The following is a 107432-nucleotide window of genomic DNA, read 5'->3' on the forward strand; positions in this document are numbered from 1 at the left end:
ATCAATAGAACTTATCACAGAAAATCCCTGGAACTTTAAGAATACATATACCAGAAGAAGAAAATTACAACATATAAATAAAAATAAATTTTAAAAATCTGTTTTTATTAAAGAATATAAATATAGCTTCTAAAGCTAAACAAAAATTTTTCTTAGTAGCTAATGGGCTTCAATGAAAATAAAAGATGGTAAAATTTAGAGAATCGTCAAGAAAATAAACTTTAGAGAATTTTAAAATAAGGAATTATTTCAATACTGTTGCATGATTTCAGTAGTAAACCTCACAACACCTCTTATGTCAAAATTTTCTTCGGGTGCAGTAATTTAATATTATTATATCTCACACACCCTATCTATAGAAGAAAATACATTTAACTTTGTAATGATTTCTTTCAAAATACTGACACACACATAAACAGATGAGTTCTGCGTTATTTCCTCTTCATCTTTTTATTTGTTGTTTCTTCATCCTATGAATCAAATTTTGAAGTTAAAAACTAATAAAGTGCAATACAGCACACACTCCCGTATCACTTTGTCAATCTGTTCATCGTCGTAACAACATTGTTTTCTTTACATGTGCTTTTAACTCTTATTTGTTGCACACGTTATTGTTGTTCGTTAGATTTTTTGTCAGTTGTTTTCCGTTCTTTTCTGTGTGTTGTTATTTGCATAATAATGAAAATGTTTACTTAACATTTTTTATTCTTTTTCTCTCTCAATCTCTGGTTCTTTGACTCCTTAGTGTTTGCAGGCATTTAAGATTTCGCCACTTTTTCTGATGCTCTACAATGCTTGGAGACAACAAAGCAAGGGCACGTTGCTATAATAACAATGAGCAAAAAGAAAAAAGAGTGGATAACAAATCTACAAGAAAACATACCAACATACGTACATACATACATGCACATATGTAATAAAAAAAACAATATTTATATGCAGATGTCATGGTTAAATGTAGGTAAGCGCATAACGGGTGTCGTGCGTGTCCCATAGTGTGAGCGTAAATGTTATTATGTAAATTGTTGCAATGTCTCTAATCTTGATTTTCAGTTTTTACTGTCCTTAATTTTGCGACAAAATCCAACCACACCAATACGTGCCGCCCTTACCATATATGTATGCAGCAGGCAGGTGTATCCTTTCGTTTTTGTTGCGCTTACATAGATCGGGGACGGGTGTGATGCTTAATGTTTCCATGGCTACGTTAGCTGCTGCATATGTAAATTTGTTTTATGCTCTGAACAGTTATTAGGGTTTGTTTAGTCCGTCCTTTAGTAGTCCATGGTTGTAACAATATTTTCTCTCTTGTTTTTGTAACTATTGTTCTTTATAATGATTTTGGTTTTTTGTTGTTTTTTTCTTTCTAAGGTAGCAGTTGTATGAGAAAATATTGTAAATGGCTCATAATGGGATGGATCACAAGATCATGACACGAGTAAGTCTCCTAACAGGAAATAAGCAAATTTTCTTAAAAAATGCCTCTAGGTCTTTTAAAATGCGGTATGTCTCACTAAGAGAACTTCAATGTCTTATGTATTCTTAAGTACGACCCCACTGCTCTCCTTATAATAGAAGAGCAGTAGGTCTTCTGACAGACCAGAAAGTCTTGTTATACAAAATCCGTACATCTTCTTATGGAAGACCAGTCTCTCCATTCACAAGCAAGCCTTCTCACAGAAGACCTGTATCTCTTCTCATAGAAGGCCAATATCTCTTTATACAGAAGAAATTTTTCACATAGAAGACTCATGGCTCTTCTTATAGAAGGCTCGGGTCTTCTCATATTGGGCTCGAGAATCTCCCCGACAGAATCTTCTTCTCGATGATCTTCTCATAGAAGACGCGAGTGCCATATCATAAAAGATCAAAAGGATTTTTCACAGATGAATCCAAAGTCTTCTAAAAAAATTTAGGCCAGATGGTCTTCTCGAAAGCGTTCAGAGGGTCTTCTCGTACAAGTTTCAACGACCTTCTCAAAGATGTTTCGAGAGTGTTCTCAAAAAAAAGCAAGCAAGCGATCTCACAGAAGACCGGCATATCTTCTCATAGAAGGCCAATATCTCTTTATACAGAAGAAGTTTTTCACATAGAAGACTCATGGCTCTTCATATAGAAGGCTCGAGGCTTCTGATAATTGGCTCGAGCATTTTCTCCCCGACATATCGACGATCTTTTCATGTAAGACGGTAGAGTCATCTCATAGATGACTCCAAAGTCTTCTAAAAAATCGTTAGGCCAGAGGGTCTTCTCAAAAGAGTTCAAAGGGTCTTCTCGTAGTAGTAGTAGTTCCGAGAGTGTTCTCAAAAAAAAACTCGAAAGTCTTCTGAAAGAAGACTCAAGTGTCCTCTCATAGAAAATTCGGCGATCTTCATATAAAAGACCAGAGGTTCTTTTCATTAAATACCAGAAGATATTTTCATATCAAGAGGGTATTACTTACTTATTTAGCTGGCCCATTACAGAACATTTGTTCTATAGGCCGAACTAAGAAAAGATCTCCATTTCTCTCTGTCTATTGCTTCTCTTTCTGGAAAACCGCGCCTTGTCATCTCTTCATCCACTTGTTTGCGCCATCTATTCTTTGGCCTGCCAATTCTGCCAAGCGGCTCATATTTATTCGCCTTTTTCATCATCGCTCATTCTTATGATATGGCCAACGCAATCGTTTCATCTCAATACGTTTAACTATATTGATGTCGTTGTATAGCAGATACAGCTCGTGGTTCATGCGACGTCGATATTCACCGTCAACGCAGATTGGTCCTCAAACACACCAAGCACTGCCTTATCTGCTTGCGCAAGTACCCAGGCTTAGGAGCCATACATCAGCACGGGTATCAGTGTTTTGTAAAGCGTTATTTTTGTTTGACGAGATGTGGCTTTGTTTTTAAACTGCTTACTTAGGGCAAAGTAGCATCTGTTAGCCAATACAATTCTTCTTTTTATTTCACAGCTGATGTCGTTTGTTGTGTTTACGGCATTGCCGAGGTATACGAAGTCTTTTTCAAAATTATAGAAACCAACTTCAACAGTTGGTCCGATCTAAATGGACGCATTGCGCGTCGACACCATCAACTTGGTCTTCTCACCGTTTACCGCCAGACCCACTTTAGCAGACTCTCCTTCGACCTTCATAAAGGTATCGGTTATTTCTTTTACTGATCGTCCCATGATGTCTATATCATCAGCATAAGCAAGTAACATGTGACTATTGGTGTAGATTGTTCCACTTCTTTTGATGTTTGCCTCTCGAATAACGTTCGCACAATATCCCTGACACGATCTTGTAGGCGATCGGGAGTAGACTTATGCCCCTTTAGTTAGAGCATACAGTGTCCTTTCTTATGGACTCCTTTCTTATGGACGGGGCACAGGATACTCAGGTTCCAATCGTCGGGTACTCGTTCTTCCTGCCAGATGGTGCTAACTAGCTGATGAAAACACCTTATCAGCGTGTCGCCTCCGGTTTTGAACAGCTCTGCTGGTAAGCCATCGGCTCCTGCTGCCTTATTATTCTTCAGCAGGTTTATTGCTGTCTTTACCTCATCTTGGCTGGGCGGTATACATTCAATACCATCTTCTGGGATTGGATCTGTGGTATCTTCATCATCTTCATCTCTCTCTTTTTCCTGCGGAAAAGACGTTTCTCCTTTTCTCCCGATATCTCTCTCGTGCGCTACGCGTTGCTACGGATTGTAAAGTAGCCCTACATGCTGCGGTAGCAGCGCGACACTCCTGATCATACCATGGATTCCTTGGTGGAAGTCTCTGGTATCCAAGTATGGGTTTTGCGGCTGTTTGCATGGAGTGGGCAATACTTTGCCATTGCGCTGATATATTATCGGGATGAGGAGTGCCTTGATTAAGCAATTGGGCTAGTTGAGTGGAATATGCTGTGACTATCTGTTGTGATTGCAGCTTACCGATGTCTAACTTTCGTGTTGTGTCTGTTCGTACTTTGCTGCAACGAGGTAGTGGTCCGAGTCTATGTTTGCTCCTCGGAACGAGCGCACATCCAACACGCTCGATGAATGCTTCCATCTATCACAACGTGATCAATTTGATTTCTTGTTTTCTGATCTGGAGACAGCCAGCTGCCCTTATGGATGTCGAGATGTTTAAATCTCATCAAGAGGGTATTCTCATAGAAATCTCGAGGATCTTCTCAAAGAAATTTCAAGAGTGATCTCGCAGAAAACTAAACTAAGATTCGAAAGTCTTTTAAAAGAAGACTGTATGGTCTTCAAATAAAAACCACACGGTCTTCTTATAAAAGACTAGACTGTATTTTCATAGAAGACCAGAGTGTCACTAAATAGAAGTCTCGAGGTCCTTACCGAAGAAGTTTCGAGAGTTTTCTCAACGAAAACAAGGGTCTTTGAAAGAAAACTAAAATGCAGACACGTTGGTCTTCTTACAGAAGGCTCGAAGTTCTTTTCATAGAAGACGGGATGGTCTTCACATAAAAGACCGGAGTGTCTTATTTTAAAAGAATATTTGAGGACCTTCTTAAAGAAGTTTTGAGAGTGCTCCCAAAGTAAACTCGAGAATCTCTTTATAGAAGAGAGAATGGTATTTTCCTAGAAGACACGCACTTCTTCCCATACAAGTCTACGCAAAGAGGAGCAGAGAAGTCTCCTCACAGAAGTTTCGATGATGTTCTCAAAGAAAATGCGAGGGTCTCTTCCATAGAAGACAGGAGGGTGTTCACACAAGTCTTCGCACAGAGGAGCAGAGGGTCTTCTTACAGAAGACTCTGAAGTCTTCTCATAGAAGTTTCGATGACGTTCTCAAAGAAAATGTGTCTTTCCATAGAAGACAGGAGGGTGTTAATACAAGTCTTCATACAGAGGAGCAGAGGGTCTTCATATAGAAGACAGGAGGGTGTTAATACAAGTCTTCATACAGAGGAGCAGAGGGTCTTCATATAGAAGACTCGGAAGTCTTCCTATGGAAGACTCGGAAGTCTTCTCATAGAAGTTTCGATGATGGTCTCAAAGAAAATTCGAGAGTCTCTTCATAGAAGACAGGAGGGTGTTAATACAAGTCTTCATACAGAGGAGCAGAGGGTCTTCCATAGAAGACAGGAGGGTGTTAATACAAGTCTTTATACAGAGGAGCAGAGGGTCTTCATATAGAAGACTCGGAAGTCTTCCTATGGAAGACTCGGAAGTCTTCTCATAGAAGTTTCGATGATGGTCTCAAAGAAAATTCGAGAGTCTCTTCATAGAAGTCGAGTGTCTTCTCATAAAAGACTATGACGACTTCTCATAGATGATTCGACGGTCTTCTCAAAGTAGAATCGAATGTCTTTTCGAACAAGACTAAATGATTATCTCAAACAAGAGTTGATCTTCTTAAAGAAGACTTGAAGTTATTTTCATAGAATATTTGACGATCTTCTCATAAAAGACTCGTGGTTTTCCCCATGAAAGACCAGAGGGTCTCTGGATACTAGATTAGAAGGTCTTTTCGTGGAAGACTCGAAAGTTTCTCATAGTCGTCTCATAGAAGACCAGTTGGTCTTCTCATAGAAGGCCTGTAGTTTTCTCATAGGAGACTCGAGGGTCTTCCATTGAAGATTCGATCGGAGATCAGTAGGTCTTCTCAAAGGATACCAGAAGGTATCCTACAATGAGACCAGAAGGTCTTCCCAAAGCACACCAGTAGTGCGATTCTCTGACACATTTTTGGAGTTACCGACAAAAATTGGTAAAATTAAAATGCTTATAATTTCGGTAATTAACGATTAAAGCTAACGGTAAGTTAGCGGCGAATAAAAAGTAGTCGTAAAGTTCTACCGATAGTAACAGTGTTGTCAACCTTTATTTGAATTTTTTATTCATAATTTTGCGTTTTAAAGTTATCCACTATTGTCGGTAACTCAAAAAATTATTTAGAAAATCGCACTACAAAAGGTCTTCTCATAAAAGACCTGTAGATTTTCTCATAAGAGTCTAGAAGGCCTTGAGAGTTTTCTCGTAGAAGACCCGTTGGTCATCTCGTAGCGCCGTAAAGATCCTTCTCATAGAAGTCTTGAGGGTATTTTCATAGAAGACTCGAGCATTCTAATGGGAGACCATTAGATCTTTTCATAGAATACCAGAAGGTCTTTTTCTAGAGTTCCTGTATATATTCTCAAAGAAGACAGGTAGGTTATCTCATAGAATACCAGGAGATCTGCTTACAGAGGACGGATAGAAGACCACAATGTCGTCTTACAGAAGGCAAATATCTCGTCTTACATGAGAAGATAAGATTTTCTTCTCATAGTACACGATCAGATAGTTGATCTACTCATTAGAGAAATCGGTCTTCATACGAGGGCTGAACGAAAACTATCTGGTCTAGGCAACACCTCGTATTGCCAGGCGCAATTTGAAAATTTCTTTGGAAAATTTGACAGTTTTTAGCTCAGATGTACTCAGGACAGTCTGTCGTACGACCATGTGATGTGTTGTTTACAGTGACTTGAAAAAATCACTTTGCAAAAAAAAATTGAAATTTACTCGTAAACATTTTCGTCCAAGAATTTTTCACAACTTTCGACGTGGATAATCACAACAAGAATGCATCGATCAAATTTAATCTTTGTATGTCGATAAAGGACCATCCTATAATATATATATAATTGTTCCACAAACATCCCAGACGGGACAAGGGAGACTTCTCGCATATCAATGAGTGCACCCCGATTTATATTAGCTCAATGATATGGGACCTACAGTTTATCGCCGAGTCCGAACGGTGTGTCTTAAGAGACCACTTGTATAGGAGTTTTGCATGGACCATCCTATAGGACTATGAAAAACTGCTTTAATGAATTCAATAGTAACCGGCCCTCGCCAAAAAAACGAAGGTCGTCAGGTTCGCCCAAAATCTACCTTTGTGCAAGAAAAGAAATATGCCGTGCGTGAACGGATAATGCGATATCGCCGAGTTATATACCGTGAGATAGAGGCATCTTTGGGTATTTCCTCCCCTAACTTATATTTGATATTGCATAAACACCTGGCCGCAAAAATCGATTTTTCTCCTTTGATCCGGCAAAATTGGCAATCGTTCGAAAAAATGGTCTTGTGGGTTGTTTCGATCGCTGTGTTTCGAACGACGTTTATAAGATCGTAAAAGACGACGAATGTAGGATCTATGCTTAGAAGCCCGAAACAGAGCAGGAATCTGCCGTCAGGGTCTTCGAAAACGAGCCAAAATCCAACGAAAGTTGTTCATGTAAGAAGCACTTCGAAGCAAAAAGTCCCCTGTTTCTTCAGCTAAACTGACCGTGTGGCGACTATAGGGCTTGAGAAATGTACAACGGTTAATTCCGAGTGTTACTCCACAATTTGTTTGCCTTAAGTCTCCTGAGACTTTCGAAAAACGAACTGTTAGCGGCGCAATATGTGGAAAAATATTCCTTTCGAGAACAAACGATTTGAACACACGAAATTTTATTTGGGAATGAAAAAAAATATTTTCACATTGACAATACAACAAAATTCAAAAGTCAAAGCATACTTGATTGATATAAAATAATATTATAATGAAAATTACAAACTAAGTCGATTGAATCTCTAACACCCTTCCTCAATCGATTTCCACACCAACAGATTTTCTGAATTTTACAAATGTTGATACAGGGAGCGGTTTCGTTAGCATGTCTGCTACCATTAACTCACTAGGGCAATACTTGCATATTATATTTTGTTATTCAATGTGATCCTTCCCAAAATGAACTTTGGTGTCAATGTGTTTGTCCTATTGCTAAGTTTTTCTTCCTTAATGAGCCGTAAGCAGCTTTGATTGTCTTCAAATATTGTTGTTGGTAATTCTTGACTGATTCGCATATCGCTTAATAATCGTCTAATCCATATGGCTTCTTTGCATGCTTCGGAAAGGGCAACAAATTCAGCTTCTGTAGACGAAAGAGATACACATGTTTGTTTTCTACATGACCAACTGATTGTACCGCCGTTAATTTGAAATATGTAACCAGAGTTTGATTTCCTTTCAACCCTGTCTTCGGCCCAATTTGCGTCGGCGTAGCCTTTTAATATATATTGCTCGGCATTAACACAGTTTAGTCGCAAGAAATAATCACTGGTTCCCTTTAGGTACTTGAGGACTCGTTTCAATTCCGTCCAATCTTCTTGAGTTGGTGCACTCACTTTTTGAGCCAAAATTGAAATACTAGCGGCTATATCAGGCCTAGAGTTGACACTTATGTATAGTAGTGATCCAATTAATTTTTGATATTTTGTGTTATCAAGCAGTTGCTCTGATTCAGACTTTCCATATCCTGGATCTATAGGGTACTTTGAATCTTTCGAATTCTCCATTCCAAATTCTTTGACCAAGTCCTTAATGTACTTTCTCTGACGAATACAAAAGTTCGACAATTTGTCTTGAAAAATTTCCAAACCCAAATAGTGGTTCGCCATTCCAAGGTTACTTATAATAAAGTTACCTCTGAGTAATGTTTCTACTTCGTCGACGTTTGACTTCTCTTCGCTAGCAACCAATATGTCATCAACGTAAATTAACACATACGTTATCCCTTCCTCGTTGGTGCATTTTGTGTAGAGACATGGGTCTGCTGTTGACTGTTCGAAACCTCCATTACTCAAAACGTTATGGAGCGTATTGTTCCATACATGAGCAGCTTGTTTGAGTCCATATATGCTTTTATTCAGTTTACATACCAGTTTCTTTCCGCTCTCTTCAAATCCTGGAGGCTGTTTCATATATATGGTTTCTTGCAATTCACCATTCAAAAACGCTGATTTTACATCGAAGTGAACAATTGACATTTTCTTTGCCCCTGCTACGGACAACAAGGTCCGTAAAGTCGTTTGTCTCACTACCGGAGCAAAAACTTCATCGTAATCCTGACCATATTTTTGAGAGTATCCACGAGCTACCAGTCGAGCTTTATACCTTTGAACTGTTCCTTCAGCATTCCCTTTTATTTTGAATGTCCACTTTGAGCTAACGATATTTGCATTCTGCGGAGGTACCACGAGCTCCCACGTATTCAGTTTCTTTAGACATGTTATTTCTTCTTTCATTGCATTTATCCACTCTGTACGCTGTTCTGATTGTAAAGCGTCGTTAAAAGTTTTTGGTTCCTGAAATTCTTCATTATTTTGAGCACTATACCCGTACTTTTTAGCAGGTTTTCCTTTTGTTTCACGAGTTGATCTGCGCAATTGTAGTGGTTCATTTGTATCATCTGAAGAGACTTCAATTTGATCTTCCATGCTTTCAAAAAATACATCTTCTTCGGACTGAATATCATCGGCTAAATTCTGTACATGACCCTCATCACGAGTATTATTGGAATTTGCTTCTCTTGTAAAAACATCGAGTTGTACTTCCGAGTTGTTGTGGTTTGAATTCTTACTGCTCTCGTTATATACATTAGTCGTTGTAAATTTTGCGTCTCTGCTAATAGTTACCTTCTTGGTAATTGGATTAACAAATCTGTATCCTTTTGTGTTCTGGTCATAACCCATGAAAGTTAAAATTTCAGTTTTCTCATCTAACTTTCGGTGTTTTTCTTTTGGTATAAGGACATGAGCTTTCGATCCAAAAACATGCAAATGGTTAATATTGGGTAATTTCTCACCTATAGCTTCCAATTTTTCGAATAGTAACTTCATGTCCATTATGTGTTCATTAATATCCGCATCCATTGAATACTTCATATTGCATATTTGTCTCATGATACGTACACTAGTCCCAAGCGTATTTTTTTCATGATGATTTTGCAATATATTCCAAGAGTCGTGGGCACTCGTTGCTTTCTTTATCAACATAAGTTGATTGTCTTCAACGGAAAGGCCAATTATAACCGTCGCTGCTTCATTCTTTTTCTTCCATTCCGCATTAGGGTTACTAGGAACATCGGAAGTAACACATTCCCACAAATCTTCCTTACGCAAGATTAATTCCAGCTTGAACTTCCATAAATGGTAATTATCTGCGTTTAATTTCGCGAAAGATGTTCTTAAAAAATCCATTGCGATAGAGCCCATAACCTGTTAGCGGCACAATATGTGGAAAAATATTCCTTTCGAGAACAAACGATTTGAACACACGAAATTTTATTTGGGAATGAAAAAAAATATTTTCACATTGACAATACAACAAAATTCAAAAGTCAAAGCATACTTGATTGATATAAAATAATATTATAATGAAAATTACAAACTAAGTCGATTGAATCTCTAACACGAACAAGAGAAGACGAATCGTTCTGCATCATGACAATGCGAGTTCTCACACATCGATTCAAATCAGTGCCCATTTGACCGGACAAAACGTGAAATTAATGGGTCATACGCCGTACAACCCTGACTGGGGATCCAATGACTTCATTTGATTCCAGCACATCAAGAAAAAAAGACGGGGTTGAATGATTTTTGCCGCCTGAAGATGTTGTAAAAGCGTTCAAAAACCATGTTTTGTAGGTGTCTCAATCAGAGTGGAAAAAGGGCTTCGCCAATAGGTTTGAGCGCACGAAAAAGTGTATAAATCATGCTGGAGACTACTTAAATAAACAATAAAACCATTTTTGATGGTAAATATTCGCATTTTCATTGTTAGGCCAGATAGTTATCGTTCAGCCCTCGTATAGAAGGCCAAGTAGGTATTCTCATAGATGGCCAGTAAGTCTGCTCATAGAAGATCAGTAGGTTTTTTTTTCATCGAAGTTCGAAAAGTATTTTCTTAGAGGACCAGAAGGCCTTCTCTTAAAAACCGATAGATCTTTTATTAAAAGGACTTTCACAAGGTAATTTATTCGCTGAAGCAGGGCGTATAAGTGTTGTCACAACGTATACGCACCCTTCTTACATGATTTAATATAATATCATTTAAAAATTAAAAGCATTTTTCAATAAACCTTCTAACAATTTCTCTTGTAGTTAGTATGGAAAAAATATCTTTTTTCGATTTCCTCCCTATTATCTGCTGCAAATGACTTACCACAAAATGCTTCTGTGCAGATGAAAGAATTTATGTCCATTTATGTGGCCTTAATTGGAAAACTAACAAAATCTTCATTACCATTTGTATGACAAACATTCATATGTCCTTACACACAAACGATATGGGTGGAAGAGTGTGTGCGTGTATATGTCGAATATATATTTGCATTAAAATGCTTACCTTTTGTTTCTTTGGAAACAAATCTTAGTCATTGCCTAAAGACCAACCAATTATTAAATTATTTAAAATTTAATTTAAAGATTTGTTTAAGAGATTGTCAATTCTTTTGTTGTGTGGTCTTAAAAGTTTGTATTTTTTTTAATGAAAACTAGTTTGTAATTGTGTAATATATATTTATATATTACATGTTATTAGTTTGTCAACATTTTTTTAATGCAAGATTTTCCTGTTCTCAGCTAAGTTCATACATATGAAATTAAACCAATTATTTTGCTTATATTGGCAATTATTACAAAGACAATACACTAAATACTTGACTAAGTTTCCAATTTCTTTCTTTTATTTGTTGTTGTTGTTTTTAAATAAAATAAAACACATTGTTGGAATAAATTTTCCAAACAATTACAACATAGTCAGGGACTGAATTGCAATTACAAGACTATTTATGGGCAACAAAGCATACAACGCTGGCTGTAAAGACTTAGTTGTTTCGAAATAAAAATAAAAGGACGGTTAGGCATGTCTGTTAATGTTGTTGTCATAAAACTGTCTTGCCATATTAGAGAAGACAATTGCTTCTACTCTGTTGTAAATTGCAACTCCGATCTGACAGAGAAAAGAGTGGAGGGCACAATGGCCAGCCTTTATAGTGCACTTAACTAAAATTACTACAATTGTTTCATTTGCAAATAATTGCAAAGGATTTTATTGATTTTTATCCTCTTTAACAAGATAAATTGTAACAATTAAAGCTGGACCATAAAAATATTATATTGAAAATAATTTACAACATAATAGTTGCTCTATTTTCAAAGAAAATGATAGCTGAGTAGGATTTTGAATAAGTAAACTTTAATTCACCCTTGCTAAATAAGGTTTTATATAAGATTTGAAACAAAAAGAAAATATTTTTCAAAAAGTTACAAGAGCAATTATTGCAAGATAGTATTATATTTTAAATTACATTATTACTAAAGCACACAATTAGGTTGCGTATACGTTGCGACAATACTTATACGCACTGTAGGAGAAAAACAAAAGTTTTCTTTAAAAGGCATATTTATTTTCTAATACTGGTCTTCAATGAAAACTCCTAATGGTATTTTATCACAAGATATACTGCTTTAAGAATGTGCACTAGTCGTCTAAAAGAAGACATGCGAATCTTCTATGATCTGTAGTGCGATTCTCAAACACATTTTTTGAGTTAACGACAAAAATTGGTAAAATTAAAGCGCAAAATTATGAATGAAAAGATCGATTAAAAGTTGACAACACTCTTGCTATCGGTAGAACTTTACGACTGATTTTTATTCGTCGCTAACTTACCGAATTTTAATTTTATCGACAATTGTCGGTAACTCAAAAAATGAGATAGAGAATAGCACTACTGGTCTTCTGTGAGATCCTGAAAGAGATATAGACGTCTGCTATGAAAGACCTACTGGCTTTCTATGGGAAGAACTAGTAATAGGTTATTTACGAAAATAGATGAGAAGTCTTAGTGGTATTCTAGAAGATGGCTACGGGTCTTCTATGAGAAAACCTATTGAACTTCTTTGAGAACCGAAATTCTATAACACGACATTCGGTTTGACCACCTATGACAACCTACTTTACATCGTTGTAAAGGTGATATTTTCTACTTTCCTTGACAGGTTTTGATTTTGATAAACCTCTTAAAGAAACAGAGATATTGACTTTGAAGTAAAACGTTGGCCTTTTCTCCAAATAAGTTTTTGCCCATTCCGACCCTGAAATTTATCCGACCATCATCAAAATCAATAGGATTATTCCTCTGTGGGACCCCCATTAACCCCCAAAACTTCGTGACGATCCGATAATAATTGGTACCTGTAGCGCGATTTCGAAAAAAAATTGAAAAATGGGATGTATTACCGGCTATTGCTATATCTCCGTTATTTGGCCACCTACGCCAACCTACTTTGTATCATTTTAAAGGTGGGATATTCTACTTTCATAGTCTGGCTTTGCTTTTGGAACCATTATTTTGATATGTTACAAACTGTTTGGCCAAAACTAACTTATAATACCCTCCCCACATAGTGGTGTAGGGTATAAAATTGTTTATTTTTTCGTTTCATAGTATTTTTTAATTTTTTTTCAAAGTGTGCGGAACCTTTTTTTTATAATAAAATGGATTTAACTTTATTTTAGGTATTAATAGGCAAAAGTTCATTCATTCTCACTACAGAAAATCAGTTTTGAGAAAAAATGTCAAAAAGTCGTATAACTATTGCCGTTATGTATACGCCACAAATGCAAAAATAACACTGTGCAACATTTTTTGTGCAAACAATTCGATCTGAGGATTTTTTGAAATTACAGATCCAAACGACAAGAAACCCTAGTTTGGTTTTGTTGTGTCCAGAGCCAGCTCGGATTTTATGTCCCCATCTAAACATGGTTAAATGTAGAGTTTTTAAAGAAATTCGGGGCTATATCTCTGAAAGCAATGCGAATCTTCTTCTGACCTCTGAAGCAATTTTGTAGATATGGACAAGAATAAAATCTTTGGAAAAATAATGAACTCGAAAAACTACATTTATTGCCTTAAATTTCAAAATATATGCAAAAATTCTAAAATTTTTATACATTTCGCACCGTATCCGCAAAACCGTTAAATTTTTCTGAATATCTTCTTTTGAAGAAATATTCCCTGGAATGTAATACACAACTCTTCAGATTATATCATTGTTAAAAAATGCCTCTATGCCGTTGTTTTCAGTACATTTTTCAACTACGATTTAATAAAAAAGTCAATAATGTAGTGAAATCCGAAATGCGAGAAAAAACTGTTGATGTGAACTGTGTTTGAAATACGTGTTGTAAAAGATATGATGCAAAATACCGCTGAAACAACATGAAGTAAGCATTTTAGAGTTTCAGAATGTTCTAAAGAATTGTTGAGAACTTTATTTGGAAGAGTTTTCCAAAAGGTTACTTGGTTCAACTCCCAATAGTTTAGCCGATACTGACCAGCATTTCAGCAATTATGTAAAATTTTCTATATTTTATAGATTTTGATGCCCTAGATGGAGTTTTTCTTATGTGGTTTTTTCAAAAGATAAGTTCTACTAGTTTAGGGCTACAATATTGCTAAAGACAGCAAAGCCAAATTCCTATTCGTTTCTGAGATAAAGGCCTGATAAATGCAAAAAAGTGTAGATTTAGCCCGGTTTAGATGAGGCCATAAAATCCGAACTGGATCTGACAGAACAAAACCCTACTAGGGTTTTTGTAGTCTAAATATGTACTTTCAAAAAATTCATACTAGAAGTTGTTTGCATTTTCAGTGTTGCATAGTGTAATTGGACCATACCAATGCGGCTTTAGACCTGGCAAGTCCACCATTGACCAGATATTTACCCTACGGCAAATCCCAAGAGATGCAGATGGACACCTACAACCTTTTTGTCGATTATAAAGCAGCCTTCGACTGCCCGCTGCGTTCAAAGTTATTCCAAGCCATGTCTAAATTTTGTATCCCCGCAAAGCTCTTCCGGCTTTGTAAAATGACTTTAACTGACACGAGATCCTCAGTTAAAATAGGAAAGAACCTCTCCGAAGAGTTTTTTACCAAAATAGGTTTCGGACAAGGAGACAGCCTTTCGTGTGATCTCTTCAACATCCCGCTGGAAAAGGCTATACGAGAAGCAAACGTCAAAAGAAGTGGCACAATCTACACCAATAGTCACATGTTACTTGCTTATGCTGATGATATAGATATCATAGGTCGATCAGTAAAAGAAGTAACTGATACCTTTATGAAGGTCGAAGGAGAATTTGCTAAAGTGGGTCTGGCGGTAAACGGTGAGAAGACCAAGTTGATGGTGTCGATGTGCAATGCGTCCATTGGGCTCGGACCAACCGTGGAAGTTGGTTCCTATAATTTGGAGGTAGTAAAAGACGTCGTCTACCTCGACACCTCCGTAAACACAACAAACGAGATCAGTTGTGAACTAAAAAGGAGAATGGTATTGGCCAACAGATGCTACTTTGGCTTGAGTAAGCACTTCAAAAACAAAGCCACAACTCGTCAAACAAAAATAACGCTTTACAAAACACTGATACTACCCGTGCTGATGTATGGTTCCGAAGCCTGGGTACTTGCGCAAGCAGACATGGCAGTGTTTGGTGTGTTTGAGAGAAAAATTCTTCGAAAGATCTACGAACCAATCTGCGTTGATGGTGAATATCGACGTCGCATTGAACCACGAGCTGTATATGCTATACAACGACATCAGTATAGTTAAACGTATCGAGATGCAGCTATTGCGTTGGCTAGGCCATATCATAAGAATGGGCGATGATGAACCCCCTAAAAAGGCGTATAAATACGAACCGCTTGGCAGTGCACGCAGAATTGGTAGACTAAGGAATAGATGGCACAAACAAGTCGGTGAAGAGATGACAAGGCGCGGTATTCCAGAAAGCAAAGCACTAAACAGAGAGAATTGGAGATATTTTCTTAGTTCGGCCTATAGAACAAATGTTCTGTAATGGGCCAGCTAAGTAAGTAAGTATAAGCATTTTAATTTTTCCGACAATTGTCGGTAGCTCAAAAAATGAGTTTATAGAATCGCACTACTGGTCTTCTGTGAGGTTCTGAAAGAGATAAAGACGTCTTCTATGAAAAGACCTACGGGCTCTCTATGGGAAGAACTAGTAATAGGTCATGGCCTACATCATGGTCATGGCCTACGGGTCTTCTAGGAGAAAACCTATTGAACTTCTATGAGAACAGAAATTCTATAACACGACATTCAGTTTTGTATGCGAAGAGATATTGATCCTCTAAAATAAGACTGGTAATCTATAGGAACTACTACTGGTCTTCAATGCGGAGACCTACTGATCTTCTTTGAGCAGACTTTTTTCCATTCTCTTAGAAAACCTAGTCGTCTTTCAAAAGATGGTCATCCGATATTCTATAACAAAGCCCACTAGTACTATATGATAAGTTCTACTGGTCTTCTATAGAATACCTGCTCGTCAAGCCCTCTGGTCTTCCATAAGAAAACCTTTAGATTTTCCATCTTCCGAACTTCGATATGAAACCTACTGTTGTTCTATGAGAACACCTTCTGGTCTAGTGATCTTTTATGTGACGACTTACTGGCCTTCCATAAGAAAATCTACTTGTTTTGTATAAGAAGACCTACTGGTATTCTGTGGAATTCATTCTAGTGCTCTACGAGGAGAACTACTAATCTGCTAAGGGAAGACCATACAGCTTAGCTGAATATTGTGTGTGGAATCGTTTAACTTGGCGTATAACTATTGTCGTTATGTATACGCCACAAATGCAAAAATAATTAGCTAATAACACTTTACAACAACATTCACTTTTTCTCAAAATTATGGGAAAAACCGAGAAGATTATGAAAGTAGAGCTAAAAATATGAGACACGTATATTGGCGTTTTTAACGTTTACATCGGAAAGTAGTCAAAGTAGGTGGGGAAAGTTCAGCCCGTTTCTAGGTTTTTTTTCGAAATATTCGAGTTAAGATATCATGGAATCCTTGCATTTTAGATTTATAGTATCTATGGTAACTTTACTATACCTAGATATATGTATTTGGTTTGCTCTGAAACTCATAATAAAATGTTGTGTAGAATTTTTCTTCTTTTGACTCTTTTCACCTAGAACCAAGTTTCATATTACTTTCATGTGTCAACTCGAGAAAAGAAGGAAAAAATTGCATAAAAAACCAGGAAATAATTTCATGTTTTTTCAGCAAAATTGATACTGATATTTTCATGATAAATAATATAAATATACATTTCATTTCTTTGGTGACCCATAGTGAAATTTGACGAAGAATATTTTTGTCTTTGACGTCATCTCTCTAAAATCATGCTTTGTGAGACAATTTTAAATAATCTCAAAAGAAGTCCGACTTTAACCCTAAAACGTGTTTTTGATTTTTGAGATTCCTGCCGATTAGATAAGATTTACAGATTTAGTGTATTCTGAGACCGATAGTAAAATTTAATGGCGAACAATTTTGTGGAATATCTCGATTTGATATGATCACATTTTAGAGGAGGTTTTGAAAGATTTTCGAAAAAAGGACTAAAAAGACCCCTTTGATGAACCGCATGAGGGTTAAAATTTTTAACAAGAATATTCCCCACATCCTCCTCTGTAAAGTTGCCAAAAACACTATGTGCCTGAAATGCAAGGATTCCAAGATATCTTAACTCGAATATTTCGAAAAAAAAACTAGAAATGGGCAGAACTTGCACCGCCTGCTTTGGTTACTTTCCGATGTAAACCGTAAAAACGCCGATACACGTGTCACATATTTTTAGCTCTATGTGCATAATCTACTCAGTTTTCCTTGTCATTTTTTGCACAGCATTATTATTCTTGCTTATTTCCAATGAATAGTTGTAAGAAAAGTACATTCTTACCTTTGTAAGCAAACCGTCCATAACCTCTCCTAAGGATTTTCATTTCTAATTATGCATTCAACTCCTTTCCTTGGAATAAAAACAATAATATTTGCAATGACTTTTACGTGCAACAAAAGTACCACTCCTCAAACAGCAAATAAGCGGAGTTCGAAGCAAGGATTTCCGTGAAAAAGTTGTGACAACAAATCCTCTTTGAGTCGACTTTTCATAAATAATCACAACATTTTGCATGAACCCAACAGCAGAATATAATAATGGTGGTGGGGGGTTAGACACAGCATGAATTGCATTTCACAATTGTGGTTGAGAATAATAAAGAGCTGCTCTGCTCAATCTAGCTATACAACATCACTGTTTGGTTGTATTGTAGGCAAGTAAGGAAATTGGTTTCCTTTTGTGTCTTTCTCTTCCTTGGAATTGCTCTTAGTTAGCCATATAATTCTACAAAACCTAAACAAAAGACATTTCAATAACTTTCTCAAGTATTTGGGCAAAACTATTTGCTTGGAGTTTATGGAAATTTATGATAAGCCAATAAACCGGAGGATATTCATAACAATGGCAGGATCAGATATTACTGAGAAATCTCATACAGGATAATGGTACTTAGTTATCAACATATGCCAATATTATTCCACTGCTGGCCAATAACTATCAGCAGCAACACCACCACCTAGCGTCAATTCGTTTGACGTTAGCCAAAGAAAGTCATAAATACGAGCATGAACAAAAAGGCAATAACCTTTTCGGAAAATGGGCGGAATAAGTTTTTTTTTCGCAGAAGTTTCTGTTGGCATTTTATCTCTTTTTTTGTAGTGACACAAAACTTTAGGATAATTATGATGTCCGTGATATGAAATTGTGTGCGAACCAAACAGTCACACAAAGAACTCTTATAACAGGAAAAGATACGTGACCTGGGATAATGTGGAAAGTCTTAAAACGGACAACAACTTAGCAGAACTCCAAAAAATCAAACGTTTTTAGGGAAAATTTATTTAAACGAAGCTAAATTAAAGATTTAATATAAAATATGCTGTACAAACAGGCAGATTTCTTAATTTAGCCAAGCTGAATTGAGGTTAACCTATGTAAACCTCTATTCAGCCAGGCTGAATGGATGTTTACCTATGTAAACCTCTATTCAGCCAGGCTGAATGGATGTTTACCTATGGAAACCTCTATTCAGCCAGGCTGAATTGAAGTTTACCTATGGAAACCTCTATTCAGCCAGGCTGAATGGATGTTTACCTATGGAAACCTCTATTCAGCCAGGCTGAATGGATGTTTACCTATGGAAACCTCTATTCAGCCAGGCTGAATGGATGTTTACCTATGGAAACCTCTATTCAGCCAGGCTGAATTGAAGTTTACCTATGGAAACCTCTATTCAGCCAGGCTGAATTGAAGTTTACCTATGGAAACTTCTATTCAGCCAGGCTGAATTGAAGTTTACCTATGGAAACTTCTATTGAAGTTTACCTATGGAAACTTCTATTGAAGTTTACCTATGGAAACTTCTATTGAAGTTTACCTATGGAAACTTCTATTGAAGTTTACCTATGGAAACTTCTATTCAGCCAAGCTGAATTGAAGATTACCTATGGAAACCTCTATTCAGCCAAGCTGAATTGAAGTTTACCTATGGAAACCTCTATTCAGCCAGGCTGAATGGATGTTTACCTATGGAAACCTCTATTCAGCCAGGCTGAATGGATGTTTACCTATGGAAACCTCTATTCAGCCAGGCTGAATGGATGTTTACCTATGGAAACCTCTATTCAGCCAGGCTGAATTGAAGTTTACCTATGGAAACCTCTATTCAGCCAGGCTGAATTGAAGTTTACCTATGGAAACTTCTATTCAGCCAGGCTGAATTGAAGTTTACCTATGGAAACTTCTATTCAGCCAGGCTGAATTGTAGTTTACCTATGGAAACATCTATTCAGCCAGGCTGAATTGAAGTTTACCTATGGAAATTTCTATTGAAGTTTACCTATGGAAACCTCTATTCAGCCAGGCTGAATTGAAGTTTACCTATGGAAACCTCTATTCAGCCAGGCTGAATTGAAGTTTACCTATGGAAACCTCTATTCAGCCAGGCTGAATTGAAGTTTACCTATGGAAACCTCTATTCAGCCAGGCTGAATTGAAGTTTACCTATGGAAACCTCTATTCAGCCAGGCTGAATTGAAGTTTACCTATGGAAACCTCTATTCAGCCAGGCTGAATTGAAGTTTACCTATGGAAACCTCTATTCAGCCAGGCTGAATTGAAGTTTACCTATGGAAACCTCTATTCAGCCAGGCTGAATTGAAGATTTCCTATGTAAACCTATATTCAGCAATACTGAATTGAAGATTTCCTATAGAAATCTCTATTCAGCTAAGCTGAATTAATGTTTTCCTCTAGGAAACAATATTCAGCTCAGCCGAATTAAAGTTTTCCTATGGAAACTCATATTCAGCTAAGCTGAATTAAAGTTTCCCTACAAAAAACCATATTCAGCTAACATAATACATTTCCCTAACCTCTGAACTTCAAAGCATTTATGAATCGTTTAAGCTGTTTACCCTTTTGTAATGGCATATTGACATTCAACTTTCAACCCCAAAGGATAGCAAATGTTAAGCCTGCATCATCATCATCGTCATTATCGCAATACCCATCACCAACAGCTCCAATATCTCTGAACCATGGAAGTCAATGAGGAAAAACTCTGTCAATAACTAATGAATGACTATCAAACAGAACGCTGTGGTTGAATGCATCAATGAATGTCTGACTAACTGACTGACAGATTGGCTTTCTGTTGACATGACTACAAGCCTGGCCATCTAAGAGGCTTAAAAACCTAAGAAGCAAACTGTAACTAAACTCTGTAAACTGTCCAAAAAGGCGGAAGTCTCATTTCCCAATCATAATAATGAAGCTAGGCAATGCTTACAAAGCGCAACGAATTGTAAAATGAAAGTAAAAGGTACAGTAAAGAGGGTATAAAAGAGGAAGCAAGAAAAAAGCGGGCACATGGTTTGATTTTGAAACGAACGAAATGATTAAAACAAAGCATAGCAAAACAAACCAGCTGCATTTGGAACGTTGCGGGAGTCGGGAGGTATTGAACAAAGTCTCTTGCTAATAGATTCATTGAAGCGGCCTAGTCGCTGTGCTTTAAACACGGTAAAATATATAAACAAATTTCTTACCTTTTTCCATTTTTTATTGTGGAAAAAACAAAACGTTTTCATTTTTGCCTATATCCCACTTCGTACGGTTTTGCTTTAAAACAAATTGTCCATTGAAATTTGTGGAGGGCCAATAGAACCGATAGAACTTTGGAATTTCTAAGTTTTCATATGTCACCACCACTATTAACGCTATGAGTGCTGAATGTGGTTCTGCATTTTGTTGGCTGAGCAAAAACTTGGCCATTCTTTTGCAATTCAGTTTCGAAGAGACTTTAAAGGCATTTAAACCTATGGTTAGCTATATAACGGATCGAAAACATACTCAGCCAGACAAAGAAATCTAAAATAGAAAACAAATTTAATAAACCTCCTAAGCCTCCAAAGGAGGCTAATAAGGTTGCTGTCAACCTAAAACTCCATTGTAGTGAAACAAAAATACTGAAAATAATTGAAAAGTGAAAAAATGATGTTACGAAAATTTTCGATTAACGAATTAATTAAAGAAAAAAATATTTAAAAAGATTTTCATAAAAACGGAAAAAATAGTTGAATTTATGGTGTATATATATATGTATGTGTGTGTAATATTATTTAAAAAATATACAACCTCACTGCCAACTTTAAAAGGATATAAAGTTTAAAAATATACAGGTGGGCCTTTGTAAATTATATAATTATGTAATACAATAAGCTCTATTACCATTAGCATGGAAAAAAATAAACGTACGCACAAAACGAACGTTGAAGAACATATTTTGGGTGTGGTCTACTCACACGTTGAGTGGTCAAGAAGAAATGTGAGAAATAACACAGGAAAACTGAAAAAAATATATTACAAATTTTATTTTGTGGATAATTCTTGGTTAAATCATAAAATCCTATACAAATCATAATTCAGCTAAGCTAAATTGAAGATTTCCTATAGAAATCACAATTCATATTTAATTCAGCCTAGAAAGCTCTATTCAGCCAGGCTGAATTGAAGCTATCCTATAGAAAGCTCTATTGAATAGAGGTTTCCATAGGAAATTTTCAATTCAGTCTGGCTAAATAGAGGTTTCCATAGGAAATCTTCAATGCAGCCTGGCTGAATAGAGGTTTCCATAGGAAATCTTCAATGCAGCCTGGCTGAATAGAGGTTTCCATAGGAAATCTTCAATGCAGCCTGGCTGAATAGAGGTTTCCATAGGAAATCTTCAATTCAGCCTGGCTGAATAGAGGTTTCCATAGGAAATCTTCAATTCAGCCTGGCTGAATAGAGGTTTCCATAGGAAATCTTCAATTCAGCCTGGCTGAATAGAGGTTTCCATAGGAAATCTTCAATTCAGCCTGGCTGAATAGAGGTTTCCATAGGAAATCTTCAATTCAGCCTGGCTGAATAGAGGTTTGCATAGGAAATCTTCAATTCAGCCTTGCTGAATAGAGGTTTCCATAGGAAATCTTCAATTCAGCCTGGCTGAATAGAGGTTTCCATAGGAAATCTTCAATTCAGCCTGGCTGAATAGAGGTTTCCATAGGAAATCTTCAATTCAGCCTGGCTGAATAGAGGTTTCCATAGGAAATCTTCAATTCAGCCTGGCTGAATAGAGGTTTCCATAGGAAATCTTCAATTCAGCCTGGCTGAATAGAGGTTTCCATAGGAAATCTTCAATTCAGCCTGGCTGAATAGAGGTTTCCATAGGAAATCTTCAATTCAGCCTGGCTGAATAGAGGTTTCCATAGGAAATCTTCAATTCAGCCTGGCTGAATAGAGGTTTCCATAGGAAATCTTCAATTCAGCCTGGCTGAATAGAGGTTTCCATAGGAAATCTTCAATTCAGCCTGGCTGAATAGAGGTTTCCATAGGAAATCTTCAATTCAGCCTGGCTGAATAGAGGTTTCCATAGGAAATCTTCAATTCAGCCTGGCTGAATAGAGGTTTCCATAGGAAATCTTCAATTCAGCCTGGCTGAATAGAGGTTTCCATAGGAAATCTTCAATTCAGCCTGGCTGAATAGAGGTTTCCATAGGAAATCTTCAATTCAGCCTGGCTGAATAGAGGTTTCCATAGGAAATCTTCAATTCAGCCTGGCTGAATAGAGGTTTCCATAGGAAATCTTCAATTCAGCCTGGCTGAATAGAGGTTTCCATAGGAAATCTTCAATTCAGCCTGGCTGAATAGAGGTTTCCATAGGAAATTTTCAATTCAGCCTGGCTGAATAGAGGTTTCCATAGGAAATTTTCAATTCAGCCTGGCTGAATAGAGGTTTCCATAGGAAATTTTCAATTCAGCCTGGCTGAATAGAGGTTTCCATAGGAAATTTTCAATTCAGCCTGGCTGAATAGAGGTTTCCATTGGAAATCTTCAATTCAGCCTGGCTGAATAGAGGTTTCCATAGGAAATCTTCAATTCAGCCTGGCTGAATAGAGGTTTCCATAGGAAATCTTCAATTCAGCCTGGCTGAATAGAGGTTTCCATAGGAAATCTTCAATTCAGCCTGGCTGAATAGAGGTTTCCATAGGAAATCTTCAATTCAGCCTGGCTGAATAGAGGTTTCCATAGGAAATCTTCAATTCAGCCTGGCTGAATAGAGGTTTCCATAGGAAATCTTCAATTCAGCCTGGCTGAATAGAGGTTTCCATAGGAAATCTTCAATTCAGCCTGGCTGAATAGAGGTTTCCATAGGAAATCTTCAATTCAGCCTGGCTGAATAGAGGTTTCCATAGGAAATCTTCAATTCAGCCTGGCTGAATAGAGGTTTCCATAGGAAATCTTCAATTCAGCCTGGCTGAATAGTGGTTTCCATAGGAAATCTTCAATTCAGCCTGGCTGAATAGAGGTTTCCATAGGAAATCTTCAATTCAGCCTGGCTGAATAGAGGTTTCCATAGGAAATCTTCAATTCAGCCTGGCTGAATAGAGGTTTCCATAGGAAATCTTCAATTCAGCCTGGCTGAATAGAGGTTTCCATAGGAAATCTTCAATTCAGCCTGGCTGAATAGAGGTTTCCATAGGAAATCTTCAATTCAGCCTGGCTGAATAGAGGTTTCCATAGGAAATCTTCAATTCAGCCTGGCTGAATAGAGGTTTCCATAGGAAATCTTCAATTCAGCCTGGCTGAATAGAGGTTTCCATAGGAAATCTTCAATTCAGCCTGGCTTAATAGAGGTTTCCATAGGAAATCTTCAATTCAGCCTGACTGAATAGAGGTTTCCATAGGAAATCTTCAATTCAGCCTGGCTGAATAGAGGTTTCCATAAGAAATCTTCAATTCAGCCTGGCTGAATAGAGGTTTACATAGGAAATCTTCAATTCAGGTTTCATAGGAAATCTTCAATTCAGCCTTGCTGAATAGAGGTTTCCATAGGAAATCTTCAATTCAGCCTTGCTGAATAGAGGTTTCCATAGGAAATCTTCAATTCAGCCTGGCTGAATAGAGGTTTCCATAGGAAATCTTCAATTCAGCATGGCTGAATTGAGGTTTCCATAGGAAATCTTCAATTCAGCCTGGCTGAATAGAGGTTTCCATAGGAAATCTTCAATTCAGCCTGGCTGAATAGAGGTTTCCATAGGAAATCTTCAATTCAGCCTGGCTGAATAGAGGTTTCCATAGGAAATCTTCAATTCAGCCTGGCTGAATAGAGGTTTCCATAGGAAATCTTCAATTCAGCCTGGCTGAATAGAGGTTTCCATAGGAAATCTTCAATTCAGCCTGGCTGAATAGAGGTTTCCATAGGAAATCTTCAATTCAGCCTGGCTGAATAGAGGTTTCCATAGGAAATCTTCAATTCAGCCTGGCTGAATAGAGGTTTCCATAGGAAATCTTCAATTCAGCCTGGCTGAATAGAGGTTTCCATAGGAAATCTTCAATTCAGCCTGGCTGAATAGAGGTTTCCATAGGTAAACTTCAATTCAGCCTGGCTGAATAGAGGTTTCCATAGGTAAACTTCAATTCAGCCTGGCTGAATAGAGGTTTCCATAGGTAAACTTCAAATCAGCCTGGCTGAATAGAGGTTTCCATAGGAAAACTTCAATTCAGCCTGGCTGAATAGAGGTTTCCATAGGTAAACTTCAATTCAGCCTGGCTGAATAGAGGTTTCCATAGGTAAACTTCAATTCAGCCTGGCTGAATAGAGGTTTCCATAGGTAAACTTCAATTCAGCCTGGCTGAATAGAGGTTTCCATAGGTAAACTTCAATTCAGCCTGGCTGAATAGAGGTTTCCATAGGTAAACTTCAATTCAGCCTGGCTGAATAGAGGTTTCCATAGGTAAACTTCAATTCAGCCTGGCTGAATAGAGGTTTCCATAGGTAAACTTCAATTCAGCCTGGCTGAATAGAGGTTTCCATAGGTATACTTCAATTCAGCCTGGCTGAATAGAGGTTTCCATAGGTATACTTCAATTCAGCCTGGCTGAATAGAGGTTTCCATAGGTAAACTTCAATTCAGCCTGGCTGAATAGAGGTTTCCATAGGTAAACTTCAATTCAGCCTGGCTGAATAGAGGTTTCCATAGGTAAACTTCAATTCAGCCTGGCTGAATAGAGGTTTCCATAGGTAAACTTCAATTCAGCCTGGCTGAATAGAGGTTTCCATAGGTAAACTGCAATTCAGCCTGGCTGAATAGAGGTTTCCATAGCAAATCTTCAATTCAGCCTGGCTGAATAGAGGTTTCCATAGGAAATCTTCAATTCAGCCTGGCTGAATAGAGGTTTCCATAGGAAATCTTCAATTCAGCCTGGCTGAATAGAGGTTTCCATAGGAAATCTTCAATTCAGCCTGGCTGAATAGAGGTTTCCATAGGAAATCTTCAATTCAGCCTGGCTGAATAGAGGTTTCCATAGGAAATCTTCAATTCAGCCTGGCTGAATAGAGGTTTCCATAGGAAATCTTCAATTCAGCCTGGCTGAATAGAGGTTTCCATAGGAAATCTTCAATTCAGCCTGGCTGAATAGAGGTTTCCATAGGAAATCTTCAATTCAGCCTGGCTGAATAGAGGTTTCCATAGGAAATCTTCAATTCAGCCTGGCTGAATAGAGGTTTCCATAGGAAATCTTCAATTCAGCCTGGCTGAATAGAGGTTTCCATAGGAAATCTTCAATTCAGCCTGGCTGAATAGAGGTTTCCATAGGAAATCTTCAATTAAGCCTGGCTGAATAGAGGTTTCCATGGGAAAGCTTCAATTCAGCCTGGCTGAATAGAGGTTTCCATATGAAATCTTCAATTCAACCTGGCTGAATAGAGGTTTCCATGGGAAATCTTCAATTCAGCCTGGCTGAATAAAGGTTTCTGTAGGAAGTCTTCAATTCAGCCTGGCTGAATAGAGCTATCCATAGGAAATCTTCACTTCAGCTGGGTTAATTGCACAATTTTTTACTTAAAAATATAAAATTTCAATATAGATTTATTTAGTCTCTTCTTTATTAAAATGTTGCAATTTCCCTTTTGTCCAATTATCCCCTTGTTAAGAAAGCAAAGCAGTTTAACTTTAATAAACAAGTTACAGAAAAAACAATCCATATAAATTAGATTTAAATCTAAATCTAGAAAAATACAAAGAAAATTCCAGGGAAAATTCAATGAAATTTGTCCCTTTATCTTTACAAGCTGGTCGCATGTAATCCCCCCAAAGAGATAACAATAAATATTTAACCAAAAATTTGAATAATAAATCCCTTGTTATCATTGAACCAATCAAACACCTCTAACCAAATATTTATTGTGGTCGCCACATCCTTGACTAAATAAAACAACAACAAATAGCAAGCCAAAAAAAGAAAAACGTTTTCCCTTTAGTGTTTAAATGAGCTGTCTTTGTTTGAAAATGTTCGCCATAATTTCTGCTTCTCTCCCTTTGGGAAAGCTTTGTTAAATTGGCTTGGGAAAGCAAGAGAAGCGAAGGGAAAAAAACTTAGTGCATTAAGACCCACAACGTGCAAGAAAACCAAACTGCAAAACAACGGAACCTTAAGATATGAAAACCACCTCGACTTGTATTGAATTTTTAATGACCCACTTTTGTTCAATGTGTTTTGAGTTTGTTTTGTTGTTATTTTATTGTCTGTGTCTTTGGTTTTTGCTTTTGGGATTTGTCTTGTCTTGGTTTTCTATATTTTGGTTTTCACTTTTTCTCTTATCGTCTGTTCCTATGTTGTTCTGCTGTGGAGTACACCATTATTGGTTTGCACTAATTTCGAACCCCCAGAGCAAAACGTAAAGAGACCTCCCGCCAAGGGATTTTCTTCAAAACAAAAGACCCTTAACAATAAAAAATGCAAAATATTCAGACAGACAAATAAACGAAGGGAGCATTTTAAATAAAAAAGAAGGGAGACATTCGTAAACAAAAGAAAACCAGAAAACAAATGAAAGCGTAACAGGCGGTTTTGTCTTCCAGCTAAATAAATAATAGAAGAGACCTAAAACGACTTAATCTCACCACATTCTCTCCCTCTGTCTCATTGTTTTGTTGTGTTTCATACCACCACTTTTATGGCTTCTCACCATGTGAGCAGAGACCATAAGAACTCTCTTCTTCTTCTTCTTCTCCTCCAATAAATTAAATATGAATAACCATTCAGGAGGTCATTCTCCCCAACCACAAGAGATCAAGAGAAATTCAACAAACACACGCCAGTAGCAACCACAATGACAAGGCTATAGTAGAGTGGGTTAGGGTTAAATCACCATCACCATTGTTGGAAATATTTGTCGCCTTCTTCGCACAAACAAAATCGGCAGCTAAATGAGAGACAATTGATTGTTGGCAAATAAAATTAATGGCACCTTTCTCTAAGACTGAGAGTAGTACTCGCCATTGTTTTTGTCTCAATATGTGAGATTGTGTGTGCGTGTGAATGTTTACCTTCAAATTGTTGCATGCCAAAGCAACAGTGATTTTGTTGATATTTCATTGAGGCACAAGTGTATGTGTGTGTGTACATGAGTTTCTTCCAAAGTACTTGGGTGCGTATGGTGAATGAATGGCAAAATTAATGTGTATACGCTCCATGGGGGCATAAGTGAATACAGTACGAGTATATTAATGTTTTGCATGGACGGTCTATGGTGCGTATAAGAGGAGATTGTTTCTATATATAGTCAGTCTATGGAATAAAATACCAAATGATAAATCGTTGCTGCCAAAAATTAAATACAAAAACATTTAATATTCACTGTCTGGGTTCAAGGTAAAATGTTATGGTAATTCTAACGAAATTCATTTTATTTCATGGTGCCCTTGAGCTCTTCTAATTGATTAATGAATATCTAATGTAACTCGGCTAGAACAGATACACTTTTTCACCTCATTACCAAGTTGGTGTCATTTGTTAATTGATAAATGAATATGAAATGAGTTTGCAAAGCAGACTGGATTTTGTTTAATTTTAATATTTTCGCAAAAAAAACGTGTTAAAGGCCGAACTTTTTATATAAAATATTCTGAAGTAAAACGGAATAATTATTTTCTTTCTTGTCCACAATTTTAGGAGGAGATATTCCGTGACCACTTGTACCTGAATAAAGTAAAAAAATCAAAAAAAAATGTATTCAATCGGTCGGGAACTTTATATGGGGCTAATTCAAAGTATGGACCTATGTTTTTGGTGGAGAAGTTTTGTGACCACTGGGAAACTCAAATGTCGAATTGCAGATACTTGGATCAAAAATTGTAGCTAAAATCCAAAAAATCGAAAATCGGGATGTGCCGTTATATGGGGCTCGACCAACACATGTATCTATGTGGACAGTTTTTCGAATTACAGATAATTGGGTCAAAAATACCGAAAATGGGAAGGCGCCGTTATATGGGACCTATACCAAAACATGGACCTATGTTGACGGTTTTTAGTGGAGATATTTTGTGACCACTGGGAACCCCAAACGTGTAATTACAGGTAGTTCGGTCATAAAATGTAGCTAAAATCCACATATCGTTATATGGACCTATGTTGGCAATTTTTGGTGGAGATATTTTGTGATTACTAGGAACCTCAACTGTCAAATTACTGGTAGTTCGGTGAAACATTTTTAGCTAAAATCCTCAAACTACCAAAAATCGAGAGGTACCTCTATATGGTGGCTACACCAAAACATGGACCTATGTTGACAGTTTTAGGTGGAGATGTTTTGTGATTACTAGGAACCTCAACTGTCAAATTACAGGTAGTTTGGTCAAAAATTTTAGTTAAATCCTCAAAATACCGAAAATCGGGAGGTACCGTTATATAGGGGCTATACCAAAACATGGAGCTATGTTGACGGTGTTTAGTGGAGATATTTTGTGACCACTGGGAACCCCAAACGTGAAATTACAGGTAGTTTGAACAGAAAAAGTCTCCAAAAATTCTTTAAAAAATCAACGTTCTTTGAACAGAAAAATGTCACCAAAAACTATTTAAAAATCGACGTCCTTTGAAAAAAACAAAGTCTTCAAAAATTCTTTAAAACATCAACGTTCCACAGTGGTTCAGAATTTTTTTGCCTTGTCAGAACGGATAGAGATATTTTCATAACTTTCGACATATCACATAATCAGCTTTCCGATGCATAAAAGAAACATTCTAATTCGGTCTAGTAGTTGAAGAGGAATTCAAGGTCAAAGTTAAAAATTTGAGTTTTTTGATATTTTGCATCAAAATATGACTGTTTTTGAATTTTTCATATGTTCTAGCTATTTAAAACGGCCAAACACCAATAAACAAACCATCAAAATAGAAAAAAAAAACAAGTAAGAAAAGTCTATAGTCGGACGTAGCCGACCATGGGATACCCTATACCACTATCTCTGGACAATCGCGCTCCACGGAACTTCTTTTCAATGATTGTGAAAATTTAATTATCAAATATCAGAGATATAATGTATAATACTTATGACCAAAACCAAAAAGTTATCTGGCATGACAAAGATATTTTTGTAGCAGGAAAAGAAAATTTAGTTCACACAAACTAAAATGTAATGAAACCCACTTATTAGTACTACTACTTCCGTTGTTTAACCGCTACGTTATTGAATTTTTTACCAATTTCACACAAAAGTTTCAGTCCATTTAACCCGCTAAGTATTATCTGATCATCACGTTGGTTTGTACGCTTCTTCTTCATCATAAACTCAAACTTTGTTTAAAATTTTGCGGGTTATTATTTAGACCTACAGAGCCGCTACAAAATTGGTTAAAATTTTGTTTTTGGTTAATTTCATTCCCTGAACATTTCACGATCATCAGCATAAACTAATCATTTCTATTCTGGCCCGAACTCAACCTCCTTAAAAAATTCGTTACAATCGGTCCATCATTGCGCCCTTATGCTTGTTTACAATTTTTAATGGACGAGCACACATCGCTAAATCGCTTTATCTCGTCGAGATATGAATTTTGGCATTCCAAATAAGGGGTCTAGGACGAATATTTCGTGGTGTTACATAAACTGGTTCCCTACACAGAACCCATTATATATTAGGCAGTAGGCCCGTTATCTAGCAAACACTTTATTGCAATTTACATCAGAGGAAAGGTCAGTAGTTTTTTTCCATATGTAGGCTACTTTGCAAAATATATATGTCCTCAAGGAATTAAAATATCGACCACAAATAAAATTGTTATATTTTTCATACAAAAGTAATGGTCCATTTCACCCGCTAAAGAATATCAGATCATCATTCAAAATTGTAGACATCTTTTTTGACCTATACTCTTACCCGGTGCAAAATTTCGTGACTATTGATGTATAATTGCGACTTCTAGCGAGTTTATTATTACACTACAAACAAATAACGGAATATATTTATCTCGTCGAGATATGAAGATTGGTATACCACATTGGGGGTCTCCGACGAATATTTCGCGGTGTTACATGAATTTTTGCCTTTTCCACATTGTGGTATAGGGTATAAAATAATTTATATGGGAAACTGTTAAAAAAAAACACACACACATTTTTACCTATGTAATTTCAAACACGTAAAAAAATAATAATTTAAAAAAAAATTAAAAATTATTAAAGGAATTTTCTTTAATAATTTTTAAAACTACTAGAATAAGTTTTTATTATACCCTCCACCACACGATGGGGCCGATGACAGGTTTTTGAGGCAAAAAATCACAGAGGCCTTCAGAATTTCGTGCAGACGTTTATAATCGGCCTAGAAACTAATCTGCCAAATTTGGTTGATATCGGTTCATATGTATATAGATATAGCTGTCATATATACATATGTATGTTTGCGCAATTTCGAGTAATTGATCGACAAAACACGAAAATTCTGTCTAATTATGATGATATTTGGAATATGTGGCGGAATTCGGACTGGAAATAAGTTAGCCAAGTTATTTTGAGATCGGTTCAGATTTGGATATAGCTCCCATATATATTTGAGGTATTTGATGCAACAAACACGCAATTTCTGTCCAATTTTGAAACGTATGACAGGAATCGGTATAGAAATATGTTTGCCAAATTATATTGAAATCGGTTCAGATTTGGATATAGCTCCGATATATATTTTCGCCCGATTTGAGGTATTTGGTGCAACAAACACGCAAATTCTGTCAAATTTCGATAAAATTTAAAATGTGTGACGGAATTAGGTCTAGAAAAAAGTATCCCAAATTATATCGAAATCGGTTCAGATTTGGATGTAGCTCCCATATATATTTTCACCCAATTTTAGGTATTTCGTACAGCAATCCAATTGTGATGAAATTTAAAGTGTCTGACCGAATCTAGAAAACATTATTGAGACATCATATTGAAATCGGTTCAGATTCGGATATATCGTTCATTAATTTTCTCCGTCGAAGTTAATTGTTTTCTCATTTTAGTTGGTTGATACAGAACTTCCTTGAGAACATTTTTTCTATATATTTCTTTTGACAAATTGGCCGGAACAGAGGCGGCATGAATCAAGAGCTTGGTATTGTTGTCGTGTTCATGGGAGACTTCCGAAGCAAGTTTTCTTCCTTCACTATAATCCACATTAGGTTGCCCTCTCTTCTTTGTATCATTACCATGTTCCAGAGTAAATACTGTGTCGCTAGCTAACCATAAGCTTTCAAATTGTAATACACGATTTTTTGACCTCCAATTTTTTATCCATTTTTGGTTAAGGCGTTCAAAAATGTTATAAACTTATTTTTAACTCCCGCCACGAAGTTGTCTTTGACACATCGATTAAATTTCGCAGAAATCCAGTCTATAACGTGTTTAGGTTTTCGCTGATTTTCCAACCAAATATTAAAAATACCCAAATTTTTAAGTTTTACGAAAACTGGAAATTGATAATATAAATATAAAGTATACGCAAAATTTCTTTTCAAAATCTGTTAGCCGGCATTGTCACCTTTCACCAGATACATATTTTTACGAGAATACACCCCGATACCGAAAGTTCTACTCCAATGAACACATTGACGATACCACAGACTACATCAAAAAACCTCACTTACTGACACAACAAATTATTGAGCACATCCAATATTACATTTACATTTTTAATAATAACATTACCCATATTTTCCATTTTTAAAAATATATAATATCAACAGATCAGGTTTTGGCGCCAAAATACTTAAATTGTTTAATTACGACTGAATGTCAGAAATAAATGGAATGAAAATTATGACATCTTTGGCAGCTTGTCATGTCGCCGGGGGCCGTTGCCAGATTGTAATTTTTTGGTTTTGGAGGTTTGAAAGTGCTAAGAATATAATTCCGTTATTATTTGAATTTTGTCGGTATCGGTCCACGCCTTCATAAAGCCCCCATAGGACGATTTTCAGTATTTTAAAGGTTTTAGCTTCATTATCACACCGAAATAGCTGAAGTGGTACCTAGTCTACGTTGGTGGTATAAAACTTTCCCCCAGAACTTTGTCGGTATCGCTCCATGCCTTCATATCGCCCTCATAGAACGGCACCTCCCGATTTTCGGTATTTTGAACGTTGTGGCCTCAATATTCCACCGAAATGGCTGAAATTTGGTACTTAGACTTCGTAGGCGGTACTCAAGCTTCAACTTTAAATTTGTCGGTATAGGTCCACGCTTTTATATAGCCCCCATGGAAAGGTACCTCCCGAATTTCCGTATTTTGAAGGTTGTGGCTTCAATATTCAACCAAAATGGCTGAAATTTGGTATTTAGTCTTCAATGTGATATAAAACTGTTCGCCAGAAATTTGTCTGTACAGGTCCGCGCTTTCATATTGCCCCATTTCCGACCAAAATTCGTCGGTATAGGTCCACGTTTCGATATAGCCCCCTTAGAACTGTACCTCCCGATTTTCGTAATACTGAAGATTGTGACGTCAATATCCCACCGAAATGGCTGAAATTCGTTATTTAGTCTTCCAAGAGTTATAAAATATTCCAGAAGAGTATTATCAGTATAGGTCCACGTCTTCCTATATCCCCATAGAAGCATACTTCTTGATTTTCGGTATTTTTAAGTTTTAGCCACATTTTCTTAGAGAAATATAGGAAATTTGGTATTTAGTCATCTTTGAGTCTAAAAACTTTCCGTCAGAAATTTGTCGGTATAGATCGACGTTTTGAAATAGCCCCCATAGAACGGTGCCTCACGTTGTTTTACCGAAATTGCTGAAATTTACTATTAAGTCCTCTTCATACACGAAAGGAAACTATTATTATAACAAGTTCGGCCCGACCGAACTTAACGCCGTTCTTACTTGTTAATAAATACTTTTGTTGGCGTTTTATTTGTAATAATTTTTAAAATTATTAAATTATTATTATTACTTAAAAAGAATTGTATTTTGAGAGCCGTCAAACAAATTTAAAAAAAAAATAATTTTAATATTTTTAAAATAATGTTGATGGAATTAAATTGACTTTTATATTGTTATAATAACTTTTGATGGTATGAAAATAATTTATGTATTATTAAAATAACTGTTATGGTATTAAAATAATTTTTATATTATTAAAAAAATGTATATTATCCAAATAATTATTAAATTATTAAAAAATATTATTATTATTATTTTAAAATTAATTTATTGATTAATTTTATCTTATTATACTTTATTTTTAGTAATTATTTAACTATTTTAAATAATTATGTAATATTTTTTAATTAATAAAGTAATATCCTTTAATTATTAAAAACAACAGTATTTCAAAAAAAATATTATATAAAATTATTTCAAAAATTTTTATATTATTAAAATAATGTTTATAGTATTAAAATAATTTTTATATTATTAAAATAATTTTTATGGTAGTAATATATTTTTTATGAAATATTAAAAAATTTATATTATTCAAAAAACAAGTAAGAAAAGTCTATAGTCGGACGGAGCCGACCATGGGATACCCTATACCACTATCCCTGGACAATCGCTCTCCACGGAACTTCTTTTCAATGATTGTGAAAATTTAATTATCAAATATCAGAGATGTAATGTATAATACTTATAACCAAAACCATAAAGTTGTATAGCATGACAAAGACATTTTTGTAGCAGGAAAGGAAAATTTAGTTCACACAAACTAAAATGTAATGAAACCCACTTATGTAGTACTACTACTTCCGTTGTTTAACCGCTACGTTATTGAAATTTTTACCAATTTCACACAAAAGTTTCAGTCCATTTAACCCGCTAAGTATTATCTGATCTTCACGTTGGTTTGTACGTTTCTTCTTCATCATAAACTCAAACTTTCTTTAAAATTTTGCGGGTTATTATTTTGACCTACAGAGCCGCTACAAAAATTGGTTAAAATATTGTTTTTGGTCCATTTTCACCTCTGAACATTTCACGATCATCACCAAAAACTAATCATTTCTATTCTGGCCCGAACCTAACCTCCTTAAAAAATTCGTTACAATGGGTCCATAATTGCGGCCTTAAGCTTGTTTACAATTTTTAATGGACGGACACACATCGCTTTATCTCGTCGAGATATGAATTTTGGCATACCAAATAAGGGGTCTAGGACGAATATTTCGTGGTGTTACATAATCTTTTGGAGAGACAATATGTAGCATGGGATAAAAATGTGGTTCTCTACACAGAAACCCATTATATATTAGGCAGTAGGCCCGTTATCTAGCAAACATTTTATTGCAATTTAGATCAGAGGAAAGGTCAGTAGTTTTTTCCATATGTAGGCTACTTTGCGAAATATATATGTCCTCAAGGAAGTAAAATATCGACCAAAAATAAAATTTTTATATTTTTCATACAAAAGTAATGGTCCATTTTGCCCGCTAAAGAATATCAGATCATCATTCAAAATTGTAGGCATCTTTTTCGACCAATAATCTTACCCGGTTCAAAATTTCGTGACTATTGATGTATAATTGCGACTTCTAGCGAGTTTATTATTACACTACAAACAAATAACGGAATATTTTAGGCTGTAACTCTGTTATCTGATCATGCACACCAACATAATTGGCATCAATTGAAAGGTCAAGCGTTCCACTTTCAAGTATATCTCACTTGTCCGGAATGTCACTTCCAGGAATTAAGATATAAGCTGTATATTAAAAATTTTCACAATTTTCACACAAAAGTTTTGGTCTATTTAACCCTCTAAATATTATCCGATCGCCATCTCAAATTGCAAGCTTCTCCTTTGTGATATACTCTTACCTTATTTAAAATTACGCGTTGATCGGACTATTATTGAGACCTACAGAGCCGCTAGAAAATTGGATAAATATTATGTTTTTGGTCCATTTCACCCGTTAAATATTTCGCGATCATCACCAATAAGAATAGGGATCTATTCTGATCTGAACCCGACCTCCATAAAAAATTTCGTGACGATCGGTCCATAATTGCGGCCTGGAGCGTGTTTACAATTTATAATGGACAGACGGACGGACGACGGACGGACTGACGGACGGACACACATCTCAAAATCGCTTTATCTCGTCGAGATATGAAGATTGGTATACCACATTGGGGGTCTCCGACGAATATTTCGCGGTGTTACATGAATTTTTACCAAAACAAACTTATAATACCCTTTTCCACATTGTGGTATAGGGTATAATAATAATTGTTCCACACACATCCCAGATGGGACAAGGGAGACTTCTCTCATATCAATGAGTGCACCCCGATTCATATTAGCTCAATGATATGGGACATACAGTTTATTGCCGAGTCCGAATCTTTAGTGAAATTTGAATATGAAAACGTCCCTAAAATTCGTTTTAGGGTTTTACTTATTTTTTCCATTTAGGCTGTGTATTGAGTTTCGGGAATTTTATGGCGAATATTTATTGTAGAATATATGAACCGGCTACAACCAACTTTTTAAAGAAGTTTTTACCGCAAAATAATCAAGAGTAAAGAAGTGTTGTCAGTAATACTACCGAAGATACTACATGCCCTAATCAAAAGGATACCAAGGAATCTGACATCGAATATTTCCAAGAAATCAAAACTTGAAACACTTGGAATGTTCTAATTTGTCTTCATGGAAAAGAGGACCTACAAGACCCATTCATTGAAACGTCTTCAACAAAAATGTTGAAAAAATGTTGTTGTGGAGCAATATTGTCTAAATTTCAAGGATGACAAGGAATCTTCCGTCTAATGTTTCCAATATATTTAAAATGGGTATCATTGCCACCCTATTTAGATTGTAATCTCATGTAAACTTTAAAAAGTAAATTTTATTTTTCGCACCTCTTTCAGAATCTGTCCGATTTTTGTAATCAGTTTTTGATGGCATTATCAGAAGGAAGAAACTGAGATAAATTGTTTGAAGTACCATGGGTATAAGTGCTGACAATACTTATACGCCTATTAGTATCTACAATTTCTAAGAACATGGATTTTTAAACTAAATTTATGGAAACTCATTTCAGTCAAAGAATTTGAATTCTTATAAAAAATGTAGAGGTCAAAGAACATTTCTTTTTTTCGGATGTTACTTTCAGTTAAAAAAGTTAACTTTTAAATAATTTTTGAGGCCCCTTTCTATCAAAAAATTTGATTTTATAAATTATTTTGGAGACTTCTTTATATTAAGGGAAGTGAAAGCCCTCGAACACTGTGATTTAATTTTTTTCTTTACAACAAGAACAATTATTTATGTAAAAACTCCATTTTTTTATGACTCCGCTATATGGCATTGCAGAAAATTTCATTAAATCAAATGAAACAATATGCGTATAAGTTTTGACATTACTTATACGCCCTTTAGTAAATTAATTTTAATATCTATAAATTTAAACTGGAATTATATTACCCAGTATAGCATTTTATAGTAGTGCAGCACTTTGGGAATTTATCTAATTTTTTTCAACAAATATGATCCTTGAATTTAGCATTGAAAAAATTTTAAATGCTTTGGCTTGACATTTGCTTCCATTTATTTTTTTTTTTTTTTTTTTGTTTTGGTTACATTTAATTCCATTAACAAGCATGAATAGACATGAATGGCGACGAGCATGACATATGTTAGACAATTGTTTGTTGGCATTCTGCGTGTTGTATTTGGTGCTGCTGAAAGTTAAATTACAAATAATTTTACAATTGCCTATCAATGACGTCGTCGGGTATTAGGGCTTTAAACAAAAAAAATCATTCTGCTTGGGACTCACTGACGCTCGCTAGCTGATATTTGATTTCAGTGACCTTTTGGTCAAACACATATTTTTTTTTTTTTCTTTTTTTGGATGGCAGACATTAAACTCATTGTTGCCGGGCTTTTCTTTTTCTTTTTGTTTTGACCAAAGTGTGTCAAGTCAAGTGCTGAGTCCAAAGGAAGGTTATTTGCTGTTTTTTTTTTTCTGACTGTCTGCAACATCAACAATTCTTAACATTTTGATTTTGAATTTAAAATCGTTGCATGAGAACTTTTGAAGGTGACAAAACAAAAATCTCTTTGACAGTCACTTAAAACGAGAAATACATTCATGTCAAGGACGTTTGTTTTGTTATTTTTTGCCTTAATGACAACTTAAAGACCAGTTGCAGACATTTAAATTAAAAATAAAATACTGTTGCTATGCTTAAATATTTATTTAATATTTAAGCGCGCAATGTTTAAATGTGTATTAAGAAAATATGGACATCAAATGCCAAATTATTAAGCAAAGTTTTTTGATAGAAAGAATTTATGTTTTATTTATTTATGTCTATGAACTTACCTTTTTCGGTATAGTGCGTAAAAATAACATGTAACTTAATTTTTTAGATGTTATGTCAAAGAAAGAAATATTTTTCGTCAAATTTCATAACATAATATCGCTCATTTACTCAAAGAGTGATACATCTCGGAAAATCTAATTCCGAGAAAAACGCCTACTGAAACGAAAATGTGGCCTACTGAAATTTGACTTCCCAACTTAAAAAGATTATTATATTAAAACTACTTGAACCATCTTTTGTAAAGAGCTAGCCAGATATCAGTGCTAATTTCTGTACAAGCTCAAGCATGATTTGAAGTGCTTTAGTGCTTCATAACCTCAAAAACGTTCTATATGATTTATGCCAAATTCCTAGAAAATAAGCTGTAACTCGTTGAGTTTTAGAGATATCAACTTGAAAATTTAACTCAGGATAAAGTAGAAGTCGTAGAAAAAAATGGAAATTGCTAGCTCAGAAAAAGCACTTTTTGAGTTATGCAAATCTTTGAGTAAATGAACGATATATTTTGTGAAATTCACGCTATATACCCTGACAAGAAATTATCTGCAGAAATGATTCAGTATTTATTTTTGATATTGCCGAATTATGTAACAGCATCTATAAACTTTATCCATCAAGTTAAAGCTGATCTATATTCCAATACGTTGGCCAGACCCAGTTAGCTTAGGGGATTGAATGAATTGAAAAAAATCCGTAAGACATACATACGGGTATGTTCTGAGACACACTTCACCTCTCACTTCACGCCAAAATCATTTTCTTCACCACATTTACTCCTATTTTTTGCGAATTTCTTGGGGCTAAGATTCATTAAGGAATTTAAAAAGAAGACTACACCCTAGTCCCCCGATAAAATACTCGAAAAATAAGCGTAAATGGGGTGAACAAAATGCTTGAGGCGTGAAGTAAGAGGAGAAGTGTGTCTCAGAACATACCCGATAGTGTATATACTTGAATTTTGGAATAACTCGAACGGACTTGATTTCAAACAGTCTTAGCGAAACTGGACATTTTAACAATTATCACCGTCAAACGAATTAAAAAAAATAAACTTGTTTCAATAATTTTAATATTTTTAAAATAAAGTTTATGGCATTAAATCAACTTTTATATTATTACAATAACTTTTAAAATAATTATGTATTATTAAATAAAATAATTTATGTATTACTAAAATAACTGTTTTGGTATTAAAATAATTTTTATACTATTAAAACAATTTATAATAATTATTAAATTATTAAAAATTATTATTATTATTTTAAATTTATTTATATTATTTAACATTTATTAATAATTATCTAATATTTTTTTAAATAAAAAGGTAATCACCTTTAATTATTAAAAACAACAGTATTTCCAAAGTCCTCAAATGATTTAAAAAATTAAATTATTTCAATAATTTTTATATTATTAAAATAATGTTTATAGTATTAAAATAATTTTTAAGTATTAAAATAATTTTATGAAATTTTAAAAAAATTATATTATTCAAAAAATACTAATTTTTTTATTTATTATTTAATAATTTTAAAAATTATTGAAGACATTTTCTTTAACGATTTTTAAAACTGCAACTAAAATATTTTTATTCTTTAATGAAAGATGTTTGAGCTTTAGATCTTTTTATGTTAAAACAAATAAAAAGGTCGTAGAAATCACAATTTTTTTATTTTTATTAATAACTATCCGACCCGGTCCACGTTGCTGGCCCTTGAAACAGTTTTATGTTACCTTTTCTTAAGTCAATTATACTTTTCTTGCATCGCTAATTAGTCGGGAACTGCAAGTGACTATAAATAAAAAATCTTCAGAAATGTTGGTGTCGATATGCAAGTTTAACATACCGCCAAGGAAGTGGTGACTTGAGGTATGCATTTTTTTCATCTGATGGAATACAATAACTGGAAGTGTTTGTCTGAAAACTAAACGCGGATTGCTTCTCCAATCCTTCAAGAATCGATCTAAAGCTTCTAGGGAATTTGTATGTGCCATCGTACATTCGTTACAGATCATAACTTCTATTTAATATTGTATATGTGCCCTTCATTCAAATGAATGACCAGCGGCAACTTAAGGGCCCACTGTATCGTCCTTCCACCTTTTTATAATGTATGTTATATACCTGAGCTATAGCTATCGATATGTTGCCTCTAATCTAAACACTTGCTTTCCACACGCAGAGAAGAGATACTCGTATTGTATGAGCAATCATATTATAAGAACAAAACAGTGTATTGTAAAAATCCCAAAATATATATTGTTGGCCCAAAAATAAAATTTTGATCATTATGGTTCCGGACTCAAAATATACGGTTGAAATGACAATATATATTTTTCGATTTTTAAAATACACTATTTTGTTCTTAAAATATGATTGCTTTTACAATATCTCTTCTCTGGGTGCAATAAGACCAAAGCTTCGTTATACATATTTCCACTGGTATTTTCATTAATTTGTAACATATTTAAGAAAGTGGGAGCGGTCGGGGCTTTTGGCTAAAATATGTACCCAGGGTCGGGGATACGGACACGTTCGTAAGTTTCACATATATAGCGCATTTAAAAAATAGGGCACAGGGGATGACCCGTTCCACCGAAATTCAACAAAATATATAGCCTACTTCCACCATTGGCCATCACTGTACATCATCTGAAAATGACATTGAAATCGATTTGGAAGTTTTGGAGATATATTATATTTAAAAAAGTGGGCGTGTTCGGGTCTTAAGGACACAAATAAGTGCCTCGGGTCGGAGACACTAACATCATTATCTATCGAATTAATTTTTAAACCCGCTCTGCCGAAATTCAACTAAATATATAGCTTATTTTCACCAGGGGACATCCCTGTACATCATATGAAAAATACATGAAAATCGGTCCAGACATTTTGGAGGTTAAAAATTCATGGTCTGGCTTTTAGGTTCCAAATAAGGACCTAGGGTGGGAGACACAACCACCATTGCAAATTCATTTTCAAACCAATATGTTCGCAAAATGTACAAAAATAGCGAAATTCAGCAAAATTTTCAAATCAGCTGAGCTGTTTTTAATATTTAATCTATTTAAAAAAGTGGGCGTGGTCGGGTCTTCGGGCCCCAAATCAGTACCTAGGATCGGAGACACAACAACCATTGTCTCGCAAATTAATTTTCTCACCGATACGTTCGTCAATTTTGTTAAAATAGCGTTTTTTAAAAAATAGGGCATAGGGGAGGTACCCCTCCCCCACCGAAATGCAAACAAATATATAGCCTATTTTCACCACCGGTGTTCCCTGTACATTCTCTGAAATTTTCAAGAAAATCGGTTAAGCAGTTTTTGAGTCTATACGGGACATACAAACATACTAACATACAAACATACACACATTGCCTTTTATATATACTCGTAAAATTATTTTTGTTGGCATTTTATTGCTATTTTTAAGATAGATTTAACTAATTTTAACTATTATTTAATGATTTGTAAAATTATTAAATTGGAATAAATCAAAAGGACATTTGTTTGTTTGTTTTTTTTTTTTAACGGAAGAACTATTATTTTAATGATTTTTTAAATTAATAAAAATTCCTATGGAAATTAAATAATTTTTATACAGTCGAAATCGCTTATAACGTCGTCGTTTATAACATCATATTGATCATATTATAAAGGGCAGAAATTAGGGACTTGTGGATCCCTAATTTCTGCCCTTTATATTCCACACAAATAAATATCGCTTATAACGTCATCGCTTAAAACGTCATATCGGTTGTAACGTCGGATTTTTATGAAATGTTTGAATTTTGCTATCGGTTATAACGTCGAACCATACGAGAAGAAAGAATTACTCAATATTTTGTTGCGTATACTTTTTTTCAAACGCCAAGAACAACATATGTTTGAAAATGGGGTTGGACAACTGAATTACGACTGTCATGTAGACGGTGTCAAGTCAATAAGGCTTGAATTTGTGCCATTGACCAATGGGTAATAAAATCAATAAAATGGCATTACCAAAATCGACAAATATTGCATGAAGCCTGGACAAGTTTAGCGTCTTCTGTCATTGCTAATTGTTTTCAATATTCGGGATTAATGGTCCTGTGAACGATTTTGAAGACATTTGTCTCCATTCTCATTTCTCCCAACACGTAGAAGATATTGATGAATTATTATTAAATTTAATGTAATTATTTTTTATTATTTTTTTACGTATGTATATAGAATGAACAAGTACAAAATTTGAATTTTTTTATTTACTAAATAAAACAACGTATTTATACCGAAAGGTCACTATACCTCATATAATTTCACATTTTTTTATTAATATCGTTTATAACGACTATCGCTTATAGGGTCCGAATATGCTCGGTCCCTTGATCGACGATATAAGCGATTTCGACGTATTTTTAAAACTAATTTTAAAATTGCATATTGAAAATTAATTAATTTTTCAAATTATTAATTAATTATTTTATTAAATTATTATTATTAATATTTTTAAAATTATTGTTAATAATAATATAAAATTAATTTAGTTATTTTATCATTTTAAAAATTATTGTAAGAATTTTCTTAAATAATTTTTAAAAGTACTAAACTAATTTTTTGTTTTTAAATATTTTTGTTGGCGCTTTTTATTTTTTAATTTTTTAACTATTTTCATTGTTCTGTAATATTTCCTTAATATTTTTAAAAAAGAAGCTTTTAAACGTGTCCTTATTTTAAAAAATTAACACTCTCTGTCGCCTTGTGTTATTTATCTCCAGAAACATCTGTATCTGCTAGTAATTTTCAAAATACCACAAAAACCCCTCTGCTATATTTTATTATCCATTCCAATACCATATTGTCTGTGTGTTCTGTTTTATTTTACCTTTCAAATCGAGCATTTAATTTAAATGGCATTTTGGTTTTTGGCATTTGATAATTGGTATGGTCTGACCATATAATAAAATACATTCAAGCAATTTACCAAATAACACACAATTTCCCTTTCTCATATTCCCCCTCTCTCCCTCACTCTCTCACACACACACACCCTCCCTCATTCTATCTGATGTTCAGTTTGCATCGCTTCAATTTATAATTAATTTTATTAATTTTCCAAATGTTGCTGTTCCACAAAAATATGCCATTCAGAGGATATCGTCGTAAATAAGCAATTTTTGTACATTTGTGGTAGAGCAGCAAAGACAACAATAACAGCAACACCAATAAAACCAAACAGCCAGGCAAAAACTTCATTGAATACATGGCATGACTGTTTATATTTGTTGTTATTGGTCGTGATGCTAATGACCACAAAAACCACAAAATTCACTTTACATTTAGTGTTGGTGGTTGGAGGACATTCTATATTTTGGCAGTGAAGCTTCAAAATTACTAATTGAATTTGAATCATATCTGGTTGATTTTGGATTTTGTTATGTAATTACTTTTTTGTACACATTTTAATTGCATTCGTCCTTTAGTGTCATTAGGCGGGAGGCAAAAAAATTTGGGAAATATTTTCATTCAGGTAAGACATAAGTGTTCTCTTAAGGTAAGGTCAAATTAGACAAATATTTGCTCCAGCGACAGTCAGTGTGCGCTTACTGAGAACAAGTAAGCATAACTTTCGATGCATTATTTACGCTCATTTACTCTCAGTAAGCGCACACTGGCTGTCGCTAAAGCAATTATTTGCCTAATGTGACTTTACCTTTATTTGTATTTTTGTAGATAGGTACGGTTATTAAAGTTATCTACTTGTTAATCATATCCCTGGCCATTTTCACTAAAGTTTGAATTTTACTGTTGTTGTTTTTTTTTTAATTTGATAATAATAGTACTTGAAATAACAACGGCACAACAGTTTTGTGTTATAATATGTAGCCTCTACCTTTCTACTATTCTACTCATTTCTTACCGATAATTTTATAATTAATTTTCATTTAATTTATCAAACCCTTTATAATCTACCCTCGTTTAACCACATTTTTAAATTGCACGGATATTCGCGTGAATGTGTAAGTTTGCCTATAGAGAGATTAATTCAATTGGTTAGCCAATTGAGAAACCATAATCTCAAATATCGTTGAATTTCAAAAAAATTAAGTGTCAAATTAAACAGATTTCAAATACTTATTCAAATTAACTGACATTGTTTAAAATACAAATTGACAGAGAAAACAACAAAAGGAAACCAAAGTTTAAATTGAAAAATAATATTTATATAATTTGTATTTAATTAATAATTGTTTTCATTAAAAACGGAAATATTTATCTCTAATTAGTATGTGGCGTATGAGTGTTGTCAATATGTATACGCAGAGAAGCAAAACTGGTTTAACAGAGAAGGAAGGAAACTACTTTCCTGAAATTATATCGCTAGGACATGCTTTGTACACTTTTTTTGAGCAAAATCGGTTGATAAAGTATCTGAAATCGCCTTTCTTGGCGTCACCCCCTTTTACTATTTTTGTGACATCCTTCAACATGCTGTAGATGGTAATCCTAACGATATCGAGATCCTCACATATTAATGAAAATTGTACGGGCAACATTCTATTGCATTCTCATCTCCCCAGCTCATGAACAAAGTGACCGCAGAATAAGAGGAGATATTCGAATATTCCTCGCATGTAATTTCCAACTGCGAGGAATGTTCAAGTAAGATGAGGCTGGCCAAAGTGGACCGACTAAATTTCAGTTTGATCTTCGTTGATAACACCAGACCGCATAATTATACCCTCTGACCGAGTCTAAAACACAATAAAGGTATAGGAAAAAACCGACCAACCAGTTGATATTCATCACCGACGCTTGGTGTCTATCATTACCTACGGCATCCATCCATCCTTAAGCTCTAATGGAAAATGTGATTATGTTTCGCAGACTTTGTGAGTACAAGTCGGTCGTGCTAACCATGGAATCCGCAAAGAATAGTTACTCTTTTCTTTATGAAATGGTACCTCTGGGTGTATACTTAACATCATCATCATAAAACGCATTTTCTTGTAGTATTGTTAATTTAGTGCGGTTGGAGATGGAGAATCGTTTTAGAATTTTTACCGAAGGTAACAATTGTGGTCTTGATAATAATTATAGAATTTATTTCGTGAGCTAGTCCATAATGGAATAAAATCTCGTAAGTTCATACCATGGCAAAATTACCAAGGTAGTGGTGTCACACCAGCTGTTCGAATGTTAAATCCCATTGTAAAAAATATATTTTTGTTGTAATTTCCACAACAACATAACGGACATTTTGCCATAACTACCGGTTCAATATGCCTTGGTCCCTGCAAAGTAAAATAAGTAGAAATACAGTTGACGACTCAAGGGGACGTTTAATCTACATTAGACGACCTGTTTATGCCCTAGGCACCATCTACTCTATCGTAGATGACTCTAGGGGTCATCTTCCCTACAGTAGACGACCCTATGGGCCAACTTCTCTACAGTCAACGGTTGACAACCCTAGGGGCAATCTAATCTACAGTAGACGATCTTAGGAAGCACCTACTCTACATTAGACAACCCAAGTGACCATCTATCAGCATTAGATGACCCTAGGGGACATTTCCTTTACAGTAGGCGACCCAAGGGGTCATCTATTCCACATTAAACGACCCAAGGGACCATATACTACAACCTAAACGGCTCATCTACCATCTACTCCACCGTAGACATCCCACGGGGCCATCTATTCCACATTAAACGACCCTAAGGGCCATGTACTCTACAGTAGACGACGCAAGGGACCAACTACTATACAGTAGACGACCCAAGGGGCCATCAACTCTACAGCAGACGACCCAAGGAGCAATCTACTCTACAGTAGACGACCCAAGGGGCCATCTACTCTACAGTAGACGATCCAAGGGGCCATCTGCTCTACAGTAGACGATCCAAGGGGCCATCTATACCCAAGGGACCATATACTACAACCTAAACGGCTCATCTACCATCTACTCCACCGTAGACATCCCACGGGGCCATCTATTCCACATTAAACGACCCTAAGGGCCATGTACTCTACAGTAGACGACTCAAGGGACCAACAACTATACAGTAGACGACCCAAGGGGCCATCAACTCTACAGCAGACGACCCAAGGGGCCATCTACTCTACAGTAGACGACCCAAGGGGCCATCTACTCTACAGTAGACGATCCAAGGGGCCATCTGCTCTACAGTAGACGACCCAAGGGGCCATCTACTCTACAGTAGACGACCCAAGGGGCCATCTACTCTACAGTAGACGACCCAAGGGGCCATCTACTCTACAGTAGACGACCCAAGGGGCCATCTACTCTACAGTAGACGACCCTAGGGTCCATCTACTCTACAGTAGACGACCCAAGGGTCCATCTACTCTACAGTAGACGACCCAAGGGGCCATCTACTCTACAGTAGACGACCCAAGGGGCCATCTACTCTACAGTAGACGACCCAAGGGGCCATCTACTCTACAGTAGACGACCCAAGGGGCCATCTACTCTACAGTAGACGACCCAAGGGGCCATCTACTCTACAGTAGACGACCCAAGGGGCCATCTACTCTACAGTAGAGGACCCAATGAGCCATCTACTCTAGAGTAGACGACCCAAGGGGCCATCTACTCTGCAGTAGACGACCCAAGGGGCCATCTAATCTACAGTTGACGACCCAATGGGCCATCTACTCTACAGTAGACGACCCTAGGGGCCATCTACTCAACCGTAGACGACCCAATGGGCCATCTACTCTAGAGTAGACGACCCAATAGGCCAACTACTCTACAGTAGATGACCCAATGGGCCATCTACTCTGCAGTAAACGACCCAATGGGCCATCTACTCTGCAGTATGCGACCCAATGGGCCATTTACTCTGCAGCAGACGACCCAATGGGCCATCTACTCTGCAGTAGACGACCCAATAGACCATCTACTCTACAGTAAATGACCCAACCGTAGGCGACCCTTTGCGCCATCTACTCGACCGTAGACGACCCAATGGGCCATCTATTCAACCGTAGACGACCCAATGGGCCATCTACTCAACTGTAGACGACCCAATGGGCCATCTACTCTACAGTAAACGACCCAAGGGGCCATCTACTCTACAGTAGACGACCCAATGGGCCATCTACTCTACAGTAAACGACCCAAGGGGCCATCTACTCTACAGTAGACGACCCTAGGTGCCATTTACTCTACCATAGACCATCCTAGATACCATCTACTCTTATGTAGACTACCCTATTTACCATCTACTACACCGTAAACGACCTTGGGAACCATCTACTCAACCGTAAACGACACTAGCGACCATCTACTCCACCGTAGATGGCCCTAGGTACCATTTTCTGCACCGCAAACGACCCTAGGGACCATCTACTCGACCGTAGACGACCCTAGAGACCATCTAATCCACCTTCGATAGTCCTAGGAACCATCTCCTAGATACTATCTAATCTAAAGTATACTACCCTATATACCATCTACTCCATCGTAGACGACCTTTCGTACCATTTACTCCCCCGTAGATGACCCTAGGGACCATACTCTACACCGTAGGCGACTCCGGGGACCATCTACAGTACCATAGACAACCCTATGCGTCATCTACTCTACCATAGACCATCTACTCTAATGTATACTACCCTATATACCATCTACACGACCGTAAACGGCCCTAGGGATCATCTACTCCACCTTCGATTGTCGTAGGGGCCATTTACTCCACTTTAGACGACCCCACGGCCATTTGCTTTACGGTAGACGACCCAAGGGGTCATCTATTCCACATTATATGACCCTGAGGACCATCTACTCCACCATAAACGACCTTAGGTGCTACCTTCTCCACCGTAAACGACCCTAATAGCCATCTACTTCACGGTAGGTGACGCTAGGGGACATTTACTCTGTAGACAACCCTAGGGGTCATCTGCTCCACCTTAGACAACCCTAGTGGCCGCCTACTCTACCTTAGATGACCCTACAGACCATTTACTCTGCCGTTGATGGCCCTTGCGGTTATCTACCACACTGTAGACAACTTAAGGGGCCATCTACTCCAAATTAGATCCTAGGGGCCACCTACTTCACATTAGACGAACATAGGGATCATCTACTCTCTGGTAGAAGGCCCTAGGGGTTATATACTCCACCGTAGGTGACCCTAGGGGTAATTTACTCTTCAGTAGACGACCCTTGAGACAATCTTTCCATATTAGGGACCATCTACTCCACCGTAGACGACCCTAGGTGCCACCCACTCCACATTAAACAACCTTAGGGGCCATCTTCTTTGCTCCGTTCAAATATGGTTTTAGTTCTTATTTTTTCGTAAGCCACTTCATAATTCCAGAGATAATTTCTGGTGGGCATGATCTATACTTATAAAAGAGTTCAGTAATGATGACTCACTGACTGACTGACTGATAACACTGTGAACCGAAATTTTGGGGGGTGGAAAATTCCTATTGGAGATGAAAGCCCTTGGTGAGTATATACAGAACCCCGAAGGACAGATTCGCCGTGAGTCGAACTTTCGCGATATGGCGTGATGAATATTTTGCTGGAGACCCTAAAAGCCATCTGGAATCAGAGTTATATCTTTGTTCGCTGTTGCTTAAGCTTATATTTAAGATGACATGTCTTCAGTCAAATCAAATGACGATTTTTTTCATAGCACATTTCGACCTTCTAACTCGCTTCCTTCAAAGTCCTTTTCGTCCTTTATTTCAAGAACCGTAATAAAAGTGGCACAAGATGACATTTTTCCGCTTCGGAATATTCTACAAAAATGTCGCCCGGAATATTTTAGGTACGGTTCCCAAAGACATAAAATCGATAAAATCTTGTTTAAGCGGTCATTTTTTACTTTTACCCGAATCTTGCTCAAACAGCCCTATATATATTTATTTCAATATATTATTGTTAACCTATTGATGACCTAGAATTCTCGGAGTCATTAAAACAGTTGGATCTCGTTTTGCTAAGCACGTTAATTTCATTAGTTTTTGCAATAAAGATCCGGATATCCGAATTATTGAACCGGTTATTCTGATATTAAAACCGAATTTTTTTCCGGGTTTTATGAACCGATTAACCGTATATGTATATCATTAGAAAGCTATTAAGATTGTCAATCAGATATGATTAATATGCACTAGACATTTTAAGCGGCTTTGGTGCTGCAACCTAAAAACCGTATTTTTGAACCGTTTCTTAACGTTTGTGAGGATACATTTCTGTGCGTGAAAAAAATTAGGATCATGACTTTGGGGGTGGAAAATTCTTTTTGGAGGTAAAAGTCCTTGGTGAGGACATAGAGAACTTTGAAGGGCAGATCCGCCGTGAGTCGAACCTTTGAGTTATGGCGGGTTGAATTCTGGGATGGTGACCCATTATTGCAAGTGTAAAAAGTTACGTTACTGAATTTCAAGTGGGTTTAGGGTTCTACTGGGACAATATGTGCTATGTCGGTGTAAGATTATTTTCGTGATATGCCCTAGCCAAATCGGATGCATTTTTTTGTTTTGTTTTAATATTTTAACCCCGAAATTGTATCTTTCCTTTTCTTTAAAGTATATTTTTATACCTTTTTCAACAACAATGACATAAAAAACAAGGCAGGATAAGAGTAAGACACTAAATGTTCTATCTAAATCGTCTTAAATTGATTTGATTTAGCAAAGATACAATTTCGGGGTTAAAATATTAAAACAAAACAAAAAAATGCATCCGATTTGGCTAGGGCATATCACGAAAATAATCTTACACCGACATAGCACATATTGTCCCAGTAGAACCCTAAACCCACTTGAAATTCAGTTACGTAACTTTTTACACTTGCAATAATGGGTCACCATCCCAGAATTCAACCCGCCATAACTCAAAGGTTCGACTCACGGCGGATCTGCCCTTCAAAGTTCTGTATGTCCTCACCAAGGACTTTTACCTCCAAAAAGAATTTTCCACCCCCAAAGTCATGATCCTAATTTTTTTCACGCACAGAAATGTATCCTCACAAACGTTAAGAAACGAATCAAAAATACGGTTTTTTGGTTGCAGCACCAAAGCCGCTTAAAATGTCTAGTGCATATTAATCATATCTGATTGACAATCTTAATAGCTTTCTAATGATATACATATACGGTTAATCGGTTCATAAAAACCGGATAAAAATTAGGTTTTAATATCAGAATAACCGGTTCAATAATTCGGATATCCGGATCTTTATTCCAAAAAATAATGAAATTAACGTGCTTAGCAAAACGAGATCCAACTGTTTTAATGACTCCGAGAATTCTAGGTCATCAATAGGTTAACAATAATATATTGAAATAAATATATATATAGGGCTGTCTGAGCAAGATTCGGGTAAAAGTAAAAAACGACCGCTTCAACAAGATTTTATCGATTTTATGTCTTTGGGAACCGTACCTAAAATATTCCGGGCGACATTTTTGTAGAATATTCCGAAGCGGAAAAATGCCATCTTGTGCCACTTTTATTACGGTTCTTGAAATAAAGGACGAAAAGGACTTTGAAGGAAACGAGTTAGAAGGTCGAAATGTGCTACGAAAAAAATCGACATTTGATTTGACTGAAGACATGTCATCTTAAATATAAGCTTAAGCAACCGCGAACAAAGATATAACGCTGATTCCAGATGGCATTTAGGGTCTCCAGCAAAATATTCATCACGCCATATCGCGAAAGTTCGACTCACGGCGAATCTGTCCTTCGGGGTTCTGTATATACTCACCAAGGGCTTTCATCTCCAATAGGAATTTTCCACTCCCCAGACTTTGAGCTCCATTTTGTTGCACAGTGTAATCAACGCCCAGACTAAACGGCTAAAGCTAGAATCTTGAAATTTTGGGTGAGGGTCACTCTTGGTCCAAAAGTGTCAGATAAGGCTGGATTTTTGGAAATTCGAACTAGAACTGTACTAAAAGTACTAAAAGGTACTAAATATGGTACCCTTTGTATTAGGCAAACGCGAAGAGCTAGAATTCTGAAATTTGGAATGAGGTTCACTGATGGAGAGTTAGAAAGGTGTACCAAAGGGTTTTTGGAAATTCGAACTATAAGTGTTCGAAAAGTACTAAAAGTTACTAAATTTAGTACTATTTGGTATTACGTGAACGGATAGAGCTAAAATCTTGAAATTTGGAATGAAAATCAAGGTTTAGAAGATGAGTTGATATAAGGAGGTGGTTTTGAAAATGTGTACGAATAGTACTAAATGGTACTAAATTTGGTACAATTTGAATTTAGGCGAACCGACAAAGTTGGAATTCTGAAATTTGGAATTACTATTACTGTTGGAGTGTAGGTTTGAGATATGGAGGTAGTTTTCGAATATGGGTAAGAAAGGTACTAATTAGTACCAAATAAGGTACAATTTGGGTTTGGGGAACGGATGGAGCTGGAATTCTGAATTTAGAATTAGGATTGCTGTCGGAATGTAGGATAGAGGTATTTTGGAAATTCGTACTTTTGGGTACGAAAAGTACTAAATGGTACCAAATTTGGTACAATATGAATTTAAGTGATCGGATAGAGCTGGAATAGTGAAATTTGGAATTAAAATTACTATTGGAGTGTGGAATTGGGATACTTTTGAAAATTCGTACTTATGGCTACGAAAAGTACTAAATGGTACCAAATTTGGTACAATTTGGATTTGGGTGATCGGATACATTTGGAATCCTGAAATTCGAAATTAAGATTACTGTTGGAGTGTTGGATAGATGTAGGTTTGGAACTTAGGGTCTATGGAACAAAAAGTACTAAATGGTACTAAATTTGGTACAATTTGGATTACGGTGATCGGATGCAGCTGTAATCCTGAAATTCGAAATTAAGATTACTGTTGGAGTGTTGGATAGAGGTAGGTTTGGAACTTCGGACCTATGGGAACAAAAAGTACTAAATGGTACTAAATTTGGTACAAATAGGATTTGGGTGAACGGATATAGCTGGAACCCCGATATTTGGAATAAGGAGTACTGTTGGAGTGTAGGTTTGATAAAGTTTAGGAAATTTTTAGTTATGGGTAGGAAAAGTACTAAATGGTACTAAATTTGGTACAATTTTTATTTCAGTGATGGGATACATTTGGAATCGTGAGATTAGGAATTACGATTACTGTTGGAGTGTTGATAGAGGTAGGGTTGGAAATTCGTACTCTGGATACGAATAGTACTAAATGGTACCAAATTTGGATTTGAGTTATCGGATGTATCTGGAATCCTGAAATTCGGAATTAAGCTTAGTGTTTGAACATAGCACTGAGGTAGTTTAGACAATTTGTACTTATGGATACGAAAAGTACTAAATGGTACCAAATCTGGTACAATTTGGATTTGGGTGAACGGATAGAGCTGGAACCCCGAGATTTGGAATAAGGAGTACTGTTGGAGTGTAGGATTGATAAAGTTTTTGAAATTTTAGTTATGGGTACGAAAGTACTAAATAGTACCAAATTTGGTACAATTTTAATTTGTGTGATCGGATACATTTGGAATCCTGAAATTCGGAATTACGATTACTGTTGGAGTGTTGATAGAGGTAGGTTTAGAAATTCGTACTTTGGATACGAAAAGTACTAAATGGTAACAAATTTGGTACAGTTTGGATTACGGTGATCGAATGCAGCTGTAATCCTGAAATTTGGAATTAAGATTACTGTTGGCGTGTAGGATTGAGGTAGTTGTGGAAATTCGTACTCATGGGTACGAATAGTACTAAATTGTACCAAATTTGGTACAGTTTGGATTTGGGTGAACGGATATAGCTGGAATCCCGAGATTTGGAATAAGGAGTACTGGAGTTGGAGTGTAGGATTGATAAAGTTTTGGAAATTTTTTGTTATGGGTAGGAAAAGTACTAAATTTGGTACAATTTGGATTTCAGTGATAGGATACATTTGGAATCGTGAAATTCGGAATTAAAATTGATATTGGAGTGTTGATAGATGTAGGTTTAGAAATTCGTACTTTGGATACGAATAGTACTAAATGGTACCAAATTTGGATTTGAGTGATCGGATATATCTGGAATCCTGAAATTCGGAATTAAGCTTATTGTTTGAACATAGTACTGAGGTAGTTTTGAAAATTTGCACTTATGGGTACGAAAAATTCTGAATGGTACTAAATTTGGTACAATTTGGATTTGTATGAACGGATAGAGCTGGAATCCTGAAATGTGGAATTAAGGTTACTGTTAAAGTGAAGGATTGAGGTAGTTTTCGAAAACCTTACTTATGGGTACGAAGAGTACGAAATGGTACAATTTGGAATTGGATGAACGGATACACCTGGAATCTTGAGATTTGGAATTACGATCACTGTTTTTATTTTGTATTCAAGTCAGTGTAGGATTGATATATGTTGTCGAAAAACGTGCCATGAGTATACGAAAAGTACTTAATGGTACTCAATTTGTTGGGTGTAGGGACTGTGCTGGAATCTGTATGTTTTGGAGTTAGGGTGAGTATTGCTATTCAACGTTTGTCTCGCTGTTAATGTGTAAGGGTGAGATACGGCTGATCTTTTTGAAAATCGAATTAAAAAGAGACGAACAGTACTAAAATAAAAATTGATCAAAATTCGCCATTTTCATATTATATATTGTTTATTTGTTGTTATATCCTTTCCGCATACGAAGTAGCGGGTACTTTGCTAGTAATTATATAAAAGAGTGATTCCCAAAATTCAGATAGACTTCATGTACTCCCTGCAGGAAAGTTTAAGTCTTTAGCGCTTAAATCAAGTTTAAAGCCACGTTTTGGAAAGCATTTAGGATTTTAATAGCTTGTAGTCCTTTTGGTCATGACTACAACAACATTATTTTTTTATATTGAAAGCCAATACTTCCCGAGATAACCAAAATGTCGCAATCTCGCATAAGATTGCAGCTAAGCCCAGATTTTTTAAACCAGGTAGTATTTTTGGTATCCATTGCACGGAATATTTTTATTATTTTTACTCTTCACAATATTGTGATGAGTGGATTCAAATAAACTATTTTCTTAATGGTCTCCCTGAGCGTATACATATTGACGTTACTCATTCGCCCCCAAATTGAAAAATATTTATTCATTTATTTTCTTCTCAATTTCCAGAACTTTCAAAATGGCTGATAATGAAACACTGCCCGCAGCAACCACAACCACAGGGACATATTATTCCTATACCATACCGGGTATGGATATAAGTAGTGGTTCCATGCTATTTACTTTAGTAAGTCAGTTTATGGGTGTTATAACACCCAATGAATTGCCATTAGGTAAGTACAACAACAACTCAATATTCATTCAAAACCATCTATTAATGGCAATTATTTTACTCATCACCACAGGACAAGTTAGACAATTATTACATTCAAATCTAACGCTATTTGAATTTGGCCTAAACGTAAGAATAACATAAAGAAGGCTTTGAACAACTATCTTATTGAGTTAATGATTTTTCCCTTGTAGGCCATAAAAGTTGAATCCGGTTTTATAGCCCTCATGAGTATATTTATGATATTGGCCGTAGTACCCATATTGGCCACCTGCTGTTGGTGTTGTTGCAGTCGTCAACCGGGAGATGATGAAGAATTTGCCCGTAATGCTGCCCGCATAAATCAGTCGCTGGAAGATAGTTTACAGTGTCGTAAAAGTGCCTCATTAACCACAATGTGGATAGTTTTCATATTGTTAAGGTTGGTTGGATCATAAACAGGAAATCCAAAAAATTGCATCCTTCTTCTGTTCTCTTTCTTCCTCACAGCTTATGCGATTTGTGCATATTCTATGCCAACAGTCGTTTGGCCAGCACCGTTGAAATGACACCCGAAATGATAAAATCCACCGTGCACGATATGGAGGTATTCCTAAAGGACACCCATTTACAAATAAAACATAAACTTGATAATGGTTTTCATGTTTCGGTGGAAAAAGTTGTCAAAGATTTGGAAGGTTAGCAGCAGCATGCATCCAAACGAATTTTATAACTTTTCAGTTTATTATATTACATTGTTCATTGCTTTCATTCTTGGCCATCATATGGGCCATAAATTTTCTTATGACCAAGTTTTTTTTGTCGTTTCGTTTCGCGTGTTTTCTTAGCATTATTCATTTATTGCTTCACATCCTTTTTTCCTTCTTTTGTAGATGTGGATGTCTTACTTGGTGAACCAATTCAAGCGGAAATTTCAGCACATACTGGCATTGAGTTGGCCTATGATTCTTTGGCAACCTTAAGCTTGGGTAAGTAAGATGAAAATAATAAAAAACTTTTTTCTTCATAAAAAAAAACGTAAAAACGAAGGTTTAAGAATGATGCCGCTGGACATGGGTTAAAAGTCAGATGTTTCAAGTAATTCAAAGGGAATTTTTTATTTTCCCATGGAGTGACATTAGTCTTGTTTTGGTCCCTCTTACATCTCAAGCATACTCGATTGGAATCCAAAATAACCTTGGGGGAAATATTTTTTCTAAAAACTCAGAGCAAGTTCCAAAATGATCTATATCGGTCCATAACTTCCGTACCTCTCCCACAAAAGCTCAAACATGTTTGATAAATTCCAGTTTAAAGGCTTTTCGAGAAGCGTTTTGAAATTGTCTTCCTGATAATAATGATAAAATTTGTTCGTGGCTCAAATAAAGGCCTAGGGTGAAGAACTGAAATAACTGATGGGCACGATACTATCGAATTTTTTAGTTGGATTTTAAAAGATCTTTTCAAAAACTGGATTTTTTTCTAAAAAACGCGGATTTTTAATATATTTTTTTTAACGTGTATTTTTTAAGTATTCTTTTAAACGTGGATTTTTAAAACATGGATTTTTAACTGATATTTTTAAAACGTGGATTTTTAAGGATGTTTTTTTAAAGATAATTTTTTTAAAAGTGGATTTTAAAAAGATATTTTTTAAAACGAGGATTTTTTATAGATATTTTTTAAATTTTTTTTAAACGTGGATTTTTAAAGATAATCATGGATTTCTTCTTCTAGATATTTTATTTATTTATTTTTTAAAAAGTGGATTTTTAAAAATTCTTTTTCAAAAAGTGGTAAGTAGGATTTTTTATCAAAACGTAGAATTTTTTAAAAGATATTTTTTTCAAAACGTGGATTTTTTAAAAGATATTTTTTTCAAAACGTGGATTTTTTAAAAGATATTTTTTTCAAAACGTGGATTTTTCAAAAGATATTTTTTTCAAAACGTGGATTTTTTATAAGATATTTTTTCAAAACGTGGATTTTTTAAAGGATATTTTTTTCAAAACGTGGAATTTTTTAAAAGATATTTTTTTCAAAACGTGGATTTTTTAAAAGATATTTTTTTCAAAACGTGGATTTTTAAAAGATATTTTTTTCAAAACGTGGATTTTTTTTTTAATATATTTTTTCATAACGTGGATTTTTTAAAATATATTTTTTTTAAAACGTGGATTTTTTAAAAGATATTTTTTTCAAAACTTGGATTTTTTAAAAGATATTTTTTTCAAAACGTGGATTTTTTAAAAGATATTTTTTTCAACACGTGGATTTTTTAAGATATTTTTTTCAAAACCTGGATTTTTTAAAAGATATTTTTTTCAAAACGTGGATTTTTTTAAAGATATTTTTTCAAAATTTGGATTTTTTAAAGATATTTTTTTTCAAAACATGGCTTTTTTAAAGGTAATTTTTTTTTCAAAACGTGTCTTTTTTTAAAAGATGTTCATTATGCAAAACGTGGATTTTTTAAAGATGTTCATTATGCAAAACGTGAATTTTGAAAGATATTCTTTTTTCAAAACGTGTATTTTTAAAATATATTCATTTTGTAAAACGTGGATTTTTTTAAAATATTCTTTTTTTAAACATGGATTTTATACATGTATTTTATCAAAAAGTGGATTTTCAATTTCTTTTTTCAAAAAGTGGATTTTCTATTTCTTTTTTCAAAAAGTGGATTTTCAATTTCTTTTTTCAAAAAGTGGATTTTAAATTTTTTTCAAAACCATTTTTTTTTCAATAAGCTTGTTTTTAAAGATTTTTTTCAATAAGCTTGTTTTTAAAGATTTTTTTTCAAACAGTGGATTTTTAAAGTTTTTTCTAAACCTGTATGTTTCAAAGAATTGTTTTTTTTTCAAAAAGTAGAATATTAGAATATTTTTTTTCGATTTTCCGATTTTTGTAAGAATATTTTGCAAGCGTGGATTATATATATTTTAAAATTTTTTTAAATAATATTTTCCAAAGAAAGTTTTTCAATTTTTTTTAAAGAAAATTTTCCAAGCGTGGATTTTGTTCAAAGAATATTTTTCACTTTTTTTAAAAGTAGAATATTAGAATATTTTTCCGATTTTTGTAAGAATATTTTGCAAGCGTGGATTATATATATTTTAAAATTTTTTTAAATAATATTTTCCAAAGAAAGTTTTTAAATTTTTTTAAAGAAAAATGTCCAAGCTTCGATTTTGTTCAAAGAATATTTTTCAGTTTTTTTAAAAATATTTTCCAAGCGTGGATTTTTTCAAAGAATAACTTTAAATTTTTTTAAAGAATATTTTACAAGCTTGGATTTTTCAAAGAATATTTTAAAATTTTTTCAAGAATATTTTCCAACCGCGGATTTTTTTTAAAGAATATTTTTAAAATTTTTTCAAGAATATTTTCCAACCGTGAATTTTTTTAAAGAATATTTTTCAATTTTTTCAAAAATATTTTTAAATTGTTTAAAAGAATATTTTTTGATTTTTTAAAGAATAATTTTTAATTTTTTCAAAGAATATTTTCGAAGCGTGGATTTTTTTAAAGAATATTTTTTAATTTTTTTAAAGAATAATTTTCGATTTTTTAAAGAATATTTTGAAATTTTTTATGATTTTTTTCCAAGCGTGGATTTTTTTAAAGAATATTTTTCGATTTTTTAGGAATCTTTTAAAAGCGTGGATTTTTTTAAGTATATTTTTCGATTCTTTAGAATCTTTTAATAGCGAGGATTTTTTAAAGAATATTTTTCGATTTTTTAGGAATCTTTTAAAAGCGTGGATTTTTTTAAGTATATTTTTCGATTCTTTAGAATCTTTTAATAGCGAGGATTTTTTAAAGAATATTTTTCGATTTTTTAAGAATCTATTCCAAGCGTGGATTTTTTTAAAGAATATTTTTCGATTTTTTAAGAATATTTTAAAAGCGTGGATTATTTAAAGATTTTTTTTCGATTTTTCAAGGAACTTTTAAAAGTGTAGATTTTTTAAAGATTTTTTTTCGATTTTTTAAGAATATTTTCCAAGCGTGGATTTTTTAAAGAATATTTTTCGATTTTTAAGTATGATTTCCAAACGCGGATTTTTTTAAAGAATTTTTTTAAAGAATATTTTCCAAGCGTGGATTTTTTTAAAGAATATTTTTCGATTTTTTAGGAATCTTTTCTATGCGTGGATTCTTTAAAGAATATTTTTCGATTTTTTAGGTATCTTTTCTATGCGTGGATTCTTTAAAGAATATTTTTCTATTTTTTGAGTATCTTTTCTATGCGTGGATTTTTTTAAAGAATATTTTTCTATTTTTTAAGAATCTTTTCCAAGCGTGGATTTTTTTAAAAATATTTTTCGATTTTTTAAGAATCTTTTCAAAGCGTGGATTTTTTTAAAGAATATTTTTCGATTTTTTAAGAAACTTTTGTAAGCGTGGATTTTTTTAAAGAATATTTTTCGATTTTTTAAGAATCTTTTCCAAGCGTGGATTTTTTTAAGAATATTTTTCGATTTTTTAAGAATCTTTTCCAAGCGTGGATTTTTTTAAGAATATTTTTCGATTTTTTAAGAATCTTTTCCAAGCGTGGATTTTTTTAAAGAATATTTTTCGATTTTTTAAGAATCTTTTCCAAGCGTGGATTTTTTTAAAGAATATTTTTAGATTTTTTAAGAATCTTTTCCAAGCGTGGATTTTTTTAAAGAATATTTTGAAATTTTTTAAGAATCTTTTCCAAGCGTGGATTTTTTAAAGAATATTTTTCGATTTTTTAAGAATCTTTTCCAAGCTTAGTTTTTTTTAAAGAATATTTTTCCATTTTTTAGGAATCTTTTCCAAGCGTGGATCTTTTTAAAGAATATTTTTCAATTTTTTAAGAATCTTTTAAAAGCGTTTATTTTTTTAAAGAATATTTTTCGCTTTTTTAAGAATCTTTTCCAAGCGTGGATTTTTTAAAGAATATTTTTCGATTTTTTAAGAATCTTTTCCAAGCGTGGATTTTTTTAAAGAATATTTTTCGATTTTTTAAGAATCCTTTCCAAGCGTGGATTTTTTTAAAGAATATTTTTCGATTTTTTAAGAATCTTTTCCAAGCGTGTATTTTTTAAAGAATATTTTTCGTTTTTTTTAAGAATCTTTTCCAAGCGTGGATTTTTTTAAAGAATATTTTTCGATTTTTTAAGAATCTTTTCCAAGCGTGTATTTTTATAAAGAATATTTTTCGATTTTTTAAGAATCTTTTCCAAGCGTGGATTTTTTTAAAGAATATTTTTCGATTTTTTAAGAATCTTTTCCAAGCGTGTATTTTTTAAAGAATATTTTTCGCTTTTTTAAGAATCTTTTCCAAGCGTGTATTTTTTTAAAGAATATTTTTCGATTTTTTAAGAATCTTTTCCAAGCGTGGATTTTTTTAAAGAATATTTTTCGATTTTTTAAGAATCCTTTCCAAGCGTGGATTTTTTTAAAGAATATTTTTCGATTTTTTAAGAATCTTTTCCAAGCGTGTATTTTTTAAAGAATATTTTTCGCTTTTTTAAGAATCTTTTCCAAGCGTGGATTTTTTTAAAGAATATTTTTCGATTTTTTAAGAATCTTTTCCAAGCGTGGATTTTTTTAAAGAATATTTTTCGATTTTTTAAGAATCCTTTCCAAGCGTGGATTTTTTTAAAGAATATTTTTCGATTTTTTAAGAATCTTTTCCAAGCGTGGATTTTTTTAAAGAATATTTTTCGATTTTTTAAGAATCTTTTCCAAGCGTGGATTTTTTTAAAGAATATTTTTCGATTTTTTAAGAATCTTTTTCAAGCGTGGATTTTTTTAAAGAATATTTTTCGATTTTTTAAGAATCTTTTTCAAGCGTGGATTTTTTTAAAGAATATTTTTCGATTTTTTAAGAATCTTTTTCAAGCGTGGATTTTTTTAAAGAATATTTTTCGATTTTTTAAGAATCTTTTTCAAGCGTGGATTTTTTTAAAGAATATTTTTCGATTTTTTAAGAATCTTTTTCAAGCGTGGATTTTTTTAAAGAATATTTTTCGATTTTTTAAGAATCTTTTTCAAGCGTGGATTTTTTTAAAGAATATTTTTCGATTTTTTAAGAATCTTTTTCAAGCGTGGATTTTTTTAAAGAATATTTTTCGATTTTTTAAGAATCTTTTTCAAGCGTGGATTTTTTTAAAGAATATTTTTCGATTTTTTAAGATTTTACCCAACGTGTATTTTTTTTTAAGAATATTTTTCGATTTTTTAAGAATCTTTTTCAAGCGTGGATTTTTTTAAAGAATATTTTTCGATTTTTTAAGAATCTTTTTCAAGCGTGGATTTTTTTAAAGAATATTTTTCGATCTTTTAAGAATCTTTTTCAAGCGTGGATTTTTTTAAAGAATATTTTTCGATTTTTTAAGATTTTACCCAACGTGTATTTTTTTAAGAATATTTTTCGATTTTTTAAGAATCTTTTTAAAGCGTGAATTTTTTAATGAATATTTTTAGATTTTTTACGAATCTTTTCCAAGCGTGGATTTTTTTAAAGAATATTTTTCGATTTTTTAAGAATCTTTTCCAAGCGTGGATTTTTTTAAAGAATATTTTTCGATTTTTTAAGAATCTTTTCCAAGCGTGGATTTTTTTAAAGAATATTTTTCGATTTTTTTAAGAATCTTTTCCAAGCGTGGATTTTTTTAAAGAATATTTTTCGATTTGCTAAGAATCTTTTCCAAGCGTGGATTTTTTTAAAGAACATTTTTCGATTTTTTAAGAATCTTTTCCAAGCGAGGATTTTTATAAAGAATATTTTTCGATTTTTTAAGAATCTTTTAAAAGCGTGGATTTTTTTAAAGAATATTTTCCATTTTTTAGGAATCTTTTCTAAGCGTGGATCTTTTTAAAGAATATTTTTCGATTTTTTAAGAAACTTTTCTAAGCGTGGATCTTTTTAAAGAATATTTTTCGATTTTTTTAAAAATCTTTTTAAAGCGTGGATTTTTTTAAAGAATATTTTTCGATTTTTTAAGAATCTATTCCAAGCGTGGATTTTTTTAAGAATATTTTTCGATTTTTTAAGAATCTTTTCCAAGCGTGGATTTTTTTAAAGAATATTTTTCGATTTTTTAAGAATCTTTTCCAAGCGTGGATTTTTTTTAAAGAATATTTTTCGATTTTTTAAGAATCTTTTCCAAGCGTGGATTTTTTTAAAGAATATTTTTCGATTTTTTAAGAATCTTTTCCAAGCGTGGATTTTTTTAAAGAATATTTTTCGATTTTTTAAGAATCTTTTCCAAGCGTGGATTTTTTAAAGATTATTATCTAAGTGTATTATTTGCAAACATGAATTTTTACAGTTTTTTTTTTTTTTTGGTTTTTAAAGATTTTTGGGAATTGGATATCTCTTCATTGCATATTTGGTTCCACCACTCCTGTTATTTATTTTTCCTACAGTCATAGGTTGAGTCTGATTTTTTTGTTCTTATTGTACCACTGTTCACATTAGAAAAGCCCATAAATTATTACAAAAACCTATAACATTGAACCATGAAAAAAACAAGAAAAATGGCTATTATTATCCATGTTTTCAAATAACGCTTTTCCAATAATAACAAAACCAACAATACAGTGCTCACATATTTGACCCACTTATCGAACAAAACCGATTTGAACCTCTAAACATTTCACTTGCAGTAACCTTCAAAAACAAAAAATATACCGCCATATTTTATGTTTGTTTTCATTATTATTTATTGTGTTATGACATGCCAGAAACGTTTTAAGCGAATACGAATATGCTGGTTGGCTAGTCGCTTGATAAAGTGCAGCAAATGACAGTTTAAAAGGCCATAGCAAAGTCTATGTTTTGTTTTATAATAATGTTTTGGTTTCAAGTATAATTTTTATATTTGATATGAGCAGCGCTTTTATCTACTGGCTTAGGAGTTTCATTTAGACCACTGATCTTCAGTCACGTACGTTTCCGTGAACAACCCTAGTATTTCATTATCAATGCCTCTAAGAAGAAACAGCAGGCTGGCTTCGGCCTTTTTAATTTTAATAATTCGGCAATTATTCTTCCTTAACATGGTGGAATTAATAAGGTGAACCAGAAACTACAACAACAAGACTATTTTGACTGAAAGTCCTTCAAGCTGTCAAAAATTTTGTTTTTGTTTTCATCCGATTAATTCATAATAATAGCAAATTTGACAGATTGTATGTAATCAGCTGTCATTACTGTTTCGCCTTATGCATTGCACCATGTACCTTACTATCGGTTTTAAATAATCTGCTTTAGATTATGCTGTTCCACTGTAATGGTGGAGAGAAGAAAGAGGAAGTTTATACATATTCTGTGTTAGGAATTTGACCCAATTTAACCTATAGATATCAAAGATATTCTGTCTTCCTCTATGTCAACGGTTGTTAAGCAAATGTAAATGACTCTCCCATGAATTTTCTCAAATATTTTTAGACTCAGAGAAGGGAGAGTAGAACCTTATTTACACTGGCACGTAGAGCAAGACGTTTTAGTCAAACATGTTATTTTATTTATTCACTGGAATTGATACCCCAAGTGATGCGTTTTATTTTAAAATACGTGATGTACATAAATGCGGCTTAACATTATATTGCCTTTTTTTCTATTGATTAGATAGAAAAACTGACTTCTTTTAAATTAAATAAAAAACCTACTCTAATTTCATATATCAATAAATCACCTCTTATATCTATGAAATGTGTATATATCAATGTCATACCCCAAAGGACTGCCACTTCCATTCCAAACAAACAATGACTTTATCTCTCATACGTTTATTTCGATACTCATTTCCTGTCGTCTTATGATTATTATTCTTTGTCATTTCTATTACAGCCAACGCTGAACTTATCTATCGTGTCCTAATGCTACAAGAGACTGTGGGAAGAGCTTTGAAAATCTCTCAAGAGGCTTCAGCCCGTATGGAAGAACTGCAAATACAATTGTCAGTGTTACAACGACAATGTACCTATCGGGATCGGCCACTGTGTGATACACTGCGTATACGAAGTTTTGAAGAAAATGGCATTATTGATGCTTTGAAAACGGTAAGAAAATAGATGGACGAAAGAAAAACTCTCAAGATTATTATAAAATAACATGCACGCACACACTCATACAGTGCATCAAAGAGCAACATAGTAAGAAAATAAATGTTATTATGTAACAAAATATATCTTACAAATGTCCTATTGGTCAAATGTTTGTTACCTCAAATTGGTTTAGTGATCGGATTGTACATTATAACAGTTTATTTTTTTAATATTGGATTTGGAATTATAAATATGAGTGTGTGTGTCACGATTAAGTGTCAAAAGCCTTAGAAAAACAATTGTTGTTCTTCACCAAGATGACAAGATATGGGTTGGAGATAACGTTTTGAAATTATGATTGAAATAAAATAAAATAAAATAAAATAAAATAAAACGAATATCGGAAATTGGGCTCATATATTTTTAATACATTTTTATTGTATAAGAGTTTTCCCTATATTTGTATACTTAATGTTGGCAATAATCTATACTGGCTTCCACATTTTCTGTATTGAATTTCGGGAAATCATAATATGAATTAATTTTATTTTCTTTCCACAGCTTCAAGAGGATCAAACCATATTTCGTATGCGTTATTTGGGAGAAATTGAATTTGGTGCCACGGTTAAGAATTTAACATCCGAAGTTGGAATGTCACGTTCAATATTTAGTAATTTTCCACAAACTGTGAAAATGGATACGGCATATGAAAGGAATTGTAAGTTAAACCAATTTCGAAAAAATGAAATGCATGAATTTTTAAAAAATATTTTCAGCATCTAATGTGGGTTTTTTGAAGAATATTTCTGTTAAAAACATCCCATAGAAGATTTGGTTATATATTTTTTTATTTTATTTAAAAAATTTTTAAAGAAGTAGACTTTTTCAAAAACATGGAATTTTTCTAAAAACTTATTTTTCCAATCGTGGATTTTTAAAGAAATTTTTTTCTAAAAGTGTCTTATTTTCAAAATATTTTCTACAAACGTGGATATTTGTAAAATATTTTTCCGAATGAGGATTTTTTCAAAAATAGTTTTTCCAAAAGTGGATTTTTAAAGACATTTTTTGTAAAAGTTTCAAAATAAATTCTCCAAACGTGGATTACTTTCAAAATATTTTTTTCTAAAACTTTCAAAATAATTCTTCCCAACGTGGATTACTTTCAAAATAATTTTTTTTTAAAACTTTCAAAATAATTTTTCCTAAGGTGGATTACTTTCAAAATAATTTTTACAGACGTGGATTTTAAAATAAATTTTTGTCTAAACATGGATTTTTAAAGAAGTTTTTTTAAACTTAGATTTTTAAAGAAATTTTTCCTAAATGTGAATTTTTAAAGATTTTTTTTAAACGTGGAATTTTAAAGAAAATTTTTTATAAACTTGGATTTTTTAAGAAATTTTTTTCTAAATTTCCATTTTTTAAGATTTTTTTCAAACGTGGAATTTTAAAGAATTTTTTTTCTAAATTTGGATTTTTAAAGAAATTTTTTATAAACATAGATTTTTAAAGAATTTTTTTATCGGGGATTTTTTAAAGAACATTTTTTTCCGAACATGGATTTTTGAAAGATTTTTTTTTCAAAACGGGAATTTATGTAATTTTTTCCGTTTTTTCCAAACTTGGATTTTTTAAATAATTTTTTTCCAAACGAATTTTTTAAATAATTTTTTTCCAAACGTGGATTTTTTAAATAATTTTTTTCCAAACGAATTTTTTAAATAATTTTTTTCCAAACGTGGATTTTTTAAATAATTTTTTTCCAAACGTGGATTTTTAAATAATTTTTTTTCCAAACGTGGATTTTTTAAATATTATTTTTCCCAAACGTGGATTTTTTAAATACATTTTTTTCAAACATGGATTTTTTAAATAATTTTTTTCCAAACGTGGATTTTTAAATAATTTTTTTCCAAACGTGGATTTTTTAAACAATTTTTTTTCCAAACGGGATTTTTTAAATAATTTTTTTTTCCAAACGTGGATTTTTTAAATAATTTTTTTTCCAAACGTGGATTTTTTAAATAATTTTTTTTCCAAACGTGGATAAATAATTATTTTGCAAGCGTGAATTTTTTAAAGAAAATATTTACATGTTCGGTTTTCCTCAAATTAATTTTTTTTTCAAAACGTGAATTTATGTAATTTTTTCCAAACGTGGATTTTTTGAATAAGTTTTTTCCAAACGTGGATTTTTTAAATACATTTTTTTCAAACATGGATTTTTTAAATATTTTTTTTTCCAAACGTGGATTTTTAAATAATTTTTTTCCAAACGTAGATTTTTAAATAATTTTTTTTTCCAAACGTGGATTTTTAAATCATTTTTTTTTCCAATCGTGGATTTTTTAAATCATTTTTTTCCAAACGTGGATTTTTTAAATAATTTTTTTCCAAACGTTAATTTTTAAATAATTTTTTTCCCAAATGTGGATTTGTTAAATATTTTTTTTCCCAAATGTGGATTTGTTAAATAATTTTTTTCCAAACGTGGATTTCTTTAATAATTTTTTTCCAAACGTGGATTTCTTTAATAATTTTTTTCCAAACGTGAATTTCTTTAATAATTTTTTTCCAAACGTGGATTTTTTAAACAATTTTTTTTCCAAACGGGATTTTTTAAATAATTTTTTTTTCCAAACGTGGATTTTTTAAATAATTTTTTTCCAAACCTATTTAAAGGTATATTTTCCAAACGCTAATTGTGTGAATTGAAAAAAAAAAATCCGAACATGAATTTGCAGAAATATTTTGTTTAAATGTGGATTTTAAACGTGGATTTTTTAAATAATTTTTTTCCAAACGTGGATTTTTTAAATAATTTTTTTCCAAACGTGGATTTTTTAAATAATTTTTTCCAAACGTGGATTTTTTAAATAATTTTTTTTTCCAAACGTGGATTTTTTAAATAATTTTTTTCCAAACGTGGATTTTTTAAATAATTTTTTTCCAAACGTGGATTTTTTAAATAATTTTTTTCCAAACGTGGATTTTTTAAATAATTTTTTTCCAAACGAATTTTTTAAATAATTTTTTTCCAAACGTGGATTTTTTAAATAATTTTTTTCCAAACGTGGATTTTTAAATAATTTTTTTTCCAAACGTGGATTTTTTAAATATTATTTTTCCCAAACGTGGATTTTTTAAATACATTTTTGTCAAACATGGATTTTTTAAATATTTTTTTTCCAAACGTGGATTTTTAAATAATTTTTTTTCCAAACGTGGATTTTTAAATAATTTTTTCCAAACGTGGATTTTTTAAACAATTTTTTTTCCAAACGTGGATTTTTTAAATAATTTTTTTTCCAAACGTGGATTTTTTAAATAATTTTTTTTCCAAACGTGGATTTTTTAAATAATTTTTTTTTCCAAACGTGGATAAATAATTATTTTGCAAGCGTGAATTTTTTAAAGAAAATATTTACATGTTCGGTTTTCCTCAAATTAATTTTTTTTTCAAAACGTGAATTTATGTAATTTTTTCCAAACGTGGATTTTTTGAATAAGTTTTTTCCAAACGTGGATTTTTTAAATACATTTTTTTCAAACATGGATTTTTTAAATATTTTTTTCCAAACGTGGATTTTTAAATAATTTTTTTTCCAAACGTGAATTTTTTAAAGAAAATATTTACATGTTCGGTTTTTTTTTCAAAATATTTTTTCCGAATGAGGATTTTTTCAAAAATAGTTTTTCCAAAAGTGGATTTTTAAAGAAATTGTTTTCTAAAACTTTCAAAATAAATTCTCCTCTCCAAACGTGGATTACTTTCAAAATATTTTTTTCTAAAACTTTCAAAATAATTCTTCCAAACGTGGATTACTTTCAAAATAATTTTTTCTAAAACTTTCAAAATAATTTTTCCTAAGGTGGATTACTTTCAAAATAATTTTTACAGACGTGGATTTTAAAATAATTTTTTTCTAAACATGGATTTTTAAAGTTTTTTAAACTTAGATTTTTAAAGAAATTTTTCCTAAACGTGAATTTTTAACAAGGAATTAATTTTAAAGAAAATTTTTTATAAACTTGGATTTTTAAAGAAATTTTTTTCTAAATTTCGATTTTTAAAAATTTTTTTAAACGTGGAATTTTAAAGAAATTGTTTTTCTAAATTTGGATTTTTAAGGAATTTTTTTATAAACGTAGATTTTTAAAGAATTTTTTTATCGGGGATTTTTTAAAGAACATTTTTTGGAACATGGATTTTTGAAAACATTTTTTTCCAAAACATGAGTTAATGTAATTTTTTCCAAACGTGAATTTTCTAAATAATTTTTTTCCAAACGTGGATTTTTTAAATAATTTTTTTCCAAACGCGGATTTTTTAAATAATTTTTTTCCAAACGTGGATTTTTTAAATAATTTTTTTTCCAAACGTGGATTTTTTAAATATTTTTTTTTCCAAACGTGGATTTTTTAAATATTTTTTTCCAAACGTGGATTTTTTAAATATTTTTTTTCAAACGTGGATTTTTAAATAATGTTTTTCCAAACGTGGATTTTTTAAATATTTTTTTTCAAACGTGGATTTTTAAATAATGTTTTTCCAAACGTGGATTTTTTAAATATTTTTTTTTCCAATTGTGTATTTGTTAAATAATTTTTTTTCCAATTGTGTATTTGTTAAATAATTTTTTTTCCAAACGTGGATTTTTAAATAATTTTTTTTCCAAACGTGGATTTTTTAAATAATTTTTTTTCCAAACGTCGATTTTTTAAATAATTTTTTTTTTCAAACGTGAAATTTTTAAGAAAATATTTACATGTTCGGTTTTTTTCAAAATAATTTTTCCGAATGAGGATTTTTTCAAAATCACATTTTTTCTAAAACTTTCAAAATAAATTTTCCAAAGGTGGATTACTTTCAAAATAATTTTTTCTAAAACTTTAAAAATAATTTTTTCTAACGTGGATTACTTTCCAAAAAATGTTTCCAGACGTGGATTTTAAAATAAATTTTTTCTAAACATGGATTTTTAAAGAAATTTTTTCTAAACTTGGATTTTTAAAGAAATATTTTGTAAACGTATAATTTTAAAGAATTATTTTATCGGGAACGTTGTAAAGAAAATTTGTTTTCCGAACATGGATTTTTGAAATATTTTTTTTAAACATGAATATATGTAATTTTTTCCAAACGTGGATTTTTGAAATTATTTTTTTTTTCAAAACGTGAATTTATGTAATTTTTTCCAAACTTGAATTTTTTAATTTTTTTCCAAACGTGAATTTTTTAAATAATTTTTTTCCAAACGTGGATTTTTTAAATATTTTTTTCCAAACGTGAATTTTTTAAATAATTTTTTTTCCAAACGTGGATTTTTTAAATAATTTTTTTTTTCCAAACGGGGAATTTTTTAAACGTGGATTTTTAAAGAAGTTTTTTCCAAACGTGGATTTTTTAAAGATATTTTTTTTCAAACTTGGATTTTTTAAAGAAGTTTTTTCCAATCTAAGATTTTTTAAATACATTTTTCCAAACGTGGATTTCATTAATAACTTTTTTCCAATCCTATTTAAAGGAATATTTTCCAAATAAATATTTTTCAAACGCTGATTTTTTAAAGAAACATTTTAAAAAGTATATTTTTCCAAGCATGCAAAAAATTTTAAACTTGGATCAAAAAATCCAAACGTGGATTAAAAAAAGTCCAAAGGTAGATTAAAAAATTCCAAACGTGGGTTAAAAAATCCCAAACGTGGATTGAAAAAAAAAACAACGTGTATTAAAAAAAATTCCAAACATGGATAAAGAATTCCAAACGTGAATTGATGTTTTAAATAAATATTTTTTCCAAACGTGCATTACACTGTGCAACATTTTTGAGTCAATCGCGTGCAAACAACTTCTGTCCAGAATTTTATGAAAGTAGAGGACCAATAGGCAAAAACCATATTTGGGTTTTGTTTTCTTTGATCGGGTTCGGATTTTATGGCCTCATCTAAACATGGTTAAATATCGATTTTTTTAAACAAATCTAGGCTGTATCTCTAAAACCAATACGAATCTTGTTTTGACTTCTGTATCAAACTTGTAATTAAGAGCAGGAAGAAAATATTTGGAAGAATAGTGAACTCAAATAACTGCACTCATTGCCTCAAATTTTATAATATATCTAAAAATTCCATAATTTGTGTACATTTCGCAGCGTATCTCCCAAGCTGTTACATTTTTCTTAATGTTACCTTTTGGGAAAATATTCGGTGGAATGTAATACACAACTCTTCAGAACATTATATTGTTGTAAAATGCCTCTATCGCCTTGTTTCTAGCAAAATATTCAACAACAATTTGGTAAATATTTCAACAATTCATTGAAATCCACAACATGAGAATAAACAGCCTGTGTGAACATTGTTTGAAATAAGTTTTGTAAAAGGTATATTATGAAAAACCCCTTAAACAACGTGAAATAACAATTTTAGAGTTTCAGACTGTTCTGAAGAATTGATGGTCACATCATTTGGAACATTTTTAGAATGGTTACTTGTTTCAACTTCCAACTGTTTAGTTGTTACTGACCAGAATTTCAGAAATTATGTAAACTTTTCTATATTTTAACGAGATTGATGCGCTAGATGCAGCTTTTCCTAGTTCATCTGTTTGACACAGAAGTTCTACTACTTTGGGGCTATAATATTGCTGAAGACTGCAAAGCAAAATTTTTATTAGTTTCGGAGATAAAGATCCGATTACTACAAAAAAGGCTAATTTTAGGTCGGTTTAGATGAGGCCATAAAATCTAAACCCGATCTAACAATGCAAAACCCAATTAAGGTTTTTGTATTCTCAATATGTAATTTCAGAAAATGCCCATTAGAAGTTGTTTGCATTTCCAGTGTTGCACAGTGTTATAAAAATCAAAAAGTAGATTGGGTTTGAAATATACTTTTTTCTCAAACATGGATTGATGTTTTAAAGACAAATTTTATCCAAACGTAAATTTTTTAAAAATATTTCTAAGAACGTGTATTTAAAAAAATCCAAACGTGAATTAAAAAAAACAGATCATGAATTTTTAGAAATATTTTTGTTAAACGTGGATTTTCAAAAATATTTTTATTAAACGTGAATTTTTTTTAAAAATTTATTTCAAATCGTGAATTTTTTATTCTTCCAACCGTAGATTTTTTTAAATATGTATTTATGTTTTCTTCAAAAGCGAATTTTTAAAGAAATTTTTTTTAAATGTGAATTTTTTAATTTTTTTTTTTAAAGGCAAATTTATTTTAAATATTGTTTTAAAAGTGTTTTTTAAATATTTTTCCAAACCCGGATTTTTACAAATATTTTTTCCAAACGTGGATTTTTTAAAAATGTTTTTTTCGAACGTCGATTATTTAAAAATATTATTCCAAATATGGATTTATTATAAATATTTGTTTCCAAAAGTGGATTTGTTTGAATATCTTTTCAAACGATCATTTTGTTACATATTTTATTCAAACGTAGAGTTTTTAAATAATTGTTCTAAACGTACACTTTTTTATGTATTTTCCAAACGTAGATTTTTTTAAATATTTTTTCAAAAGTGAATTTTTAAAAAAATTTGTTATTCAAACATGATTTTTTGGTTTTTTTTCGAAAAACGAATTTATTTCAAATATTGTTTCCATAAATATGTCTTTTTAATATTTATCCCAAACTCGGATTTTTATAAAAATTTTTCCAAAAGTGCATTTTTTAAAAACGTTTATTTTTCAAATGTTTTTTAAATATTTTTTCCAAACGCGGATTTTTATAAACATTTTTCCAAACGTGCATTTAAAAAAAAAAAACATTTTTTTCGAAAGTGAAATTATTTTTTTATTTAAACGAGAATTCCAAAAAAAGAAAAACATTTGCAAACTTGGATTTAAAAAAAGTTTTCCAAACATAGGTTAAAAAAAATCAAACGTTAAATATGTTAATTAAAAAAAAATTTTTTTTTAATATTTTTTTCAAACGGGTTTTTTAATATTTTTCCAAATGTAGATTAAAAACATCTTCCAAAGTGAATTTTTTTAATACTTTCAAAATATTTTTTCAAATATGGATTTCTTCAAACGTGGATCTTTTTAAAATAGCTTGGATTTTCAAAATACTTTTCCAGAAAACGAAATTTTAAAAACATGGAAAATTTTTCAAAGCACTTAAAACGGGTCAACTAACGCAGATTTTTAAAGACTTTCTGAAGGAACCTTTTTTGAAAAAATCAAGTTAATTTTCTATTCTGATAAATCTGGTTTAATGTCCTCTTTGGGTTCTTTGAAATATCTTAAACAAATCCAAGTTCCATTGTTCCTTAGGAAACATATTTTTCCTCCTGACGTCCTTTAAAAATCTTTAAAAAGTTTAGCTTATTTTTCCTCTGTGATTCTATGGGAAACAGTTAAAAAATCCTCCTTTATTAATCTAATTGTGTCCTTTGAAATGTCTTTAAAAAACAGATTTAATGTCCTCTTGTGGAAATTTTGCATTCCTTAAAAAATTAAAAAAAACATCCAGCTCAAATGACTTCTTTGGGTGTCTTGAAAAACCTGTAAACAAATCCATGTTAACTGCACTTTTTATACCCTCCTTCTAACCCTTAGTCTCTAGTTCTGTGCATAAAACTAACTAGCCGTTTTTCTTCTTCCTCTTTGTTACACCCTCTCTCTCCCCTTTCCAGACACCCTCCAACAATTGGAAACAATACGCCATCGAACCACAACAAATGCTCAAATGTTAACCTCAACCATAAATGTTCTGCTCGGTCGTCTGGATGGTGTCTGGGATTCTGTGAAACCACAATATGAAAAACTGCAAGATTGGTCGAATGTCTACTGGACCACCGGCTGGGTAGCAGCCATGGCCGTTGTCTGGATACTCATCTTTATGCTAATGGCTTACTGTTGTTTTCTATGCGAATCCAATGTTAAAGCCGGCGTTTTACTTTTCATAGCTGTTGTTATTATTTGCTTAAGCTGTATTGGTCTAACGATTTATGGAGTACTCTCGCTGGCCATTGGTGGCAATGCTGAGGTATTTCTGTGTAAACCATTGTATGATGCAGGTGTCAGTGTTGTCAATCGCATGGATACAACAGGAATGACAACTGGTTTAACACCGTATGACTATAACAACAACATCCACAACAACAATGGCTTTGATTTGCTCGGTAAGTTATTCGACAAGCCTGGTTATGTGTATGACCATGACACAGAGGTGGGGATTATTGGTGAACTTTTGCGTCCAGAAGGGGTGAATCGGCCAATTGTTAATGTTAGCTTGGTTTCGGCAATAAGGTATGTCTTTGAGAAGTTTTTATTTTCTAAAGAATCAAAGTAAGCTAGAGAGCCTAAAAGCTAGAATGGTAAATGTAGTTTAAATCGCTTGCAAAGTCCAATATAAAAAGTGAAATGCTTTTGCATTAAATCAAAAGCTTTGGCCTTGAAAAATTTTATAAAAACTCCCAAAGATTTGAACTGCAAATTTTCTATAGAAAATCATAAAGCTTTGCTTTGAAAATTTTCTATAGAAAATCGTAAAGCTTTGGGCTAAAAATTTTCTATAGAAAATCTTAAAGCCTTGGGCTGAAAATTTTCTATAGAAAATCTTAAAGTCTTGGGCTGAAGATTTTCTATAGAAAATCTTAAAGCCTTTGGCTGAAAATCTTAAAGCCTTGGGCTGAAAATTTTCCATGGAAAATCTTAAAGAGAGAACTTTTCTATAGAAAGTCTTAAAGCCTTGGGCTGAGAACTTTTCTATAGAAAATCTTAAAGCTTTGCTTTGAAAATTTTCTATAGAAAATCATAAAGCTTTGCTTTGAAAATTATATATACCAAATCTCAAAGCTCTGTCTATCTATCTATCTATCTATCTATCTATCTATCTATCTATCTATCTATCTATCTATCTATCTATCTATCTATCTATCTATCTATCTATCTATATATCTATCTATCTATCTATCTATCTATCTATCTATCTATCTATCTATCTATCTATCTATCTATCTTAAAGCTTTTGATCCAAAATGTCAAAAGCTTTTGGTGCAAGCACTAAAATCGTAGAACTTTTGATGAAAAAAGAAAAAAGCTATTGCTCCATATCGACACCTCCAAATAATAGTATGCTAAGTCTAAAAAGTGAGTTTTGCAGGAGAAGCTCTCAAAGTTTGGAAATTTTTTTGAACTTCAGTACTATGCTAAGTCAATATTTGTTTATAACTTCTGTTCGGATTGACCGATCATTACCAAAATTTGACAGAATTTAAGTTAAAGGACGTTCGACACCTCCAAATAATAGTTTGCTAATTCTGAACAGTGAGTTTTGCAGGACAAGCTCTAAAAGTTTGGAAATTTCTTTGACCTTCAGTACTATGCTGAGTAAATATTTGTTTATAACTTCTGTTCGGATTGTCCGATTATTACCAAAATTTGACAGAATTTAAGTTAAAGGACGTTAAATATAAAAATATAAAGAACTTGAAAACATGCTAAGTCGACTTAGCATACTATTGTTTGGAGGCGTCGATATGTCCTATTATATATTGAACTTTTGCTCCATGTCTCCTAATTAAATTCTATTTCCATTATCTATCCATTTTAGTTAAATGTTTTTATTCTCCATTCCCTTTAGAAGTACGAATACATACCAATTAGCCAAGATACTGTACGTGTTTCCTTGTTTTTTGCATTGAACCCCAGAATAGAGAAGTGAAAATCTCCCCCAACACCTTCAACTGAATGTTGTTGCCCCCCTTTTGAAAAAAAGCTACCATGTCCTCTATTCTTCCAATGAATATCTTTGTTAAACTCCTTTCAATTAAACGGAATTCCCTTGGTAATGACAAATTGAGAAAATAATTAAAATTGAAACAATGCTGTACCATTCCCAAAATGGATAATAAACCTTGAACAAACACTAGAGATTGAACAGCAACTCCTTTGACGATGTTATCTTTCAATGAAAAACCAATCACCTTTGGTATGAAGCTATATTGTAATCCTTTACAGACCCACAAAAAACCCCTTGTTCGACATTTCCCCAAAACTGTTCAATGCCACTAATGATTTCAAAAATTATTTTTATCTGCAACAACATTTACACCAACAACACACAATTACTTCTTGGTCAATGATGACTAAATGAATGGCATTACAACGACACCAACCAACACGAACATCAATTCTCTGCTTCATATTCAATCACGTAACCCGTGTATATGTGTGGGTGTGTGCATTGTCCCTTTATTGAATTTCTTCTCTTCTGTTATCTTCTATACTTCGCAAATCACCCAGAGGTTGTGAAAAAAACGAAGCATCGTACAATGTCTTTCAATTGGATGCATTCGTTAATACAACGGCAATTTCCAATTTGAAACAATTCCCCAAAGTCACGCAAGCCATCGATTCCATTGATGTATCCGAGCGTACCCTGCTGTCATTGACACAAACCATACAAAGTATCCTGGAGAGTATGTTGCAGACGTCGTCATTTAATTTGACCACATATCGTACCACAATCGGAGCACCCACACCGGAAAAAGATTTGGCGACATTCATAGATCAAATGCAAAGAGTAGCATTACAGGTGAGTAGATGAATGAGTGTGTGTGTGTGACTTGAATGGCTCGGTATTGTATAGCAACTATGTTTGATAATTGATGCTGACAATTCATTAAACAGAATATATGTGGAGTAGTATATGAGGGTGGTTAGAGAAATTGCAAGAAACGGCAATTAAAATTAGAAACATTCCGGAATTTCACATGTAAATAAAGAAAATATTTACTGATATTTCGGAAATTTGAAATAAAGCGAGTTTAAATACAATGAATAATAAATTCATTGTTCCTCATATAATTCTATTTAATGCCACAATCTCTTAGCTTTACAACAAGTATTTGATATTCCAAATCATGCTGATAGTTTGCGAGTTATAGGGAATTTTTTGACACCACCCAAAAATTAAAAGTAGTCATACGCCCCGACGTACTATTTTTAAAAATCGTTTTAATCATAAAATTGAATGAAAAGTTAGGGTTTTTGATACGGATAGCATTTCTTGGCACTTTTCCAAAGTAAAGGATGATCCACAAGAACCTTTCTAAAGGAAAGGGTGCTCCATAAGAGCCTTTCTAAAGGAAAGGGTGCTTCATGAAAGCCTTTCCAAAGGAATTGGTGCTTCCAAAGAGCCTTTATAAAGGTAAAGGAGCTTCATAACAGCCTATCCAAAGGAAAGGGTGCTTCCTAAGACCCTTTCCAAGGGAAAGAGTGCCTCCTAAGACCCTTTCCAAGGGAAAGAGTGCCTCCTAAGACCTTTTCCAAGAAAAGGGTGCTTCCTAAGACCCTTTTCAATAGAACGGGTGCTTCCTAAGACCCTTTTCGAGAGAAATGGTGCTTCCTAAGACCATTTTCGAGAGAAATGGTGCTTCCTAAGACCATTTTCAAGAGAAATGGTGCTTCTTAAGTCCCTTTCCAACAGAAAGGGTGCTTCATAAGAGCCTTTGCAACGGAAAGGGTGCTTCATAAGAGCCTTTCCAAAGGAAAGGGTGCTTCATAAGAGCCTTTCCAAAGGAAAGGGTGCTTCATAAGAGCCTTTCCAAAGGAAAGGGTGCTTCATAAGAGCCTTTCCAAAGGAAAGGGTGCTTCATAAGAGCCTTTCCAAAGGAAAGGGTGCTTCATAAGAGCCTTTCCAAAGGAAAGGGTGCTTCATAAGAGCCTTTCCAAAGGAAAGGGTGCTTCATAAGAGCCTTTCCAAAGGAAAGGGTGCTTCACAAGAGCCTTTCCAAAGGAAAGGGTGCTTCATAAGAGCCTTTCCAAAGGAAAGGGTGCTTCATAAGAGCCTTTCCAAAGGAAAGGGTGCTTCATAAAAGCCTTTCCAAAGGAAAGGGTGCTAAATAAGAGCCTTTCCAAAGGAAAGGGTGCTTCATAAGAGCCTTTCCAAAGGAAAGAGTGCTTCATAGGAGCCTTTCCAAAGGAAAGGGTGCTTCATAAGAGCCTTTCCAAAGGAAAGGGTGCTTCATAAGAGCCTTTCCAAAGGAAAGGGTGCTTCATAAGAGCCTTTCCAAAGGAAAGGGTGCTAAATAAGAGCCTTTCCAAAGGAAAGGGTGCTAAATAAGAGCCTTTCCAAAGGAAATGGTGCTTCATAAGAGCCTTTCCAAAGGAAAGGGTGCTTCATAAGAGCCTTTCCAAAGGAAAGGGTGCTAAATAAGAGCCTTTCCAAAGGAAAGGGTGCTTCATAAGAGCCTTTCCAAAGGAAAGGGTGCTTCATAAGAGCCTTTCCAACGGAAAGGGTGCTTCATAAGAGCCTTTCCAAAGGAAAGGGTGCTTCATAAGAGCCTTTCCAAAGGAAAGGGTGCTTCATAAGAGCCTTTCCAAAGGAAAGGGTGCTTCATAAGAGCCTTTCCAAAGGAAAGGGTGCTTCATAAGAGCCTTTCCAAAGGAAAGGGTGCTTCATAAGAGCCTTTCCAAAGGAAAGGGTGCTTCATAAGAGCCTTTCCAAAGGAAAGGGTGCTTCATAAGAGCCTTTCCAAAGGAAAGGGTGCTTCATAAGAGCCTTTCCAAAGGAAAGGGTGCTTCATAAGAGCCTTTCCAAAGGAAAGGGTGCTTCACAAGAGCCTTTCCAAAGGAAAGGGTGCTTCATAAGAGCCTTTCCAAAGGAAAGGGTGCTTCATAAGAGCCTTTCCAAAGGAAAGGGTGCTTCATAAAAGCCTTTCCAAAGGAAAGGGTGCTAAATAAGAGCCTTTCCAAAGGAAAGGGTGCTAAATAAGAGCCTTTCCAAAGGAAAGGGTGCTTCATAAGAGCCTTTCCAAAGGAAAGAGTGCTTCATAGGAGCCTTTCCAAAGGAAAGGGTGCTTCATAAGAGCCTTTCCAAAGGAAAGGGTGCTTCATAAGAGCCTTTCCAAAGGAAAGGGTGCTTCATAAGAGCCTTTCCAAAGGAAAGGGTGCTTCATAAGAGCCTTTCCAAAGGAAAGGGTGCTAAATAAGAGCCTTTCCAAAGGAAAGGGTGCTAAATAAGAGCCTTTCCAAAGGAAATGGTGCTTCATAAGAGCCTTTCCAAAGGAAAGGGTGCTTCATAGGAGCCTTTCCAAAGGAAAGGGTGCTAAATAAGAGCCTTTCCAAAGGAAAGGGTGCTTCATAAGAGCCTTTCCAAAGGAAAGGGTGCTTCATAAGAGCCTTTCCAAAGGAAAGGGGGCTTCATAAGAGCCTTTCCAAAGGAAAGGGGGCTTCATAAGAGCCTTTCCAAAGGAAAGGGTGCTTCATAAGAGCCTTTCCAAAGGAAAGGGTGCTTCATAAGAGCCTTTCCAAAGGAAAGGGTGCTTCATAAGAGCCTTTCCAAAGGAAAGGGTGCTTCATAAGAGCCTTTCCAAAGGAAAGGGTGCTAAATAAGAGCCTTTCCAAAGGAAAGGGTGCTTCATAAGAGCCTTTCCAAAGGAAAGGGTGCTAAATAAGAGCCTTTCCAAAGGAAAGGGAGCTTCATAAGAGCCTTTCCAAAGAAAAGGGAGCTTCATAAGAGCCTTTCCACAGGAAAGGGTGCTTCTTAAGTCCCTTTCCAAAGGAAAGGGTGCTTCTTAAGTTCCTTTCCAAAGGAAAGGGTGCTTCTTAAGTCCCTTTCCAAAGGAAAGGGTGCTTCTTAAGTCCCTTTCCAAAGGAAAGGGTGCTTCTTAAGTCCCTTTCCAAAGGAAAGGGTGCTTCTTAAGTCCCTTTCCAAAGGAAAGGGTGCTTCTTAAGTCCCTTTCCAAAGGAAAGGGTGCTTCTTAAGTCCCTTTCCAAAGGAAAGGGTGCTTCTTAAGTCCCTTTCCAAAGGAAAGGGTGCTTCTTAAGTCCCTTTCCAAAGGAAAGGGTGCTTCTTAAGTCCCTTTCCAAAGGAAAGGGTGCTTCTTAAGTCCCTTTCCAAAGGAAAGGGTGCTTCTTAAGTCCCTTTCCAAAGGAAAGGGTGCTTCTTAAGTCCCTTTCCAAAGGAAAGGGTGCTTCTTAAGTCCCTTTCCAAAGGAAAGGGTGCTTCTTAAGTCCCTTTCCAAAGGAAAGTGTGCTTCTTAAGTCTCTTTCCAAAGGAAAGGGTGCTTCTTAAGTCCAATTCCAAAGAAAAGGGGCTTCTTAAGAGCCTTTCCAAAGGAACGGGTGCTACTTAAGTCCCTTTCCAAAGAAAAGGGTGCTTCTTAAGTCCAATTCCAAAGAAAAGGGTGCTTCTTAAGTACAATTCCAAAGAAAGGATGTTTCTTAAGTCCAATTCTAAAGGATAGGGTGCTTCTTAAGTCCAATTCCAAAGGAAAGGGTGCTTCTTAAGAGCCTTTCCAAAGGAAAGGGTTCGTCTTAAGAGCCTTTCCAAAGGAAATGGTGCTTCTTGAGAGCCTTTCCAAAGGAAAGGGTGCTTCTTAAGAGCCTTTCCAAAGGAAAGGGTGCTTCTTAAGAGCCTTTCCAAAGGAAAGGGTGCTTCTTAAGAGCCTTTCCAAAGGAAAGGGTGCTTCTTAAGAGCCTTTCCAAAGGAAAGGGTGCTTCTTAAGAGCCTCTCCAAAGGAAAGGGTGCTTCTTAAGAGCCTTTCCAAAGGAAAGGGTGCTTCTTAAGAGCCTTTCCAAAGGAAAGGGTGCTTCTTAAGAGCCTTTCCAAAGGAAAGGGTGCTTCTTAAGAGCCTTTCCAAAGGAAAGGGTGCTTCTTAAGAGCCTTTCCAAAGGAAAGTGTGCTTCTTAAGAGCCTTTCCAAAGGAAAGTGTGCTTCTTAAGAGCCTTTCCAAAGGAAAGGGTGCTTCTTAAGAGCCTTTCCAAAGGAAAGGGTGCTTCTTAAGAGCCTTTCCAAAGGAAAGGGTGCTTCTTAGGTCCCTTTTCAAAGGAAAGGGTGCATCTTAAGTCCATTTCCAAAGGAAAGGGTGCTTCTTAAGTCCATTTCCAAAGGAAAGGGTGCTTCTTAAGTCCCTTTCCAAAGGAAAGGTGCTTCTTAAGTCCCTTTCCAAAGGAAAGGGTGCTTCATAAGTCCCTTTCCAAAGGAAAGGGTGCTTCTTAAGTCCCTTTCCAAAAGAAAGGGTGCTTCTTAAGTCCCTTGTCAAAGGAAAGGGTGCTTCTTAAGTCCCTTACCAAAGGAAAGGGTGCTTCCTAAGTCCCTTTCCAAAGGAAAGGATGCTTCTTAAGTCCCTTTCCAAAGGAAAGGGTGCTACTTAAGTCCGTTTCCAAAGGAAAGGGTGCTTCTTAAGTCCCTTTCCAAAGGAAAGGGTGCTTCTTAAGTCCCTTTCCAAAGGAAAGGGTGCTTCTTAAGTCCCTTTCCAAAGGAAAGGGTGCTTCTTAAGTCCCTTTTCAAAGGAAAGGGTGCTTCTTAAGTCCCTTTTCAAAGGAAAGGGTGCTTCTTAAGTCCCTTTCCAAAGGAAAGGGTGCTTCTTAAGTCCCTTTCCAAAGGAAAGGGTGCTTCTTAAGTCCCTTTCCAAAGGAAAGGGTGCTTCTTAAGTCCCTTTCCAAAGGAAAAGGTGGTTCTTAAGTCCCTTTCCAAAGGAAAGGGTGCTTCTTAAGTCCCTTTTCAAAGGTAAGGGTGGTTCTTAAGACCCTTTCCAAAGGAAAGGGTGCTTCTTAAGAGCCTTTCCAAAGGAAAGGGTGCTTCTTAAGTCCCTTTCCAAAGGAAAGGGTGCTTCTTAAGTCCCTTTCCAAAGGAAAGGGTGCTTCTTAAGTCCCTTTCCAAAGGAAAGGGTGCTTCTTAAGTCCCTTTCCAAAGGAAAGGGTGCTTCTTAAGTCTCTTTCCAAAGGAAAGGGTGCTTCTTAAGTTCCTTTCCAAAGGAAAGGGTGCTTCTTAAGTCCCTTTCCAAAGGAAAGGGTGCTTCTTAAGTCCCTTTCCAAAGGAAAGGGTGCTTCTTAAGTCCCTTTCCAAAGGAAAGGGTGCTTCTTAAGTCCCTTTCCAAAGGAAAGGGTGCTTCTTAAGTCCCTTTCCAAAGGAAAGGGTGCTTCTTAAGTCCCTTTCCAAAGGAAAGGGTGCTTCTTAAGTCCCTTTCCAAAGGAAAGGGTGCTTCTTAAGTCCCTTTCCAAAGGAAAGGGTGCTTCTTAAGTCTCTTTCCAAAGGAAAGGGTGCTTCTTAAGTCCCTTTCCAAAGGAAAGGGTGCTTCTTAAGTCCCTTTCCAAAGGAAAGGGTGCTTCTTAAGTCCCTTTCCAAAGGAAAGGGTGCTTCTTAAGTCCCTTTCCAAAGGAAAGGGTGCTTCTTAAGTCCCTTTCCAAAGGAAAGGGTGCTTCTTAAGTCCCTTTCCAAAGGAAAGGGTGCTTCTTAAGTCCCTTTCCAAAGGAAAGGGTGCTTCTTAAGTCCCTTTCCAAAGGAAAGGGTGCTTCTTAAGTCCCTTTCCAAAGGAAAGGGTGCTTCTTAAGTCCCTTTTCAAAGGAAAGGGTGCTTCTTAAGTCCCTTTTCAAAGGAAAGGGTGCTTCTTAAGTCCCTTTCCAAAGGAAAGGGTGCTTCTTAAGTCCCTTTCCAAAGGAAAGGGTGCTTCTTAAGTCCCTTTCCAAAGGAAAGGGTGCTTCTTAAGTCCCTTTCCAAAGGAAAGGGTGCTTCTTAAGTCCCTTTCCAAAGGAAAGGGTGCTTCTTAAGTCCCTTTCCAAAGGAAAAGGTGGTTCTTAAGTCCCTTTCCAAAGGAAAGGGTGCTTCTTAAGTCCCTTTTCAAAGGTAAGGGTGGTTCTTAAGACCCTTTCCAAAGGAAAGGGTGCTTCTTAAGAGCCTTTCCAAAGGAAAGGGTGCTTCTTAAGTCCCTTTCCAAAGGAAAGGGTGCTTCTTAAGTCCCTTTCCAAAGGAAAGGGTGCTTCTTAAGTCCCTTTCCAAAGGAAAGGGTGCTTCTTAAGTCCCTTTCCAAAGGAAAGGGTGCTTCTTAAGTCCCTTTCCAAAGGAAAGGGTGCTTCTTAAGTCTCTTTCCAAAGGAAAGGGTGCTTCTTAAGTTCCTTTCCAAAGGAAAGGGTGCTTCTTAAGTCCCTTTCCAAAGGAAAGGGTGCTTCTTAAGTCCCTTTCCAAAGGAAAGGGTGCTTCTTAAGTCCCTTTCCAAAGGAAAGGGTGCTTCTTAAGTCCCTTTCCAAAGGAAAGGGTGCTTCTTAAGTCCCTTTCCAAAGGAAAGGGTGCTTCTTAAGTCCCTTTCCAAAGGAAAGGGTGCTTCTTAAGTCCCTTTCCAAAGGAAAGGGTGCTTCTTAAGTCCCTTTCCAAAGGAAAGGGTGCTTCTTAAGTCCCTTTCCAAAGGAAAGGGTGCTTCTTAAGTCCCTTTCCAAAGGAAAGGGTGCTTCTTAAGTCCCTTTCCAAAGGAAAGGGTGCTTCTTAAGTCCCTTTCCAAAGGAAAGGGTGCTTCTTAAGTCCCTTTCCAAAGGAAAGGGTGCTTCTTAAGTCCCTTTCCAAAGGAAAGGGTGCTTCTTAAGTCTCTTTCCAAAGGAAAGGGTGCTTCTTAAGTCCAATTCCAAAGAAAAGGGGCTTCTTAAGAGCCTTTCCAAAGGAACGGGTGCTACTTAAGTCCCTTTCCAAAGAAAAGGGTGCTTCTTAAGTCCAATTCCAAAGAAAAGGGTGCTTCTTAAGTACAATTCCAAAGAAAGGATGTTTCTTAAGTCCAATTCTAAAGGATAGGGTGCTTCTTAAGTCCAATTCCAAAGGAAAGGGTGCTTCTTAAGAGCCTTTCCAAAGGAAAGGGTTCGTCTTAAGAGCCTTTCCAAAGGAAATGGTGCTTCTTGAGAGCCTTTCCAAAGGAAAGGGTGCTTCTTAAGAGCCTTTCCAAAGGAAAGGGTGCTTCTTAAGAGCCTTTCCAAAGGAAAGGGTGCTTCTTAAGAGCCTTTCCAAAGGAAAGGGTGCTTCTTAAGAGCCTTTCCAAAGGAAAGGGTGCTTCTTAAGAGCCTTTCCAAAGGAAAGGGTGCTTCTTAAGAGCCTTTCCAAAGGAAAGGGTGCTTCTTAAGAGCCTTTCCAAAGGAAAGGGTGCTTCTTAAGAGCCTTTCCAAAGGAAAGGGTGCTTCTTAAGAGCCTTTCCAAAGGAAAGGGTGCTTCTTAAGAGCCTTTCCAAAGGAAAGTGTGCTTCTTAAGAGCCTTTCCAAAGGAAAGTGTGCTTCTTAAGAGCCTTTCCAAAGGAAAGGGTGCTTCTTAAGAGCCTTTCCAAAGGAAAGGGTGCTTCTTAAGAGCCTTTCCAAAGGAAAGGGTGCTTCTTAGGTCCCTTTTCAAAGGAAAGGGTGCATCTTAAGTCCATTTCCAAAGGAAAGGGTGCTTCTTAAGTCCATTTCCAAAGGAAAGGGTGCTTCTTAAGTCCCTTTCCAAAGGAAAGGTGCTTCTTAAGTCCCTTTCCAAAGGAAAGGGTGCTTCATAAGTCCCTTTCCAAAGGAAAGGGTGCTTCTTAAGTCCCTTTCCAAAAGAAAGGGTGCTTCTTAAGTCCCTTGTCAAAGGAAAGGGTGCTTCTTAAGTCCCTTACCAAAGGAAAGGGTGCTTCCTAAGTCCCTTTCCAAAGGAAAGGATGCTTCTTAAGTCCCTTTCCAAAGGAAAGGGTGCTACTTAAGTCCGTTTCCAAAGGAAAGGGTGCTTCTTAAGTCCCTTTCCAAAGGAAAGGGTGCTTCTTAAGTCCCTTTCCAAAGGAAAGGGTGCTTCTTAAGTCCCTTTCCAAAGGAAAGGGTGCTTCTTAAGTCCCTTTTCAAAGGAAAGGGTGCTTCTTAAGTCCCTTTTCAAAGGAAAGGGTGCTTCTTAAGTCCCTTTCCAAAGGAAAGGGTGCTTCTTAAGTCCCTTTCCAAAGGAAAGGGTGCTTCTTAAGTCCCTTTCCAAAGGAAAGGGTGCTTCTTAAGTCTCTTTCCAAAGGAAAGGGTGCTTCTTAAGTTCCTTTCCAAAGGAAAGGGTGCTTCTTAAGTTCCTTTCCAAAGGAAAGGGTGCTTCTTAAGTCCCTTTCCAAAGGAAAGGGTGCTTCTTAAGTCCCTTTCCAAAGGAAAGGGTGCTTCTTAAGTCCCTTTCCAAAGGAAAGGGTGCTTCTTAAGTCCCTTTCCAAAGGAAAGGGTGCTTCTTAAGTCCCTTTCCAAAGGAAAGGGTGCTTCTTAAGTCCCTTTCCAAAGGAAAGGGTGCTTCTTAAGTCCCTTTCCAAAGGAAAGGGTGCTTCTTAAGTCCCTTTCCAAAGGAAAGGGTGCTTCTTAAGTCCCTTTCCAAAGGAAAGGGTGCTTCTTAAGTCCCTTTCCAAAGGAAAGGGTGCTTCTTAAGTCCCTTTCCAAAGGAAAGGGTGCTTCTTAAGTCCCTTTCCAAAGGAAAGGGTGCTTCTTAAGTCCCTTTCCAAAGGAAAGGGTGCTTCTTAAGTCCCTTTCCAAAGGAAAGGGTGCTTCTTAAGTCCCTTTCCAAAGGAAAGGGTGCTTCTTAAGTCCCTTTCCAAAGGAAAGGGTGCTTCTTAAGTCCCTTTCCAAAGGAAAGGGTGCTTCTTAAGTCCCTTTCCAAAGGAAAGAGTGCTTCTTAAGTCCCTTTCCAAAGGAAAGGGTGCTTCTTAAGTCCCTTTCCAAAGGAAAGGGTGCTTCTTAAGTCCCTTTCCAAAGGAAATGGTGCTTCTTAAGTCCCTTTCCAAAGTATAGGGTGCTTCTTAAGTCCCTTTCCAAAGGATAGGGTGCTTCTTAAGTCTCTTTCCAAAGGAAAGGGTGCTTCTTAAGTCCATTTCCAAAGGAAAGGGTGCTTCTTAAGTCCATTTCCAAAGGAAAGGGTGCTTCTTAAGTCCCTTTCTAAAGGAAAGGGTGCTTCTTAAGTCCCTTTCCAATGAAATTTGTGCTTCTTAAGTCCCTTTCCAAAGAAAATTGTGCTTCTTAAGTCCCTTTCCAAAGGAAAGGGTGCTTCTTAAGACCTTTTTTAAATGAAAAGTGCCTTCTTAAGTCCCTTTGCAAAGGAAAGGTTGATTCTCAACACCATTTTTAAGGGAAAAGTTGCTTCTCAATACCTTTTCCAAAGAAAAGGTTGTTTCTTAAAGATCCTTTCTTTTTTATTAAATCTCCGTGATTCCTGTGTCTTGCTGCTCCAATTCCATTATGAACATAAAACCCGATCATCCTACCTTAATCTTAAACACTCTACTTCAAATTTTCAAACTTTCTAAGAAGATAGAAAAAATGCCTGCCTCGTTATTTTCATGTAATCAGCCTATCCTCGGAGATTCAATGTAATTGACCTGGTTATGCAGGTAAGCAAACAAGTCCAACATTGTTAGAACAACATAACTTCCGTATAGGCCATAACGCACATGGGCAGGCACAACAGTACTACAAACCAATATTTGTAGCATAAACAATTTAATTCCCATATGGTTAGGAATATTGTGCCGCAACACCAACATGCCCTTACTCCTCTAACTGCAAATCTGAAGTACATGTGTTATTTTTTCTATGTTCCATTGTCTTTGGTCTGCCTGTGTGCATGTTGATACGACAACTAGCAATCATTCCAATCACATGGAATATTGGACTGTGGTCCGACTCATAGAACTCATCGTAAGCTGATTGCTTTAGTTAGCCCAGAGACAACATTAGTTTTTGAACGAAAGAAACAATGTGATTTTTTTCTTTTAGCTATGTACATATGTGCAGAGTGTGACATCTGCTTTGGGAAAGCTTTAGGAAAAACACAATAGCATTCCGAATGTTTTTGCTTTTTTTTTTGTTTTCAAGCCAAAACTTCTTTGGTTTCATATTGCAAAAGTGTTTGCTATTTTAATTTGAGTTTTTTCTCGGTCTCTTTGTTGTTGTTGTTTTTTTTTTTTTGTTTTGTTCTTTTTTCCTTTTGATTAGAATTGTACAACAACATGTTAACATTTATCCCACAGATACAAGACGTGGCAACATCCTCACGTATGACAACACTTGGCAGTCGTTCGAAACGTTTGCAATCTTCCATACTACAACCACTGGAGCAGTTGCAAAATGAAATACTTTATCATTTGACAGCATTGGAATTGCAAAAGGACCCCTGGGCCAAACAGGTCAATCAGACTTTAAACCATTTGCGCAACATTCAGGAGTATTTGGAGAAGACAGCAGGAGAAATATGTGACAATCAAACAAGAATCTATACCGAAAGGTAAATGCAAAAACAAACAAAACGATTAATTAAATCCATGACACATGATTTATGTTTGTTTTTTATGTTCTTTATTGGTTAGACTGAAAACCTATTTGACCAGCGACAAGGCCACAATGTCTTCACAATTGGGCGACACCACAGCCAAATGCCGTCCCTTCTTTGATATCTTTGATGCAAATCGTATATTTCTTTGTCGAAATATGATCGATTTCATCAATGCCTTATGGTTCTTTCCCTTTTTGACATTGCTACTGTGGTCGGTCGCCACACCCGTGGGTTTAAATCTAATCTCACTGCAACGTAAGTTGACCACATTGAAACAAATTCGTTTGCGTAGCGGCGGTAGTGAACGAGGACGGCGACGTGAGCGGGATTCGAGTACGTCGCGAGAGCGCAGCACAAGTAGTGGCAGGCGAAAACCGGCACCATTGTAAGTTGAAAAGCATAAAACATTTTTTTGAGGTTATGTGAAAATATTCATATTGGTGTGTTTAAGGCGTCGCACCGCCACCGAAGAAACATTGGATATTGATGACATTGATGCGGTACAACAAACACCGGTACGCAGTCGTAGTCAACCGTAAGTTGTGTAAGGTTATATTCCCTTTTGGAATTTAATGTGTATTTTTGAAATGTTTCCCTTTAGAAGACGTTCTGAACCAGAACCGGAAGATAATTGGCGTTCATCTGGTAACATACGTGCCCAGTCTCGGGATCGTAGCTCATATGAACGTGAACAGCCACGTGGAAAACCGCCTATGTAAGTAAAACGCTGTCAAATATTCACCTAAACCAAGGCGAAAGCCGAATTTAAACTGGCGTTTGTCCCAATTTACATTAGGCGAGTTTACTTGCGGCAATTGTCAGTTTGTAGGTGAGAGAGGGTGCTGAGAGGCAAAGGGTTACCATATGCCTCACCTCTCTCCCCTACAAAATGACAATTGCCGCAAGTAAACTCGCCTAATCTAAATTGGGACTAACTCTCGTATTTTATTATAATACGTGCGATGAAAATGCGACTTAAATACATTCATTAGGTCAACCAAAAATAACGCATTTTATTTTAACCAGCTTGATGTAAACGTAGTCTTAGGATGGCATGCAAATATCTGTACAGTAGAGTTGTACAATCTAGTTCATTTGAAAGATCTAGTTCAATAGCTCAGCTCTTTTAATTGAACCAGTTCAATAATCTAGTTCATATTTCACTATCCAGTTCAATTATTCGGATCAGAATCGTTCACGGGCTCTTAATCGTTCGCTTGATAAAAACACATACATGTGAAATTCGGTTTGGAATATTTCTTTCTTTGACATCAAAGGCCAGCTGTTTTGATTCTGCTGTAACCTATACATCCTATCCTATACAGTGTATAGGAGTTTTTGTCGTTATGAGGATTTATTTGACGTATACAAAATGGATTTGACAGTTGAAATCTCTTGGACTAACTAAATCCAGTTATATGTAAAAGTACTGTAATACAAATGGTCCCGGCACATGCGGTCTGTTATGAGTCGCGTCGCGCGTTAAGAACAACAACCACGTGAAACATGTGTAAGGGGCTAAATAAATACGATCCGTTGTGTGACGCGTTGCGCGTTGAAAACAACAACCACATGAAAAATGTGTTAGTGATGCCAAATTCGTTCTTGTAGTTTTCACGTGGTTGTTGTAACGCGACACACAACGGACCGTATGTATTTGGGCCTTAAATGATGCCATATTTGTTATCGTATCTTTCATGTGATTGTTATAACGCGACACTCAACGGACCGTATGTGCCGGGGCCTTAAGGGGCTCTTCACATGTGATCCGTTGACCTTTCGGTCGTTGAGTGTCGTGTAAGAGAAGCCAAGTTTGTTTTTGATGTTTTCATGTCGTTGCTGCAAAGAGTATGTCCCGTTCCACATTTGAGGGATTTCAATGAAATAATTTCATGAAATTATGCGTTCTTATGTATGTATTTGACGCGACGCTCAACGGACCGTATGTGCCGAGCCCTTAAATTCATGAAATTCTATCAATGAAATCATTCTAGTGTGGACCGGGACTATGTACCGCATGTCAAAATGGGTACGTGGAGCGTCGCGTTAACGACTTATGGTACGTTTACATTTACGAACTCGAGTGGATTTCAACTGTCAATTCCTTTGCGTATACGTCATCTAAAATCCATTGGATTTCATTTGACGTTTATGCAATATAATTGACAGTTGAAATCGAGCTGATTTCGTACTTTTAAAACAAGAGTCAAATTAAATTATTGAATAGTGGTTTGCAATACTTGAGCTTTTTCACTGAGGACGAATTTAACTCGGTGTTCAACGGTTGTTGATAGTTTAAAGCGATATTCCTTACGGAAATTCACGTTTTGTGCCCAAAACTTACTCCCGAGGAACTTGATAAAAAAATCCACGCTTATAGTGCGGTTACACTATAGTTTTTTGCCGGGTTTACCCACATTGAGTATTTATTACTTAATCTGGTCAAATCTGACCAGATTTGCCATACAAAAATTAAATCCTCTCACGACTGGGTTTATTTTAAATCCGGCACAAATCCACCAAAAATACAGTGTTGTATTCGGTATTTGTGCAAAAAAATCCAACTCTACTCAAAAAGTACCAAAAGTTGCAACTGTTTTTGCAACTGAGTTTGTCGTGTTTTACACGTTTACGATTGGTCGTATGAGATTTTATGGAGTTAGTAAATCTAAATTTATTTGGAAATCATAAAATTATTTATTTTTTTTTTTCATTAGACACTTTTTTAACAAAAAGTACACTTGATACCATGATACAAAAATGTATCCCTATGTAAAATATACCAATATGAACAAAGAGGGGCGATATCTCATACGAGAAATCGTAAAAGTGTAACACACGACTTTATTAGTTATTTTGTATGTATACGTAAACAAACATCAGCTGACAGTTTATATCCTCAAAAAGCTAAGTGTAACCAGCAAAGATTAACCCACTGGATCTATTAAACCCAGTGGGTTAACCTTCAATAGTGTAACCGGGGTATTATTGTCGTCTACTGTTAATCTTAAAGATCTCTAATACTATGTTTACATTTACGAAATCCACTCGATTTCAACTGTCAATTCCATTGCTCAAACGTCAAATGAAATCCAATCGATTTCAGATGAGTTTTCATTTGACGTATACACAAAGGAATTGACAGATGAAATCGAGTGGATTTCGTAAATGTAAACAAGTCTAAAATGTTCTTTAATATATATTCTTTTCCATTTCTCCTCAAACAGGCGACGCCAAGGTACCGAAGAATTCGATTTGGACGATGAAGGCCAACCAGCCTCCTACGGTCGTGAAAGAAGTCAACCGCGAATACAAAGTCGACAGCAAGAACGTTCACAACCCCCATCATCACAGGCCCCAAAATTCAAGCCAGCCTTGTGAGTAAATTCTAAACGTGATGACACTTCGTAGTCAGGCACTGAAGTGTGTGTTGGATTATTCCTCCATGTCTTGAGCCGAAAACACATCCAACGTTTGAGTAAAGTTTTGTGTTATTTCTGGTAGAAAAATAAAAGAAAAAGTGCAGCCAAGTTTGCATTTTTCTTTATTCTTTTAGCAGAAATGACGCAAAACTTTAGGCAAACATTGGACGTGTTCTCGGCTGTAGTTTGCCCGAAAGTCAGAATTAGGAATTTCTGTCTGTATTTTGAGTTAAGGAAGAGAATTTTGAGTTAATGGGGGAGAATGAGCGAAAATTTTAATCTCTCTTCTTATGTTGCTGTGAAATACGAAGATTTTTTAAGAACACCTTCAACGCCTGACTTCGAAGTTTGAAACATCCGTGTTTTCGTTTATCGTTGAATGTTTAGAGATGTCAATGTTTAGTAGATCGATATTATTTTCCTGATGTCAATTGATTTAACTTAAAAAATTGTAAATTTTAAACACTTTTAAGTGGTAATGTTTGCCTTTAATTTTTTATTTCGCTTTACACATTGATTCGTATATTTTAAGTTCTTTTTCCATTGATTGTGTTTCTGGAAATCATTTTTTTTTTCTTTTTTTTATTTCTTAAGTCTATAGATTACAAAAATCCTTACAGACTAAATATACAAATATTTACATACATATGTACAAGAAATATATTCATAGTTTTTTTAGATATATTGAAAAAGAGTGTTAAATATTAAATGTAGTTTAAGTGTAAAATTATTTTTCTCTTTAAAGATTCACGACTTTCAGATGGATCAATTAAGTGGTAATACTTATTAAATTGGGGATCGTGGTTGGCATAGTTTGTTGTGAAATATTTAATTTGAAGTAGTTGGTAGTTGCGAGAAGGTCTAAGCGGGACGTTTATGCAAAGTCTTTCCAAAATAAACTCAGACATAATTTGTCCATGTATAACTTTCATAATAAAGGTGACATTTAGCATTGTGCGGTAGTAAATTCATTAAATTTAACCTAAATTCGTAACTAGGTAATGTTTGTTAGCACCATCCACGACTTCTCAAACAAATAAAAATTGTTTTTGAACAGATTCTAATAAATTTAAATGAATGATATAGCTCGGATCCCATACTATAGATCCAAGATGCTGCGTACAAAAGAAATATTCAATTGTTTACAAACGATATCTCATACGAGAAATTGTAAAAGTGTAACACACGACTTTATTAGTTATTTTGTATGTATACGTAAACAAACATCAGCTGACAGTTTATATCCTCGAAAAGCTAAGTGTAACCAGCAAAGATTAACCCACTGGATCTATTAAACCCTGTGGGTTAACCTTCAATAGTGTAACCGGGGTATAAGGCACCTAGCAGTAGTAGGCAACAATGTTTCCAAATATGTAATGGCTAATGTTAAACTACCCCTGAGAAGCTAGTGACCCCCAGCATCTAACCTATTTTTATTTTTAAATTATGTATTTTGCTTTCTGGTCTGATCATTTAACTGGTTTCTTAGACGAAGACAAGGTACTGAAGAGTTTAATTTAGATGATGAAAATGCACCCACAAGTTCTCAACAACAACAACGTCGTAGCCAATCTAGGGAGCCAAGCAATAGTAGACAACAACAAACACGGGCACCATCTACTGCCAAATCAGTACCGGTCTTGTAAGTTGGAATAGCTTATCTTGGGCCTAATTCACATAGAGCTACCAAAACAAGTGTTTTAGTCCCGGTCCACACTGGAGTAAATTTCATGAAATTAGACGTTCTTAGAACGTTCTTATTCTACTATGGAACTCGATCTAGATTCTAGAAACGCATAATTACATATATATATTTTTCAATGAAATTACACTAGTGTGAACCGGGAATTAGTTAAATACGTCATTTATTTGGCAGATATTCAATGGAATTGACAACATAAATGATGCATTTTATTAAAACTTGTTTGATGTAAATGCAGCTTTGCATGTAGATCAGCTAGCCTTGTATTTGTTTTAATTTTTTGTTGTGATTTCTGTTATAATTTTACGCAATGTCTTTTAGACGAAGACAAGGTACTGAAGAATTTAATTTGGACGATGAATATGCAGCCACAAGCTCCCAACAATATAGGGCCCCCAGCAGTAGTAGACAACAACCTCCTAAACCACCACCGAAAAGTGCCAAATCAGTACCAGTCTTGTAAGTGTTAAATCTAATTTACACTAATAGCCAAAACACGAGTTTTGGCATTGACAACTTGAATGACTCGTTTTACAAAAAGAAATCTGTTTGATGTAAATATGCTATTAATGTAACGGCTAGTATGGAAGATGGGTAGAAAATTATTTGGTTGAACTTATAGATATGTATAAATTGGTGGATATTTTACGGTCTCTTTAATCTGTATATTTGATTAATAAATTAGAAGAAGACAAGGTACTGAAGAATTCAATTTGGATAATGAAGATACGGCTCCATATGAACGTGAACGAAGCCAACAAAGAGGCATGGCCAGTAGTAGTAGACCCCAACAACAACGTGCCCAATCACAGCAAACTTCCAAGCCGGTTATGTAAGTTAATATGTTTACGGCTTTATTAATACTAAACTAAAAATTTCCCCTAAAAAAGAAACCGTTTTATTCCAAATTAAAAATAATGAGAGAACCGTGGCTGTGGGTGGATTATATTGTAATTATGGCTTGTGAAACAACTCTTCTATCTCAAAATTTTTGGTATATAACCCTGTTTGTAATTGTCTTTTTTCTTCCTTTTTTACAGTCTTCCTAGGGGTCAAACTGAATCAGCACGTTGAGAGTTGTTTTGAGATATCGCGTTAACAGATAAAAAGCCAAGACAAAGCGGAATCCAGTGGTTTTTATTTGACGTATACCCAGTTGAATTGACAGTTGAATTCATTGGATTTCGTAAATGTAAACGTACTTTACTTTCAGAAATGTTTCGGCACATACGGTCCGTTGAGTACCGCGTTACAACAACCACATGAAAAAGTCTAAGTGATGCCAAGCTTTTTTTTTTGAAAAACAACAATATGACTGTTGCGTTAAAATTAAACATAATTTAACTTTTTTGGGACAACTCGTGTCTCTCAACAAGCCTCGGCACATAAAGCCCTCGGCACATACGGTCCGTTTAGTGACACGTTGGGACACGCGTTGTCTCAAAACAGTTAAATTATGTTTAAATTTAATGCGTCAGCCACATTGTTGTTTTTCAAAAAACTTTGCATCACTTACACTTTTTTCATGTGGTTTTTGTACCGCGACGCTCAACGCGCTCGTCACATACGGTGCACTAAACGGACCGTATGTGCCGAGGACTTAAGGTCCGTGGAGCATCGCGTTACGGCAACCACATGAAAAAAGTATAAGTGATTCCAAGTTTTTTTTGAAAAACAACAATATAGGCCTCTGTACATACGGCGCGTTGAGCGTCGCGTTACAACAAGCAAATGAAAACTTCAACAACAAACTTGGCGTCACTTAGACTTTTTTCATGTGGTTGTTGTTTTTAACGCGTGACGCGACGCACAACGCACCGTCTGTGCCGGGGCCTTATGGGTGTTGCGTAAAATTAAACATAATTTAACTTTTTTGGGACAACGCTTGTCCCAACGTGTCACTCAACGGACCGTATGAACTGAGGCCTAACGAACCATATGTGCCGAGGCCTTGAGAAATTTCTTCGTTATAGTATGTTTACATTATAACTTTTTGCTGGGTTAACCTCTTTATGTCAAATAATTGGGAATCGCTAATGGAACTAACGTTTAACTTCACGTTTTGAACGGCAACGCGAAAAGGCGAAAAACAACATTCAACGTTCTGGTTTTTATTCACCTTTTAGTGCTTACTACCTCAATCGATAATAGGTCTGTACGATAACCCAAAAGTTTGTACAAATTTGCACAAACTTTTACAAAATGCTGTTCGATAACAAACTTGTAAAGTAAAAGAGAGCGAATTTGGAGACAACAGTGAGAGAATTTTGGAGAGCTTTGAAGAGTTTTGCTTACATGTTTTTGCAAGGAAAATTTTTCTTGTAAGAACTTGCAAGTTTGATCAGCTGATTTAAATTCGAATGCTTTGTGGCAGACTTCTTGGCAAAAACATAAACAAACGTTGGGTTTTAGAATAAATAGAAATAAAAAAGGGAAAAATTATATAAACAAATTATGGAAAACGATAATGTAAATAAATGGTATGTTCCAGAACTGCAAGAATCTATTAATTTTTACTATTTTTTCCGATAACATAAAGGAAAAACTGTTATCGTAGTAAAAAATAGTAGCTTCTTGCAGGTTCTGGAACAGAGCAAAAATAACTTATTTTGTAGTTTGTGGTGAATACTTTTTTATTTTATTATTTATTTAATCTTTTCCGCCAACTTGTTCTTCAAATCACCTGACTTCTTGCAAGTTTTTGCAAATTGCTGTTCGATAACAATCTGCAAATTTTTAGCTTCGAGAGAGTAAAATTGGTGGAGAGACGTTACTGAGAACTTGCAAGTACTTTTCACTTGCGAAGTTATCGTACAGACCTAATATTTACACTCTTTCCTCTTTATTTTAACACACTTTCTTTAAATACACAAAGTTTTCCTTCTATCTCTTTTTTAAATTTACATATAAATGTGTGGTCCTTCCTAACCTGAAGTTGATGTATCCTACCGTCAAAATATTCTCAGATTTTCATTTCTTCTTTTTTTTGGTTAAAAAATGTGTGTGTTTTTGTTTGACAATTAGGCGTCGACAAGGTACCCAAGAACTCAATTTAGACGATGAAGATAATAACTGGCGTTCACCGCAAGACTCGAGCACTCAAAGAGGGCGCAGTCAGCCAAGACGTGGGGATATGCGTTCACAGAGATCAATGACACCAGTTCTTTCGGCCAGACCGGATATGCAACCGGCACAGCCAATGCCACGTACACCACCCAGACTGAAATCTCGTGTTTCATTAACCACAAGGGCTGTCGCTAATATTGTTAAAAATCGCAGCCAGGCTGGCAGGGTATTGTAAGTAAAATTCAACAAATTCGCAATCACTTATGTGATATTCTTTTAACATACCTTTACCATTGCAGAAGACGCCGAGATACTGACGAATTTGAATTGGATGATGATAATGATAATACATACAGTACCGCAACTAGGCAAGCCGTGGAAGCGTAAGCCTCAATCTTACATTTTTAAGGGGGGTTTCTAATTATTTTCATATTTCAGTGCTCGAAGAACACCGCCCCGTACAGCACCACCACCACCGCCACCACCCTCAAACAGGTTCTCTCGTTATTAAAACAATTTTGTATGCATTTTGGTTTTTGAACTAATCCGGCCAACAACAAACACCTATTCTACACCTAAAAAGCAACTCTTATTATATAACGAATATCATTCATACCTATCTCATTAATTTTCTTTTTCTTTCTTTTCGCCTTCTCTGAAAATAAACAATAACTACAAACAAATATCTAGATTTAGTGATGTTCGTAGTGTACGCTGGACCGCTAAAGATGATGATATTGTTTTCGAAGATTGTGACTCAGCGAATCCCATGTACATGATTCATGATCTTGACGAATAAAGAAAAAAGGACACAATTTTCCATCTACAAAATAAAACATACATAACATATTACATAATTCGTATGTCTGATACACTTCTTGAGATAGCTAAATGCATTTGTAGCTATCATTAGTATGGACAACATAATGATTATGTTTTGTGTTTTAATGCCCACACATGCACGATTTTACCACAAAATATTCATTTTTAAGAAGTTTACCTTTTTTTGTAAGAATAAAAAATTATGAATTTTAGTTGTATTTCTTTTTAAGCCTAGATTTAAATATAAGTATAAACAATATTTATATTTTTGTTTTGTAGAAAATAAGACATTCTTTAATAAATAATGATGAATACAAATCGAATAAAGAGCTAAAAATATAAAAATTTATGGTTGTTATTGGGTAAAAACTTGTAAAAGTCAGTGTAGCAACTTGAGCCTAAAAGCATGTTTGGTCCATATTTATATTAGGCAATTTTCCTTGAGGCAATTGTCCGTTTGAAGGAGAGAGAGATGTGAGACACCCTCTCTTGCCGACAAACTGACAATTGCCGCAAGGACACATGAAGAATTAGATGTAAACCATGGCACAATTACCCAGGTAGTGGCATCGTAAAATTTTGAATATGTTATGTCAAAACTTTCTTTATGCTGTTGGGGAAATTACAACAAAAATAATTTTTTTATAAAGGGATTTGACTTTTCATATTCGATCAGCTGGTGTGATACCACTACCTGTTAGTTCTGCCATGATGTAAACGTTGTCTTATCAATAATAGGTGTGTCTTTTTACGTGATAATTTGTAATAATTATTACGAAATGTTACTAAATGCTGTCTTTTTACACAAAAGTTCAGTAAAAGAGAGCGAAGTTAGAGAACAAGTTTGACAGTTGTTTGCTGAGAAATTGCTAAAAGTTGCTGAAAGAATTTTTCCCAGCAACATTTAGCAAGTTCGATCAGCTGTTTTTTAATCATCTGCAAATGGACAGCTGCTCAATGTTTATCTTATTTTTTGTGGAAAATACTATAAATATTACGACTCAGGTTTATTTATTGATTATTTTATTAATATATTAATTATTTTCTATTTATTTTGCTTAAAATTGAAGAACTTTTCCATTGCTTTGGAATTATTTTTTCGTTCATGCATTGGCGCCAATGTTTTTGTTTTGGTTATCAACTGTTATCTTGCTAAAGTTTACTAAATGCTGTCTTTTTACTATTTTCTCTATTTTCGTATCAAAGAGTAAAATCTCTCTTACTCTCTGAAAAGAAGTTACTGAATAATTATTACTGAAAAAGTAAAAAGACACAACTAATGTCAACAAATGGTCTGTTCCTTTACTTCTGAAAGTGGTAAAACCGGCAAAAGTAGTAAAAGTTGAAAACTGCTCCCATATGAATTGTATTGTGTCTGAAGTAAAGGAACGCTTTTCGAGTAAAAAGTTGTAAAACTTGAAGATTCTTGAACGTAAAGGAACAGGGCTAAAAATTCAAATGGTTTGATAAAAACGCCTTATAGTACGTTTAGACTATGCTTGATTTATCAAATCCAGTGGATTTAAGTTGCCATTTTCATACCATATATGTCAAATAAATCAAGATAATGCACTTACAGCGTGTTTTTGTAAAAAGTTTTTGCCCATTCGTTCGTCGATTTCATGAACGAAGACACAATTTGGTTTTCATAGCGATTGACGTTTGTATTCGTGTGACAAACAAATGAAAGCTTTTTATTTTCGTAATTTTTTTGGTTTTCGTAACAAAATCAGACGAACGAATACGTCAAAAATAAACGAATGGAAAAGAACCATCGTTTTGAATGAAAATTAAATAATTTGAGTAATAAATGGCACAAAACACACGAAAACTGGAAGGGAATGCAATTTTATTTATTTCCATAGAAGCACACTCGTATATGTACATACGTTTCTTCATATTATCACAATTATTTTTGGACAAATTTGATAACATTTTTTCTTATTTTTTGTTTGTCATTTGTTTATCGGGGCTGCCATCAAGTAACACATTTTACGTGCAGATGCCTATGCAAAATTCACAAAATAAGTATCATGGAAACCCTGAAATATAAAAGCTTTTATGAAATAGACGAAAGCTTTCAGATAAAAACGAATGGTTCGTAAAATTTTACAAGAACCAAATTTTGAACGTATACGTTTTAGTACGAACGGTTCGTGTGACAGGCAAGCATTTTTACAAAAACACCCTGTTAATCATCGAATAAATGCATACTCTAAACCAAGCATTAAACAGAGAAAAACAATTGCAAGCCAGATATGAAAAAAGATTTTGCATTTTCGCGGATTCATGCTTTGTTTTATTGAATTATTGAGTCCTTACCTGATCCACAGCGTTCTTATCCATTTTCCATTAAATTTCTCTCCATCAATGTTAATATTTTATTACTTTATTATAGCTCTGTTCCAGAACTAAAAAGTTTTTACAATTTTTACCACTTTTACACACTTTACGTTCCCGTACACAAAATTTATATGAAAATCGTTTACGACTTTTACAACTTTTACGACTTTTACCACCTTATAAAGTACGGGAACAGGCCACATTTCTTCATTAAATAAATCAAACGAATGACCGAATAACCGTCGTCTTGCGCACAAAAACCAAGCCCTGCCACATTTTTTGTTACGCCGTTAAAACACAAACAATGCAAAATCATAAGCTATCAATGCAAAGTGCCCGCATGCTTCTTCTTCTAAGAAATCAGAATCAGTCAGTGCGACACAGAACAAGAGAAAAACAAAAATCGGGACGATATAAGAAAATTAATATAAAAAATTGTACAAAATTTAAAAAAGCAAGAAATTTTTAATACTAAAAACAAAATCATGGTGTAATAAAACAGAAATTTACTAAAGTAATCTTAATTGCAAAGTAACTCCTCTTAATCAATTTGTTTTGTTTGACAAGTGTATTTCTTCTCTCGTTCTCCACCATTAAAAGAAAGAAAAAAAATCTTAAAGGAATATAAACTGGAGAAAATTGAAAAAAAATAATTGTGCATTAAATTACAAACAAAAACTACATATTTGTAAGTATAGAAAACCAGTTTTCCCAAAATATTACATCTATTTGGGGCTTTTGGAAATTCTTTTTTGAAGGCTATTGACCTGGATTTATCCTGAAAAAAAATCTGTGAATAATGCACTTTGTGAAAAACGGACTGTGTGAATGTGTGTGTGGCTTAGTGTCATTTATGTGTGTATGCATTAACACTATTATGTGATGAGATTCTAAAATCTACTAAATTAAACAAAGACGAAATATTTATTTGAATGGTGGTCGTCGTGGTCGTGTAAAGTTGACCAGCACAATGCAAAATCTCTTGCTTGCTCTGACTTGTCCATACCCTGTTTCTTCTTGCTCCTTGCACACTCCGTAAACAGCCAACCTGTATGTTTTTTTATTTTTTTGTCGTGGTCATTTATAACACAATACATAACAAGTGTCTGAATTGTCTAAATGTGAAATATATATAAGAAATATTTTTAATTACAAGTAGGTTGATGATTTTGTTTTTAATTTCTTTTGGCTGTTTAAGATATTTCAAATATATTATATATTGTTGTTTTAATTCCAATTCACATACAAATCCAAGTAAGTTTTTCGTTTATTGTTGTTTAGTTCATTGACCTTTTAGCTTGTTAGCACCTTCTAACATGTGTTTTGTTTTTGTTTCGTATTTGTTTACACTTCACCGGCTTGTTGGCTTGGCCCATCTGCCTACACTTGATTTTTGTCTTGTTCTTGTTTTCTACAGTATTCAGTATGCAAATCGTAACATGTGTTGTGCGTTTTTCTGTTTCTATAGTACTTCGTGACGTTCTATTAGTGATAGTACTAGCGTTGTTCAAATCTAGTTCGTTTGAACGACCTAGTTCACTATATAGTTCAGTGGACACCGGTCATTTGTATGAAAGAACAGCGAGTTAGTTATATTATCTCTTTGTTTTCATGAAATAGCTCATACGTAAACGAACTATGGTACTGAAATTTTACATAGTACATAAATCAAAGGTATTAGCAAAGATACAGGGTGTCTCCATATTAAAAGTTATGTATGTTTAAAAATTTATAATATATAACACTTTTCAGGAAAAATCGCACATCATTAAAAATAGTGGAAATTTGTAATAAAATTTAGTGAGAAATTATGAAAATAACTAACCACAATATATGGTAAAAAAATATAAAATTACCAGAAGTCTTACTTGCAACCACATAAAACCAATTCTATTTATGTACGTAAAAAATGTATGTTATTATTTAAGGTCATCAGGTAAAATCCCATATAAACCAAATGACTAATTCCTGTAAAATCCTAATAATTGGTTCACCAGAAAGTGGAAATTTGAAACATAATTAATAGGCACCATTGATTCATCAAGTAATATCCCAATAATGGGCTTAAACAAAGGAGTAAAAGAAAAGTGATTAATTGTGAAATTAAAGTTGAATGATGTCACAGTGTTTTAAAAGAATTTTATCTCTATCTCTCCACATACAATGTCGTATGGAGTGAGTTTCCCTTCTCTCAGAGAAAAGTTATGTGACTTGGACAGTGCCACAATCACCATGATTGAACTTAAAGAAATAAAAAATATATGAAATGTTAGCATTTCAATATTAGATCAATTAAATTAAATGACATCTTTATGCATACTGAACATACTGAAGAAACAATGCCCATCAGCATCGTTAATTACGAAGTGCAACATCCATATCTACTGTCATAATACGTACACGTACAGTTGATTGTACTACAAAACTGACCTAGGTAATCTTATAATATGTGAACAATACCAAAAAAGAAACACATGTTGAAAACAATACAGATATAAAATAAACAAAGCCCATTCTACTTTGTACATTTACCTTACCTACTCCGCTGTGTTCACTTGTGATAACACAACAATGTCCATCACATATAATTCATTCATAAAAATATGCCTATAATGATAAAGTAAAAAAAAATCGTTCCTTTAATGTCAGCTTAAGTATGCCAATGACCATAAATAGATAAGTAACATGACCATGTTTTTTTTTTTTTTTAGCTATGCCAACAAAACAAATACCATATTCTCAATTCCATAGTAGATTGCATCGTTCAAACATTTCATATTGTTGCAGATTTATTTTTGCTCAAACACATCTATGCAAACAACCCTGACGCCGCCATCAAAATGAGTTTCCACAGTCGTAGTTCTAGTGAAATAGACAACATACCATATGGTGAGATATTGCCAATATTTATACGAGATTTTGAAAAGGATTTCGATTTTGCTGATGTCAAGGAAAAAGTACGGGATTTATTCAGCAAACCTGAATTCGAATATATAGAAAAGGGGGTAAGTAATGTACACTTAATAGAGTTTTATTTAGTACTAATTTCTATATTTCCTCCAAAAACTACAGAAAGGTAAAGAACAAATTCTACACATGATATGGACTTTAATGTCCAAACCGGATGATTTGATTATCCAGTTCTTAGATGCCATTACCTATGATTATAAATGGATTGTGGACAAAATTAAAAACGGATACATGGACCATGGTGTATTAACTGAATTGTATTTGGAAAAATTACGTATCATACAAAGTCACAATGAGATGCACACTCAATATAATGTGCATCGCACTAAGCCGGTAAGTTCTGGGGCACAGAACAAGTGTTTATAGCTCATCTAACTATCAGTGGTGTTTTTTTTTTAATATTTATTGTTTCTTTTCAAGTTTATTGAATTGTCCAGAAAGCTGCGACGCCTTAATCCGAAGAAAACCTACAACAGTGTTGTACTATTGGGCGATCTTGGCAGTGGTAAAAAATGGCTGGCAATTGATGTATGCTCCGACTATACAGTTATGGAAAAAATGGACTTTAATGTGTTCTGGATTGATTGCATCAATTGTGTAAATCCCCAAGAAGACTATAATGCCCTCAAAAAGCTAATGTTTAAATTAGATCCCGACTATAATTTCGCTGAAAATCTAAATGAAAATATAGCGAATCGAATTAGTGTCCTAAAAGCTAAAATAGAAAATCTACTTGAATCGAAAGAATATAAAAATTGTCTACTGGTGCTGGCTAATGTACAGAATACCAAAGCAGAAAAGGTTTTTAAATTGGGCTGTAAACGTTTGATAATAACACGTAATCAAAAGATTTACGATACACTACCGGATAAAGTAAATCTTAAAATGATTCTAACCGAAAGCTTGTCGCTAGTGGAATTTCATCTGATGCTTGATAAGTACATCAGGAGATATAGTTGGCGTGATTTTAATCTAACATATGCAAGTGATATTTATTATGCAAGCAAAGCAGATCCTTATATACTGAGCATAATTGCAAAACAACTGCAATATAAGCGTTCCAATTGGGATGAATGGAAAAAGAATTTGGATACATTGCAGTAAGTATGGGAACATAATAAAAATATGAAAATAAAGTCAATTGATTTGCTTTCGCTTTGGATTGTAGTAAAACTGACTATGGTTAACATTTCAAACGAGACTTTAACAAGGCTATGGTTGTTTTTTAAATAAACAATTTCTTTACTGCTTACAGGATTCCTGATGAAAAATTTAGACGTGATATTGAAAACTCTTTGAAGTCATTAACCCCAGATCAATTGCAATTGTATGCCACATTTTCCATATTTCCCCATTGTGCTAAAATACCAGTAAAGGTAAGTTTTGAAATTTGAAATTACTAAATAACTCATTCCATTAATGTAAATTTTCCCGTTTAGCTTATGGCAAACCTATGGCAGAAAAATCTCAAAGACACGGAAAAAATCGTGGATAAATTTCATAGCAAATCATTTCTTAAGAAGGAACTTTTAGACGATCAAGATACAACTATTTGTAGTTTAAGATATGTCTACAGTTCCTATATTAAGAACTGTCCAAATATGCAAAATCTCATCAATGCATTCGAATTGCATCGTGCTGTAGTCGACTACTATAAGTAAGTGAAGTCCTAGATTTCTCCTAAACCAAACACTGGATATATGAAAATTTTCAATGGATGAAACTTTGTTAAAATTTCTTTGAATTTCCTAAAACAAATCATTTTTGTCCAGGGTCGAAGAACATTTGGATATACGCAAAGATGTCGATTTATATTATGATGCTGATCATGATAATTATTTCTTTCAATGCATTGGCTATCATCTGCATGGCGGCAGGTATATGTCGCTGTTTCCTCGTCTCTATACGGATTTTGGATTTTTGGGTCAGAAAATGCGCCATGTCGGCTTGTCCAACACCATTGCCGATTTGGAATATTATGAAGATGAAATTATGGCAGATTGTCAACCAAATTTCATGAAAAAACTTAAAACATTTTTGGCTAAAGTTGAGGAGAAAATTCTGCATGCTCCAGATTGCTGTTTACTACAATATGCCCTATTAGCCAATGAGGATGTTATAAAACAATTGGCCCTAAAACAAATCGCCCAATTTCCAAGGAGAATGTGGTTCCAGGAAACGTAAGTTAGATATTATCAGTTTATGTAAGGTTTAGGGATAGGAAACGGATTGGCTGCAATTTTAGTAGCTCATGTTGTCCAAAATCAAGCAACAACCGAGCCACTTGGTCTTCATATAGTGTTCATTTAGAAGACCAATTGGTTTCTAATAGACAATCAAATGTTAGTAATAAAGTAGGCCAAATTGAATTCATAAAGAAAGAATGCCAACTAGTCTTCATATAGAATATCAAGTAGTCTTCATTTGGAATACCAAATGGTATGCATATAGAAGACCAAATTACCTTCATAAAAAGGACCAAGAGATCTTCATATAGAAGACCACAAGATCTTCATATAGAAAACTAAGAGGAGGAGGAATAGACGAAATGATCTAGAAACCAAGTGGTCATCATATAGAAAAAAATCTGCTTAAAACTTAACAAATGACAAGGGTCCCCAAACTTTATTTCTTTATGTTTTTGTCCTCATTTAATAATTCCTTTTTTCCATTACAGTGGTCGTTTCCATCAGCGCCGCTTTATATTTAAACTACCTAGTAGTTGCAAACTAATACGTATTTTGGAATCGGATATTTGCATAGCGGTGCTGCATAATAATGAAACCTATTTGGTTGATATATCTCTGGAGGCTTCATGTGAGCCCGTGCAATTGATTAAAGGATCTCCGGTACACCTTATCGACATTCGACCTTTCAATGATACCAATTATTTGCTTACATTGGACTCGATGGGCCAATTGAAATTATGGAAAATTGCAGATGAAATACGACGCATTATTGCCCAACGCCGTAATCCCCATGCCAATTTTAATCCAAATGAATATAGACTGTGTCCCCAGCAAATATGCAGTTGCACCTTTAAACAATGTATAAATGATGTGATTCCCGGTCTTAGACGAGTTGTCTCCTTTTACATGGAGTTACCGGATAATAAGTTGCATGTGGCACTAGATAATGGCAATATAGTAATACTTGACTGGACTTGTGAAGAGTTTCGTACCAACAATGGCTATATGCCATGCAAAACGGATATAATGGACATCAAATGCGTTTGCAAAATTAAACGTTCCCATTGGATGATTTTGCATAATGGAGCTGAAACGCCGGTAGATATTACCTTTATAAATCAACGGAATACCGGAAAAGAGGAGATACGTTTCAATTGGTCTAATGATTTGAAAAACTTTGTTTACCACGAAGTGTGTGGTGATGACATTTTATTGGTCTTCCAAAATGCCATTGTGCGCTTGAGACCAGAGTTCCATTCTGGTTATGTCGATGGTAGCATGGAATTGCTATTTGAGTGCAATAACTTCGACATTACTTGTGCAAGATATTCATTGAAATACAACTATTTAATGGTGGGTTCCAATCAAGGGCTCCACTTGTTCGATTTGGCCAAACGCCACAACGTCTTGGAAAGTATTGTTAGTGAGAATATCACTTCAATTGACATTTACGATTTGGATGATGAGGAGTTCCAATGCATGGTCACTTGTGGGGTAAAGCACAAGAAAATAATCTATTTACTTGGTTTATGTAAAACCTCGGAAAACAGACTGGAATGGCAACATAACGTTGTTCACAATGCCGAACAACTTGGAGAAGGGGAAAAGCTTAGCACTGTACGTTTTAAGGGCAAGCGTTTGTTTGATGTTGTCTGCAATAATGGGGAGAATTTTATCTATGCCGTGGATAGTGAAAATAGGATACATCGAATCTCTACATCAGATGCCAAAAATTGGAAAATCATTAAAGTGCCCCAAGGCACACTACCACCACTTCATGAAATAACTGCAATTTGTTGCAAAGGCCAGAAAACATTTGTGGCCCTTAAAACGCAAGGCATTTACGAGTTAAACGGACAAAACTTTGTGGGCATATTGGATATGTCGAAAAACGTCAAGAGTCTCAAGTTAATCGATGATGATATTTTAATTGCCACCTCTGAGGAACATACACAAATAATTCCTCTGCAAAATATGCCTGGTATTCAAACGCAATCCACAAAATTTGTTGCAGAATTTTGTTATCCCGTAATGGAAAATTTTGTTCTAATGGCCAACATACATGGAGGTGTTGTGGTAAGTTGATAAAAACAAAACAAAAAACATTATCCTCCTGCTATAATTTTATGCGTTTTCCGGAAAAAGATGGCCTCAGTTGAGAAAAATTTCTCTTTAGGCTGATGTCTGGTATTTGTCGAATTCTCAGTTCTAGGAAAGGCCGGTAGAGCTCTGGTCGACAAACATGGACTCTTCCAAAATAAAAGTTGTACAACTTTTTACGGGTTCATAAAAAAAAAATGTCAAAGGTTTCTTGTACAGACGACATCAGTCTGTTATTTTCAATGAACGGAAAGAAACAAAACGATTCCCGTACCAATCACACAACGCCACAAACTTTTCAGCTTCTCTGAATCATTTCATTCTCACAACCAAAACAAAAACACAAACTTTTCAACGTAAAAAGATGGAAACCGTACGATTGGTGAAATGTAACTTCGGCTATGCTTTGCCATGTTGTTTCATTCACCACCGAAACGACAAGTATTTTTGGGAAACGTTTGCCGTGCGTTATGGTCGACACACTCAGACACACACACATGTGATTGCTTAACAACCCTATAAGTTAGCATCAGCATACCACAGTGAATTTTATCAACCACCAAACGTTTTTGATTTATTCACATGTGTTAAGTACTATTTAGTTTTCTATCTGCTGTTGTGGAGTTGAGTACTTTTCGCTTTTCGTTTTGTTCGTACTCACGAATGTAAACAAAACGAAACTAAACAGCGAGCTCGGCCAACGAGGGTTATGTTTCGTTTTGTATTGTTCCTATGGAAAATACGAAACGAAACGATTGGCAATTTTATTTAAAGTATTTTTACGTACTCTGGTTATTTTTGCATATTGATGGGAGTACAGTGGCAATCATTTCATCTTCAGAGACTAATTCAGAGGAATTCTTAACAATATCTTTAACGTGCCTACCAATAATTGAGTCTCTTCGTCGTCTAGAGGTTGAGCTATCGATGCCTAAATTATACATAAAAAACAGTAGTGGGCAAAAATCGGTAAAATGAAAACACAAAATTATGAATGAAAGTATCAATAAAACTTGACAACACTGTTACTATTGGTAAGACTTAGCGACAACTTTATTTTGGTTGTTAACTACCGACAAATTTCGTAAATTACCGAAATTATAAGATTTTAATTTGACCAATTTTTGTCGGTAACTCGAAAAATGAGTTACGGAATTTCAAATATCGGCAAAATTTCTCAAATGGTTGAGACACAGGAAACACATTTTTTTAAGTAAGCCATGAGTTGCCTTCTCTGTCCTCATATGCCAGTTTATAGGTATTCATTGATTGGGCTGATTGTGTAACTGAGAATAGGATAATTTCGTGGAGCCGAGCTGGAAAAGTATAGTACAAATGTCCTTTAATTTTTTTTATATATATTTTTTTTTTCTAGTTTATGGCCAAAAATTTCAAAAACCACAATATTGGAATTCAACCACACGAAGGGTTGGCCGCTTGTGATTTGAAAGCAAATATGGTTTTCTTGGGTTTTACCAACTTTCTGGTTAGGGTAAGAAGTATTATTTGTTTCTGTGTGGAATTTGTGACTAATTCAATAATTTATTTTCAGATTTATGCCTTGAAGGGCCATAAAGAATTCATCGAATGTAGATTGTTGTGCGAACAACAAGAAAGCAACTGCCTTATAACATGTTTAACTGCCTCAGCTAATGGCAAATTATTTGCTGTTGGTTTAGATACACCTCAAACAACTGCCGCCAACAACATTCATCCCAACGATTCAACAAATGCCAACACTAACAACAATCAAATATCTTGTGGAGATATTAATGTTTATAAAGTCAACAATTTAGACGATAAGTTCACCATTGAAAAGTTATACTGCCTTAAATCTCATGTAAAACCAGTTTACGACATGCATTTTTCACCCCACTGCGATGTACTTATAAGTATATCCGAACAAATATGCTTTTGGAATATAACATTTGTACTCAACAACCCATTGACTGCCAATAATAAGAAACGCCACAGTTCACGGTTTTCTTCGCAAAGAAGTGCCGAAGAAGTTGATGCCACGCCACATGCCGGGTCGGCTAGGACTCGTAATCTTCACATGATACTCAATAATGAAATGAAGAAATCCTTTGCTAGAAGTTTTTCTTTACAAGCCTCCTTTGATTCAGAAATGGCCAGTGATAGTGAAGTTTTTGAAACGGTGGCAGAACAGCAACAAAAACATTGTCAAAAAGAAGAAAGTTTTTGGCAATATTTAACTGGTCCCGAAGACAAACCTGAGTTATTGTCATGCTATAAACTAGATGGAAATGAGGCTCTGCAACTATTTACCAACCATGACTTTAGCCAGATCTATACCATCGATGATGAGGGTGTTTATTACAATTTAAATATTGTACAACCAAACACTGTATCACCATTGGAAAAGGAACATTCTCCTGATACTGTGGATTTGGGTGAATACTCAATTTTAGATAATACCAACATGGATGCCGAAAATGACAATATTGCACTTTACAAAGATATGCATCGTTTATCTGTGGCTTCAACTGTATCCGGCCGTGATGTTGTTGACAATATTCAAGCATGACAATCAATGCCACCGCCATCACGACTGCCATCGACTACACCACCCCGTACTTACCTCCATTTTCCTCAAGACTATACTAGTTATATTCGTAATGTGTTATCGTCCCTTTTTATTGTATGTATTTTGTTATTATTTAGTCATTTCTTTGATTGTGCATTTTTATTGTGATAGTCTTTAAGAGTCATTTATATCTTCACTCACTCACTCAACACAAAAACACTCACAAATCTATTAAGTATACAGTGATAAGAAGCATACAATCAAAACAAAAAACATAATCTATGAAAATTTAGTTACAATTAAGTAATTGTAAACAATTGCTGCCAAATTTATATAAAAAAAATAATAAAACATCTTTTATATAACATTGTTACAATGTTATAGAAAAAAAGAGTCCAGTAGTTATATATATTTTATAATGGAGTTTGTTGAAAATAGCAAGTTCTCAACGTGTTCTTTCCAAAGGAAAGGGTGCTTCTTAAGACACTTTCCAAAGCAAAGGGTGCTTCTTAAGACTCTTTCCAAAGGAAAGGATGCTTCTTAAGACACTTTCCAAAGGAAAGGGTGCTTCTTAAGACACTTTCCAAAGGAAAGGGTGCTTCTTAAGACACTTTCCAAAGGAAAGGGTGCTTCTTAAGACACTTTCCAAAGGAAAGGATGCTTCTTAAGACACTTTCCAAAGGAAAGGGTGCTTCTTAAGACACTTTCCAAAGGAAAGGGTGCTTCTTAAGACACTTTCCAAAGGAAAGGGTGCTTCTTAAGACACTTTCCAAAGGAAAGGGTGCTTCATACGACACTTTCTAAAGAAAAGATAGCTTGAAAAGACCCTTTCTAATGGAAATAGTGCTTAAAACTAGCTCTTTCAAGGGAAAGAGAGCTTAAAAAGAATCCTTGCAATGGAAAGAGGGCTTCAAAAGACCCTTCTTAAAGGTTAAAATACCTAGATAAGCACATCCAAAAGTATGCAACGTTAAAAGACCCTTATCAAAGTAAATATAACTTCTTAAGATCCTTCCTAAAGGAAACAGATCCTTAAGACACTGTCCAAAG

General features: G+C 34.4%; 2 protein-coding genes across 7 annotated transcripts; both read left to right on the forward strand.

The window, feature by feature from the left end:
• Window positions 1-21062: 21062 nt before the first annotated feature.
• Window positions 21063-94577, forward strand: prom (prominin). 4 transcript variants are annotated; one of them, XM_073989711.1, is made up of 21 exons: window positions 21063-21456; window positions 54025-54188; window positions 54261-54316; window positions 54382-54608; window positions 54677-54864; window positions 55060-55155; window positions 63000-63211; window positions 63758-63914; window positions 71857-72472; window positions 74471-74762; window positions 84919-85172; window positions 85255-85605; window positions 85672-85755; window positions 85822-85935; window positions 88448-88597; window positions 90132-90284; window positions 90666-90803; window positions 91030-91176; window positions 93369-93641; window positions 93710-93793; window positions 93849-94577. In XM_073989711.1, exons 2-21 carry the CDS (start codon window positions 54035-54037, stop codon window positions 93919-93921), a joined length of 3819 nt encoding a protein of 1272 aa, XP_073845812.1. In that variant the 5' UTR covers window positions 21063-21456; window positions 54025-54034; the 3' UTR covers window positions 93922-94577. The 4 variants fall into 4 exon arrangements, with proteins under 4 accessions (XP_073845812.1, XP_073845814.1, XP_073845813.1 ...); XM_073989713.1 differs by lacking the exons at window positions 93369-93641; window positions 93710-93793 and having other exon boundaries at window positions 94101-94577; XM_073989712.1 differs by lacking the exons at window positions 90132-90284; window positions 90666-90803.
• A 2340-nt stretch (window positions 94578-96917) lies between these two features.
• Dark (Death-associated APAF1-related killer) lies at window positions 96918-106733 on the forward strand. Of its 3 annotated transcripts, none has more exons than XM_073988483.1 (10): window positions 96918-97263; window positions 99287-99580; window positions 99648-99878; window positions 99966-100645; window positions 100801-100921; window positions 100985-101202; window positions 101318-101725; window positions 102223-103810; window positions 105210-105326; window positions 105387-106733. In XM_073988483.1, the coding sequence occupies exons 2-10, from the start codon at window positions 99416-99418 to the stop codon at window positions 106380-106382; spliced, it is 4524 nt and encodes a 1507-aa protein (XP_073844584.1). In that variant the 5' UTR covers window positions 96918-97263; window positions 99287-99415; the 3' UTR covers window positions 106383-106733. The 3 variants fall into 3 exon arrangements, with proteins under 3 accessions (XP_073844584.1, XP_073844585.1, XP_073844586.1); XM_073988484.1 differs by having other exon boundaries at window positions 99363-99580; XM_073988485.1 differs by having other exon boundaries at window positions 96938-97089; window positions 99363-99580.
• Window positions 106734-107432: the final 699 nt, after the last annotated feature.

Source organism: Musca autumnalis, unplaced genomic scaffold, assembly GCF_047663935.1.
Source record: "Musca autumnalis isolate F117 unplaced genomic scaffold, ASM4766393v1 scaffold_5, whole genome shotgun sequence".
NCBI lineage: Eukaryota > Metazoa > Arthropoda > Insecta > Diptera > Muscidae > Musca > Musca autumnalis.

Bases quoted from the DNA above. Each gene is read 5' to 3' on its own strand.
- prom (XM_073989711.1), top strand. From the start codon at position 54,035: ATGGCTGATAATGAAACACTGCCCGCAGCAACCACAACCACAGGGACA. The intron at 54,865-55,059 runs GTTAGCAGCAGC...CTTCTTTTGTAG, and splicing joins AGTTGTCAAAGATTTGGAAG to ATGTGGATGTCTTACTTGGT. The intron at 85,936-88,447 runs GTAAGTAAAACG...CTCCTCAAACAG, and splicing joins CCACGTGGAAAACCGCCTAT to GCGACGCCAAGGTACCGAAG.
- Dark (XM_073988483.1), top strand. From the start codon at position 99,416: ATGAGTTTCCACAGTCGTAGTTCTAGTGAAATAGACAACATACCATAT. The intron at 103,811-105,209 runs GTAAGTTGATAA...TTTTTTTTCTAG, and splicing joins ACATACATGGAGGTGTTGTG to TTTATGGCCAAAAATTTCAA. The intron at 105,327-105,386 runs GTAAGAAGTATT...ATTTATTTTCAG, and splicing joins TTACCAACTTTCTGGTTAGG to ATTTATGCCTTGAAGGGCCA.